At 35.1% G+C, this 115,036-nt stretch overlaps 8 protein-coding genes across 12 annotated transcripts in view; 2 read left to right on the top strand and 6 right to left on the bottom strand.

The window, feature by feature from the left end:
• The window catches only part of LOC126716112 (protein STICHEL), an 18,870-nt gene extending 9,613 nt beyond the window's left edge, over positions 1-9,257 (bottom strand). Inside the window, exons 1-6 of one of the 3 annotated variants that reach the window (XM_050417116.1) lie at positions 6,822-9,253; positions 6,373-6,592; positions 5,173-5,736; positions 3,323-4,052; positions 2,326-2,407; positions 1,913-2,229 (exon numbers count right to left, since the gene is read on the bottom strand). In XM_050417116.1, coding sequence (XP_050273073.1) covers positions 2,113-2,229; positions 2,326-2,407; positions 3,323-4,052; positions 5,173-5,736; positions 6,373-6,592; positions 6,822-8,912 — 3,804 coding nt within the window. In that variant the 5' untranslated portion in view covers positions 8,913-9,253 and the 3' untranslated portion in view covers positions 1,913-2,112. Of the gene's footprint in view, positions 1-1,912; positions 2,230-2,325; positions 2,408-3,322; positions 4,053-5,172; positions 5,737-6,372; positions 6,593-6,821 lie in introns of those variants that run through there. The other 2 variants (XM_050417117.1, XM_050417118.1) reach the window with 2 other exon arrangements.
• Positions 9,258-25,344: 16,087 nt separating this feature from the next.
• LOC126716115 (pentatricopeptide repeat-containing protein At1g14470) lies at positions 25,345-28,224 on the top strand. The gene has a single exon (XM_050417121.1). It carries the CDS (start codon positions 25,597-25,599, stop codon positions 27,877-27,879), a length of 2,283 nt encoding a protein of 760 aa, XP_050273078.1. The 5' UTR covers positions 25,345-25,596; the 3' UTR covers positions 27,880-28,224.
• A 2,053-nt stretch (positions 28,225-30,277) lies between these two features.
• On the bottom strand, positions 30,278-36,990 carry LOC126716116 (PHD finger protein ALFIN-LIKE 7). Its single transcript, XM_050417122.1, has 5 exons — positions 36,483-36,990; positions 36,341-36,373; positions 34,835-35,063; positions 30,901-31,027; positions 30,278-30,800 (listed from the first exon to the last, which is right to left on the bottom strand). Exons 1-5 carry the CDS (start codon positions 36,577-36,579, stop codon positions 30,528-30,530), a joined length of 759 nt encoding a protein of 252 aa, XP_050273079.1. The 5' UTR covers positions 36,580-36,990; the 3' UTR covers positions 30,278-30,527.
• Positions 36,991-39,131: 2,141 nt separating this feature from the next.
• Positions 39,132-43,828, bottom strand: LOC126706204 (uncharacterized). The gene is made up of 2 exons (XM_050405542.1): positions 39,763-43,828; positions 39,132-39,460 (listed from the first exon to the last, which is right to left on the bottom strand). Exons 1-2 carry the CDS (start codon positions 43,826-43,828, stop codon positions 39,132-39,134), a joined length of 4,395 nt encoding a protein of 1,464 aa, XP_050261499.1.
• A 7,261-nt stretch (positions 43,829-51,089) lies between these two features.
• Positions 51,090-58,892, top strand: LOC126716117 (uncharacterized). Of its 2 annotated transcripts, none has more exons than XM_050417125.1 (10): positions 51,090-51,371; positions 51,601-51,881; positions 51,973-52,321; positions 52,466-52,690; positions 53,049-53,308; positions 53,999-54,219; positions 54,784-54,909; positions 55,891-56,076; positions 57,991-58,128; positions 58,216-58,892. In XM_050417125.1, the coding sequence occupies exons 2-10, from the start codon at positions 51,701-51,703 to the stop codon at positions 58,513-58,515; spliced, it is 1,986 nt and encodes a 661-aa protein (XP_050273082.1). In that variant the 5' UTR covers positions 51,090-51,371; positions 51,601-51,700; the 3' UTR covers positions 58,516-58,892. The 2 variants fall into 2 exon arrangements, with proteins under 2 accessions (XP_050273082.1, XP_050273080.1); XM_050417123.1 differs by having other exon boundaries at positions 51,091-51,367.
• A 9,906-nt stretch (positions 58,893-68,798) lies between these two features.
• LOC126716118 (NAC domain-containing protein 35) lies at positions 68,799-71,320 on the bottom strand. The gene is made up of 3 exons (XM_050417126.1): positions 70,916-71,320; positions 70,427-70,695; positions 68,799-69,693 (listed from the first exon to the last, which is right to left on the bottom strand). Exons 1-3 carry the CDS (start codon positions 71,157-71,159, stop codon positions 68,998-69,000), a joined length of 1,209 nt encoding a protein of 402 aa, XP_050273083.1. The 5' UTR covers positions 71,160-71,320; the 3' UTR covers positions 68,799-68,997.
• An 18,610-nt stretch (positions 71,321-89,930) lies between these two features.
• On the bottom strand, positions 89,931-101,499 carry LOC126716119 (uncharacterized). Of its 2 annotated transcripts, XM_050417127.1 has the most exons (11): positions 101,099-101,496; positions 99,968-100,039; positions 99,767-99,891; positions 99,504-99,664; positions 97,290-97,359; positions 96,408-96,462; positions 95,362-95,445; positions 93,314-93,352; positions 92,044-92,090; positions 90,472-90,593; positions 89,931-90,288 (listed from the first exon to the last, which is right to left on the bottom strand). In XM_050417127.1, the coding sequence occupies exons 1-11, from the start codon at positions 101,213-101,215 to the stop codon at positions 90,281-90,283; spliced, it is 900 nt and encodes a 299-aa protein (XP_050273084.1). In that variant the 5' UTR covers positions 101,216-101,496; the 3' UTR covers positions 89,931-90,280. The 2 variants fall into 2 exon arrangements, 1 of the variants encoding a protein (XP_050273084.1); XR_007652009.1 differs by lacking the exon at positions 92,044-92,090 and having other exon boundaries at positions 101,099-101,499.
• A 1,847-nt stretch (positions 101,500-103,346) lies between these two features.
• Positions 103,347-105,053, bottom strand: LOC126716120 (sm-like protein LSM8). Its single transcript, XM_050417128.1, has 5 exons — positions 104,893-105,053; positions 104,271-104,311; positions 104,112-104,186; positions 103,797-103,849; positions 103,347-103,654 (listed from the first exon to the last, which is right to left on the bottom strand). Exons 1-5 carry the CDS (start codon positions 104,933-104,935, stop codon positions 103,564-103,566), a joined length of 303 nt encoding a protein of 100 aa, XP_050273085.1. The 5' UTR covers positions 104,936-105,053; the 3' UTR covers positions 103,347-103,563.
• Positions 105,054-115,036: the final 9,983 nt, after the last annotated feature.

Genomic DNA, 115,036 nt, shown 5'->3' on the forward strand with positions numbered 1-115,036 from the left:
AATGTCATTCGAAAAATTTGCACAATACCCATAAACCAGAACGAAAAATACTTAAGTAGTCACAGAGCATAGTGAAATGATATTCCCTCATCTCACATTCATAATGAACTTCACTATGAATTTAGTGAGTGGACTCTACCGTGATTGTAAGAGGAAAGATTACCATTCACCATGTTTCAGGTGTACCTAAGAATTACTCAACCGAAACATATATAAAATCTGGAATTAAAAAACCCAAGCAGAGAAAGGGTATAGTTGTAAGTTCGATGCCAACTCTCAAGTCTCAAAGCACCAATGATCTATATCATATTAAGTAGAATTAGCAGATGTAGATGACTCCAATAGTAGTAGAACAGTAAAAAACAACAAAAAAAAAACTTTTTTCTTCTCTCTCTCTCTAACTCGCATGCTCTGCTCTCTCTTTCTCTCTCTATAACTTTCCCAGGAAAGTAAATTCCAAAAGGAAAATTAATTTCTGTGGGGTCAGAGAACTTGTGGCCCTAGCCCACTTTGCTTTAGGGCCCAAGGCCCGAACCGAGGAGGGATATTGCCGAGGACATATAGTGAAAGTCCAAATGGCCTAGAGATATAGCCGAGGATGATTCTGTCCTCGGCATCCCAACGCGTTCCTGAAAGAAAGGGCAAGTACGGTATAGGAACAGTTTAAGGAAAAGCTGAACACCTCCACATTGATGGAGAAAGGACCCCTGGACAATATAGCGACAAAGGACAAAGAAAATGCTGCCATTACTGCAATAAAATACTCTGTGCCAGACAAAGCAATGCTTTTCAGCTTTTACAACCACCCCCAACCACTTTGGGTATGGATTGATGGGACAAGTATCAACCCTGGAAAGCTGAACCTACGCGTGGACGTTGGAGGAAGGGTAAAGGCTAATATAAAAGGAGAAGTAAGCAATCCAAAAAAGAGGCTGGGAAAAAAAGGCCAAGAACCAGAGCCTCCCAGGCCATGCCGAGGAGAAAGACTTTTTGAGCAAACCTGGTTCACCTCTGTATGAGTACCATGATCAACCACTGTCCGGTGATCTAGGCCTAGCCTTTCAGCCCACGCTCTACAAATTTTATTGTTTGGGCCTTAAACGTGCGAACCCAATACCAGTTTGGGGTCGTTACAAATTGAGTTCTTACAATTTCGATTTAGGGTATTTTTATTTTTTATTTGGTGTGAATAATGTCTCAGACAAGGAAATTGATGCCAAATTTGGATCAACAAAGCACAAAAATGCTAGGTTGAAACTCTCAAAAAAAAAAAAAAAACATAATTGTTAATAAAACAACTCCTCTTTTTACATAAATCTCTCATCTCAAAGCATCACCAAAGTGGATCGAATGGACATGGTCTGAAGTGAACCAAAAGGGACCCATATGCTACGCTGATGTGGCTCAATATAAGTGTTACAACAATAAATATTATGCTTCGGTTTTTAGAAAATAAGACAAAAGCAAAACCCTTTGCTAAGTGAACTGTTAAAGACAAAGATGAGTGGATCAAAAACAGCTTTCAGATTACCACCTGCAACAACAACCACAACCGTGGCACATTTCCGTTCACTAGTAAAATAGAAATAGTTAACTTGCATGTGTACTAATTATAGTACATGAATGCATGTTACGATTCTCCCTAGGCTATGTCCAAAAATATTAATTATAGACCAAAATCCTCTTATTCAACAAGAGGTCAATTACTATTGGATTCAAAGTGATACTCCCAACTTTAAATGACGTCCACCATTCTTACCATCAGAATTTGAGATTAGGGGAGCAGTATACATCCTTTTGTATCCCCCTAGTACTGTTTGATCAAAACTAGGAATAAAGGAAGAATAGAAAAAGAATCAACCGTATCTTAACCATCTGCAACTGGAACGACTGAAAAGCAAAACAAGAGAGATAATTTAAGCATCCACTGTCCGCCTTTATTAATTGCATACAATCTGGATGGAGCTGAAAAATGCAGAAGCCAACCACAAAACCTTTACATCGCATGTTTCCTTCTCACTCACACCCTTGAAGAATGGCTCTCAAGTGTAAAAATAAATACAAAAAAAAAAAAAATGTAATGAAAATAAATATTGGATCTGAAACTCCAAACTACAAAATTCTCCCATTTATCGTTCTAGATCTGCTCTCTGTTTTCTTTGGCCTCCTGCAATTTCCAAACAATGAAAATCGTCCACCTTTGTGTGGTCGAACAAGGTTCCCTTTAACCTGTTTACAAAGTGACAAAAGGTTTCTTCAAGGTTAAACAAGTTTCCCTACATAAAAATATAAAAACAAATGGGGGAAGATAAAGAAACAGCCTACCATTCCCCTATTGTGAGGTTTGGTCTCATTCCAACAGAAAAATCCACTACAACCTCTAGGTCCTGATGCTGATTCATATCCCCTGAAAAAACAGCAGGAATGAGCATGGGTGTTAATAGGACAGATACAAGACCAGTGGGACAGAAGATCCTGCAGAATGTTACATGGACAGCAGTGAACTTTGCTTCGTGAGGAGTTACCTAGGGGGCTGAGTTAAACATCAAACTAAGATATACTACTTAACAAGATGACCTTGTTCAGAGAATTAGGGCTTGTCAGTTTAAACACTATCATTCAAAACATTTTTTTCCCTGGAAAACTAATCATTTTTATTGAAGAAAAGGAACCATCTCATCTACACTTGGTGAAAACATGAAATAGCCCTAAAGAAATACAAATGAGAGTGTCAACTAAATCAGTATTAGATTGAAACTCTCTGACCCAAGACTTGAGGCCATTCAAACAGTGATCTCATTAGGAAAAGTGAACAAGAAGTACAATTATATATTGACTAATAAGTTCAATTCATTCAGAAATAACATCAAGAAGCAGAGAAGCTTGACCTGTAATTCCTTTTAAAAGATCAATACTTTGTATGAAACCTTTGAGTGATTTCATGCAGAAAATCAAAGCCTTAGACAATTTTTCAAAATAGAATTGATATGGAGTTTTATAAAGTTGTTTGGCACAGTAATGGAATTATATTTGTATCAGCATCCAAATAATATCTTTTGCAAGCATTTTCATCTCATTATTGTTGATCAAAAGGAACCCAAAATTTGTCAATGATGAGAAATTCTTGAATCTCCTCTCCAAAGTTTGACAGGTTATGCGAATTCTGGATTGTGATTTTAAATTTCAAAATGCATCTTATAAGGTCACAAACTAGTGTTGCAATATAATCTGCAATTTTATGTTTTCAATCAAGTGAAATGCAAAGAAAGTTATGAAGAAAAAAAATTTATATATATCAAGAGAGAGAGAGAGAGAGACTCACAGGTTATCTCTACTGGAATTGCTTGCTAAGCTGTTATTATGCAATAAACTTGGGGACATGGGAAAATGATCAATCCTTCTACCATTTTCTTTCTTCTGGAGGACCATTTCATTGTTAATATTCAAAACTTTGAGTTCACGATTTAATTCATCTTCATCTTCCCGGTGCTGAGAGGAGAACACAGTTGAATTAATGTCCATTTGATCTTGAGAATATATGCCATCTTCTTGAGGCAGAACCTGATTCTTCTCAGGTTTCAAACGATTCAATGCTCCCGGTGTGCCTTTCTCTGCAGCCTGTAACCAGGCAGTCTCTAGCCTTTGCTCACGAATAATGGATTCTATTCTCTGCATTGGAATCTCCTGTTTCCTCTCTCTCACACCACTGGTTTGACTGTTGCCATTAGCCAGTAACTCTGATGAACCAGAGGTGGATTGATTGGTTCCATCCAGCAATGGAGAATGATTAGAAAAACCATTCATTGCATTTGTGTGAACTACCTTCCTTTCCCAGTCAATTGCTAGAGCCGTTTCTGCCTTCTTCAGACCTTCTGGTAACTCAAGCAGCTTTACACCATTTATGGAAGCCTCATTATCTGGCAAAAGGATAATTCTAACTTCAACATTGCATTTCAGAACCATTTCCATCGCATTTGTGATACTGCTCAAAAACCTTTCTGCTCTAGATTTAATATCTCCATCTCTAAATGCGATATAAGCAACGAGAACACCTGCATGCAGAACCATATAAGAATAAAGAACAAAAGGGGGAGAGTGAGAGAGCACTAGCGTGGTCTCCCATCATAAAGGGCATCTATGAGATCAACTTTTAAAACAAATTGATCCAATTAAACTCTTGTACTTGTTGAAAAACTAAGCCAATCAGCAATTGGTTCAAGAAAACTAGTCCAATGTTATGCTTAGAAGAAACATTATTTTCTTAAAGCTCTACCACCCCAAGCACAGCCTGATATTACTGAGAAAAAAGCGGGGGGATGTGGGGGGGTTGGGGTTGGGGGGGGGGGGGGGGGGCGGGGGATGTTGGGTTTTGGATCCGAAAGTACATATGAATGATTGATCTGTATAGCATCATAAATTAAAATAGTAGAATATAGAATTTTATCGTAAGAGTTAAAGAAATCTGGATCAATAAATCAGATATGAGACCTCTTTCTAATCAGTTTGAAAATTTTCATTAGAAATTTAAACAACTGTCTCATAAGATGATGTCGATTAATTTGCATCACATCATCATTGTTGGATGCTCCACAATTTCAAACCATGTAATGCAATATATGAAGGTCAAAAGTTTGTTTCTGTTTCCAATACAATGAATGATATAATATTCTTTTCTTTTGGTAAGTGATATAATATAATTCGGACTCTCAACACAACTATGGCTTAAGTAACATCAGTGTCCATATCAGCTAACAATCACACTTAACAGCAACTACAAGAATTCATGTTTTTTCATATCAGACTTTCAGAACACAAATCATTCAGTAGTTACATGCAACTTTCTCTAGCAAGTAGGAAAAGAGTAACACCATACACAGCTAATTTAGTGTGCGAATCCATCACTACATCAGCTGGAATCGAAATAAACATCAGTGTAATCTATCACTACACCAGCTGGAATTAAAATAAACATCAGTTTAAATAATTAGTTATTGGACTAATACATTGATGCCATAGCTGACTTTTACTATTATTTGATTCCCAGCCCCAATCCTCACCAGGATCAGCAGCAAGCAACTTGAACCTAATAATAAGTTGAGCAGATTTTTAAGCACTTATATAGAATTTTACAGTTAGAAAGATAAAACGAGAGAGTAAAATTTATGAGTTTACCCTCAACTTCAGATATAGATACAAGCCTTCCATGAGCATCAAGCAGCTGCCTCAGTGTCTTTGAGTGGCACCTCTCAATACAACGTGCCCAGACATCATCCAACTTTTCTGAGTCAATGCATCTAAAGATTATATTTCCAACCATAACATCATCACATGAGGAAGCTGAGGCTCCAGCATCAACGGACTGGCTTTGTGATGGCTTGGAATTGGAACTGAAAACATCAATCCGTGATAATAGTTCGGCCAAATGGTTGGGACTGCCACTTACTGCTTTGTGCAAGGATGCAGGAGAAGCTGGTTTTCGTGGCATATATTGAGCACCTAACTTCTGCTTGGATGCAGTAACTTCTCTTGAAGCACTAGATCGGTCATCCTCAGTTGTCTTACAGCTCTGCCTCCGGCTGCTACCTGAGTGAGCAAAGTCTGGAGAAGGCAGTGAACCAAGCTGTAATAGAGTTGCTGTGAACCATGTTGAGCGTTCACTTGAAACCCTTAGCTGTTTCTCGGCCTCTGAAAGAAGCTTCAAAGCATGCTTTAATCTCTCCAACTCTGGTTCAGTCACTGAAGCATAAAATGCAACCATCAATTGCAATGATTATCAAAAGATAAAATCATGAGATTTTCAATTGCTTAAAAAGTTTATTTAAAATGACAGTCAGCCAGTCACAAGAGGCAGCAACATATTTTTGTTTTTTTTTTTTTTTTTTTTGGTGGTGGGGGGGGTGGTGGGGGGGGATGGGGGCGCAATGGATATCACTTAAACGTTATCTAAGGAGAAAAAAAAAAGTGGTGTACACCAGTGAATTTTAAAAAGTGAATCCCAAGCCACCAAGTCAATTACGTAAGATCCCAGTAAATGTTGGGTTCAATTGCAGAATGCTATTTGAGCCAAAGCTCATTGGCGAAATCTACCAACAATATTAGATCTGTCAAATATTTATTCGTGCTTTTTAAGAAAACAAAAAACAAAGGATTATTATCAAATATAGATTATTTTTTCCATTGTGCTTTACAGTACACCATATAAGTTTATACTTGTTCTCCAAACATTTGCTTAAATCAAGGGTATTTCCAATCAATACCATAAATTTGATGTTATCCTGTTGTTTATGACATTGTCTCCTATTAACTCTACCAAAACTTGTGATGAAGAATGAAGGGCACTACAGGCACCAGAGTGAAGGGAATGATACTCACAGCTTCGTGTACCAAGGATTGAATCACTACATGTAGTATCAACAGCACTGTAAGTTCCAGCAATGATATCCATAATGAGACTGGCCAGTTGAGACATCAAAACCATTGGATCAACCCCAGAGTCCATCAACTCTCTGGCTCTTTTCACTGTTTCTGCAGTGTCTGATGACATAGCTAACTCCAAAAGTTCCAGTAATTTTTCATCTGAAACAACTCCCACCTGTGGAAGATTGTACACGCTAAATTATAGGTCTGAACCATTCGATTACACAATTAAAGAATAATATAAAACAAAAGCATTCGCCCAACTAAATTTTCTAACATATACAATTTGATCTTCCAGTCATAAAATTGAAATAAATGTTTTTTTTTTTTAGTTAAAAAAAAAAAAAAAAAAAAAAAAAAGACTTCAAGGCCATGTCAAGGAAGCATTGGCAAAGCAAACTCACAAGTTCATTAACGAGAGACGTAGTAATTCTTTTCCCCAGCAAACTCAACTGTTCTAACATAGTTTCTGCATCTCGAAGTGAACCATCTGCATTCAAAGCAATCAAATCCAAAGCATCTGATTCAACATCCAGGTTCTCATTGGTAGAAATGTTTTGCAACCTGGCTACAATATCACCGTCTTTAAATTTGTTAAAAAGGTACTTCTGACACCGCGATTGTACAGTACGGGGTACATTGTCAAGATCAGTTGTTATTAGTATGAACACAACTCGCTGTGGTGGGTCCTCAAGAAATTTGAGAAATGCCAGCCATGTCTTAGAGGATAACAGGTGACACTCATCAATAACAAATACCTTGTATCCTGAGAAGTTTAAGGGGGGCCTCACCAATAGTTTCTTCAATAGGTACCTAACTCTATCAATCCCTTTCTTATTGGTTCCATCAACTTCCAATAGATCCCTACTCTTGCCAGAGATGAAATCGGTGCATTGACTACAGTAGCCGCATGGTTTAGTTTCATCAGGAGCCAGACAATTCAAGGCAGAAGCAAAAATCCTGGCTGTTGATGTTTTTCCAGTCCCACGGGGACCTTGAAAAAGATAAACAGGGGCAATCCGACCCCTCGTAATTGCATTTATAAGTGACTTAACCACAATATTCTGCCCTATCAATTCATCAAAGAACCTGGGTTTGTACTTCTGACTAAAACTCTTTATATTTTCTGGTGTGCCTTCCTCTTCCCCTTCCTCATTAAGAGGCACAATCTCTAATCCTTCTTGACTCCTACAGCTGGACGACCACCTCCTTCCATCCAATCTACTCAAAGCCTCCAAATCAAGCTCCCCAAAGTTAGTAGAGAGTTCATCATCACTCCTCCCAGTTCCTATAGATGAGCCTCCTCTGCCATTACCACTATCGGAAAGCAATGGGAGAACACCCCGGGCACTTTTCACAGCAATACTCCGCTTGTTGGAACGTGATGATGATCGACGTCGACTATGATACATTGCTTGACTGCCACACAAGATACTACTTCCTTTCCTCCTTATAGTATCAGAAAGAGAAGGAGAGTAACAACTACCACAATCACCACCACGATGTCTCGGTGTTCTCTTTGACCAATAACAAGGAATCCCACACCCCTGGCGACCTGGCAAATCCAAATGATCATCCACCTCGTCATCCCCATCATTCATTGATGTTGTGGTGCCATCCCAAGACCCAACAGTACTCGGGTTTCGATTACGATACCTATTAAAAGAACTAGTCGACAATGCAGGTGTACTATACGAATATGAAGAGTTATCCTCTCTTAAACTACTTCTCAAGAACTTAGCCGAGGAGTGAGGCCAATTCCTACTCTTAAGCTTCAAAAGCAAAGGGGAAGCCCCGGAAATCGGCCTCAAATCTTCTGAATTACTGTATTCAGTATCATCAGATTGCTCAACTGAGTCATCTTGGCTTAATGCCATAGAAGGATGACCCTTTATCGAATTTTTTGAATTTCTACCAAAGTTAACATCTTTAAGTTGATATCTAGCTAAAACATCGAGATGGGTATTAGTTTTCTTACTTTTCCTCTTAATGGCGGTGAGCCTTTTGGCTGAAGTTGAAACCAGATTTGCATCTCTGCGTCTGAATATGGAAGAGCGGGTATCGCTCTTTGAGTCCCCACCATTCCTGGCATCGCTTAAGCTATCATCAACACTCCACTGAAAGGAAGAAGACCCATCATTCTCTTCATCCCCATCTTCATCTTCATCATCAACATCATTCTTAGCCGATGATTTGTTGGACTTCCAGTTGTAGAGAAAGACCTTCTTGTCCTTGTCCTTGTCCTTGCCATTGGTATTGTGGTTTAGTGAATACTGGAAGTGATCAGAGTGTAACAAGTTCAAAGGAGAAGTAGAAACAGCATTTGGTGGTCGTGGTAATGACAATGGTACAGATCTTGAGGAATTGAGAGGGGATTTTTTCCAAGAAGAAGTAGTGTCTGGATCGCGTAAAACACGAGCTGCTTTTCGGATTTGAGTTAGCTCCTTCTTCTTCAAGTGGAGCTTGCTTGGATCACCGACTCTCATTTCTGACATTTTTTTTTTTTCTAACAAGAAATTAACTTTCAGAAGTAAAAACCCATAAATCACAAAACCCAGAAACAATTTCTGAAATGGCAGTGTTTTACTTTGACAAAAACACACACACACACTCTCTCTCTGTGTCTGTCTTTTTTGTGTGTGTCTTTGTGTTTGTGAGTGTGAATGTGTGTGTGTTAGGGTTTGTTTTGTTTTTTTGTGTGGGTTTTAATTGGCGCCTCTTCTTGAATAAATGACTGTTTGTGTTTTGTGTGTTGTGTGTGAGACTGTCTTTGAGAGTGTATGAAATGAATATGGGATTTTGTTTTGTTTTGTTTTTGTGTTTTTGTTAATTAATATTTAAATAAAAAAAATTAGAAGGAGGATGATGATGACGATCATGAAAAGATGAAAAATGGAAACACGGCTTCCAGACCCGGTGTCTCCGGGATTACGCCTTCAATCATGTCCTTTTTATTTTCATTTACACTCTTTCCTTTTCAACCCACAAAAAAAAACTCTCTTTCCTTCTTCTTCTTCTTTTATTTATTTTGTTTCTATACTCAAGAGAATAAGCTTTTTTTTTTTAGTGGATTACAGCGTTAACTTAATTATTAATATTTAATAAGACTTACTATTATGCAGCGTATAATAATTGAAAAATGTTTTGTTGATAATATTTTCATAAAAAATCATAGGAAGTAAATTGTTATTTGCTGTTATGAGTGAGCAAAAAAATAATTTAAGTTGTGAATTCAAATTAAAACCAATAGCAACTTACCATCTATAATTTGTTGTGAAAATATTTGGAACGTAACATCTCTCATAATAATTAGATCAAATTTTTCTCAAAGTTTTGAAGTAATTTCTTGGTAAATAATTATAACCTTCCTAATTTAGTCATTTAAATAAATATCACAATATTATTAATCAATGTTTATTTATTTATTTTTAGAAAAAAAAATGTTTATTCAATTGCTAATAATGAATAATTAAAAATTTTAAGATTTTTTTTTGAAACAAAAATTTAAGAACTTTTCACCGTATTAGTTTTAAAATTTAAGAACTTTTCGCTATAGATTAAAACTCTCTAAAAAAAAAGCTTTAAAACATTGAGAGATGCTACAACTATTACAAGTTTTACTATATATGTTACAAATCAATAGGTCAACTTCCAAAAAATAAAATGAAAAAGTAAGTAAGCAAATGCATTTACTATGTAGTTGATGCAATATTAATCATGCATCGATTTGTAAAAGAAAAATGTTATGTCCACAATATTTTCACAATAAATTTTACGTCAAAGGTTGTTAATAGTTGTTAATTATAGGTAAAAAAATGTAATTTTAGTAGTGGGTTCAAATTAAAAGCAATAATAACTACTAATGTAGCAATTCTCTTTTTAAAATGAACATAACTTAGTTACCATTTATTTATTAAATTCAAATACATTGTTGCATTGACCGATGAGTTGCATACATTGTTATCTTTTTCAAAATATTCCTTTATTATATGAGAATTATAATAAGTATTAATTATTTAAAAAACTTTATATAATGTTGGTGTTTAACAATTTTTTTTTTAAAATTCAATAGTTATAAGTTACAACGGTAAGGGAGATTAAATTCAATTCTTTTTCTCAAAAAATGAAGAAGGTGAATTTAAATTTTGGTTCTCTTAATAAAAAAGAGGAGACTATGCCACTTAACTACAAGATGTAAAATTTTCTCAAAAAAAAAAAAAAAAAAACTACAAGATGTAAAATAATTTGAGTTTAGTTAAACGGTAGGGACTGAAATTGTATTGATCCCAAAACCGGATTGGACTCAAACTCTAACGGCCCAAACAATAAATTTATAGAGCGTGAATAGAAGAATTAGATTTATCCCAGAAGAAAGATGATCAGACTTAATGATTCAAGATGGTTTGATACGAATATGATTATTAAATTTATCCTCGGAACAAACTAAGCTCCTTGTTTTATATGATTTTCTTCAAGACCTTAATTGTATAGAAGAACCACCCTGCCTCTCAGTGCGTTCTTTCGAGTTATATATTGCAACCTTCGTGTCATCCTTACCACACACGTGTAGGTTAGATTTAGGGGACTCCTTCCTGTCCCATCCAACATCTCCTAGAACCATTAACCAGTGGCTGTAAGGCTGCTTAATCATTGTTCAGGCATCATTTCCTCATTAATGCGGCCAGAGAGTTGGTTGAAAGGCATTTCATGTGGAGGTAGCAGCTTTTGAAGATATTTGTCTACCTTTCTTTTCTTATCTCTGGTCCAATGCCTAACCCTTAGTTATGGTATAACTCTGAAGTAAGTTTGTGACAGTATGACACTCAGATTTACCTCGGACACACGTTGCTGAGGAGATTTTTGTCCTCAGACGCTCATTGGACCCATCTCACATTACCTTTATTCCTTTCTTAACTTTATCCCCCTTATAGCCTTATTTGGGCGTCCTCGGATGATCTAACGTCCTCGGACAGGGTCAGGGGCCCAGTTAATACTGTTTTTAATAATACTTCCTAATGAATTGGCCCCCCCACATAAACCATTTCAATTTTTTTTTTCCCACTGTATTTTACTATTTATAGAGAATTTAGTTATTAGTTTCAAATTACCTTTTGAGCCACACCACATTTTCAACTACCTTATAAACTATGGGAAGAAAATTTATAACAAATAATTAACTACTATTTTCGGAACATTACTTTTTTTTGACATTTCATATCAATTTTAAAATGTTTCTTTTTAAGATAGCAATAATGTAATGTCGGCAGGAGTGAGGAATTAAATTGGATCTTGTTCTAATTCTTTATATTTTGATGAAATGTTCTAATTCAACTCAATTTTAAACCTTTTGTGAAATTTTAGATAAAGGTTTTAATTTTAATTTTAATTTTTTTTTGAGAGAAAGGTTTTAAAATAAATTGAGTGTTACTTGGATAATTGGATTGTATAACAAAATGGTTCAATATTGAGTTCAGCAGCCATGAACAGTTTAGTTCAACTAGTATCTCTTTGTATTTCTAACAAAAACATTCAAAGTTCAAATTTCTTTTTCTTTATTATAACTGTGGGGCCCGACAACAGATGGGCCAGATCCACCTATTCACAGGGATACTTAAGGCCCAGGCCGAGGAGGATAGTAGTCCCAGCCCAATAAACACAAAGCACTAATGGGCCATAGAAGCCGCCGAGGAAGGTACAGCCCTCGGTTAGCCCAGAGCTACACTAAGGAAAGGGGTAAAAGCGGCAAAGGGATAATCTTGTAAGAAATATAAAATATCTAGGACAGGCTGCCCAAACTACCTGCCCTAGACGGAGCTTTGCCTCTCACAGAGTCGTGTCTCTTTAGCCTACTCAACCACTCCCAACAGCTCAGGTCTTAAACTGATGGGACAAGTGTCAGGCTAGGAAAGTTCAACCCTACACGTGGACGAAGGAAATTGAATGCATGCTAATATAAAAGGAAAATTTGCAACCTAAAGGAAGGGGGATTCTTCCGGAAAGAATAAGACCTAAAGGGGCGAACACCTCTAGATCATGCAGGAACAACCCAACAAAACCACGGCTGAGTAAACATGGCTTAGCCTCTCGACCCCACTCTCTACAAATGATATTGTATGGGTCCATTTACGTGTGAACCCAACCCTGCTGTGGTCCAACGCGTATCGTGTCCCTACAATTGGCGCCCACCGTGGGGAGGCTTGCATGTTAGCTCGAGCGATGGTGAAGTTGAGCTTCTGTCGAACAAGGGGCTATGAAGGTGCCTATATCACCGGCGACATATTGCTGATGTTCCAACATAAGCTCTTACTAGGGGCTACGTTCCACGTTGTTGACGACATAGACAAGCCTAGGGGCTTCAAACACCAGGCCAGCTCCCCCCACCTTGTTCGAGGAGCCAAGCCTTCAGAAAACAAGCAAATAAAAGGAATCACACAAGTTTTGGACAGAACCAAGGCCTTGCATGGTCCTCGGACCCAAGCCTCTGGGGAAACCAAAGACAAGTTTTGGACAGAACCAAGGCCTTGCATGGTCCTCGGACCCAAGCCTCTGGGGAAACCAACTACTTAAAAAGCATCACACAAGTTTTGGACAGAACCAAGGCCTTGCATGGTCCTCGGACCCAAGCCTCTGGGGAAACCAAAGACAAGTTTTGGACAGAACCAAGGCCTTGCATGGTCCTCGGACCCAAGCCTCTGGGGAAACCAAAGACAAGTTTTGGACAGAACCAAGGCCTTGCATGGTCCTCGGACCCAAGCCTCTGGGGAAACCAAAGATAAGTTTTGGACAGAACCAAGGCCTTGCATGGTCCTCGGACCCAAGCCTTTGGGGAAACCAACTACTTAAAAAGCATCACACAAGTTTTGGACAGAACCAAGGCCTTGCATGGTCCTCGGACCCAAGCCTCTGGGGAAACCAAAGACAAGTTTTGGACAGAACCAAGGCCTTGCATGGTCCTCGGACCCAAGCCTCTGGGGAAACCAAAGACAAGTTTTGGACAGAACCAAGGCCTTGCATGGTCCTCGGACCCAAGCCTCTGGGGAAACCAAAGACAAGTTTTGGACAGAACCAAGGCCTTGCATGGTCCTCGGACCCAAGCCTCTGGGGAAACCAACTACTTAAAAAGCATCACACAAGTTTTGGACAGAACCAAGGCCTTGCATGGTCCTCGGACCCAAGCCTCTGGGGAAACCAAAGACAAGTTTTGGACAGCACCAAGGCCTTGCATGGTCCTCGGACCCAAGCCTCTGGGGAAACCAAAGACAAGTTTTGGACAGAACCAAGGCCTTGCATGGTCCTCGGACCCAAGCCTCTGGGGAAACCAAAGACAAGTTTTGGACAGAACCAAGGCCTTGCATGGTCCGAGGACCCAAGCCTCTGGGGAAACCAAAGACAAGTTTTGGACAGAACCAAGGCCTTGCATGGTCCTCGGACCCAAGCCTCTGGGGAAACCAACTACTTAAATGGAAAAGCTGTGTTACATGGACTCTCTAGTCTGCTTTTGAACCCTTAACACTAAAGGGACCAGTATGGAATGGATTAACGAGTTTTCAAAAGCACCACCAAAGTCACGCAACGCTTGGTCGTGCCCTCGGATGAATTATTCAAAGTTCGTCACCCTCAGACGATATTCCCACGCTTATTACAGAGCGTTCAATCGACATCTCGGTTAGTTTCCTAAGTTTAACTTACTACGAGTTATTATCATGTCTGTTAGTGTCCATAGATTAGAATTAGTTGAATCGGGTTTCAAGAGTCCTTGCTCTGAATACTGCCAAGGAGAAACACACACATGGAGTACACCAACTCACAAAGTAGTTTTATCAAAGGAACAACATTCAGAATAAATAAAGAAATCGTCATTTCTTACTAAAGCAAAAAGACAGTACAATGTACAATGAAAAGCTAGAACCGGTCTGTGCCAAAGTTCACTACATGACCAAAAGAAAGGAAGATACAAGAGAATAAGTAAAAGCCGAGGAAGTAGGTCAGAGGAGAAGTTGGCTACAGCTCCAAGACCTTGCTCTTCTTCAAAGCTCTCACTTGCCCACAACTCAAACAGCGAAAGAGATCCAACTTGAACCTGACACCATTGAAGAAAAGGTGTAGGGAGTTGAAGGTGATGGGGCTTTCTCTAAATATACGCCTACCGCAAAGCGGAGGCGCTGATGGAGGAAAACCCTTCTTCTGCCGTACCAAAACTCTGGCATGAACAGAACCTGCTTCGGATTTTGACTAAAAGAGGGGAAGATTCCTTTCCCTCTCGGCGGAGAGGGAGTACTCTCCTGAATTTGTGCTTCCTGTGCCCATGCCTTATTGTTATAAGCCTCATGAAGACACGGCGCTTCTGCGGCGGAGGAAGTTCTTTATTCCCAACCTTCGTTTTCAACATGTTATGCCAAGAAAGGAGAGCTCCGGATGTGGGAAGCGTGATGTGAGAGAAAACTGAAAGAAGGGGTGTTATATATAAAGCAACCATCTCTCCCTCCTATTTATTTGAAAAGACAAGATGATGGTAGTCAACTCATGCAGCGTCCCAAGGAGCACTACAGACAAAGTGGTCTTGGCTCAACTTCCAACATCAACTGCAACCACAAGATTAAAGAGCCTCGTAAAGGCGCACTTCGGTCATCGTGACATCAGAGAGTACCACGTGGCCAGAAGTTGCAGAAATATCTCTTAATTCATAGGCTAGGTGGATTCGTGGACCCGAGGCCGCTTGGTGTAAGGGCCCAGGTACCTTGGCCGACGCTGAGCAGCGGCCATGGCCGAGGACAGTCACTTTTGGGCACCTCGGGAAATGCTCAAAGATAGGGGAAACCAAGTACTGATGCAGACATTGGTCTTGGACAGAACCTAAGGCTTGCATGGTCCTCGGACTCAAGCTAAAAGGGAAACCAAGTACTAGTGCAGACATTGGTCTCGGACAGAACCTAAGGCTCGCATGGTCCTCGGACCCATGCTAAAAGGTAAAACCCAATACCGACAAAACCCAAGTCTCGGACTCAAGCCTTCGGGGAAAAATCAAGTGCATAAGATAAAACGTATAAGTCCTGAACAAAGCCCAGGTTTTGCAAAGTCCTCGGACTCAAGCTTCTTTGGAAGTCAGCTGCCCTAATGAAGGGATTTTTTTCGACTTAAATAATGGAAAAGGTTAATGCTCACGCCTCGTGGAGATGGCAGGGCAACCTAATGATCGTCAACCTAAGGAGGCCATTCATCCGAGGGGTAACATGTCCTCGGATAAATACTTCTCACACCTAATCGGACATTTGACACCCATCACTGCTAATTTTAAGATAAGTCTCATTCCTTACTGGTCGGACTGTTATATTGAATAATAATTTTGTTAAAATTATCGTGGCATCTTTTTATCAACGATTACTTCGTTCTTAGTTATTATTGATTCAAATGCTATACTATTATGCCGAGCAGCGCTTTCGCATTTGCTAGAATATATAAATAAGACATACGAAATAGAGTAACAGTAACTTTTATTGATATGAAAAATTATTATTACAACGTACAAGGAAGGGCTTACACAAGCCTATACAAAAAATGAACTGCTAAAACAGTAACAACATTCGTAATACAAATAGATAAACCATTAGGTGTCTTCTGAACTCGCCTTCAAAGTCTCTCTGAAATCTATGCCTCAGTGCTGTTCATGTCAGGAGAAGATCCTTATACAAAAATAATGAAGGAGAAGGAAGAAGAATTAGAAGACATGGAAGCACTTCAACAAGCTCTTGTTGCTGAAGAAAGCAAGGGAAAAAGAAGATGGAGGACATGAGCGGGAAGGAGGAGAAGAAGAGAGAAGCAATGAAAAGAAAATAAAAGGAGCAAAAGAGGGAGAAGGGGAGCCTTATTAGGTATGCTCATGAGAGAGCAGATGGAGATGACAAGGGAGGTTTTTGACTCAGTCACACCGGAAATAGGATGTGACGAGCCCCTGCTTCGGATTTTGGCTAAAAGAATGGGGAGACAAACCTTGAGTCTCCACCACCCTTGCCCCGACCGAGCCATCTCAAGTTTCATTAAGGTAGGGTATTTCTGGGAAAGGAAAGATTCATTCATGGTTGATCACTATGGGGGACGTGTTGTCAAATGAGGAATAACCAGAGGGAAGAGGCGGATTCTGAGAAAAGTCTAAGGGATTCGCATATGAGAGAATCACCTTCTTATCTTCTCTCTTTATATAGGGGAAAAAGACGAGGGTACGTGACACGTTCCGATCCTCTAAGAAATCTGCTAGTAAATGCAAAACCGTTTCGTTTCTCCAAGCTATCCTTAACCGATAGAGTTAAGAGGCCTCGTAAAAAGAAGACATTAAAAGCGCCCTACGGCTAACCAAACGGAATAAACGCCTCACGCGTAAGTCAAGGGAATTATCACGTAGACCGGCACATTACTTGGGGAGGTGAAAAGTCGCTGACGTTGATCAAGGGCCGAACTTAATGAGCCGCAATAAAGTCTCGGTATTATCAAAACCCACCTTTCCAACCGAGGAGTTGGATAGCAGGGTTTTGAGGGGCTATTGTGGGGCCCGACAACAGATGGGCCAGATCCACCTATTCACAGGGATACTTAAGGCCCAGGCCGAGGAGGATAGTAGTCCCAGCCCAATAAACACAAAGCACTAATGGGCCATAGAAGCCGCCGAGGAAGGTACAGCCCTCGGTTAGCCCAGAGCTACACTAAGGAAAGGGGTAAAAGCGGCAAAGGGATAATCTTGTAAGAAATATAAAATATCTAGGACAGGCTGCCCAAACTACCTGCCCTAGACGGAGCTTTGCCTCTCACAGAGTCGTGTCTCTTTAGCCTACTCAACCACTCCCAACAGCTCAGGTCTTAAACTGATGGGACAAGTGTCAGGCTAGGAAAGTTCAACCCTACACGTGGACGAAGGAAATTGAATGCATGCTAATATAAAAGGAAAATTTGCAACCTAAAGGAAGGGGGATTCTTCCGGAAAGAATAAGACCTAAAGGGGCGAACACCTCTAGATCATGCAGGAACAACCCAACAAAACCACGGCTGAGTAAACATGGCTTAGCCTCTCGACCCCACTCTCTACAAATGATATTGTATGGGTCCATTTACGTGTGAACCCAACCCTGCTGTGGTCCAACGCGTATCGTGTCCCTACAATAACTATTGATTTTTTTTTTATTAAAAAAAAACCCTTTTATAAGAAGGCCAACTAATATTTCTTTTTAAAATATCAACCTCACTCAGTTCATGACGAGTCTACTTTGATTTTGTTTGTTTTGTTACTTTATATTATTCTCATTACGTGAATTCCAGTTAGCTCAATTAGTAAAATCTCTAATGATTGTATAAGAGATCTGGAGTTCAATCTCCGCTTACACCAAAAACTAATGGCGTAAATGCACTTTTAGTCCCTACATTTTGACATTTTTCCATTTTAGTCCCTACATTTTATTTTTTCCACTTTTAGTCTCTAAAACCAATTAACGCGTTCTATTTTCGTCCTTTCCGTCAGTCAACCAACGGAAATAGCTGAGGTGGCAGCCGGAACAATTAAAATATTATAAAAAATGCCACATCACCCTGACAAATCAGCATATAAATTTTAAAAATTAATTTATTAATTTTAATTAAATAAAAAAATTAAAAACATAATTAAAAACAATAAAATCAAACCCAAACCCAGAAAATCAAATCCAAGAGCAGCAACCCACAGCCACCAAATCCTAAGAACCATAACCTATTCAGACCCACAACCCATTCAAACCCAAGCCTCAAAATCGATTCAACCCACGGCGGCAAACCCACAACAAGTGAATCCCAGTGAGCAAAAGCCACAACCGACAACAACAAACCCAGGCGAGTAAAAGGTCGTCTTCAAACTCTGTCATCGCCGTCATTGCCTTCAAGATCTACCATCGCCACCGTCGAATTCAAGCACTGCCATCGCCTTCAAGCTCTGCCATTATCGCTGTCATCTTCAAGCTCTGCCGTTGCCTTCAAGCTTCGCCATCGAGTGAGATAGCTCAACTCTCATCCTTAGAGACCGTGCTCCGAACCCACCAAAACGAAGAAGAATCTGACACCGGCAATTTTCAAGCACAGTCGAAAGAAACGCTGGAAGTGCTGGCTAGATCCGAAGCCGAGTATAAGAAACCCAAAACGAATACCCAAACCCAGAAAATTAAACCCGAAAATCAAATACCCAAACCCAAAAAATGAAACCAGAAAAAAAATAAAAAATAAAAAATAAAAAATAAAAAATATCAATGAGCCGAGTTTGATTCAATGAGCTGAGTTTGGTTGGGTTTTTCTAGGTTTGTGTGTTTGTTTGATTCAATGAGCCGAGTTGGCCTTGTTGTTTGATTTTGTTGTTGATTGTTTGAAATAAATTGGGTTTTGTTTGAGTTTTTGGGTTTTTGAGTGTTTGAGATTTTTGGGTTTTCTTTGATTTTATGATTTTGGCTATGAATCTTTAGGGAAGAACGAGAAAAACTGATGGATTTTTCAGCATGGGTCTTTCAGCATTGGTCTTTGTTCTCTTCTCAAATTTTATTGCATTATTGATTTGATTTTAAGTGGGAAAGAAAGTTGATTCAATGGGTTTAATTTTGAATTCTTGTTCTTGGTTTGATTTTCTGGATTTGTGTTCTTGTGTTCATAGGCATTTGATTTCATTGTTTTTAATTCTGAATTCGTGTTCTTGGATTTGATTTTCTGGGTTTAGGTTTGATTTTATTATTTTTAATTATGTTTTTAATTTTTTTATTTAATTAAAATTAATAAATTAATTTTTAAAATTTATATGCTGATTTGTCAGGGTGATGTGGCATTTTTTATAATATTTTAATTGTTCCGGCTGCCACCTCAGCTATTTCCGTTGGTTGACTGACGGAAAGGACGAAAATAGAACGCGTTAATTGGTTTTAGGGACTAAAAGTGGAAAAAATAAAATGTAGGGACTAAAATAGAAAAATGTCAAAATGTAGGGACTAAAAGTGCATTTACGCCTTCTAATTGGTGTCTTGATCTGATGATAAAGAGCTATCATCAGGAATGGACGTCATAGGTTGAAATTCTCAAAAAAAAAAAAAAAATTCTCATTATGTAAAATTGATCTTTTTTTAGTCAAATATTAATTAGAATGAGATGTTGCCGAGAGAAACTTGTGACTCTTTCTATAAGATCTTATCAAATGTTCATTAATCAATTTCACTTGTACAAATTGTGCATCAGGTGAGTTAAAACTTAAACATCCCACTATTTGGTTTACTTATTCAAGTTAAAAACTCAGATGTGTGTTAAGTATATTTGGGCTTTACAAATTATTAGGAAAAGTTCCAATTGTGATTAATTATTAGTTTTTTTTAGTATAACAAAGATGTTAAAATATATTAGCAACACGATGTGTATACCATGTTGTATATGCTATAGTAAATGAGGAAGGAGGTGACATAGAATAGGAACACTGAAAACACAAGGGTTACGTGGTTCAGCTTTTTCAACTTACCAAACTAGTGGTACTCTTTCTCATTGGCTCATCCCTTATACGGTAAAAAGGGGAAGGTCATCTTTCCAATGTGGGACAAGCAAAAATTGTCCATATAAAACATGAGTTTCCTTGAAACAAAAAATGCTCCCACAAGTATATATAGGCGATTAAACCCTAGACTACTAGTACAAGTAGGAGTGGACAAATATGTCTAGGATATGAATAATGTGTTTTCAGATCATTTAAAATAAATAATAATAATAACGCAATTTTTTATTTAAAAAAAAAATACGAAATCATGTGCTTTCAAAACAATTGTTTTATTGTAAATCTGATTTTCTATTTGTTTAATTAATATATATAATAGGCAGAAAAGTGTTGGTCACAATAAGCACAGTTTGGTAGAACAATGTTGGAGAGCAGTCTCTTTCTTGTTGTCCCTTTACATGTATTGAATCTATTGATTATGCATGTGATAAGAGAGTCCACAAGACCAGCTCCTCCTCAAGTCTCTTTCAATTATTCAACATTTTATATTTATTTTCCAAATGAAGTTTCCAAACATATATAAAGGAAATTAAATAATGAAAGTATTCCATCTCTCTCACTCAGGATAGAATCCAAACATGTGATTATTAGTCAAAGATGAGTATTCTATAATAAGAATTGAAACAACATGGCAATATGGCATATATTAGAATGCGATGGGACTTTCTAAATTCTACTAATTCATCGGATGTGCACTCTACAAACAAAAACAAATGCCAGATGACATGTGATCCTTTGGATAATTTAATTGAGAGACTATAACTTTATAGGCCCCTATTCATTGATAGAAGGGATTAAATGCAAAAGACGAGTAACCAAAACACTTTAATTTGTTCCAATAGAAAAGATTTTACACAAGATTGTCTATTTGAAATACAACAAGCAACCACATGTCATGTCCATGCCCCATGGCAATATTTGCTACAAAAATGTAAAACCAATCACCATAATGTAAAATTGCCTTGTATGCAAAGATGCCAAATATCGTCACAGTGATGTCAAGAAATGTCATTTTAGCAAATATATATAATTATATATAAAAAGAAATGTTAGATAGATGTGAAAACATATAAACATGTAGGGTAGGAAGTTTCTATAGTAGCTATTGGAATAAACAGAGTTCACATTTACCTATTCATTAAATATACGTGTGGGGCCCAATAGTTTGTGGGTTCGGCCCGCTCACTTATGGGGAGTCCACAGACCCCAAACTGAAGGAGGTCAGGGCCCAAGCCCAAAAATATTAAGCCCAAAGGGGCCCGAAGATATGGCCGAGGACAGCTTAGTCCTCGGCAGACCCTAAGTCTCATTGATGAAAGTGGCATACAAGCAAACTTAAAAGATCAGAAAATATCTCGGGGAAATGTCCTTAATACCCCTCATTGATATGACATTGCACCTAACAAATCCGGATTCTTAGGCTTTATTAACCATGCCCAACAATGCTGGGATGGGATTGACGGGACAAATATCAGTCTTGGAAAAACTGACCCTACACGTGGACGGGGGACAACAAACGTAGGCTAGTATAAAAGGAAAGGTAAACTAATTAGGAAGAGATCCCCCATCTGACTTCCTGGGGAAAAACTCCAGGAAGGAGAATGCCCGGATAATATATGCGTTCTACCATGAAAAACCTACTGCCGGGTAACCGGAGAGAAACACCAGTGCTCCTCGGACATGATCCGAGGAGTCCAACCCCTCAATTTATAAAGTTATTGGGCTTGGATACCCGGACTAAAGCCTTCTCTGGTCTAGGTTTATCTAAGGTCCGGCCTAGATCAACGCCCCGTGACCAAACGCTGGCCTTTCAAGCCCACTCTCTACAAATTTTATTGTGTGGGATCCATCACGCGCGAGCCCAACCTCATCGTTGGGTCGTTTGAGGATCGTGTCCCTACAATACGTATATAAAATATCTTTCTATTATGAAAATTGTATTAGTGATAGATCATGTAAAAGAAAATTGTGTTAGTGATAGATCATGTTGATGATGCCAAAATCGTCAGTCCTTGTGAGTGCGTCTAGATGGAGTTGTGTCCTCGTCTGTCTTTGCAAAATATGGACACCGGTGTGGTGCCTGCCACGGCGTCTCCGATGCCAAAGTCAGTACAAAGAAACCTTTGGAAAATAACATAGAAAATTAGAGAACCTATGAGTGTTTTTTGGTGTGTCTATGTACCTGGTTTGTAGCTGTTTGAAGTGTATATATACAACTTTGTAGTTCTTAGCCATTGGGGGCCTTAATTGTGGCTTTAGTGCCTTTTTTATAACGCCTCAGGGCTTATGAATATGGGTTTTGATGAGGTTTCAACGGTTTGCCAACTGTTTGGTAACTGCTCAAGGCATTGAATGTTCTTATTAATGATTTCTCTGTGTTCGTCCGTGTCGCACCAAGGTGGACGAGTATGTTTGATGAGATCATTCAGAGAAATTGAGTTCATCTATCCCATCACATTAAATGTAATATTACTCCAATTACAAGTTACTATAACAATGTATTACTATTAACCATTTGGTTTAGGTAGGAGAAGATGAGCAACTCTATAAATGACAAGAATTTTTTAGTTGAACCACAAGTTAGTAGGCTGACACAAGCCCATAGCATTGTCATTATCATATAAATCACCATTTTTTCTCAAAAACTTAATGTCTAACATGTAGGACAATCATGATAAAATGTGTGTGATACTAGCATTTTTTTTCTTTAAGGGGAGATACTAGCATTATTGGTTGTTGGGCAATTCTACACGTTCCTCTCTTTGTAGGAGTTGTCCAAAGCCACTATTACTAGGACATTCTTGGTTCGTCCACTTCCGTTTGTTAGCCATGAATTATGAACATTGTTTTGTTCGTTTGTAAAAGCAGAGAGAGCTATCAATTTGACAGAAAGCTGTCTTAAGAATTTAAAACATTTAATTAAAGAGTAGGTCCATGTAGCATAGGTAGTTGTCCCAACATCACCATAGGATTTAATGGATGATATTGACTTTACTTGTAGATGAACAGAAATCTTTTATTTTTGGTACTTCGTATTGAATGTAGTCTATCAATCTATTACAAAACAAGAGGGTATCTTATCACTTTGGGGTGCAAGAGAATATGGGAAAGGCAGGTTTAGTGAGAAATAGCAAGGTTCATGGATCAGAGGACTTTTCAAAAGCATTGGGCTCATAAATTTTGTAGAGGGCTGAATTGGGGCCCTCAAAAATGATCTCAACTTAACTATTGGCTTGAGTATTCAAAATATTCACCGTACAACTTGATACCGGATTCGTAAAAGGCAACTGAAACTTAACCTATATAATAAATAGAAATAGGTTGGATGAATATATTTTATATTTTTTGGTTTTATGAGATAAAAAATAACACTATATAATTTAAAGGATAGAGAAGCTTACTATTTAAGTAAACTCAAAGGGATACAGATAACACCGCTCAAAAGAATTTAGCTAAGAATACGGAACTATTTTGACTCACTACTCTATAAGATACAGATTAATCTCACCTAAGAGATACAAAAATCGAGACTTGCCACCCAAAGGAATCCACCCAAGGGATGAGAGTTGATTTAGAAGAAATCAATTTTTTGAAAAAAACAAGGTTTTTAATTATGCAAATACACTCTGATTTTTATTAGATTCAGCCAAATGCTTAAATAGAGCTTGGAACAACCCTAAGCGTAGGAAAATGAAAATAATAATAAATACATTTACTTAATTTGATAAATCAGATATGACTCTTAGGAACTGAGAAATACAATAAATTACTTGTGTAGGAGAAATAAAATATGAAGTCTGATTCATCCTAGGAGACACTAAATAAAGACATTTTGACTTAGTCAATAATATAAAAAAAAAAAGTTTTAAAATAATGGGCTGTTATTTTAGTCTTCAAAGAAAACTTTTGGGCTGGACTAACATCAAGTTGAGCTTGCTGGATCTTAGGACACTCCAGTGTCACAACTAGATGTCAGATGACTCCAATTAGTTGTGGACACTCATTCCTCACTTCATATGCCAAGGGTGAGTTTGGTTGTCTTGTTTATTTTGGACTTTTTGAAAAAGTAGTGATTTGCGATTGCTGTTAATGCAACGTGAAAACACACTTTTCATGTTTATAAGATTGAAAAGCACGAATTCAAATGACTACCAAACACCTAAAAGTGGTGATTTGAAACTGTTAATGTGATTTTGACCCCGAAAACTCTAAATCAAACAGGCTCGATTTATATGTCTCACTTTCCTAGTGCTTTAATCTTTGATTACTGATAATTTCTCCAGTATTTTGAGGCTAGGTAGTACAAACTTCAACATACACATCAAGTAGGAAATCACTGTGCTAACTTTGTTGGTGAAGATAGGAGTAGCTGTAAAGAATCTTTTATGTTGTATTTGAACCCTTCAACAATTAAAAATTTCCAACCAAACACAATTAGGATTTATCTCTGGTTTTAGTACTGTAATCTACATTGCCTAATTCCTTCATACTAGCTAAATCAGCATTGCCAAAAGCGTGCTTGCGCTGATCCATCTCTGTTCGATTCCAAAAATTACTTCACAGTGTTGTTTAAGAAATTAATTCACCTTTGGTAAGGTATATTGGTGTGTGCTGCTAAATGCAAACCAGTTTTTCTCATTGTTTCAGCATGCTAAATGCTAATCAAATTTGGTATTTTCTAGGGAGGGAAATGCTTATCTTTTTTAACAAGATTATAGTATAAAAAATCTTATCAATTGAGTTAACTGGACCTTTATTCATTGAGTTAATTAGACTTATTGTTATGTCCAAGCTCTTTTGGGTCAATACGCACTTTAATCCTAATTCAGACCAAGTTTATTTATAGGTGGTTTTTGTACATCTACTGACATGTAAAAATATTCAATTATTTTCCTTTTTCAGTTTTCTAATAACTATTATCCATCCTTTTTCTTTCAAACTTTCCCTGATCACAATGATTAATGTTATAAAAAAATGTCTTCAGTCAGTACTCACTGTTCTTGGAGCCACGTTAATGGATTGTGTTAACCCATAATTTGATTGAGTCATACCAAAAGTTGTACTTTGACTCAGTGATGTCCAGTTCCTGGATTGTCTCATGCATCTCTACCGAAACCAGTACGCATACACTCATTTTCATTTGGATAAAAATAGGAAATTAATTTTAAAAATTTTTTTAAAGGCAAAACTTGTTGCTGACACGGTAATACACACATCGTTACACACATGAAAAAAAAGCAATTGAAATTGTGACGATTTCCAAGTTTAATGCGCGTGTAATAAATACTTTTCTAAAAAATTGTTACGAGATATGTTATGATTGAAATTAATATCATTTTACGTCACCTAGATCACTTTTAACTGTATTCTAAAAAAAAAAAAGAAAAAAAAAAGTCTCTTTTAACCGTACCAATCAAAACATGAACTTTTATGCAAGTTTTGGATAGACAGACGGTACAGTGATGACACTGAAAGTGGGGTTCTTCCTTCCTCATGATGTGTATCAATAGGAGTCCTCTGTTAAATCTTTTACTGTTTAACAAATTATTATTACACAGTTTGAACTGAAGTGAACAAGCTTCTAATTTGGCCTTTTGTTTTGTTTTGGGGCATACTCATTTATTTGGGAGCCAAAGCATGTCAACTCTATAATGTCACATTTGGGCTCCATAGCATGCAAAGTAACCAACCTAAAACATCTATCACAGCTTCATGCAAACCTCATTCAAAACTCCCTCCACCACCATAACTACTGGGTGGCATTACTCCTTACTCACTGTACACGCCTCCAAGCACCATTGGCCTATACCCATCTCATTTTTAACTCTCTGCCTTGCCCTGATGCCCATGTCTTCACTTCCATGCTTAGGTATTACTCCCAATTGGGTGCTCATAGTGAAGTGGTTTCTCTGTTTAAACATATGCAATATTGTGGTATAAGGCCTGCTGGTACATTTGTGTACCCAGTATTGATTAAATTGGCTGGGGAGGCCTGCATTGTGTTTCATGCCCAAGTAGTGAAATTGGGTCATTTTCAGGATCGTTATGTTCGCAATGTGATCATGGATATGTACGCAAAATATGGCCCGGTTAAGTTTGCTAGAAAACTGTTTGATGAAATGCCTGAAAGGACTCTTGCGGATTGGAATTCAATGATTTCTGGCTACTGGAAGTGGGGGGATGAAGTTGAAGCAAGTAGACTCTTTAATGTGATGCCTGATTGGAATGTTGTTACTTGGACCAGCATGGTTACTGGTTATGCTAAGAAGGGGGATTTGGAGAGTGCAAGAAGGTATTTTGATGAGATGCCCGAGAGAAGTGTGGTCTCATGGAATGCAATGCTATCAGGTTATGCTAAGAATGGGTTTGCAGAGAAGGCTTTAAGATTGTTTGATGACATGATTAATGCCGGGGTTCAACCAAATGAAACGACCTGGGTTACTGTTATTTCATCATTATCGTTGCATGGTGATCCTTGCCTAGCGGACTTACTTGTTAGAACGCTTGACCAGAAGAAGATCCATTTGAATTGTTTTGTCAAGACTGCGCTGCTTGATATGTATGCAAAGTGTGGAAACCTTGAGACTGCTCAAAGAATTTTTGATGAACTGGGCGTGTATAGGAACTCTATTACATGGAATGCCATGATTTCGGCATACACAAGGGTTGGGGATTTGACTTCAGCTAGAGAGCTCTTCAATAAGATGCCAGAAAAGAATGTTGTTTCATGGAACTCATTGATTGCTGGTTATGCTCAAAATGGGCAGTCAGCCATGGCAATTGAGCTCTTTAAAGATATGACTGCTACTAAAGACTTGAAACCAGATGAGGTGACGATGGTGAGTGTTTTCTCAGCATGTGGACATCTTGGAGCATTGAAATTGGGAAATTGGGTTGTGAACATCCTTAATGAAAACCATATCAAACTCAGCATCTCAGGATACAACTCTTTGATTTTCATGTACTCAAGATGTGGGAGTGTGGAAGATGCCAATAGAGTTTTCCAAGAAATGGAAACAAGAGATGTTGTTTCCTACAACACATTGATAGCAGGGTTTGCAACTCATGGACATGGAATGGAAGCCATTGAACTAATGTCAAAAATGAAAGGAGAAGGTATTGAACCAGACCGCGTGACATTTATTGGTGTCCTGACAGCATGCAGCCATGCTGGATTACTGGAAGAAGGTTGGAAGGTCTTCAAATCAATCCAAGCTCCTGCTGTAGATCATTATGCATGCATGATTGATTTGCTAGGTCGAGTAGGTGAACTGGATGAAGCTAGAAAGTTGATTGAAAGCATGCCAATAAAACCACACGCTGGAGTTTATGGATCTCTTTTAAATGCTAGCCGGATTCACAAAAGAGTTGAACTTGGGGAGCTGGCTGCAAGCAAGCTCTTTGAGCTTGAACCATATAATTCTGGAAATTATATTTTGCTTTCCAACATATATGCTTCAGCAGGGAGGTGGGAAGATGTTGAGAGGGTCAGGGGAACAATGAGAAAAGTGGGAGTGAAAAAGACAACTGGATGGAGTTGGGTAGAATATAAGGGTGAAATACACAAGTTTATCGTAGGAGACAGGATGCATGAACGATCAGATGACATCTATGGGCTATTGTCAGAACTGGGAAGGAAGATGAGGAGGAACGGGTATATTGCTGACAAAAGCTGCGTGCTGAGAGATGTTGAAGAAGAAGAGAAAGAAGAGATGGTGGGAACTCATAGTGAGAAATTGGCTATTTGTTTTGCTCTTCTGGTTGGTGAAGCAGGGGCAGTGATTAGGGTGGTGAAGAATTTAAGGGTATGTTGGGACTGCCATACAGCTATTAAGATTATCTCCAAGTTAGAGGGAAGGGAGATAATTGTGAGGGACAATAATAGGTTTCACCATTTCAGTAATGGGCTATGTTCTTGCAAGGATTACTGGTAATGGGAGACAATACATCTGGTAACATCAAAGGGGAGTGGAGACTCCTCACTCCTCTGCTTTGCGTTATATTCAATTCAAATATTGCAACTTGAGTATTGGCAATTTTTTTTTTTTTTGGCCATACAATATGAATAAAGAGTAATGATACAATCATAAACTATTTTACAACATTTTTACAAAATGTTGATGTGGCCAAAATCTTATGGGTTTTTATCTAGATTTACCATTAATATCACTTTTTCATTTACCAATAATTACTCACCACATTAGCAATTTGTATAAATTTTTATAAAATAGTTTGTATCTTTTGCATTATTCATGAATAAATACCATCTGTAGACCAAATAAGTTTGATGTGTCATGATTGGGGAAAGATTATGGGTACTGACCGGTGAATGGTCATAAACCATTCCACTTCCAAAGATATCAACTAATAGTGAGATGGAATCGCTTGGTTTTAACTTTTAAAACCTTTCTAAATTCGCCTAGTTTTTGTAATTGTATTATAATTTGACTTTTTTATATGGAATTTTGTTTTGGATCTAAGTGAACATATGGCTTAGGTGCATTATTCTTGGACTCTTTAAGTTTGTAATTATTGTTAATGAATTTTGAAAGTATCTTTTTGAGAATTATTTTTCTTTGTGCATTTTCTTTTTGGATGGTCTTGAAGATGTTATTTATAAAAACAGACTTGTAGGAATATTGGGCTTAGGAGCTCACCATCTATGTATACGTTGGGTCTGGGGCCCAATTCGAGGACGTAAAGCTATCCAAGGAGGAGTAAACGTGGTTAGGGGAGTCTGTGTTAGTAATTTGAGAAGTTAGTTTTGGTCATAGGGGCCTAGGAGGGTGGGCCGAGGATGAATACCTCCTCAGCTAATCAAAGCTGAAGTCAGAAGAGTTGGTTTGCCATCCAAGGGAGCACTCCAAGAAAGTTCTATTGATACGGATAAGCATTACAGGAACATAAGACAGGAAGGAATCCTAAAATATCTAAGAAGAAAGTTGCTACCACTGCATTGAATGCTCTGTAGCTAACTTTCTGGCTACATTAATGTGGAGAAGACCCTTGAATAGTGCTGCTTTGACTACCCCAACGTACAGAGGGCCTGAGAGGGTGTCCGATGGGACAAGCACTCAAGTAGTGGCTTAAATGGTCAACAAGTGGGGAGCCAAGATCGTTTAAAGGAAACTATATAATGGAAGAGACCCTTTTATGAAGAGGGGATTGAGAAATCAAGAGAAAAACACTGTAGCCATCAAGAACTGACTTTGTAATCACACTTGAAAGAAATATATATAAGAATTGATATCCTCAGACTGTGCCGAGGACGATTTTCTTTAGATTAAATCAGTTTATCTTTATTTTTCTATCTCATGAATCCATTATACTTGTTGTCCAACTCGTTAAAGCCCAGTTTTCCAACCCACTCTCAACAAATTCATTGTTTTGGACTTTTTGGACATGAGTCCATCCATCTTTTGGCTTAAGGTACCCAAAACGGGTCCTTACAAGACTTAAATATGTTTGGTTGTGCCTAATATTAATATCCTTATTGTTATTGTAATTTTTCAAGCATCTTTTATTGAATTGTAAGTGTTGATATTTGCAATTTTGTTACTATTAAGTATTGTTTCTGTACTACCTTTGAGCTTAATCAATAGCTAGATGTTCAGCGTTGATGTGAAGGATAAGATCTACTCTACTATGTTTATTAAACATAATTTCAAATAACTCATTAACTTTTTAAAGGGCAAAATATATAATATACTATTTCAATTATACTCCGTTGGAACATTACTATATCCAATTTTTCCGCACCCCATGTTTACAAATAGAAACGAACAGGGTGGTAGACTTTTTAAATTTGCTGATTTTATTGCTTGATGAAATTCTTCTTCTTCTTCAGGACAGGTTTGGATTATAGAAAGAGAGAACAGTACATTTTTTTAATGATTATTTACCCTCTCCACCAATTCTTCCCCTCTTTTAGTAAATAGAAACGTTTGCACTTCAATTGAACACCAAAGGAGAAGAACTTGATTTTAAATTGCTCAAGAGAACTTTGCACTTGGAAGTTTTCTTCCATGTTTTCCCTGAATTTGAACCTGTTTCTTTCCCAACTTTGGTTGCCACTTTATTAAAATCAAATCATCCCTGAAACAAGAAATTCATAAATCTAGCCACAAATTGCACCCTCAAAAACGAGAACTCCAACCTGCAGTAGGTTTGACTTAACATCTTATACTTATGATCATACATGAGGCTGCTTAGATAGAGACATCTCCAATCAAGAAGATTCAAGTATAATGATGTTCAAAGCAATTCATTGGTTGCCAATTGCCAAACTAAGGTAGTAATCTGTAGAAACAAAAGATAATAAGCACCAAGATCAAACCAGAAAATTGCTTGGACATAATATTTCTAGTTGCCATTCACTATTTTAAAACACAATTCCCCATAGAATTAGACAGAACAATTACCAAACGTAGCAAAACTAAAAATCCGAAATTCATCAGCAGTCATTCAAATTCATCAACTAAAATAAGACAGACTCTGTTTTACTTTCAAATTGTAACTAAAAAGGTATAAACCTTTTCAGCTTTTTTAGATTGGTATTCGTCTCCAAATTCAGAACCTAGATTTAAACTCTAGACCTCTTGTTACTGCAACTTGGGCACTTATACTGCTTGATATGTTCAGCCTTTGCAGGTGTAATCTTTACACATTTGCCATGGAACCATCTCTCGCAAATGTCACAGCAAATCCAGAACTCATCAGTACCATAATTATCCCCACAGGCTCCGCAAGTTGCACCCTGTTCATCATCTTCTTCTTCTTCTTCCCCACTCTCATCATCTTCTTTCGGTGGTGGAGACATCTTCACTCCCTTGGTCTGGGGCTCAGATTGCCGGGACTGTTTATAGGCAACATAAAAGCAGTGAAAACATTACACAAAGGAGCCATACAAAGGGGATAAAGCAAATAAGAACTTCTGTGAAACTGTGCCTTCTTACCGTCTTTCCACTTGATTTGCTTTTGCTACTGTTTTGAGTAGCAGATTGGTCCTTTGGTTGCTTGACATTGCCTGTCACAACTTCAAATATGGTTGGCAAATCATTTATCATCTGAAAAAGCCTCTTCCTGTAAATCCAATTCCAAACAATATTAGAACCACCTCCTTGATTTGATCTTATACGCTACAGTTATAGATAAAATGTAGCCACTAATTCTTGGCTTTTATAGCTTCCTGCAAAAATGATGATATGAATCTTGGCTTTATAGAAAGGGGCCGCGGACAACATTTCCTGTATTATGAATCTAGGCTTTATAGAAGACTTCTAACGTTGTACATGACCAGAACAATAGTAATACCTATTTTCTTAGTAAACAATAGTAGTACCTTTTTCTTAGTAAACAAATGTAATTTTTTATCAGACCAAGCATTCACTTTCTTTTACATATTAAATAGTTCACTGTCAAGGGTACATCCAGAAGGCATTAAACAGAAAACTAAGATAATCTAACAATGGTGACTTTTTTTACCTAAAGAAATTCCGTAATACAAAATAGAATAAGAAATTACAACCAAAAAAAAAACAGAAAAATCTAACATTTTTTTTAAGGGAAAAAATCCAGGAAAATTTTACATTTATTTCTAAAGTAAAATAGTCATAGATAAATGCACATGTAACTAAACATGTATGATAAATTTCCCCATGCATCTCTATCCCTAGCAATCATGAAAAGCTCAGGATACCTTTCCTTAAAGAAAGAATTCCCATTCCAGCAATCATGCTAGAAACGAATCCTGGTACCATTCCCTGCCTCAAGCCTCACACATAACTAATAAAGTTTTCCCAACCACCTCTAATGTGCTTCCATAAACATACTCCATAAGGACCCCCTCACTACATACACACACCAACCACCCCACAAAATGCCATATTTTATATCTATTACCTTGCTCCATAATGCATCCCTCTCCTTGACATACCTCCACAACCATTTGCCAAGTAGAGCTTGGTTAAAAAACAAAAGTTTTTTAATCTAATCCTCCAGCTTGAACAAGAACACAAACAGTTTGCCAATTTACCAGATGAAATTTATTGTCATCCAGCATACAACCCTAAAGAAGGTGACATAACAAATTAGGGAGTTTGACTATGCAAGCTTATGGTAGGTTAATGTTTAGGGGGACTTGTGGATCTAAAGATTAGAACATTTTAAAAGTAAGGTTTTGTAGGGAAGAGAAAATATTTTATTTAGGGTTGAAAAGGGGTAAGAATAAACAGAAATTGAATTTCTCCACAATCTGTGAACTGAGAGCCTGAACAACATTAGAGAGAGGGAAGAAGAACAAGGCCAACATACCTCAATACTCAAAACATTCAATAAAACCCCTCTTTGTTTGATCCTACATCTTAACTTTTCCTAATAGAAGAAGGACTTCTAGGTTAATTAGTAAACTAAATCCTAATTGAATTGAATCAAACGCCACACATAATGACCCATAAACTAAATAAAACCCAAGGCCCACTCCTAACAACTACATAATTACTAAAATACCACTAACTCTAGAAAAACCAAGTAAAACATAAATAAAATACTCCTAACATATTTATTTACCATGGGCACTTATTCTTGGACTTTTCCTTAATCTTAAGCTTCCAAAGAGGACTTTTTTTTTTTTTTTTTTTTCAAACCATACCATGGTTGTGCTATCAGGAGTCCCTCCACAAAGCCCTCCATTTTAAGCCACATATTCTCAAATTTAAACGATGCCTTTTATCCCATTAAAGTCGAGAAAAATTCGGGAAGTGATCTGACAGTTATATTGCAGAAATATTTCTTCCCAGTTCAATATTATAAGAAACTGTCTAGTTTGGACATAGATGGGGGCTCATAATTGCTAGATTAGGTAAATGCACCTCCTTCCAACTTCCAAGGGTAAATCCATCAGCCCAAGATCTGAAATGAAAACATAAATTTCACATATGGCTATGTAGACCCTTTCTACATCCACTCATTCACTAGGGAAATTACTAATGAGTGAAGTTTTGATATCCACTCCATGCAACAAGGAACTCCTGCCAACTCCTTCCACAATTGTCTTCTTTCCATATCTGCATTGGGGCCATATACACCAGAGAAATCTCAATCACAGCCATCAGCAACATTCCTCAATTTTTTTCATGATACTGAGTAATTTCCCACTGCCTCTGCCAGTTTTTCTAGCACTCTTTTGTCAAAGAACATCAGAATACCATTTGACGCACCCACAGAGTTCAAATAGACAAGTTACTAAGCTCATGTTGCAAAATTTAACTAATTGAAGCACTCTGAATTATGAACTTGAAACACAACCCTTTCCTTGTATACTAAGGTTTTTTTAACAATTTGATTTTTATCCTTAACAATTTCATCCTAGCATCCTGGATTCAAAGAAAAAGGAAAGATGATCAACCTTTAATCCAGATCATATAACTGATCCAAAGAAAAAAAAAAAAAATTGTCTCTAGTTATTTACTCATCAACTCAAAGAAATTTGGAAGAACTGATTAAAGCTAAAAAAACAAGAGCCCATTGCTGATTGCGGTTCAAAATTAGCTCAAAGAATAAGCGACATAGTTTTGCATTCAAATAGGTAATGATGAACAGTCAAACAGCTTTATTGCTTGTCTCTAGTAAGAGTACAACCAACATAAACTCCTCTATCTTTATGCATTCTCTCTCTTACTTGTCCTTCTCCTTAGACCTCTTTAGCTTCTTCTGTACTGCAACTGAAATAGGACTTTGGGTCTTATTTCCCATTCTTTCCCCAGTACAGAACAACACATGCTGACAAGTCTATCAACATTTCCTGCTATTGAAGGGCCATTTTCAACAAATCACTAAGCAACATAATTAACTCGCAAAACAAGAGAACAGAACAATGGGAAACCTCGTTCTTCTTCTATGGAGTGGCCAAAAAGAAAACCATCTAAAGTACATTTTATCATAAACTAAGCCATTGCCATAAGAGCTAATCACAAAATATGGAAAATGAAGTTAACATAACTCATGTTAATCGCTGTGGGAACATTTGCTAAAATTGCTAGTATCAGCCAATGCGTCAAAATAATTAATTAATCTGGAATAATAAAAGGCTCCGTTTGTTTTAAAGTAAAACACTTTCTTGGCGGAAATGTTTTTAGTGAAATATTCAGGGAAAACGACTTTTTTTTGTTTGGTTTAAACCCTTTTAAATAATTTTCTAGTGTTTGGTTGCACTAAAAATTTCTATGCTTAAAATAAATAAATAACTCATAAAAAGTCATAAAGCATTGGCGGTGGTGGGAGGGGTTGAGGGGAGAAGAGGGAAGGGGAGGGAGGGACATGGTGGTGGAGGCAGCGTGGGTGAGTGGATTTTTTCTTTTTCTTTTTTTTGGGGGGGGGGGGGGGGGGGGAATAAAGTACCGATGAAAATATATCACTTCATTCTTTTCTCATTAGCACTTATAAAATATCTTTGCACCATTACAGAATGATACCAAAAATTATATAAATAAATTAACACGAGCTTATGGAACCCACAATCTTATTATTTGCTTGAATTAGATATAGAATAATTGATTACTACTTCTCCAGATATTTGACATATTAATCATGTAAAAATAAAATGCAGCTGATGCGGACATATCCAAAAAAATGTTAAATTCAAATGCAAAGACAGTTTTGAGCTCAGACAAAACATAATTATTCAATGAGTGTTGCCTGAGACAACCTCTCTTTCTTTCTTATAATTGTCTAGGAGACAGAATAACATGAAAGGAAAACAAATGAGAGAATCTATAATAAGAATTGGCAACCAGTAAATCTTGAGTCGATATTATAGAAAGCCAGAGTAATCACAGCCACTGCAACTATCAGTGATAACAATTTCAAAAAGTGGAGAAAACAATTACATACCTTTCGTTCTTACCAAACCCGAAGCGTGCACCGAAATAGAAAGCAACAGCAAGCAACCACGAGTCACTGTGAACTGCAACCAGTGATAACCAGTCCTTTTCTTGCATCCCATCCCTAGCAAAGTTGATACCCAATGCTGGCTCAGGGAGCTCAGGAGGCACTTCCTCAACGGGCAGATTAACCTCCCAGGTCTCATTTGGAAGTCCATACAGACACAAGTTCTCCTTCTCTAAAACCAAAACATTAATACCTTAAGAAAAATGACACAACTCTCCGCAACTACCAATGTAATCAAAATCACATCCATGCCACCACACCGGGGTTTTTTATATGGCAACAAAACAAATATTTAGAATTTATAAGGACAGTGTAAATAAATGACAGATATTTCAAACCAATAGTGATGCTTCTAGGTCCATTTGGATGTATGTTCAATGACAAAATGGCAGAAGCAAAAGAATGATATCTTACATACACTTATTAAAAAAATATTACTGCAAGTGATCAAACTTAATACATATGGTATTAATTGCTATGAATCTCTTTACAGCTGAAATGATCAAAGACGCAAGAGTAAAAAATAACTTAAGATTACATTTGGTTTTCTCAAAGAGCTCTTATGTAACAATTACAGGAGAAAAAAATATATTGAAAGATTACAACTAGAATGAGATTGTACCCCTCAAAAACCTAGTCCATCTATAAGTAGGAAAAGCTGCCTCCAATTGTATGTATTGAGAGTGAGCTCACCTTAAATTAGCAGCTTCAGCTGTAAAAATTACTTCCAATAACCATTATAAAATACTACCATCTACAGTAGAACAACCCAAATATTTTAGATTTATGAAGTACAAAATTGGGACCTCCAAAATATAAACAAGTAAGCCATCTATGCTACAAATGAAGATATGCATATATTGAAAAGCACTGTTAGGTCTTCTTTATCTCCACACTAGAGACAACAAGAATGTACTGATAATCCTTGATATCCCTTAGTAGACTCAAAGTGTTTCACAATTATTCATCAAGCCAAAGCTGTTGACAGGAAACCGTGATATCCAATGTACCATAGGCCAAACAGAGTAAATTTATTAAGGCACGTCGGCCCTTGAAATCCTGAATTTAGATTGACCTTTCCCTAAATAACAAGTTGTGACTTCTTGTCACTAAAGCAAACATAAGTAGAAAGTAATACAAAACCAAAACAACAGTAAAGAGGACATGTATACGGTATCAACTGTTGAAAACTAGAACAACATGCAGCAAAGGTTAGAACCTTCTTAAAAAATAAAGAATTTTTGACAAACTCTCAAAAATTACAAATACAGATAACAACCCACAAGTTGTACAATCAAAATGTACAGTCAACACCAAGTATGTCGTCAATTGCAGACTCACAATAAAATTCACCACAAACCCATGTCACATAATATTAAAAAACTTTTTTTTTTTTTTGGTTTTTTGTTTAGAAAAACAAAAATACAGAAAGAAAAAAAAAAAACACACCGGGATCGCACTGCTGGTAAAACTTGTCAACGTCTGCAACATTGAAACCCAGAAAAAAAAATTCAAAAATTCAAAATTAGCAACGTAGAATTTCACAAACAAAACAGAAATTAGAGAAAAACCCACGAAGAATAGAGTGTACCAAGAGTGAGGGCTTTGATCAAACCAGCTCGACGGCCCTTGAAATCTTGAAAAACCTCTTCCACTGTTCTGGGTATTGGATGTGGTATTGCTTCCATTTTTTTTTCCAAGCTCTCAACTTTGCTCTCTCTCACTATCTCAATTTTCAATTCCCACCCCTATTTAAATAAAAAAAATGCAGCTCTCTGTAAAAATATGAAGAAATTAATTCCCAATTTGAGAATTAGGGTTTCAATGACCTTATTAGGGTTTTTTTTTTCTTTTCTTTTTTTCTTTTTTTCTCTTTTTGGATTTGGGTTTTGTATTTGTTGTTGTTTATATTCCAATTTCGGAAAAAGCGCTTTTGTGAAGAGAGAGAGAGAGAGAGAGAGAGGGAAGGAGGGAGTGTTTGTGGAATTTAATTTTAGTCCAAAGTCCAAACAAAGTAGAGAGTATAAGAAGAGGGAGAAGAAGAAGAAGAAAAAAGAGGAAAGGAAAAATAAATAGGGGTTTTTGTGTAATAGGATATGAGAAAGACAAAATGACAATATTTTAGAGAAAAGGGCTTAAAATAAAGATGAGGGGTTGAGAGACTTTGAGAGAGAGACCAACAACAACCAAGAAAAAAAAAAAAGGGTTTTAGACTGCTCCTCCTAGGTCTAGTGTAGTCCCACCCTATTATTTATTCAATTAATTTGTGTCTTCTCCTCTCTCTTATTGGTTGTCTTTTGAGAGTTTGAGGTCATCCTCAAGCTTTTTTTTTTTTTTTGCTCTTTTCCAAGTATTGTTTATTATATACTATTTTCAATATGGAGGGATATAAAGTGGGTTTTACACTTTTACTTCAATTTTTCACTAATGGGTTTTGCTTACTTAGGCTTTTTGTGAATAATTGGGTTTTCAAATCTGATCTGAAATATATGTGCGTTACTTTTTCTCTAAATATTTTACAGATGCCTTTGGTTTCTTATTCTACCTTTTCTTCTCTATATTTTAGTCTCTCTTTATTTTTCCCTCACAACATGAACAAAATTGCGTACAAATGCTTGGATTTGGTTTTAATAATACTTTAGATGTTTAATTTTAGATTAACGTGTTAGAATTTGATTTGTTTAAAACCACCCATAATAAGATAAATGAACATATCTGATTTTTTTTCAATTTTAAATGCAATATATTTAAGGTATAAAATGTTTAATATATATGAATTTTGGGTTCAAGTGATAATTAAAGGTCAGTTTGGATTTTCTCAAAAAAAAAAAAAAAAAAAAAAAAAAAAGGTCAATTTGTGTTTGGGGCTTTTTTTTTTAACCAACGTGTTATGCACTGTTCATTGGCCATGAACAGTGAATTTAGGCCAATTAATAATGCCAAACAGTAATAAACAGTAAAAAAATTATTTTTTATTGTTTTCAGTTTTCATTTTTAATTTTCAACAAAATAAGTTGTATCCAAACGCACACTAAGTGGTAATGACTGATGACATTTTCATAATGCTTAATATCTATGGTTTGAATCTCATTTCACTCTCCTCCACTATCTATCCAACATGTTGTCGATCCTCACTTTCAATACACAATTCTCAATGATGGATATAAATGGTCACATAGTATGCATGAAATTGACATCAAGGGTCTGTTTGGATACAGCTTATTTTTGCTGAAAATTGAAAACAATAAAAAAATAATAATAAAGTTACTGTTCATGCGTTTGGCATTGTTCATAAGCCTAAAATCACTGTTCATGGACAATAAACAGTGCCAGACGCGTGTTCAAGAAAAAAAACGCAGAAAACATAACGCGTAAAACGCAAAATCCAAACACATACTAAGAGGCTATTTTGGATAATTCTTAAAACATAGAGGTTAATAAATAAAAATTGATAACACAATGGGTCTATATTTGCATCTGATTCTGACTCAAATTGCAAGGGCTCTCTTTGCATTTTTCTGTTTATTTTATTTGAATTTGTCTTTTTGATCATATACCAAATTTTTTTTTTTAAGAAAACGTAGTTTGTGTTTTTGAGAAAACCATTTTAAACTAAAATAATAGAGATAGTTCTGAAAATAGTAAAAAAACAAACACTTTTTTTCCTTAGTCAACGATAAAAGGAGAGGTGCAAAGCTTCCCACATCACTTCTCTTAGTACTGATGGAGTTTTATTGTTGTTGATGTTCTCCATAGATGAGGTTACAATTGCTTTTTTCTTTTTCTTGTTGTTTTTTCTTTTTTTGTTATATTGCAAATCTAATGCCAGTTATGTTGTTAGCTATTGGTGTGTAGACTTCTTTTTTAAACATTCTTTTGAAAGAATTTATTTATTTATTTAAACATATTTGTTGCAATTTATTTGAGCATTTATCAAATATATAAGTTATATATACACACACAAGTACAAAGGGAGAGATTTGTGGTCAACTAAACATTACTAAACTGGTTCACATTCTAATATTTACAAGATATGTTTTTAAATGAAAAAAAAAAAATTTCTTATCACACAAATTAATAGAGGATAACATAAAATAACAACAAATTTTTTTTGTATAACTAGCCATTATCAGCCAAAAGAACATCATGAAGGTGGGAATGAACATTTTCCATCCGCATCGATAAACCTCTAGCATATCTTGCATACTTAACCAATTTTTGAGTTATAGAATTGCCGAGTCTATGGGTATGAGAGAGAAATACTACTAAAGGCATCTATAATGGGTTTCATTGATTTCAGAAGGTGACCAAAGGAAGCAAAAGATTCATCCTCGCTCCTCAAAGTCTTGATAACAATCTTTGAATCTCCCTTAATGATAAGAGAAGAGACGCCGAGTTCTTGTGCAAAAAGAAGTGCCCGAACTGCTGCCAAAGCTTCAACATCGTTTGAAGAGGGAGGGAGAGAGACTTTCTCAGAATGAGAAGCAAGAACAATTTCTCTACTATCCCAAATCACAGCAACAAGACCTGCTTCATTAGAATCCCCAAAAACCGCCCCATCAAAATTGACTTTAAAAAAAGAAGTTAGAGGAAGTTGAGGAAAAAAGACCATGCGAAGTATGGGCCAATAATTATTATATATAAAAGCAAAAATTCCATGTGAAAAAAGTATGAGATTCTACTATGTAACACATTCTTTGAGATCCTTTTTGTCTAGATTTTATCATAAGCAAAGTTTGCATTTATATCAAAATATTAGTTCATTGAGTTTTTTTTTTTTTTTTTTTTTTTTTTTTTTGAGAAACCAGCTGGTGCTTTATATTAGATGGACAGAAAACTTCTGTCAATTATTACAAGATTTTTTGCATTACAATGGATGTCTTCAATCCAAATCTGAGGATCATAAGAGAACTTAGCTAAATGGGCAAGCTTGTCAGCTACAGCATTACCATTGCGTTTTATATGGGAAAAGGAGGCAGCTCGCATCTGCGAAGCTAGAGCTCGAACCTCATCGGTAATGTGACCAAAGGAGGCCCAGCTTGAGTCGGCAGTAGTAAGGTGCTTGAACACCACCTCGCAATCACCCTCAAACACCACATCTTGCATTCCAAGCTTGCCAGCCAAAGTGACTGCTCTTCTCCACGCCATTGCTTCCACATCCTCCACTGAAGGAGGCAGAGGGACCTGTTTAGTAAGAGCCGCCATCACCATGCCTTCATGGTTTCGAATAACCACTCCTAGTCCAGCACGGTTGATGTCTTGAAACAGAGCGCCATCACAGTTTGCTTTGAACTGCTGAGGCAGCGGTGGAAGCCAATGAGCCGGGTTCGCTTCGGTCGGAATGTGCAGAGGATGATCGGTGGCTGCCTGGAATTCTTGTAGTCGCTCCAAAGCATCCCGATGAATTTGATTTGTTGGCAACGTTGGGCTGCCCACTCTCGAGGCATTGCGGTTAAACCAAATGCTCCACGCAATGAAAGCCACTGATTCAGCAAGGTTGTGACTGTTTCGCAACATTACTCCCTCAAATAGGTCCCTGAAATTGACAAAGCTTTCGGACAAGAAACTTCTACATGGCTCCACTTCCCACCATAATTCCTTTAGCATTTGGCATCCCCATAGTGCATGCACTGTATCCTCAATCTCACTGCCACACCTCTCACAAATTGCATTTGGAATTGGGATTCGCCTGCTTAAATTCAGCTTTGTCGGCAGGGAATTGTTGCAAGCCCTCCAAATGAAGTGCTGAATCTTGCTCGGAACCTTCAATGACCATACCTTCTGCCAGAAATTTTTGTGAGCATTCCTATTTGAAGGACCCGTTGCAGCTGACTGCACCGTGTCATTAAGAAGCTGATAAGCAGATTTTGTTGAGTAGATGCCATTTTTTGTGGCAGCCCAAATCAGTTTATCTTCAACACCAAAGTGGCTTAGAGGCAGACTGAGGATGGTGTTTGCTTCATGAGGGAGGAACTCATCTCTAACCCGATCTTCCAGCCAACATAAGTTGTTTTCATCAATGAGAGCACAAACCCGAGTGTTATTTGGGAAGTTTTTTTGTGGAGATATGATGCAGCTTGAATGTTGGTTTGGGAGCCATTTATCCTTCTGAATGATAACCTGTCTTCCATTGCCAATTCTCCAACGAGCCCTCAAACTCACAACCCGCCTAGCCTTCATGATACTTTGCCAGGCATAGGACCCATTTAGCTTCACATCCTCATCCATAATTGAACAATTAGGGAAGAATCTAGGTTTAAACACTTTGTAAAAGAGTGAATCAGTGTTGTGAAGGAGCCTCCATACTTGTTTTCCCAACAATGCTAGATTAAAATTCTCCACGTCCTTGAATCCCAATCCTCCTTGACATTTTGGAAGGCAAAGTTTGTCCCATCCAATCCAATGAATTTTCCTTGTTTCCCCCTTGTACCCCCACCAAAATTTGCGGATTAGAGACTCTATATCCTTACACAAAGACTTGGGCAGCAAAAAACAACCCATGGTGTAGGATGGCATGGCTTGGAGGACCGCCTTTATCAAAACTTCCCGACCCCCTTGTGACAACAATTTTTCCTTCCATCCTTGAATCTTATGCCAAATCCGTTCTCGTATGTAGCTGAAGCTTTTCTTTTTTCCTCTTCCAACAAAAGTTGGTAAGCCAAGGTATGACTCAATATGATGGGTGGCCGATACTCCTATCTTGGATTTGATGTGCTCTTGCATGGCGTGATCTGTATTGGGGCTAAAAAACAGTTGGGTTTTTTCTCTATTTATTTGTTGGCCCGATGCTTTCTCATATTGCTGTAGTATCTCCAGAATAGTGCTGCTATCTTTCTGATTAGCTCTACAAAATAGCAAGCTATCATCAGCAAAAAAGAGATGAGACACCTTTGGACCAGCCCTACAAAGAGACACACCCCGAAGTGAGCCGGAACATTCAGCTTGCTGGATAAGAGAATGTAAACCTTCTGCACATAAGAGAAACAAATAAGGGGAAAGGGGATCCCCTTGACGGAGTCCTCTATTAGGGGTAAAGTGACCATGGGGTTCACCATTAATCAATACCGAAAATGACACAGTACGCATACAAGAGCTTATAAGAGAAATCCACCTGCTACCAAAACCCAATTTCTCCATAAGTTTTTCTAAAAAGATCCATTCCACTCGGTCATATGCTTTGCTCATATCAAGCTTAAGAGCCATAAAACCCGATTTTCCTTTCCGCTTATTTTTAATGTGGTGGAGTGTTTCAAAGGCAACAAGGATATTGTCAGATATCAATCTATTGGACATGAAGGCACTTTGTGACTCAGAAACCAGTTTGGGTAGGAGTGTTTTTAGGCGGTTTGCTATGGTCTTGGAGATGATTTTGTATAGAACATTACAAAGGCTTATTGGTCTAAAATCTTTTGCTTGTTCTGGTGATTTGGTCTTTGGAATGAGGGCTATGTAGGTGTGGTTTAAGTTTTCTGGCATTGTACCCGAATTAAGAACAGAGAGGGCAGCAGCAATTACATCTTGGCTTATAAAATTCCAACAAGATTTGTAAAAAATAGGAGACATACCATCGGGTCCAGGTGCTGTCAGTGGTTTCATTTGTTTCAAGGCTTTCTCCACCTCTACAGCTGTGAAATCTCGGGTCAAGTCTGCATTCATACCAGGGGTTATCTTTGGCTCAATACCTTGGAGAATTGGCTCAAAATCAGATGGGGACGTTGAAGTGAAAATATTTCTGAAATAGTTCACCATTGCTTCTCCAATCATTTTTTCATCTTCAACAACTGAGTTATCCTCCAAGACCAGCTTTGAAATAAAATTTCTTTTATTTCGTTGAGTTGCTCTACTGTGAAAATAAGAGGTATTCATGTCTCCACTTTGCAACCACTCAACCCGTGCCCTTTGGTGCCACATGACATCTTCCTTCACCATGAGATCATATACTTCCCCTTTTAGAATCCGAACCTGTTCATGGCTGCCCCCTCTCATTGATAAAGCTTCTGCTTGAACCAGCTGCTTCTTCTTTTTTTCCAGCAATTGTCTTATATTGCCGAAGGACAATCTGCTCCAACACTGAAGGCTTGTACGGCATGCCTTAATTTTTTGTATTACCTTATCCATATGCTCTCCTGGACTTTGTTTCTGCCATGCCTGCTTGATTACCCCTTCACACCCCTCATCCTTCAACCATGCCGCTTCAAAACGAAATGGTCTATTCCGCTTGTAGAACCACTTGTTCTCATCATCTGAACTCAGCCATAATGGGCAATGATCTGATAAGGAACCAGCTATGTGATGTACTCGGACTGTTGGGAATAATTGGGACCACGAAGGTGTAGCCACCCCCCTATCTAACCGGATCCATGTCACCCCTTCATCAGGACGGTTATTGCACCAAGTGAACGGTGAACCCACAAAGCCCAAGTCACGAAAGCCACAAAAATCCAACACTTCCCGGAATTCCCTCATTTGTCTTTCCCGCCTAAGGGCACCTCCCATTTTTTCTTCCGCTTTAACAATTTCGTTGAAATCTCCTATGCACATCCATGGTAGATCCATCTTGAGACATAGGTGTTTAAGTAGCGCCCAAGAGTGTTCCCGGTTGGCTGTTACCGGATTTCCATAGAAACCCGTGAACCGCCAGGCGTCATCCACTCCTGGGTTAACCACTGCGTCAATATAAGTTGGTGAGGAACTCATTACATTAAGATCAATGCTATTTTTCCAGTAGAGCGCCAAACCTCCTCCTGTGTTTGTTCGTGGAACAATAAAAACATTGTCTGTCTGTAATTTCGAAACTAGTTTTTTTAAGAAGCCTTCCTTTGATCTGGTTTCCATGAGAAAAATGATGGCCGGAGAGTACTTTTTGACCATCTCCGTGAGTTCCAGAACTGCACGTGGCTGGCCCAATCCACGGCAGTTCCAACTGAGGCAGTTCATCGTGGTTGGCGGGGCTGGCTGCCAGCCTCCACCACTTCGAATAGTTCCTCTGTTTCATCCTGATAGTACTGTTGACGCTTGCTAACTGGTTCATCCTCTCTGTATGATGGTGTTGCTTCTCTTTTGCTGCCTGAGATGGGATTGGAATTTTGGCCGTGGCTTGAAGAACCTGGACGAGTTCTACGGGTCCACGACGGAAGTTTGCGATATTGAGTGTGAGATGCTTCAACCCTATCTGCCTCTTGTGTGTCACGTGGTTCACTAAACCTGATATTGTTTGAGATAAGTGAGTCACGTGGCATGCTAGGGTTCTTTCCCTGCTCAACCTTTTCGTTATCCCCTGTTGACGCCTCCACATCAAAATTATTAACGTCTGGCTCCAGGTCTTCATGGTGATTATCACAAACGGTTCCTGCATTTAAACCCTTATTATTAGCACCTGTAGAGTTTAATACCCAATTGACAGCACGTTTAAACCCTGGCGGCACTTCAGGTAACGTTTCACCGTGTTCATTAATTGTAGCTTTTTTTCCGTTGCAGTCCGTTACATGACTTCCCTGAGTTATTGGATCGTCCTTGCCTGAATCACTCCGTCCACCGTGAGGCATCTGATCGCTGCCGTGCTTGGCAGGGGAGGTTTTCACATTGTTTTGAGTGGTTGCTTCAGTCTTCTTCCGTGCTGTATAGAACCCTGGTACAGTCACACTAGTATTCCTTGACTGCACAAAAGCAGGGGCACGTAGAGTAGGGCCAAATTAACGTTCCTCAGGGCAGAGAGTACCCTCACTATTAATCCAATTCTCACAATCCTTGTCATCGTGTGTAAGACGCCCACACCAATAACACAAATTTGGGAGTCGTTCATACTTGAAGCTTACCCAAGTTTGTTTACCATTGTCCAACGAAATAAGGCGCCCTCGACACAATGGTAGAGTTAGGTCGATGGAGATCTTGAGGCGTAGAAATTTCCCCCCGTCTAATTCCTTTGGATCAATTGGTTGGGCCACTTCTCCAATGACGGAACTAATCTTCACTGCTGCTTCTGCTGTCATGTAGCGTAATGGAATACCATGCAATTGGACCCAAAAACTAGCTCGGTTAAAAGGAAGTTCTTCAAAGGATGTTTCATGCTCGTACCTTTGCATGACAACCAAGTGTTTGTCAAAACTCCATGGTTCACTTGCAAGGACCCGATCCACATCAGATTTGTTATCAAAAGTAAAGAGCATTATGTGATCACCAAGGTTCTGGATCTTAAAACCATTCCGAGATCTCCACAACGGATTGAAAGTTTTTGCAATGACATCAACATTCAAAGCTCGTTTGGTCAAAAACTTTGCTACTATAGAATAAGAACTGTAGCTGTCCTCATTTGTAAGATTGCACCCCGGCCCCTCTCTGTCTGATAGAGTAAGTACACTATACGTGTGTGTGCGTATATATATTTACAACAATGGATAACACATACTCCTCAATTACTACTGTTTTCTATCAACAAAAGATATATGTTTAAATATATATATATATATATATCATGCCATTTGGTTTTAGAAATGGAAATTTTCATTTGAAAAATCATGTGTATTGTTTGTAAATTATTAATGTAATTATGTCATTTATAACTTGTAAAAAGAGTTGCTCAATATATTTGTTGAGCGAAAATTGGATTTCGTTCAAGCCACCATTAATGTTAGAAAAAAAATTTGTTCTACTTTTTAAGTATGATTTACCCTAGCCTCCTGGTATATCCATATAAACCCTTTGAGAGCATCTCCAGCAGTGTATGTATCCGGGTATATTAGCTAAAATTTGGAGAATCTGTGCACTGTTCATGCTCCATTCATGCTCCAGCAAATTCGGTAAACCTGGATTTTTTTTGGCTCATGAACAGTAGCCCATCAGACCTGATGGGCTACTGTACATTAGCAATCGAATTTCTTGGATTAAAAAATTACACCAGCTATTATTATATCAATTCTTTCTCTCTCCCCCGGATTTTTTTTTTCTCTCATTCTCTCCATTTCTCACATAATCCAAACACAAAACACAAAACACAAAACAATTCTTAAAATAAAGTTGAATAAGAACAAGCAAATATGAAAAAAAAAAAAAAAAGAACAAGTCGATCTGACCCCGTTTCTCACATAATCCAAACATAGAACACAAAACAAATTCCAATTCTTATAAAATAAAGTTGAATTAGAACAAGCAAATATGAAAGAAAAAAAAAAGAACAAGTCAATCTGACCCAGCCCGGTGGTGGGGAGGAGGACGAGTGGCGGTGGGACAGCGGACGTGGTAGTGCATGGTGAACGCCGATCTCCGACGGCATGGTGAACCTCGATCTCCGACGGCATGGTGAACGCCGATCTCCCAATCTTTCTCCTCTCTGTCTCTGTCTCTATCTCTCTCTTTTCTCCAATGAGAAGAGCAAATTTTTTTTTTTTTTTTTTGAGGAACAGAGGAGCAAATGAGATGTTGCTGGAACTTTCACCAAAAATAGAGATGTTGCTGGAATGTTCTGGAGGAGAAAAAGAAATAAAAGAAGGGGGATAGAGGACACGTGTGTGGAGGAGAATGAAATGAAAGAATAAAAAATAATATAAAGAATAAAAAATCTTAATTGAGAAATTCTATCACAATATTTTCACAATAAATTTTAAATAACAAATTGTTATTAGTTAATATTGATGAGAAAAAAATAATTTAAGTGGTAAGTTCAAATTAGAACTATTAAAAACTTTTCACATAAATTTTGTTGTGAAAGTATTGCAAAAAATGTTGTAAGTATAACACTTTTCATTAAAAAATATAATTGTTGGGAATAAATATATGAAGAATAAATGATGATAAAGAATGAATGAAAAAATAATATTTAAATAAAATAGAGAATGTGATAGAAAATCTGTTAGAAGTGTATTTGAAAAAGTGGGTATGTAAAAACTAAATGTCACTGTTCATTCTCCAAACAGTACAAAAATTTGCTGAAACTGCTGGAGATGTTCATTCTCCAAACAGTACAAAAATTTGTTGAAATTGCTGGAGATGCTCTGAAACATGATTTTCTTTTTTGAACGAAAAACACGATTTTCAAAAAGAAGTCAGTTGCATAAAGCTAATCTAGAGAGCCTTTCTCCTTAAGTATAAATGAAACTAAAAGGTTTGTTCCTCAATCATGAGTTTGTTGTTATTGTTTTCTAGCGTTCCACCCGAAGTGATTTTTCATTTCAAGGGATTATTTATTGGTACTTTACTTTGTCACCAAAATTTGAGTGTTGTTTTCATTGTTGTTATTATTATGGATTATAGATTTGGTGAGTTATTTCTATAATTTAGATATCAATTTATGCTATCACTTTTCTCCAAAAAAAAAAAAAAAATTATGCTATCACTTTGGAATAATACATAACACGATCAATTTATCCGTTGATTAAGTACTTTGGGGTGTAAATCATATTTCTTCACTTGCTATGTTACCTATGTACATGTTTTAGAGCTTACTATATGCCAATAAAAGTTGCTTAAGGGGCAGCGTTTCATAATCATCCAGTCTTTTCATCCAAAAAAAAAATCATTTTACATGGAACTCTAGAATATGTTTGGATGATTTTTTTTATTGGCTTATTCAGTTTTTTAAAGAAGTTATGTAAAGATACATCTGAATTTAGAAAATTAAGGTTTAAAAAATTTGTATGGAAGGTGGAATTGGAAGTAAGTTGACATTTAAACAAACATAGGAGGCATTATGAATATGATAACAAAGCTTACAAACTTACATTACAATTCATTACGGAGCAAAAAACAAAGGTTAAAATACTATCATAACTATAAATAAAAAAAATTACATAGAAACTTGTAGTTGCACGATTTTCCTGGCCCAAACCCTATTGAGCAGGCCCTGGCCCAAGGCGCAACACACAATGAATACTTGTAGAGGATGGGTCAAAGAACTTAGCCTCAGTGAGCTTAGTCGGCCTGAGGTATGGAAAATGTTGTTGCAGGAATAAAAACACCAGAATGGATACTCCACAGAAGATTCTATTTCTTGAGTTCTAAATACATTTTTTCCGTCCCCTTCTTTGAGGGGCTCCATTACATTATATAGCTCTCTCATTCTTATCTGAACCTTACACTTGTTGATCATCTAAGCCCCCACTTGAGCACCTGTCCTATCAGACACCTTTATCACTCCCTTGTGAGTTGCAGTGGCCAAGGTAGTACTGTTCAGGGGTCTTTTCCTCATTAATGCGGCCAAGAAGGTGGTTGTGACACATTTAATGTGGTGGTAGCAGCTTTCCATGAGATATTTTGGGTTTTATTCTTTTTTATATGCTTGGAGGATGAGCTGCAGTGGTTGGGGCGAGCTTTTTGGTCTGGACTTTGTGGTGTCCGAGGAGGTGTTACTCCTCGAACAGGTTTCTTTTACCGCAGTTGGGCTGGAATAATGTTTTGGCTATGACTTCTCCTTGGACACGATGCTTCTCGGACGGGCCTGTATTTAACTAGCCCATTATTTTGGGCCGGGCCCCACAAAACTTATGTAAATATGTTATGTCAACAATATAATAAATAAATTGTGGTCTCCATAAAAAATAAATAAATTGTGGTCAATTTCTTAATTTAATTTAACTTTTATTTAATATTTATTTTATACATAACATAATTTTAAAAAATTACTAAACACAATAATTTTCAATATAATATATATAAAAATAGAGTATATTTCTTAGCTTTGATTTTTTTTTTTTGGTCAATGTTTCAATCAATTATTTCACCTATATAACGTCAACGGTGGTGGGTGCTTTTGTGGACAGTATTGTGTCAGTTTTACAAAAGCACTATTCATTGACAAACTAACACATCACTGTTCACAAAAGCACTAATAAGTCTCTATTCAATTTATTTTTGCTATTATTTATGGGCCTCATTACACTTTTAGCACTATTTATGAGTCTCACTGTACTATTTTAACTAACTTTTACCTTTATCTATAATACTTTCAGCAATAATTTTTTATTTTAAACAAAATAAGCGGTATCCAAACACACCCTTAGCATGAGTTTGGATACCAGCTGTAGAAGGCAAAATTTTAAGCCAATTATAAAATGCCACATCAAAATTTAATGGCAAATTCTGAATTAATGTCATTAAATTAATTAAATCAAATGATGGCATGTGTTATCCAAATTGGCATCACATTGGCATATCAAAATTTGCCATGTGTCATTTGGCCCACAAGATAAAAATAAATTTCCTATTCAACATTTATGGGTAATTATCTTTATTAAAATAAGTAAATAAATAAAATAAAGATAAATTTTCTATTCAAAATTGGTAGATAATTATCTTTATTAAAATAAATTAAATAGAGATAATTATTTATCTTTATTGATTATTATCTTTATCAAAATATGATATTTGTCAAAATATATAAATAGAGATAATTATCTCTAAGAAGAATTCGGACCAATCAAAAGTCTGCTACATATTTTCAAGCATATCAATTCGTAGTGGAGCTTATCCTCTGAAATCACTATAAATAGAGGACATCCCCTCTCATTTTGAAGACGAAGTTTTCAAGACGTCAAAGCTCTGGAGAAATTCTGTCTCAAGAACACACGAAAAACATTCAAATAAGTTCTTTGAAGTTCTATTGGAATTAAGCTGAAAAAGCCTCCATAAACTTCAACAAACCTCAAATCCTTGAAACTCAACGGATCAAACCTCTAAAGCCCCAAAGAACTTCAACCTATAAGCCTTCATATTCAAAGACTTGAAGAATAATAAATCTCTAATAAGCTTGAAGCTAGAGATTTGTTGTGGAGACCGTTCAATCTATCTTTCAACTAAAGTCAAGAAAATTCCTTGTTCGAGTCAAGTTCAATGAAGATAGAATCAAAGGGTATTCTTTTGTAAAAGAATTGAAATAGAGATTGTATTTGTTATTCATCAATACAAATTAAAAATTTGTAAACACAAATTTTTTCCAATTGAAAAGAAATATGGTTTGCAAATAATAATTTGTATTGATGAATAACAAGTACAATCTCTATTTCAATTCTTTTACAAAAGAATACCCTCTGATTCTATCTTCATTGAACTTGACTCGAACAAGGAATCTTCTTGACTTTAGTTGAAAGATAGATTGAACGGTCTCCACAACAAATCTCTAGCTTCAAGCTTATTAGAGATTTATTGTTCTTCAAGTCTTTGAATATGAAGGCTTTTAGGTTGAAGTTCTTTGGGGCTTTAGAGGCTTGATCCGTTGAGTTTCAAGGATTTGAGGTTTGTTGAAGTTTATGGAGGCTTTTTCAGCTTAATTCCAATAGAACTTCAAAGAACTTATTTGAATGTTCTTCGTGTGTTCTTGAGATAGAATTTCTCCAGAGTTTTGACGTCTTGAAAACTTCGTCTTCAAAATGAGAGGGGATGTCCTCTATTTATAGTGATTTCAGAGGATAAGCTCCACTACGAATTGATATGCTTGAAAATATGTAGCAGACTTTTGATTGGTCCGAATTCTTCTTAGAGATAATTATCTCTATTTATATATTTTGACAAATATCATATTTTGATAAAGATAATAATCAATAAAGATAAATAATTATCTCTATTTAATTTATTTTAATAAAGATAATTATCTACCAATTTTGAATAGAAAATTTATCTTTATTTTATTTATTTACTTATTTTAATAAAGATAATTACCCATAAATGTTGAATAGGAAATTTATTTTTATCTTGTGGGCCAAATGACACATGGCAAATTTTGATATGCCAATGTGATGCCAATTTGGTAACACATGCCATCATTTGATTTAATTAATTTAATGACATTAATTCAGAATTTGCCATTAAATTTTGATGTGGCATTTTATAATTGGCTTAAAATTTTGCCTCCTACACCAGCATTTTTAGTGTTTTCAACATTAGCATTTTTGGCTGAGTCGTTGGGTCCCATGGCACTGTTCACGACCCAACCAAAAACACAAAAATGCGCATACCAATGCATTTTTGGGTCTCATGGTACTATTTACACAATTAAAAATTATTTTGCTACAGTGTTCTCCGTAATAAGTTTTTAATTTTTAGCAAATAAGCGGTATCTAAATACATCTTTAGTATAAAATTTTGTGATTATTCATCAAATGATGCTACCCTTGTCCATTGCAAATGGTAATGGACACCAAAATTTTATGTTGTGTTGCTGCTTGCTTCTGCTTCCTATTTCCCTTATTCTTTTCCTCTATACCACTCTTTTGAGGAAAGAGGGTTACTTTAATTTTGGTTAATATATGTTGCTCTCTTTATACTAATAACAAAATAAACTACATGTCGTCTGGTCCCTCGCTCATTCCCTTTCAAAAAGGTGCGACAAGGTTTGTGTTGTGGCGCTGCTGAATTTGATGGTTGCATGAACTTGGCTGCAAAAGCTCTGGCCTTTGATTTTCTTTTCGTATTTTCATAGTTGAAAACCCAGAAAAGAAATCGTTTTTTGTGTCATTGTCTGCTTCTTCTCCTTATTCTTCTCCAACCCAGGTAGGTACTGAAAACTTTTCCAAGTTGCAACGTTGTTTCATTTTTCCAGGGACGCGTACCCTCTGTTTGATATAAAGCTTCAAAAAAGTGATTTTCTTTACGGGAAAAGTTTAGAATTTTGTTTCATTATATTGGATTTTTAGAAGTTGGGATTTTTTGGTTTAGTCTTAAACATTGCTGTGCCCGTGCCTTTTATGCTATACCCGTATTGATATTCATTTTGTACATTGTAGTTGGAGTATTTGGTGGCTTTGGTAGCAAGGAGTGGGAACTGTATATGTGTGTGTTTCTATGAAAAGTGGGTGTCTATTAGAATAACCAAAACATTTGGGTATGTCTCATTCATGGGTTCGAGCCCTTTCAGTCCGGAAGAGGCAATATGGTCTTGTTGGTTTACTTCATAGAAGCACTTCTCTACACAACTGTGTGACTGACCCAATCCCATATTTCTACGAAGAAAGACACCACCTTCATTCTATAGCACATTCTGATCATGTTATCAAGATCATATCCGGTAAAAGCTCTAATCTTGTTTCATTTGTCTGACCTTAACTATGACAAATGTTGCCAACTCTATGGTTGGTCATGATTTTGTTGATTTCCAGGATCACTATCTAGTGCGGCCATTGTCAACGGTAATCGAAGGAAATCTTCAGTTTGGAATTGCTGCAGGTCAATCTTGAGCCTGCATCTGCCTAGTGCAGTTCAGGCTACCGGGGGACTTTGCACTCTGGCTGAAAGTGAACTGTTGGATACTGAGTTGCGCAATGATGCAAGTGGTCATTTGGAAGAGCCATATGCTGATTTTGAATCTGATAGTGGTGATGTTATTAAAAAGAAAGTTAAAGGTGTGTATGAGAAACCAGTGGACTTCACTAAAGTTGACATTAATTTGCTTCCAACCGTAATAATTATTGGGCGGCCAAATGTGGGCAAATCGGCATTGTTTAACCGGTCAGTTTCAACTTTACATGCTTAAATCTATATTAACTGTTGTACAAATGTAAATTTAGTATTCTTCAGTGGATTTTGATGTGTATGTTATTTTCTATTTCTTGTTGATTATTATTATTAATTGTTTATGTGGGTAAATTTTAGTTTAATTCGAAGGAGGGAGGCTCTTGTGTATAATACACCAGATGATCATGTTACTCGGGATATACGAGAAGGTGTTGCCAAACTGGGTGATTTGCGATTTAGAGTATTGGATTCTGCTGGACTAGAAACAGAAGCATCTTCAGGGTCTATTCTCGGCAGAACTTCAAAAATGACTGCAAATGTGCTAGCAAGGTCCAATTTTGCAATGTTCCTGATAGATGTGAGGTTAGTTTCAGGGATGACTTTCTGCATCTTTCATGTACTACACTCATTTAGATATGAAAATATGGTCTACAAGTTGGGAGAATTCAAGGATAAATATGAGAAGAAAATAAAAAATTCAAAGAGTCTTATGTTAAAGAAAGAACTATTTACAGTTGTCCAGGTTACAATTGGTCATTCTGCAGTATCCATATAACCTGGGGTTGTTTGTTGGATGTGAGATTGGTGTACATGAATAATGAATATACATTTATAGTCACCCTACCTGGAATGCTTGGGTGCATACTTTTGTTCTCTTTTCATTCCTTTTGTTTGAAAATTTCAATTTTTTTTTTTTTTTTGGATTTCGTTTTGTGACTAGAGCTGGACTTCACCCCCTTGATTTGGAGGTTGGAAAGTGGTTCCGCAGAAATGCTCCTGGGATCAAACCTATAGTAGCAATGAATAAATCTGAATCACTTTTTGATGGTAGTAACTCTCTTAAGGCTGCTGCTGATGAAGTCTATAGGTTAGGATTTGGGGATCCTATTGCAATATCTGCCGAGACTGGACTGGGTATGACAGAACTTCATGAAGCTCTTAAGCCTATGCTTGAGGATTATATGCTTCAGGTCTTAAATGGTAAGCAAACCTCATTTCCAAAAAGGATTTGTCATCCCACATTGAAAACTTGGCTCTTTTTTAAATTGAGGATCTCCCTCAATATTTATAAATTATAAAATTGTGCTTAATTTCCATGAAGGTACTTTGAACATCTACATGATTTTAGCCTTTTAGGGCTTGTATGTTGTATGACATAGAGTTGATTTTAGAGGCAATTGAAAAAAAAAGAACTGTGGCTATTGAAAGATAAATGCAGTGCTTTTCAAGGTTTTTTTTTTTGGCATTTGGATGATACAATTATGGACCATTTTCTTTAAAATAATCTTTCAACCTAAGTTTCATGTGGGATGACTGCTATTTTCCGTAAGTGATACATTTCTATAATTCTATTAAGGTTTTCATTATTCCAATATCTTTAGACTTTGGATCTAGTATAAAGTCATGAAACGGAAATCTTGCATATATTTCTCTAATTGTGTTGTCAAAAAAAGAAAAAAAGAGAGAATTGCTGTTATCTTCTTCTATTGCTTTTAACTCCAAGTGGTAGTGACTTGGGGATCACACCCCATAAGTGGAGGTCATTAGTTAAAATCTCCTCTTGGGTTCAAAACTTAATTTTTTTTTTTCAATTATATTTTGATAAAAAGAGCAAACTATGTCATCATCCTATTACTTTCTAACCCTGCTTTCCACTTTTCCTAATCCTAGATGAAGATAATCAGAGCAATAGCGAGGACAGTAGCTGTAGTGAGGATGAGCAAAGCAAGCTGCCATTACAGTTAGCAATTGTAGGACGGCCTAATGTTGGAAAGTCTACCTTGCTGAACACATTGTTACAAGAAGATCGTGTTTTAGTGGGCCCAGAAGCTGGTTTGACTAGAGATTCAATTAGAGCTGATTTTGAATTTCAAGGGAGAAAAATATATCTGGTAATATATGCTTCCTCTATGTTCTCTTTTTAATTGTATGCTTTGTTGCTGCATTGTTTTTATCTAATCTTGGTTTTCTTGTTCTATTTGTTTGTTTGCCCTTAATGTTTGATAACAAGTTCAATGGATGGATTTCTCTTCATGCATGATCATTTTTATTGTCCTCTTTGCAAGCTTTTTTTAAACTTGACAATCTACAAATTCTCACATAGCATTACTTCATTTTTCTACCCCAACTTTGACAGCATTCTTAAAGAGTCCATTGACTGTCATGGCAGCCATTGATTATCTCAATCTTAAGTTCCCTTACTTGTTTAGTAATTTTTCTTTACTTTTATTTTGTATTTATGATATTTTCATTGTTAAACGTAAGAAATTAAGTACCTGGATTTGGATTTCTGGGTCCCAACGTACTCGACCACAATGTGCTCTATAGAGCCTGGTGGCTATAATGTATTTCAGTTATGCTTTCTAAATTGAAAAGTTAATTTTTATAGGATGCTATTGGAGATTTTTATGTTTGATTCTCAAGTATGTTGTATGATGTTGTCTCTTATTTTGCAGGTTGATACTGCAGGTTGGTTGCAGAGGACAAAACAGGAGAAAGGACCATCATCTTTGAGCATTGTGCAGTCAAGAAAGAATCTAATGAGGGCCCATGTAGTTGGTTTGGTCCTTGATGCAGAAGAGGTTTGTCAATACATTTTGTTTTTCTTTCTGCATTTTCTGTGATGGTATGATGAACCTATGACTGTCCTTTAATATAATAGATTACTGTTAAGATGCCAAATTGCAGTTCCGCCAGAAAATTTTTCAGCTGTCATGTAGTTCTGGAATGGACATAACAAAATGTGGTACATTTGTTTTATTTTTTTGTTACCAGAAGAAAGAAAGTTGTAGAATTGATTGAGAACCTTAATTAAGCAATACTATCTTTCTTTTTCTTTTTATTTTCATAGAAGGTCAAACATGAAACCTAAAAGCAGAACTCCAGTAAATATAATGAGAATTCTTTTTAATTTGAAAAGAATGAAAGAAAGGGCTATCGCAGATCATCCATGAAATATATATTTAGTTATGGTTAGTTCTATACTTTTTTCCTTAGGTAATTAGGCTGTTTGTGCATTTTAAAGATAGTTAATTATCATGTACGGCTTGCAACAACTATTCCTAGGAAGTGGATAATTATGATTCTACTAAGTTATTTTTGTTAACACTTCTCCCATTGTACAACACTTTGGAGTATGGCTGTAATATAGTTGCTGATTTCTGAACCAGAATGATACAGATTTCAGAAAACAGAATGATAGAGTTCATGCTATTTTTTCTTTGCTATGGTTATTGCACTCAGTGTGATGAAAGTTAATAGTAAATTACTATTCATAAGCCCAGTGTTGGTTTTCCATTATAAAGGATGATAATTCAAATGTGTGAATGACATGAATATAGCGGAGACTGTTTCTAGCCTTGTCTCAGGTTTTCTACATGAGATATCTAACAAATAGCTGAAACTGAAGATGGTAGTTAAAGTAACTGAATGATGAAGATAGCAGTTTTACATGATCCATTCCCTATGTTAATTTGTGTGGATTACACATATCAATGCTGTGACCTGGAGCATCTATAGATCACTACATTTTTTGTTATAACTTTCATACATCTGATGATCAGATTGCAAATGCTAGACGAAGCATGACACATGATGAAGTAGTTATAGCAAGACGAACAGTGGAAGAAGGGCGTGGTTTGGTTGTGATAGTGAACAAGATGGATCTTCTTAGAGGGAAACACAATTCTACTCTAGCTGAGAAGGTCATGGAAGCTGTTCCTCTAGAAATTCAGACAGTTATACCACAGGTGTGCCACTTTATGATATAGTTGCATAATTGTATTGCTCAAGGTGTCTGTTATTATCTTCCACACATGCGAAATTCATTTTTTGATTTTGTTTTCTAGTGAGACTGGGTACATGCATTATCATTTTGTTCCTTTCTGGGAAGTGAAGGAAAGTTTCTGGATTGGAGAAGGTCCTTTATGGACTGAAACAGTCCCTGTAGCTTAATTTAAAATTTTATTGGAGTTCTAATTAGAATCACACCATTCCAGGCTTCCACCTCAGCCTATTGGTGGCCCTTCATGTTGGCATTCAGATCAATTCTCACCCCATGACCCTGAGAGGTGGACACCATTGCCTTGCATGGGCTTTGGGAACCCCATTAAAGTAGAATTCCATTCCATGCCATATTGTTTGTAATATGTGTGAGTCATAGCCTGAGGGAAGGGGAAGGCTAAATAGAGGAGAATTTGTTTGATGCTTCACAAGATTCAAAGAAAAATTGAAGAAAATAAATAGAACAGAAAAGGAAGGATGGACCTAGGAATCACCACCTAAGGTTGCTTGGAATCACTATCAAACTATAGAGAGAAATTTTAATTCCATATTATTCATCGAATTCAACATGACCATAACCTTTCCTCAAGGGTCAATAAAGAGGGTCCCAAATTACTTTAAATAAGGAAGAAATGTCAAATCCTTTTAACCCCACAAATTAAAATGAAATTCAAATCCCATAAATTTGAATTAATTCATATCTCATAATCTAGTTCAATGGAATCAATCAACATTATTTGGTGTCCGCAACACTGTTCACTCAATATATTTCCCTGGATGGTAAAATACAACCTGTTCAATCTATGTTAAAACAAATATTTGAAATAGAACAGTGGCCTGAACTCTGTCATTGTTGGGAAATTTGAGATATAAAAATTTGGTCAACCAAAGTCACTTTTGGCACAAAAGTAGCATGGTTATATGGGGGAATTTCTATTTTTGGTTAAGTACTTGATTTTCTGAAAGATATTGTTTGATTTGAATGTGGTTTGTTGTTGATTCAATCATGAGATGGTTGATGAATAAGATGTAGTTTCTTCTAGTAGAAGTAGACATTGAGGCTGCATGAAGACCTTTCCTTAACATACCTGATATAGCTTATGTTATTAATCTTGTGAGCCAATATTCATACGTTACTTAACTGCTTAAAGAAAGAGACTCAACCACACATTGCTATGTGCTCCTGATAGTTCAATCATCAATGATGGTTCTGGTTCAACCCCTGACCTCTATCCTTAATACCCTCATTTAGATAATTTGATTTCCTGATAATGCTGTATGTGCTGTACAAATCAGATATTAAAATTGATGATAAAGTTTTATCATTTAAGCTTTTGGAAGGTGTGAACCAACAGGAATATGTGAATAGTTCAAGTGGAGGATATTGTAAGATAGTGTGTGTAGATTGGGTTTAAAAAGGAGTGGATTTTCACAAGCTCATAGTACACATGTATGCACATACACCTTACTGCTGGTTTCACTTTTTCAGCAGAATTGTTTTTTTTTTTTTTGATAAGTAAAAGGAATTTATATTCTGTTGCCGGGACTTGAACCTGGGTATTTTGGGTGGCTTTTTTCCAGCATAATTGTTTAATAGCTCAAATCAGGAATCAAAGTGAGAATAGGAAGTTAGAAAAGATGCAAATATTAAGTGGTTAATCGGGACACATATTAAGTGCTAGATATTGTTGAAGGAAGTTCTGGTATAGTCATATTGTTCTATTGTTTTTGTTTTTCAAATTTCTATGAAGCAATACTTAAAAAAAAAAAAAAAAAAAAAAAAAAAAAAAAAAAAAAAAAAAAAAAAAAAAAATCTATGAAACAATGTCCTTCAAATGGTGATAAATTAAGTATTAGCATTGACATGACTTTGTTAGCAGGTAACTGGAATTCCAGTTGTATTTATTTCGGCATTGGAGGGAAGGGGCCGGATTGCAGTCATACGTCAGGTTATTGATACATATGAAAAATGGTGTGTAAGATTGTCCACAGCTCGTCTCAATCGTTGGTTGCGTAAGGTGAGTAGCCAAGGCCTTTTATTTCCTCTCTGAACCCTGCAAACAGTTAAATTGGTAGTAGTAAAAGTTTCTTTTCTGTTTGGTCAGGTTATGGGCAGGCATTCTTGGAAAGATCAGGCTTCACAACCCAAGATCAAGTACTTCACCCAGGTGAAGGCCCGGCCACCCACTTTTGTTGCCTTCGTGAGTGGAAAGGCACAGCTCTCGGATACAGACCTTAGGTTCCTATCCAAGTCTTTGAAGGACGACTTTGATTTGGGTGGAATTCCCATTCGGATCATGCAGCGGTCTGTTCCAAGAAAAGGTATGGATAGCACTAGTAAGAGCAGCCGATCTTCTGGCAAGGGTAAAAAGATATCGACTGACAAGAGAACTGTCTCTGCTTAAGTGCATTTTTGATTTGACTAGAGGAGGTAATTTTGGTCCCCCACTGTTCTAGCTGCCTGAATTGGAACTGCAGTGATCTTGAATAGGGATCCTACAGTAATGGATAGAATCTCCATAAAAATACCATTTGTCACCAGTGATTTTGTATCAAATCAAAATCTTGGCTAATTGATCTTAAGTGGGTAGCTCCTGGTTAGATGCTAAAATTAAGTAATTATCTTTATGGTCAAAATTATGATCTTTGGCTCTTCAGTACTGGATACTGTTTTGTCCTGTTTGGTTGTTTTTAAGCAATTTAAAGGAACTTGTGTAATTAGTATATGTAAATTATTAGTAATCGCGAAATGGTAATCCTGCATTTTTGTTGCTTTCTTCAATTTGATGTATTGTATATCAATGTGTTTCAGTGGGAATTGCCATCAAATGTCCCAATGAACATTGCCATGGTTAATTGAAATGTCTGCACACAAATTTGGCTTGTACAGTGTCACATATTGCAACCTGATTTGTCCAACTGGCAGGTTAGCTAAAGTTTATGCAAGGATAATTGACCTTCCTCCTTAAAATTTAATATGATGGAAGAATTCTAATAGAAATACTACCTGGGCCAATCATGGATCACAGTCAACTGAGCAGACCTTCAAATCTCTTTGGCCCACTAAGCATCTTTTTAGTCAAGCTTGAAGCTTCCCTTCCACAAAGAAAGAGAGAGTAAGACAGCCTTCCATGATAGCTGCTCATAAAAAGAAGGGGGGGGGGGGAGGGGTGGCGGTGCTGTTGCCAGGTGCTGAAGCACGGGTGCTTTGTATTCATTTCCCAAAGCCGGGTCGTAATTGTATATAGCGGTATTTCAAAACATTTTTTGGAGATGCCTCAAAGTGAAAAAATTATGAAGGTTGTAGAAGGTGATGCAAGCATATACAGTTGAGGTCTACAGGTGCGATTTGATCCCAAATTCCTGTGCAATGACGATATCTTTTTTTCCTCATAGCGACAAGAGGTTTTATTATTATTTTTGAGAATCCATGTCAGAAGATTTTTATTCAACTAAGGCTATGAAAATCAGCCTGAAATACATCTGCAATCTCTGGTGGTACATCTTCCATCCAAACTTGTAATGACGAAAAAGAAAGTGCCCGCCTCGCAATCGAGTGAGCTACAGTATTACAATGCCTCCTTACATGAGAAAAAGAAATAATGGAGAACTTAGAGGCTAAGTACTGTATATCCTTGATAATATGACCGAACTGAGCAAGGCTATGAGAGTTTGACTTCAGAGCGTTCATGAGGATCTGTGAATCACCTTCTGGCACCCCCTTATTGAGACCAGTTTCCAATGCCAACTCCATTGCCCGCTTGGTTGCTAAGGCCTCAACTTTAATAGCTGTACTAGGCAGTGGAAGTCGCTGTGCCAAGGAGACCATCACCTCCCCCTTGCTGTCCCTAATCACCACCCCTATTCCGGCCTGGTTTTCATCCTTGAAAAGTGCCCCATCAAAATTAATCTTGTACTGTTGGTGCACTGGTGGTTGCCACTACATTGGGGGTCTGTCCGTAGTTGCTATTGCTGCATAATTATGCAGCAAAAAATCCTGTAACCTGTTTCGAGCTAATTGCACTAGGTTTGGTAGAGTTTCACCTCTTTTCCCTACCCTCATATCGTTCCGTCTCTTCCATACAGCCCATACAACCATAGCAAACAGGTCCGGATCCCTGTTCTCCGCCAAAATGCATCCCATAAGATCAACAAAGCTCTTTATTTGCCTTAGACTGCATGGTTCCAAGCTTGTACCGAGAGCCAAATTTCCTCCAACTTCGGACAGAGGTATAGAGCATGGAGTGTGTCTTCTTGCTGCATCTTACAGTGATCATAGCGGTCATCATTTAACACCTTTTTTTTTAACTAAATTCTGCTTCGTGGGGAGTGAGTTTTTCACAACTCGCCAAACTAGATTTTTGACTTTGCTTGGCACGTTGAGACCCCATATCCCCTTCCACAGTGGCTTGAGCATCAAAGGATCGAATTGACTCGGTTGTTGATTCTGAAAGTGAAAAAAAAAAAAGAGGATAAAAATATATAAGATATAGCAAAAAATAGCCTCTAAATTTGATAAATATATATTTTATAGCTTTCTTTTTTGCTGGCCTAGTTTTATGGAACATCAATTTACGTGATTTAAGGAGATTATTATGATAACCAAAACTTATATCATATAATTACAATTGATATTGCTTAAATAATTGATAGTACTCTCAACCCAAACTTGTATTTTCCCATTTTGGTATGCTGAATTAGACCGAATAGACCTAAGTGGACCGGTTGGACCAAATTGGCCCGAATAGACTGAAATGGACTGAATGGACCGAATTGGATGGAATGGACCAAAATGGACCTAATTAGATGAAATGGACCAAAGTAGACTGAAAAGGACTGAATTGACTGAGGTAGACTGAATGGACTAAAATTCACCGAATAGACAGAATTGGACAAAAGTAGACCGAAGTGGATTGAATAGGACTGAATAAGAACAAATGGACAGATTAGGACCAAAGTGGGCGTAATGGACCCAATATGAACAAATAGGACCGAATAGGACCGAAGTGGATAAAATAGGACCAACGTCAGCTAAATAGAACCAAAGTGGACAGAATGTACGGAATAAGATCAATATGGACCGAATAGAATCAAAGTGAATAGAATGAACCGAAAAGGACCAGTGTTGACCGAATGGCTCTAATAGAACTAAAGTAGACGAAAGTGGACAGAATGGACCGAATAGGACCAATTTAGACCGAATAGAATTGAAGTGTATAGAGTAGAACCAATGTGGACTGAATGAGACTAAAGTGGACCGAATAAAACCAAAGTGGACTGAAGAGAACATAATGGACCGAATAAGACCAAAGTGGACCGAATAGAACTTTTGAATATTTATCATTTTTATTGCATTTTTAGGGCTCATATTTCAAATTTTTATTTCTATTTTGTTTGTTTTTTTAAACTCAAAATTAAATATTTTAGCCCAAATATAATAAAATTTCATACTTTTCAACCCAAAAATTAAGATAAAAAATGAAATTTTGAGCTAAACTTGAAAAGATAACCTACAAAAAGAATCAATTTAAGACCCAATTAGTCCAAAATGGACTGAAGTGTACTGAAATTGACTGAGTGGACCGAATGAGACCGAAGTGAAACGAAGTAGACCTAATTGGATTGAATGGAAATTATTTAATTTTTAGGAAGAACAAATTGTTTTCAAAAAATTTTAGAGAAAAAATTATACATTATATTACAATTACAAAATAATTATTTATTCCCACGCATCGTATGAGTCTGCGACTAGTAATTATAAAGAATAATGAACGGAGTTGAAAAAAATGCGAGCACTTGTAAAATTATAGAAGCTTACGTAATATAACTCTCTAACATAATGCCCAATCACTATTGTAAGGGGTAAAATTTAAGGGAATAACGAAACTGCAACAAAGGCTTTGATTGGGACTGAACATTAGTGGAGTCATTGCAACTGGATAGTTATGCTGTTAAGAAAGAAAAACCTCAAATTGTCCCAGACATGGGATACATTGAGGGTTAGTTAGAGAGGCTCCGATGGTTAACTTAGTAAACCAGTGGTAAAACTAAAAATGGCAGTCTCAATATATGAGATTGTGCATCTTATATCCAACAAAATTAAGAGGTATTGATTGGTGTGTAAGGGGCCGGTTTTGGCGGGAAAGTCATTCTCCCAAGACTCAAGGCATTTGGTCGTACTCTCAATTTGATCGAGGGTACGTGCGTCATGAAAATAATTTCTAGTTAGTAGGCGGATGAGAACTTGCTCAATTACGTTAAATGTAATGGTCTGTTGTGGGCACAATAAATGCTAATGTGAAGTAAGCAAGTAGGCGTTGCTTTTGAGTGTTAGAATTATGTTTAAATGATTAAATTTATTATTTTCTAACATCTTAAACTTTTGAGACAATCAATAATTTAATATAGTATCAGAATATAAGATCTTGAGTTTGATCTATGTCTCTACTTTACATTTCATTTAAAATGTTAAAAATTCCACGTATTGGATCTCTTTTGTCAAGGAACACTTTAAGTCCACACGTGAGAGGTAGTATATTAGAATTATGGTTTAATAATTACATTCATTACTTTCTAGAGATTCACAGGTTGGTAACTAGGTCAACCAAGATGATTGGATAGCTTGGTCTTCGTTCTGAGACCTGATTGTTTCTTGAGCAACCCCCACAATAATCTCACAAGTTTCCTAACACACTTTTGGACTCGGACAAAACAATCTCTCATTTTCACTTTGCTATATATAGTGTGCTCATGTCACACTTGTCCGAAGTTGATTGTGTTAGCTGACTTGAGACTTGAGAGCTTCATGCTTCTTCTAGGTGATGTCCTTATGCTGGCAATGATTCATGCAAATAAACATGTGATGCAAGCTTCTTCACTCGACTTCATAGTTCAAACAGTACTAAATTATTAAGTCATCACGTTTTTTTTTTCTTAATATATATATATATATATATATATATTTATATTTATAGTTGATGACATATACTATTGTGATAGGAGAAATATCACCTTCATTTGGTACATTATTGATATTACTTTTATTATGCACTAATTATAACAAGCCATGTCAGTTGTTGTGAAAAATGGTACTGACTTCATGATGCCTAGTTGAAACTTTTGGAGATGTGGTACTGATTTGATCAACAGCCTCAAATCTTTAATAACCATGGCTAGTGAAATCACCTTATACACTGACTGTCGCTGTTACATTAAGTTGTTGGCAATAGGGTTTGCAGGAGCAAAAGTCCTTATACTTTCTGCTAATGCTAATGCTGTTTTTCGGATTGTGCAGGGACAGTGCAGCGCGCAGTAGTGGTGAGTACTGGACTTAAAACTTATTAAGAGTCACAACAGATTGCAATGGCATCAATTTTGAAGCTGTTAAGATTGGCAAGCTATTCTGTTTGTGGAAGGAAATACAAGAAAAAGAGGAGCATGAAAGGTGCTGCTTTTAAATGCAAACACAGGACTGGTACAAATTAGTGTCATCACGTGTACAAAGGCCTGAGGTGTTCATGATAACCTAAAGATACCGACAATGTTGTCTTCAAAATGTAGTAGTTAAAACAGGAAGAAGAGAAGAAACTGATGGAATATTTCAACTAGAAGTAGTGAATCAAGTGCAATGTGCTACGGGCCTTTTGACATTATAGGGTTAGCGCTTTATATATATAGCAACCTGATGATCACATTCACAGGCACAGCCTGTTGATTGCTCGATTTCAAACCTTAATAATCTCAGCCCATTTTGCAGCGTTACAAAAGGACAAGGAACTCACACTCTAGACTTTGCTTAGTTGAAGTCACTTAAAGGAGTTAACAAATGGTCAATACAAGTAGGATTTCAAAGAAGCAGTAGTAAACATTAAACATATATTTACATCAAATTAATTAAATATATTGGTTGTGTCATTTGGTCTTCTTCTCTATTGGACATATGAGTATCATGTGATTGTGTACAAAATCGGTGTCATCACGTGTTAATGGCACCTTATACTTCTTTGGTAAGATAGGCTCGATCAGCATCATCGTAGCTTTTATAATGTTGTTGAATCGGTTCATGTCATGACTTCTTCTTCATGTCTCAATTGCAATTCCTCAAAACCTTTTACGTTGAAATATGCTTTGCCAAGAAAAGAAGTAACTAACTGTTCTGCTTAGAATCAATTATTATTATAGAAGAAAATAAATTTCACCTCCCCACCACACTTTCATGGAAGAAAAATTAAACCTATTTCAAATATGCTCTCATTAATTTTACATTCATTACACATCATCCGGCTCTTCAACTCAGTTTGGGACTGATGATCATGTGGTGCATAAATCATAATATCTACTTAATTATAAGAATTAATAATCGATTATGGATCATTTTTGTAATAAATTAGGGTTATTTTCAATCACGTAATATTCTCTAAAATTCTAGTACTCCTGGCTGTCTCTAGGTTTATACGCATTTATTTTAATTGTCTCTAGGAAATAAAAAGGAATAAACTAATTTATGAATTGATAAGGGTTTGAATCAGTTTTAATTAGACGCTCTTAATTTAAAAAGGCTGAAAGCTTCACATGGAGTTACATTACCTGCATTACACAGAATCATTGAAAAGCATCTCATGGAGTTTAGTAGTTTAACCAAATGCAAGTGAAAGGCATCTTAAAAATCAACAAGGAATTATGTACGAGTCAGAAGAGGTGTTCTAAAATTTGCAAGCATTTTATGAGATGTTAACGTTATTAAATGTGAACTACATATATCAGCAAATGCTGTTAGGAATAATCAGGGGCAGCTCCATGTTGAAGGACCACTCTGACTTAGAAAAAAAAAATTATATATAAATTTTAAAAATTTTATGATTTGTCTTCTCTTTTAAAAAAATTGTGACCATCATAAATTTTTAGGCTCAATAAAATTAAACTTTTGTCCCCTTAACAATATATATATTAGGTTCCTTAAAAAAAAAAAAACCAAGAAAATTTTTATTGAATTAAAATTTGAAAGAGATATTAACTTGCAGCACTGATAATGAGATTATTATGCAACGATTTCAAAATATAAAAATGATAAAACTTTATATATTTGTGTGTGTTTTTATTATTTTATTTTTGTTAATATATGAAGTTATCTTTCTATTAAATTTCATATCATTCAAATTTCTTAATAACTACCTTGAAAGAATTTCTTGGAGCCACCATTGAGGATAATGCCATTTGGAACTAACAATTTTAACTAACATCAAGTAGCCGAGAAATATATATTTTGACTTGATCAGATTTTTTTTAGTGTTCATAAAAAAAGTTTATTCCTTATCATAGAAATAATGTTATATTTTTGTTCACCATGGCATAAGAGTAAGGCCATTTACTTGAAGTTAACAAAACCAAGCCTTAGTCTTAAAATATTGTGATCCGCCATACATTTTTAACAAACTAGTCATGATTAGTAACATGTATTTTTTTTAATGCCATTCTAATATTCTATTATATTTGAAGTTATATTCTTTTTGTTACTTTCTTAATTGACGTACATAATTGAAATATATAATATTTTTAGTCTTTCTCTACACTTTTTTTTTCTTATCTCAACTTGAATCAACTCAGTTTTCTCATTGGTGCATTAATTACTCTCCTCTAAGCATGACCAAATCATCTTAAATGACTTTTCCTCTTATTTTCATTAATAGAGGTTACCCTTATCTTTAAGCAAGTTTTCTCATTTAAAATCCTATCTTTTTGTGTATTTTCAATTATAAATATGTTACTTCATAGCAACCAAACATTCAGTACCATAGAGCGTAACTGGTTCTATACAGCAGTTGAAATTTTCCATTTAACGTAATAGGTTTTACGACAATATATACAATACTCTTTATGCACTTCTCTACTTCATTCATCACGTTTCTATCCTATGATTCACAACCCCTCCATCCCATATGTAGGAAAAATACTTTGATTCACAACCCCTCCATCCCATATGTAGGAAAAATACTTTTAGAAGAACACGAGTAAAGTTTTTTTTTTTTTAACATTTAAAGTGATTTAGTAATTCTTTTTAAGGTTGAAAGATACCTGTGTAAGTTGATAGTTTGACTAATGGTTATGAGGGGTTAGGCTTGTGAGAGTAAAGTGTTTGTTTTGGACGTGATGGAATTTGCACTTGTGAGGGTTTTAGAGTGTGTTTATGTTTTTGGACATTTGTGAGTGTTGTTTGTAAGAGCTTATGAGTTTTATCTGTGAGGTTTGGCTGAGTGTGATTATAATCTAGATTATTGATAGTCGATTTTGGTTGATGTTTCTGTGGATGCATAGGCACATATATGATGAACTATTTTTTTTTTTTTTTTTTTTTTTTTTTGTGTATGGTGTAGATAATTTTATTTCTTTATTTGTGTAAATTTACTTCTACTTATGCCAAATCACAACATATTGATATCAAAGTTTCTGTTGTCACAACAATATCAGATGCATTATGTGTAAACAATCTTTTAATAATTAAATTGCTAGGGAAATTTTAACATAATAGCAATTTAAAATGGAAATTTGACATATATTAGGAACATTAGATAAACAATAATTATATTTCTAGGAATACAAAAATATTCACAATTTTTTTTTTCACAATTGTTGATGTAACTTATTGTGATTGATACTTGTTAAAAATGGTGTCAAAAGTGGACTGATGTAAAAGTGATATTCAAATCATTAATTGTTAATTTAACAAGTTGTAAAAAAGGTTGTGAAAAAAGTGTCTTCAACATTACTCTTCTAGATAAAAGAAAAAAAAAAAAAAAAAAAACAAAATAACAAAAAGTAAAAAACAAAATAACAAAAATATTTGGACTAAAAGGAGTTTGCTCATATATGAATTCTCTTACTTTAGATACTAGGGATTCGAGATGGTCCTTACATGTTAATCATGATTTATTGTTCATAAGCAATGATCATGTTACTTTTGGAAATATAATCTTACCCTAGCACATCGGTTTTGGTTTCTCCCTCAACACCCCATTAAAAATCCCCTCATTTGAAGTTAAACTTCATAATTTATCATTTTTCTATGAAAAGTAAAGTGATTGTTAGGGTATGCTAAAATATAATTGTTGATGATAGGGGCACAATGCTTTGTGTTATTGCTTGTTAAAGTCTAAATTCCAAGAAAATTTATAGGGATCTAGCTCATTATAACCTTTTGGAATGTTAATGTCTTAAATCCGCAGACGAATAACAAACATGTGGACAATAAGTATTTTAGGCCATAAAAGCATAGTGTATAGTGCACACACAAGCGTTACAATACATGGACCTCTCTAGCAAACCCATAAAATGCCATACTCAATGTGATGCACACATGCACGCCCACAAAGTGTGCACATGCGGGGTTTTGTTGACTTTGCAGTAATAATTATGGCATACTACCACTAAATACTATTTCACAGCTATATATGTCTTAGACTACAGTTGCTATTTCTAGACCAGATCCCTATGAGAATTATGTTTTATATTCAATGGCAACAAAATGTTGTTTCTAAATTTATCGATGACAGTACTGCAAAATATTTTTGTTAATTATTAACATAATTAATAATAAATGTATAATAAAATTTGGGATAAATTACAAATTACATCCCTAAAGTTTGGGGATATTTGAATTTTATACCTTAAAATTTTAGAATTTAAAATTTACCCTCTAAAATTTGTGGTGTTTGAATTTTACATCCTGATATTTCAGAATTGAATTTTACCTTGTAAAATTTAGGAGTATATGGATTTTATATCCCAAAATTTTGAAACTTTAGAATCTAAAATCCAAACGCTCCAAAAATTTAGGGGGTATAATCCAAATTCTGAAACATTAGGGTATAAAGTTTAAACACTTGTAAATTTTAGGGAGTAAAATCTAAATTCTGAAATTTCAGGGTGTAAAATCTAAATACCCTCAAACTTTAAAGGTATAATTTGCAATTTACCCTAAAATTTGTATAAGTAATAAATCTAAATGAAAATAATATTACTTCAATCACAATATGTCATATAAAATAATATCATATCTCTAATATTACTTTATACCCTTTTGCAGAGAGAATGGTACTGTATATATCTCCAATGATTAAAATCCAATTGATTATCCAAATTAAGGTTCATAAGTATAAGCAGTGAAATTGGAATTTAAGAATGAAGTATTGGGTCTAGAGATACTACCTCATAGGACTGAACCCTCAAAAGAAGTCTGATTTACATGCATTTCACCTTTATCTAGCTAAGAAACACGAAGAAGTAAGACAAATTTTCTTTTTGGGGGGTTAGTTAGTCCCCTCACCAACCAGAGAAGCAAAATGGGACAATCTTCCTGTCTCCATTTTTTTACGTTGGCTTGGGCTATATGGGTCCAACCCCACTTCTTTGCAATATTCGATCTCTATCCAGATACCTTTATCTACGCATACTAATTAATTAAAGCCCAAAACTTTTGAGGCCAGTAATGGATTTGAAGTCACCGAATGAACTAAACATGCATTTAGGAATTGATCTATTTTTCTGCAGTACTATATATTATTGTGAAAAGTTTTTTCAGAACCATTCAATTTGTATTAGCCCAGCACCAGCATGTACAGCTCTTCTAGTTAGAACAAAGTTGAAACACAACACAAGAGGCTATATAACAAGAACTTGAGATGCTAAAAACAAATTTAACTAGAAGGATCAAGTTGTATTCTCATTTAATCTGAAACCCTAGTAGAGCCACAAATCATATTGATCAATATAGGTCAAATATGAAAGCTAGCTAATTAGTTAAGAACATTAAGACTTAATTAGATATATATAAATCACTAGAATTAACATAGAGTATTTAATATATATCTATGTATAATGATCAGTTCATTTGATTACTTGAAGGGATTTGTGTACTCTCGGTTTGCCTCTGGAATTGGATTCCATTCCCACAGTCTGTCGGAGAAGGCGGTTGGAAGCATATTGGGTAGAGTATTGAGGGACAGAGGTTGTGAAGACTGTGGTAGCAAGCTAGGGAGTTGGTATGGATGGTGATGAACATTGTAGTAGTGCTGTTGTTGCTGACCGATCATACTTGAAGCTTGTTGGTAATGCACTAGTTTATGGAGATCATCCACCGCATTAATAGATGATGAGCCAGCTGTAGTGAAGAAGGTGGTGCAGGTGGGGACTAAAGAATTACAAGCTTGCTTTGAGTGATTCATGAGCATTCCTTCCTCTTCCATTGGAGCTGGTAGCCCCAGCTGGGTGGGGCTAATTGGAGCTGATCGGTATGCATTATTATTGTGCTTGGAAAGCCCAAGAGCTGTTGTGACATCATCTGAATTGTTAGTACTACTGCTTATTCCATCTGCTTCTTTCAACTTCTCCTCCTCAATTTGCTGTGACTGTAGTACTCCTCCTCCAAAAGCTTGGAAGTTGTCCAATATGGAACTCTGAACTAAGTCATGCTGCTTTCTACTTGACTGAGCCACTCTAGATGAGGATGCCCTCGATGGAAGAGAGCGAGGGAGAGACGGGTGGTCTTCCACTCCTGCTCTCTTGTACACACGGCACAATGATATTTCTGCCTGAAAAGAAAGTGGAAGGAAGGAAGGAACGAAGGAGGAGTTGGTGATGAATCATGCAATTTCAGTAAAAATAAGTGACTACTTGATTCTGTTGTATTCAATTCATGATATGTTCCCTAATTATGAGTCACTGAATTTAGAGTTCATGCATGCTTCTATTAATTTCAATGATGAAAGATTAAACAAACCCAATTAAATGATAAAAGATTTGAATACTCAGATTGTTAGTAGCTTTCCTGGAAATTTTCTTATCTTTATCCTTTTTATTTTCTTACACACACACACCTTGCAGTTTTAATATTGGTAGTATTATATTGCGTGTTGTATAAGATCCATGTCTTGGAAGCGAACCTTTGAACATCTCAAACTTTGCAAGAAATTTCTGTGAAAAGAAGAGATTGTGTTCTAAATCATGATCTATTAATTAAAGATCTATGAATAAGGGTTAGTGAAAATAAAATAGTTATAAGATTGGACTTTTAGGCTCTATAACTCTGTTCTGATTATAAGGGTTTATGATATTGGTGCAGAAAAATCAAAATAGTAGCGAATAATATTGAGAGAGAGAGAGAGAGAGAGAGAGTACGATGATTGTCCTTCATCAACAACTGAGAGTCTCGTGCTTATTATCGCTTACTAGTTTCCCTAGAGTTTTTCTTTGAAGATTGATGATGCATAGTAATTAGATTCATATATATATATATATATATATATAGATTCATATATAACATACCTTTTGGTATCGTTCAGTTTCATGTTGAGGCAAGCGATACTCGTTCATGATCCAACTGGTTCGGATGCCCTTAGGAGCTTTCCCAGAATAGAAAACTAGGGTTTTCTTCAACCCAATTGACCTGAAGTTCTCACTTCGAATCATTCGGTCAGCTCCAGTTGCCTTCCAATACCCAGAAGTTGTAACACGATTAGGCCTATCCCCGTTTCGATACTTGCGGTCTCTAGGCACATAGAAGTACCATTCCTTCTCTCCAATGGCCGCCAAGGCTAACCGACACAAACATATATATATACACACAATAAGTATATGTATGTATATATATATATATATAGCTATCTAGATAACATATATACGAACATACATATCTATATATAAACAGAAAAAGTGAGATAATAGATATATAAAAAAAAAAAAAATTGCACATGCTAATAATATATATACATAGGATGCCTGAAAAGGGGGGCAAGAATATATATTGGTAATTACCAGGAAGCTCCCAGGGGTCATAGCGATAAAGATCCAGAAAAGTAATGAGTTCAACGTTAAAGCGCTTGCCCTCTACCTTACGGCGAAGGTAGAACTCAACAAGTTCTTCTTCAGTGGGGTGGAACCGAAATCCGGGCATAACCATATCATGCTCATGATCATCATCATCATCATCAGCGGCCTTGTTGTTGTTGATGTTGTTTTCGTCGTTGCTCATGTTTGAAGTTGTTGCAGCAATTGCCATAAACTAAAAGAAGTTAATAATGAAGCCCTTTTTGGGTTTTGGCTTTGGCAAGCAAGCTCTGTCTTCCCCACTTTTTATATATGCCCTGAGTAATCAGTAGTACGAATATTGACGGGAGCAAGTGGTAGGCAGGATAAGAGATGGTTAAAATGTCGTACCAAGAAATTAAAAAAAATAAATAAATAAATAAAAAAAAGAAGAAGAAAATTCTCTCTCTCTCACAAATTGCATAGTGAAGGAAGAAAGAAGAGAGAAGAAAATTGGTGATAGGGAGTTAATAGAAAGATCTACATAGCTTTCAGGCCCTACATGTGTTTTAAGATGAGAAAATGACATCTCAAAGTAGGACAGGGTGGCCACAGCCCCCTTAGCGGTGCCTTTGGACCTTTCTTCCATCATTACAATTCAAACTTTAAAAATTATAAATTCAATAACTCTACCAATTCATCATTTCTCTCTCTCTCTCTCTCTCTCTCTCTCTATTTTTTATTTTTAAATTGTTGTAGTATGTTGTGGTTACTACTAAAATGGTGTCAAGAGTGAACACATACGAAAATAATGTGATCACAACTTATTATATATTATAACTAAGTTAGAAAAAATGATTATGAAAATTGTTTTGTGCCAGCTTTATAAACTCTACCCCACTCACCAAATTATGACACATGAGTTGCTATTGGTCACCAAGCTAAATGACTATACATTACATTGATACTCTTTACGTATTCTTCAAGTGCAGCGTCATAAAGAGCCTGCAGATTTGCAATATTTTAAGTTAGTTTCTTTTATAATCCTCCCTGGATTGGTGAAAAACCCATACTTTAAACTTAAAAATATTTTTACCTGAAACTTGAAAAAAAAGTTTTCCAGAGTAATTAAAATTTTCTACAAGGAAATATTTTTCTTTTTCTAAAAAATTATTTTTTAATGTTCCATAATATTTTTGAAAATCATTCTAAAAACTTTTAATATTTTGATTATATAAATATATAAAATCATTAGTAATTCATGTAAATATGAACACAGTAATTGGTGAAGGCGGTGATGGCCATGACAATGTCAATAATTGGGGGTAATGATCTTAATTAAGGCAGTGGAGGTGAAGGTGATAGCGGGCAGCGACAATGACAATATTTGTCTATAAATGTTTTTCTATCTCTCAAAAGTAAAATTCAATTTCCATCGATTTTAAGTTATTTTTCATTGATCAAGATTTTTTATTATACAAAACATTGAAAGATACAGAAAAGTTTTAAAAAAAAGCTTTTTAATGAAACAAACAAATGTAATATGGCTTTATTTATTTATTTATCGAGGTAGACAAATGTATTATGACTTATGTATTGATTAAGGCAGTTTCTAACTTTAAACTGGTTTGGAGTTGTCTTATTCTAACCCACTATGTAAAGATTTAAGAGATCATACATGTGTAGTTTTAGTCACATAATTTTAATGAGTCATATGACTTGTTTAAATAATACTCATAAATAATCTTATAAAACACAATATAGTGGGTCGAATGAGATAGCTCCAAACTGGGTTGAAGATAAACTTAGTCCCTATCTATATAGTATATCACCTTTATAGAGGTTCTAAAAATCATACTTGAATTTTTATGTAAGTATCAATATATTTTTACTCTTTTTTTTTTTTTTTTTAGAAGGATGTAAGTTTGAATTTGATCTTTGGGTTGTCTATATAATGTATCGCCTTTAGTTTCATGAAAAAACCTTATTGTCATCCGAATGGACGGAAAATACCAACTTGACAAATGAAACTCATGAAATCAAGTCTATGGAGCTTATGATGTGTCATAAGCTTTATTTACCACATTGACATTTTTTATCCATCAAATTAATAACGACGAAAACATTTTTGAAACAGTTTTGAAAGTATATAGAGTAGGGTGAAATATTTTAAAGTATAAGGACGATGTTTAAAACATTTTTGTCTTACCTTGCTTGCTGTTATACAATAAAACATGGATTTCATCTCTATAGTCTATACCATCCAACCAGTGCATTCGCTATTGTGATAATAAAACAAAAAGTTTTTGATGCTTTGTGTTGACAATGTTGTGAGAATATTGACTTGGTAAGGATGGATTGTAGCGCTGTGCTAGTGGTGGGGAGATCAATGGACCGACTGTGAGGGCTAGAGGCTAGTGCCCGGTGCTACTATTGTGGTCACCATTTTACCAGCAAAAAAGAAGAAGAAGAGGAAGATCGCCGACTTCAATCTTATTTATGCAGCGTTTATGTAATACTACTACTACTACTATTATTATTATTATTTTATGGGGGCAGTGTTTTGAAAATTTTATAGTAATTGATCATCTTTTCCCGTTAATGCACGAGGAAGATGATCATTGTCTTCAATCGGATAAGTGATCCCTATAGATGAAAGTTACACTAGCTAGGGTAATATTCAAAAATAGAAAGTAAAAAAAATTAAAGGGGACGAAAACCATATATGTTCTTAGAAGTCCACTACAATTGTTATCTAAAGGAAAGATTTTCGTCTCAAATTAAGATCAATTTCTTGAGAGTCAAAAAAGTTTCTATAAGTCTAAATTGATAATGAAATTTCTTGAACTTTGCCTATTATATAGAATTTGAACAAAGTAGTATTTTAAACTCTTTTTTAATAATTTGTGTATATATAATAAAAAAAAAATGGCAAAAGCATGTCGTGCATGTAATACTTATGGTGCAAATATTGAGTGTAAGACCCAACTTTTATTCTTTCAATTAATAGTATTTTCATACGATGTAAAGATTAACTAAAATTCATATGTAATTAAGGTGAAGAAAAGACCTTTAGTTTATAATGTTCTATAATATTGTAATAATAAATAGTTTATTAACTTTTTTTTTTTGAGGAAAAGTTTATTAACTTAAATAACTGATGTAGACATAATATAAGAACGGCATCAATTTTTAGTAACCATTAACCAAACATTAAAAAAGTCAATTCTTCAATAATGTGAGTAGTAAAATTCTAGATGGGCCTACTTTTAAAGATAGATTAATGTACAATTTTGATCAAATTACCACTAATATACAATCAATATAAAAAGTTGCTCTCACATGGTCGTGGCGTCCATGCCTTTCTTGGCCCACCCCTAACTCTAGACCTCATTATGTCACATCCTTAATATCATATTTGACTAAAATCCATAATCGTTTATACTTGTATTAAAAACAAAGTTGCGATTATCCATATATTTTGCTTTTCCTTTTTTATTTTTTATTTTTTTTTTAATATAGAAAACTTTATGAATTAAGTTGCCATGGGTTCTTCCAAGTTCCAAATCAAAGGAGACCACGCTAGATTCTCAAAAACAGGAAGAAAAAAAGGAAGTGACCATGCTAGCCATATAGGCCTTCTTTTTTTGGTGAAATGAAAGGGCATATGTATGCCACGTAATGGAGTGAGAATTTCACTAAGAAACTTATTGACTTATGGCATGCAATAAGAGATGGAATCTCCCCAATTAAGTACCACGTTGATACTGGTGCACAATTTCCAGTCTCTAATCAACCTGTTATTATTAGCATGAAGTTAATATTAAATTGCACCAAATATTTTTATTTATTTATTTATTTTGTAAATATTTTTATTTATTTATTTATTTTGTACTCATTGCGTCATTAAGGAAGGATTAGGATTGTGTATAATTCTAAGCTAACTACATCATGTTTTTTTTTTTTTTTTTTTTTTTTTTTTTTTTTTTTTATAAATCATATTCATTTATTTTAAGATAAGTAGATTATATTTTACTACATCTTCAACATTTAAAATAAACGCTAACTACTTTCTCAAAATAAATAAATGTTAACTATTACTCTCTCTGTCCCAATTTGTTTGTCCTATTTAAAAAGTCAAAATTTTTAATAAAATATCATTTATTATCTTGTCTACTTTATAAAAATATATAAGTTTACAAAACTACCATTTAATAAATTTATTAGTTTTTTTTAAGAGTTATTCTTAATGAGGCAACTAAAAATGTGCCTCAATTAGAATGATTTTTTTAAATATTTGTTAGTTTTCTTTTCAAATAGTTTTGAAAATAAAGTAGGGGTATAATAGGAACATTAGTAAATTAATAACTTTTACTTTTAGAAACAGAATAATATTTTGGGATATCCCAAAATGGAATAAAGGACAAATAAATTGGGATAAAGGAAATATCATCTTAATATCTATTTAAATTATTGATGATGGAGCAAAATTTAATTTACTCATTTCAAGATGTTCACAGATAGATAACATTTTAGGAACTCTATGATGAAATAACCTTAAAAACTCTAAAAAAAATCTTAATCATGTGATTCAAATAATGTACACAGGACGCATAATACATAACATATAAATATTAGAAAGGAGAAAAAGCTTTTTTTTTTTTTTTTATTATCATTTTTTTTTCTAAACACACATAATCCTAACCTTTGTTTTTCACGACTTCCCTCTCCCCCCTTTATTTTTGACTTATAACCTTTCTATTTAGGGCTGTAAATGAGTTAAATTTTGTCAAGTAATGAATGTTCGAGTTCGGATCAACAACAAAAGTAAAATGTTCAAATTTGAACCAAGCTTAAAAACAATATTTGAATTCAAGCTCATGATAAAGTCCAAAAACTTGAGTTTAACTTGATTCATTAGTCAAGCTCACACTTAAGCTCAATATCAAGCTCTTGAACTTGAGATTCAACACAATTACATATCAAGCCCATATAAAATTTATTATCAAGCCCATTTTGTTCAAATGAGTGGTCCTAACTTCCTATTAATTAAAGACTAAGATATGAGTTTATTTGTCAAGCTTATTACCAAACACATAAGCAAGCCTAGGCTCAGCTTGTTTTTTTTATCGAATTCTATTGTTTACGAGTTTGTTCATAAACAATATTTTTTGCTTGGGCTCAACTCGTTTATTTAAAAATCCTAAAACTAAAAGCTCAAACTTTGCTTGTTTATAAACAAACAAACATGGACAAATTTTTTATCGAACCAAACTGAAACTATTTATGAACGACTTGGTTTATTTACGAACCCTACTCCTATTTAGCAAAAGGATAAGGGACGGTGGGGGTGGAAGAGGTCGGTAATTCTGTATCCAGTGCAGAAATTTTTTGAAAAAGATAGTTGGTAGACAATCTAACATACAATTCCTATTCAGCAAAAGAAAATTGAAAGAAAGTAATTAATAAAATAGCAGTGGTGCATCCAATTGTAAAAAAGTAATTGTTAGGGAGGTGATGGTGTGGGGGCTTGGAGGGAGCAAAATTCCTGGCAAGGCATGCATAGGTGGGGGATGGGTTGGATCTATAGCTGAATGTGCATATGTGAATATATATGTATGTGAGTCAAGAGAAACCCGTGACCGCTTTCCTAATCGTGACAACAACAAGGCCGTCTTCTCTTTGTTTTTATTTCCTTTCACGTCATATTCAGATTTCAACTTATAATTTTGTGATTTTTTTTTTGTTTTTAATTTTCCTTAGTGAATATATATTCTTGAGGGATCTTTGCATTTGTTGAAATTATCACTTGAATTAATGTACAGTTTCTTTCATCATCCAATCCTATCATCTCTCTCTCTCTCTCTCGCTCACACACACACACACAGATACAAACACACTCAAATTGATCATTAAATGGTTGTTTATCAAAGTTATGCGCTTTGTTATGTAAAAGCCAAACCGTGTCGCATTAGAGGACTAATAAATACATCATCATGGGTCCTTAGGAATCCAAGAAAAAGAAGGCTATATTTTCTCTCTCTCTCCATCAAATTGTTAACGTATGACAAGCTAAAGCCAGAAATATCCTTGTAGTATGTGGGTTATATCTCTATCTATGGAAATGGCTTGCTTATAAGTTTCGTTTTTTTCTTTATAAGTCTCCAAATGGGTAGAAAGAAAAAGGATGCCTTTTAGAAATATCACTTGACTCTTGCATCGTGGGAGGCTGCATATATGCATACGAGTTAGATGGAGTAGTACTGAGAGAATTTTCAATGATAGTGACACCCCTACTCTCATCAAAATTACCATTCTTTAAAAGAATTAAAAAAAAAAAAAAGTGCTGGAAAGCTTTGAGACCTTATTAAATTGTATAAAAAAGAAAAAAGAAAAAGAAGAAGAGAGTGCTGGAAAGTTTGAGACCTTATTAAAGTCAGTGAGTAATAATAGAGTCATATAAGCCCTGTCCTTACTAGAATATCTGTTGCTAATAAGGATTGGTTACCAATTTGGCGATATCATTGATTATCAAATTACAGTTAGGTGATGTACGTTAACAAGAATGATGAAAATGTGGCTTGTAATTTTCACCAACTTTCAATATGATAATCGTCATTAGGCCAATAGATATTGTTGACTTTATGTTTATATATATATATATATATATCTTCATAAAATGAAATAATCGTTTATATATTCTTATTATATAATCTTATTATTATTATTATATCTTCATGAGGTCAATGTTTATGCAAGAGAATTCAAAATAGGAAGGAAGGACTACTACAACCTTCCAGTAAAGACAACTTTTCTTACATGCATAGAAGAATGTAAGATTGATGTGAATCTGGGACGAAAAGGTCGGTCCACTTTGAAAATCTTTTTTTTTTTGGTTGTTGTTGAGAAAACTTAAAATTTAAAAAAAAAAAAAAAAAAAAAAAAAAAATTCAAAGTGGACCGACCTTTTCGTCCCAGATTCACATCAATCTTATATTCTTCTATGCATGTAAGAAAAATTGTCTTTACTGAAAGGTTTTAGTGGTCCTTTTCCTTCCCATTGTGAATTCTCTTGCATAAACATTGACCCCATATTATTGACGTTTCAAATATTATCTTGTGAAACTGAACTCAAATATCCCCAACAGTACTACTACTGAAGTCAGATTGACCCATAATGGACGGAAAGCACTTAGAAAGTTTATCCATGACAACTGGTATACTTTGGACTTGTGTGAGAAGTAAACGTTAATCAAGGAAATGAAGATCTCCCCAAGACTTAAATCATGAGATTGAGATCGCCAAATAGTCATTATGGGATTTATTAATTCCGTTCAACCAAACAAAATAACAGTTTATACTAATTTGTCAGCAACTGCGAGTTCATCAATTTTTTCATAAAGACGTATAGCATGCACAAACATCCTCAGAATGTATTTTTGTAAGTGATTTGGTCTCAACCATCGAGGCTAGGTTAGCCAATATAAATTTAGCAGAGAAAGATGAGGAAATTTTAACGAGTTAATGATGTAGATAGTAATGCCCTGAGCATTATTGGATCTAATGAAATCTACCATTCAAAAAGGGCTACCCTTGATGTAACTTCAATCCTCTATATATATATATATATAGCCTTTTCTTGAGTTATTCTTTAAAATTTCTCCCCAATCATGATTTACTTACTAGCTAAATTCAGTTTAATCGAGCCCTCTATTTGATTGCTTTATTATTGTGAGCTGGCAGCATTGACTAGAGAAATGACTTTTGAGGGACTAGGTTGATATTCATGTATGAGTGAAAATTTTATATAGAAGAAAAATAGAAAACTTGAAAAATTAATATAACATAATTGGTAAGTTTGAACTTTTGGGTTAAATGGTATTCCCATATGTAATATTAAGACCTCAATTTGTTTTCCTAAGTGATTTCTTTATATGTAATATTAATACCTCAATTGGAGTCTCCCTAAGATGTAACGATGGTGGAGTGTGGCAAGGTAGCAAGAATAAGGTACATACACTTAGAGCCTTCGCAGTTGGATTGGGGATGAGCAACGTGAATATTTTGGAGCTAGACAAGCATGCATCAAGGTGTGGCAAGGTCATCAAGGGGTCCCTTTTTTGAAATGAGGATTGGATGTTCAATGCATATCTTTGGAGGAAAGATGTGCGTGTACTCACAAGTTTTTTTTTTTTTAAAAAAGCCCAACAAAGTAGTATTGCTAATGGTACTAAATCTAAGAAGTTTAATGTAGCACGATGTATGGTGCAGCAAGGTACAAGGTCTTCAAGGGCAATATTTTTTTTGGGCGGGGGGGGGGGGGGGGGGGGGGGACGGGTGGGTGAGTTGAGGTGATGAAAGCCCACAAAATCCACACAAAAGATCTTGGGAAAAGAGCCAACAAAATAGTATAGGTAAATGGTGCTAGATAATAAACGAAAGACGCCTGCATTTTCCATAGATATGGATACATGGGGTTAATTTCCATGGATGAGTGTGAGGGGTTGACATGTGATTTCCATACATGAATGACATACTAGAGTTTATGAATGATACATGGTGAAATAAAAAGCCTAAAGGTGATCGATGGGGAACTAGTAGAACTTATTCATGGTCATGATTTTGAAGAAAGCTTTATGTAGACCGTTAAAATTCCTCTCTATTTTCTCATATGCTAAAACTCATATAATGAGATCTTTTTCTTTGTGTTATTGTTGAAAAGCACCATAGTGTTAAGAAATTTGTAGCAATACAAGAATTGTGCGTTCTTAATATTTTGGTACCTTCTAGAATTTATTCTAATTAAACAAGACTATTGTAAACCCATATTTTAATTCAGAAGTTTTTACCTAGATTAGTTTCTTGTGGGTTTCCCTCCTTTTTTTTTTTTTTTTTTTGGTTGTTGATAACCTGTGGTTTTCCCTTCTTATTAGAGGGTTATTCATGTACAAAATTTGGTGTCTTGTTGGGTGAGAGGTTGTGGAAATTTTCTTTTGTGTTGGTATTTGTGCTTGGCTATTAATTCCTTAAATCTCCAAAAATACGCTCAAAATCCTCCTAGTCTACCCACGGATGGCATTTTGTGAAGTAAAAACTAGTTAATAAAGGAAAAAGTTCAAAGGTAAGGAAAAGCTAGTTAAACGTTATTCGGTGCTCATAGAGAGTTCTCTCACACGGAAAAATAAATAGAGAACTTGGGAACTCCATATAATACTGGGCCCAATCACAGTCTTAAAAGCACCAATATAGGGTAAAAAACTGCCGCTAAAGGTTATATTATAAAAAGTGTTGGTATAGATTCAACTTGCTACAACGGTTTTTAATTTTTAAAAAGCGCTAGTATAGAGTTACAAAAACCGCCGGAACCTATATCAAGTGTAAGTCATCCAAGCCTATTGTCACATTTTCTGGGAAGTGCTAGGGAATAGCCCATTTGGGTTTACGCTGGCAGTTTTTAGGCCTATAATTGTGTTTTAAAAATGTGACTATAGCCCCAAATTTTTGTAGTGGTACTTCTAGAATATATAATAATTTTCCTTAAGCTATAGTCTTAAACTTTAGAATTAAATGATATTCCTATTAGAAACATGCATGCCCATATATGTGTTTAAGACATCAATTGAAGATTTGAAGCATTCTCAAAAAAATTTCTTCCAAACATGGCTAAACAGCTAATGATCATTAATATGTAGATGTTTCTCAATACGATTAGTAATGTTTTTGGGGTTACCGATAGTTGGTGTCAAAAGTGATCTCTAGTTGTTTTCGTGGGGATGGGACTGCATTTGCATGAGAGTTGTAGGAGAAAAACCTAGACAGCTGCTAAAAATATCTTTGAAAGAATTGGACAAATTAATAGAGTCCAATGGGAAGCATGTGGTATTATTAGGTAGGGGAGAATTAATGTAGAAGAAGAGGCGGTGGGGGTGGCCATATGTGGTGGCTCTCTTTCAAATCTATCTATCTACGCCCGCACTAGCTATATAGGGTATATGGGGTCCTAGTCCCTACCTAGCAAGAGAGTTATGGACCCACAAATGGGTTGGTTGAGGGTGAATTATTATAATATTATTGGTCCTCCATTACAACGCCCACAAGGATCCCGTGGCTTGGACCATTTTGGCGGTCGTCAACCCTACCTCTCTCTTGGCCTCTTATTGCATGTACACGTGATTTTCAGTGAGAGAGAGAGAGAGAGAGAGAGAGAGGGATTCTCTAACTTTCTTGAGAGTTACATCTTCAAACAAGTTGATATGATATGTTATGTATTACTATTACTATTACACACGATGGAAGTTCAGTACAGTAGTACTTCTTCTTCTTCTTCTTCTATAATATCATCATTAATAATTATATATAATATCAAATCCAAAAGAGATAGCAAGGCGTGAATGTTTGCATGGATATATGTGAACCAAGTTTGGCCAATCACCGACCATATTAGGGGAATGGGATTGTCTCATTCTCAGCTGTGGCATATAAAGCCTCAATTTTTCAACCGTCCAACCAATCTTCTTTATGTAAATGACACACACGATTTGTCATTGTTGTTTAGGTTCTACCACCCATTGATTTAATACACTCTATCGCTTGCACTTGCAGACAAACCCCACTTGTGCCCTTTTTCATCCTTGCCAATAAAAATACAAACCCTCTCTTTCTTGAGGGTTACATATTTATCATTACATAAGGGACTGTAATGAATCTACCCAAATATTATGTCAATTAGGGTCCAGGCTTAATTGGACCCATGTGCTTGTGACATAAAACACCTTTTTAAGATGACGTTGCTCGCATTTTGTCAGCATCGGGAACCATTATTTTTTATTTTAGCTCGCTTTAGGAGATATTTAGATATTATGGCATCAAGGGGTTGGAATGGATTTACATTAATTTATACATTAAATTGTTTGAATAAAGCTCTAACAACAAAGAAAGATTTCAAAAAGAACAGAGTTTTTACACCAAGGATTATAAGGCCTTAATTTCAAGCTTGATATTAAAATGAACACCTTTTGGGTTTTCATCTAATCTCATCCAAAAATTTATATTTCACTAACTAATATAGAAAAAAAAATGATACTTTTGGATACCTCACTTCAGCAATTTGAATTTAGATTCAGACCACCCCCCCCCCCCCCCCCCGCCCCCCCAAAAAAAAAAAAAACTTCTCACTTCTTATTTCAAATGAAACCCTAATGTGATAGTTGCAAATTGAGAGCTACATAGGTAGCAATAAAATTTGAGAAAACCAGTTATCTTCTGTGATAGTAAATGAATGACAATTGTATGACTAAAGCTTTAGAAAAACTTTGAATCCACGGGAAAAACTTTAAAATCCATTAAAAATATTGAAGCTTCAAAAGAAATTTTTATTGAAATTGACTTTTGGTTTTATGTTATAGTAGGGCTAGCTTATAGGCTTCATAATACTTGATCACCAAGCAAAAATATTACTAAAAGCAAATCCTAATTAATAGTACTGGGTCTTTTATGGTATTTTTCAATGTAACATGAGTTACTAGAGAATGTGACAAAATTACTGTCATGTATGACCCTATTACTACTTGTCTAAGAAAAAAAAAAAACAAATTATCATGTGAGCTGGAGCTTACAATCAAATTTGATCTAGATACTATTTTATTTGATCTTTTAGTGACCTCTAACATGAAGAATATAATAAAATACATGAAAATTGTGAAGTTTGTCAATTTAATCTGATTTATTAATGAATGCGACAAAATTACTATCACATATACAATAATGGCCCTAGAAATTTTTTCCAGGATAGTCCTTAAGAAATTTAAATTATATAAAATTTAATAAAAAAAGAATTTGATTATATTGTCATCATAAAAAAAAAATGCTAATATATGGAGTTTTATAGTTTCTTTCTACTAACATAATGAAAAAGCAAAAATAAACTGATGAAAAATAAAGTGATAACTAAAAATGCTGATATGAGGGTAATAAAGAGAGTTTAAAATAATGAGAGAGAGAGAGAGAGAGAGAGAGAGAGAGAGAGAGAGAGAGAGAGAGAGAGAGAGAGAGAGAGAGAGAGAGAGAGAGATGATACTTGTTGTGACTGTAGCCAAGTAGCTAAGAAGAGCAAAACTATTGTGACTGCAAAGACAAGGAGAGCATAGCTATCAGAACCATCTAGGAGAACTCACGGTCACAGTATTTCTCATGGTTTCATTTTTTATAGATTATTTTTATGAAATGGGTTGAACAAACCTAAATGATTAGGGGTTTTTATTTTTTGTTTTTGAATGCTTTTTTTTGTTGAATATTTTGTAATTTGTTATTTTTGAGCTTAATCTTGCCGTGTTTGGGCTATTTTTTCAGTTATTTAGGCTAATTTTGATTTTTGTTATTTAGGGTTTTATTTTTTAAAAATTAAGGATTATGTTTAGGGGCAAAAAATTATTTTTGTAAGAAATGTTACGTCCACAATATTTTCATAATAAATCATAGGAGAAAAATTATTATTAATGGATAAAAAGTAATGTCAATGGTGGGCTTAGTTTAAAATCAGTAACGACTTGCCACTTAAAATTTGTTATGAAATTATTGTAAGAATATTGTAGAAGTAGCATAACTCTATTTTTGTTGAATCAAAATTCTTAATATCCTCAAGTGTTCAATAAATTTTGTAGGGTAGACAAAACTAATTTTATATATTTACACACACACACACACACACTAAAGTATGAAAACAATCTTTGGGGCATGTTTGGTAGACTGTAATAGGCGCTTTAATGTAATAGTTATTCCTATAGTTTAATTATTCTTTAGTTTGGTTATGTTTTTATTATAAGGAATAATCATTCCTTATGAATAGCTATTCTTCAAAATGAGGAATAATTATTCCTCTTTAAAATGTTGTATTACCTATTCCTTAGTAAGTGCAATAATTTCAAAACTTAATATATTTCCAAGTAAACAAAATTTCCATATACATCTAATAATTATAAAAATAAAAAATCATAAAAAATAACATATATCTCTCTTAAAATTAAAAATAACAATTTTTAAGGAAATATAATTGTATGAGTAAGAAATTTCCTAAAATAAATGTTAAGTTTCATTCTAATGTTATAACTTACAACCAAACTAATGAATATGTTTAGTTATTACATTACAACACATTTTATTCCTAGTAATAAAGATTAAGATTCTTGTCGTAATCCCCATTCAATGTACCAAACGTACCCTTGGTAAGTTAGGGTGACCACCTTGACTTATATGTGGCTCCGTCGTTGCATGTGTAATTAATCCATATTACTAATATAGGTATCATGACCACACCCAAAAAAAAAAAAAACAAAAAAAAACAAAAAAGAGTAGGTATTGCAGAATTTCTTATAAATACATTATGATAAAAGGACTGTAATTTAATTACGAAAATTCACAAGTACTTAAAATAAAGGAAACAGTAGATAAATATTATATCTAGTATATATTTCAATCCCGGACCTTTTGTCTTCTTTCCTTACACAAAATATACCTATTGAACTAACCAAATAACTTGTCTTTTTCTTTACTTTTCACACATTTGACAAGTTTCACCAGATAAGAATTTGAATCCCAATCAAATCTTTCGACCATAACCAAAATCGATAGACTTTGACATATTTCATTCAAATAAAACAATGGGATCTTTGGACCTATATATAAGTTATGGATTTACCATTGAATTTGATATCATTGTGATATTTGAAGGCTTTCTCAACAATCGTAGCTTATGACCTTTTCTACTTTAAAATCTTCATGAATCACCTCAACAACCTCCATCTTTTCTTCGTTGTATTATTATAATAGTCAACCTCTTTGTGATACAACTTGATTTTCTTCCACCACTTCAATATTTCCTTTGAATTTTGACATTATATTGTCAAACCCCAATTTGTTTTTTTCCTTGGTACTTGAGCTTTGAAATGATTCGAATAATATTTCAAGAAATAATCTTAATTTGGTGATTGGCTTGATGAAAATTTCAATATTATCGCATTCACATATCTATAAACATCAATTGTATAACACAATATATCATAGTAATCATGGGGGAAAAAAAAAAAAACAGATTGTAGAGAAGGTGAAAACAAAATGGATGCAATTTCAAAACCCTGATTGAAAATATTGGGAAGTGTACATTAGAACAACAAGGTTGTTATTTGTTTAAAGAGAATCAGTTCACAATCTTTTTCCTATATCTTTTATATCATATTGAAATTGAGTGAAAATTATTTCATTAAAAAATAGACATATGAGGCTTCAAAATGGATGCAAATTTGCCAAAAATTGGATATAAAATAAGTGAAATATGGTCATTTAAAGTTGACACAATGATACTATCTTTTGAAAGGTGGCTCAACCTTGCTCGAGCGAATTGTGACAATTTTTCATTATTTATTTTTATACCGAGCCCAGACCTTAACCTACTTATAAAATACCCCCATTCTGCATGATTTTCATAGGGAGAGGCAATTGTTTCATTAACATTGAGAGAGCTTTAATTCTTTGAGTCAAAACTATCATAAAACATCTTCCTAGGTGTTTATCTTTGATTTTCTCTTCATGAGCTTATTCTTGAGTTTCTTGTGAGTTTTTACACCTTGAATTCTTTGAAAACACATAGATTATTAGTGAATTCATTGGTAGAATCTTCCAGAGATTTATTTTGGGGTACCTGATCTGCAGGTTGATGCGGACGCGTTTGTTCGTGGAGAAAATTTTGTAGAAGCTGTATTGGGACGCAAACAAGTCGTTTGTTGCGGTTACAAGTCAAGTCAGTGTTGATTGGTGGCTTGAATTGCCACGTTATGGTACTGTACATGTACATGTAGTTTGGTATATTGGTTTGTGTGTGGTATTGTAGTTTGGTATTTTGTGTGACTTAATTTGTTTTGTTAGGTTTGATTTAGAGAGAAATCTATTTGAGGGTTCTCATTGTATTTAGGTGCAACCTTTAATTTTTTATGTAGTGAGATCTATTTGGGGGCATTGGGGTTTTAGGTTATATGAGAATGTCTTTGCACCATCTTTGTATTCTACAAATTTATTATTGCATCATCATTACCTATGAATGTAAGCTATTGTTGAACCATGTAAATCTGCTGTGTTTTATTTTGTGTGTGGTTGTCTATTTTTCTTTAGGTTTTCTTTGTTTCTATTATTATTTTTGGAGATCTTTTTGAATCCCATAATATTAATTTTCACAATAAATATTAATATTTGTGCTTTTGTTTTTACAACAGCCTAATCTATGAAGGTTTTGTAAGTATTAGTCGGTTGTAACTGTTTCTTTTATATATATAGTGGAATATTTATAATTATGTGGGATAGCTAGGTAACACTTGAAGTGGTTTTTCTTTTGAAGAATTCTTCAAAATATTTCCACTTCATCACCAAAATCATTTTGTTCTTTTTATTGTAAGCATACCATCATGAGAGAATGATTTTTTTTTTTCATGCCATGAGAAAGGGATCACTTATGGATTTAACATACAACAAATTAAGAAAATCTAAAAATGAAAATATCAGTTAATTTTCAAAGAATTTTCATTTTGAAATAGAGTAGACAGTGGAAATGAAAGTTGTAAAGTTAAAAGGAAAATTAGTAATGAATCAGGCTTTGACTAAACTATAATTAATTAAGACAACCCTACATGAACATGACATTTTATCTTCAACCTGATTGCACCTCAGCATACAGAAAATTTGAAAAGCAGCAGACGTTTTGATAGCAAGATAAATACATTCTCAAGTTTGGTTTGTGTACATGTGGTATGTTAAACTTGTACGCAAATGGTTTAGAAACTCAGAATAGTCTTCCTTCTGATTTAATTTTTTTGGATAAAGTCTTTACTGCTGATTTGGACATAGACAATTGGTATTTATAAAAGGAAACTATCTTTCTTAACGACTTTGATGCATGCATATAATGCTTACTCTTTTTTCCACTACATATATTATGTTATGGGTTTGGTTAATGTATGCCTTTATGTTAGGACACACATTAACCATTCATTTTTCATTTTTCCTAAAATGGTTTGTTGATGTATGCTCTAAGGGCACACGTTAGTAAATTCCTTGTGTTATTAATTATTAGTAAACCATAATCCTCTTTAGCACGACAACAAAGATAGGGCCTAGAATTTAGAATTGTTATATGGATTTTGCTAATGTGTGCTCTAAGGACACACAATAATTTTCACTTTTTGAAAAAAAATTTTCGAAATTGAAAAAGTATTGACAATTTTTTCAATTTTCAAGAAAATATTTTCAAAAATAGATAACTTAAGAACACATATTAACAGAACTCTTGTCATATTAATTGTATAAGCAAAATATATATATAGGAGGTGGCCGAATAGATAACCCTAGAGCGTATCAAAAAAGTAGTAGAAGAAGAAAGGATAGCCCTAGCTACCTAGCTAGAAAAGTCTCAAAGTCCAAGAAAATACATATGATATATCAAAGCTGAGAACGGTGAAGTTGGTAATGCCATAAATATGTGAAAAAATGATAGCCCTTCACAAGTTTCGTCCCATGGAGATGGAGTTTGAGGCATCGCAATCGCAATTGTACCACATTATGCCGACCCGGCCCCCACGAAGACTGGACCCATGCATGGTCAGAGACTGACTGACTACCTTTATTATATAATAATAATAGATGGGGTTCAAAGTTCAAACGCAAGGCAATATATATATGTTGTATGATTGACTTGTCAGTAATATAAAATTCAGTACTGGTACACTACTACTAGTTGTAATTTTGTGATATGAATAGGCAGAAAAAGCTAATAAGTTGGGCATATTCATGTTGTAGTTAGTTGAAGTTATAGGTTTATAATTAATCTACATGCATGCCGACTCTTAATTGCAAAAAATATCATATCTTTTCTGAATGAATAGAGGCATTGTAAAGTAATTGTGACACCGCAGCGCATAAGGACAAGATCGATGGAAGACAAAGGAAGCAGAAGGCGACCTGACCTGACAGGAGCAATCACAATTCACAAATAGGACAACAAACAATGGTGAAAAGGGTCCACCACCCACCGTTGGATTTCATTTCTATCCATTTATTATTGGGGTTGATCAAAATGATTTAAAGCGGGTCAAATATATTGACCATCTGACTCCCTGACCATCCATTGACTCTCTGACTTCCCATTTATTGTTCTTCCAGTTATAGGACTTGGAACTAACCTCTTGTTGGCTCTGTGTCTCAGCCTCTCTCAACTCCTTCCAGTATTGTCTCTCTCTCTCCCTCTTTGGTTTTGCACCTTTTTCTCTCTATCTCCTAGCAATAGCTACTTTTACTGAACAGCCAAGTATCTCGTGATCCTTTTTGACAACCAGTACTGCAAGAAGTTGACACTCCTAAATGCACTGCTCCCTCCAATATTTTGCTCCTCTGGCCCTTTTCTCATTTATTCTACTACTACAATACAATTTGGTCGGTAAATGCCATATAATATCTAGAGCTCACTAACTTTTTTTGGCTTCATTTAACTCTTACTTTGTGATTCCTCATGTGAGTTATAGGTTGAATAAGTGTGCATCACTGTATTTTGTTGATATATGCTTAAGTCCAACATCAAGCGTTTACGAAGTCGTTGAACTAGGTTATGTATATATATAAATAATTACAAAAAATCTCAATTATAATTTAATTAATTAATCTTTTTTGGAGTATTGTACAATTGTCATCAATATTAATTTTTCTCGAGTTACTGTTAGTGAGGAATGATACTTTTAAGAAGGTTATCAGAATGCCAACTTAGGACAAAAACAGAAAATTTGCGAAAATACAAAATATACTTAAGAAGACCGAGTTTGAAGCTAATCCGTCACACACTAACCTTTCTACATGGCCCTCAATCGATCTCCAAGTAAGGAATAAAGATAGGTCTGATTGAAATTGAGAAAACAATGACATTTGTAGTTATTACAACACACTAACTTGTATATATGTTCAAGACTGACAAAAGAAGAAGATGTAACTAGTAATTATCTGGTTTCCTAATTAATGCATGCTTCATAAACTATGAAGAGAAGATCTCTCATACAATTTGTTAATCGTGCATGGTAATGTGCGAGGTAAGGTAATTACTTGTCCAAAAAAAAGTGGTATGACAATATATATTAATATTATTAATTTCTTATCTCGGTCCATTGGTGCCAGTCGTCTGATTATATACTAGTCCGAGTCTGTGTCTGACAGGACAGCAAGACGACCCACATGCAAGCATTTTTGATACTCTTGAATCAGCGGTGGCATTTATTCAATATTTAATGAGTGTACTAAGATATTGGATATGAGACTCTCTTATATTACATTCATTCATAGAGATTCAACGAAACTGGCAAAGCTCTTTCTCACTCTCTTTAAATATCATGTACATGTGCTCCATGTCTCTGCCTACGTGGCTACGGTAAATTAATATATAAAAACCAAAATATATAGTTTTGCTTCTGATTTTTAGTTTAGCAAATCTGAACCACGTGAACTGGAAGCCCAGCCAGATCGAAGTAATTCTGGACTTGGACTAAGTTGAGAGGCCCAGCTAGAATAGCTGTATGTTTTTTCCAGGCCATATTCTATTCTTTCCATTATCCTAGTAGGTTTATGATGCCTACAAACATAACAGGATTAGATGAAGTTGTCTTCTAGGCTAGACTTCCAAATAGTTTTTGAAGTAGGTGTTGCAAGGCATATAATACTACAGCTTTTTAGAAAATCATTCCAGCTCGATCGGTAATGTAGGCATTCAAACAATAAGTCTAGGGACAACCTTTTTCATAACAACTGATATGATCTGTTGTGATTGGTGTATATTAAAAATAGTCATGTTAAAATGATATTGCTCAAATCATAAAATACCAATTAACAATTGAGAAAAAATGTTGTATCTCATGCACGGTTCGTGCTCAAAATTTTTTTCTAGGATTACAAAAGTTCACACATTAACAGGTAAAGGCTAACATAGAAGATTCGAAGAATCACAAACTTATAAGAATTTAATTTCTATAATTATTTCATTAAATTTTAGGAAAAAGAAAGGAACAATATTGTATGATAAACACCAGTTCAAATAAGCATTTTATTACATATAGTGTACACATTTACAGCCCTTCATTGGCAACTCCCAATAAAATTGGCAGTGCTTTCTTTAGGTCATAGGTTTATCTGCAACCAATATCTTGGTTGACACAGCCAATGAGATTTCCTATACTACTTCATTGAAGTCAGTTGTCATGGCACACAGCTCTTAAACCATAATTAGACCTGAGCTCAATTAGAAAAGTACTTCCTTCTTCCACGCCAAACACGCTCCTAATCTACTAGTAGCATGATCTCTCATCTACCTGCAAAGAAAAAGGTGCATAGCCTTATTATTAAGATGTAGAATAAGCATGGTGCAATATAAAGGATTCAATTTTATTTATTTATTTTTTTTTTTTTAAATCTTCCATAAATATAACTGCCTCATGAAGGCTGTACTTGTTAAAGTAAAGGGGTTAAAAGTAAAAGAGAAATATAAATTCAACCTGATCGGCTACTTTGAGTCTTTGACTCATTTTCGGATAGCTTCCTCCTCAAATCTTTAAGAGCATCTACAACTTCTGAATCAAGATTGTGCTTTAACAATTTACCTTGAAAAGAAGTAGATCTGAAAAGATGAAGATACTGGTGAACCACATTTGGCATCGCTATTCATTATAATCTTATCATAAATATATATTTTTTAGAAGTTCCTCCACACCACCCCCCGGGCACCATGTAGCCAGTGGATTCAATCCCCCTTCCAATCTATTCTTATGAGGAAAGCAAGTATGTCTTGAGCCAGAGCTCATTGGCCCCACGGGAAGGGGGTGGGGAGGCGAGCATAAGAAACCAGGAAAAACTCTGACATAAAACCATGACAAACATTTTATTGTGTCTATTTCGACTCTCAACTTTCAAATCAAAGTCACTTTCTAAGAATAAAATTAACTTGATTTAAAAAATGGAAGAACAAAATTGACACAATTTATAATTGAGTGACCTTGATTTTCAAAGTTGAAGAACAAATTTGATAAAATTTAAAGTAAAAAGGCAGAATTGAAACTGTGACAAATATACAAGGACCAAAATAGTTTGTTGGCCAATTATTAATTAAGGTACAAAACTACAATTAGGATCAGGCTTTTTAACTATGAATCCATGTAAAAGATGTACAGTATATAAAAAGGTTTACATGTATATAAACCTATGATAGTAAAAAATTAAAATACCATGAAAGGACTTGAACCTCTTTATTTTTCTTATTCATTTACTTACAAAGTTAAGCTTCAAACCGATTTGGAGGAATGTCTTTTAATCCACTACATGCTGATTTATAAAACTATCTATGTGTATTATTTAAACAAGTCAACTGACTTGTTAAGAAAGTCTTGTGACCAAGACTACACATGGATGCTCTTTTCAATCACCATACAGAAGGTTGAGGAAGATAGCTCCAAACTGGTTTGGAGTTGAACTTTTTCCTTCATTTATAGTGGTCAACTTGCATTAGTTTAATTCTTACTAGGCCTGGCATGAAGACTCCCTCTGAAGCCAAAACCATCACCACATCACTACAGTTCCAATTCTTTGAACTTCAACAGCACACAACTCCTCCAATCACATATATGATCCACTAGAGTAAAAAATGATAGCCTAATAAAGTAGAACTTTTTAAACTTCACTGTGCTATCACCTTATTCAAGAGGCTGTCCTACACTACAGCTTTCAGTCCTTGGTGCCGAGTAGAAAAGTCATGATACTTCATCAAACAACTCCTATTGAGTAATCTGCTCTAAAATATGTGCCCTCATCACGGTATTAATAATATGCATCAGAGAAAGAAGTCACTGCATTTTATTCAAACAACGCATAATAACTTCAGATCTCCTCCAACAATCTATGAGGACAGATCTTTATGGAGACTTGAGTTAAATGTCAGCCATGTGGTCCACGTTTTTCAGTTAGTTGGGAGTATAAAAAATCAAAATGTGAAGACAAAAATGGCATACATTTAATTCCTAATTTTTTAATGCACAGCAGATATGTTTGTAAACATTCATCATAAACAGACACACCTTTGTTCTTGAAGCATCATCTCAACCTCCCTCTGTGATGCTTTAATCTATACCCAAACCACATAAACAGAATTAAAATACATGACAAACATACCTATCAAAACAAAATATACATGACATACATGAAGTACACTGTCCCGGTAAATCCTCATCATCAAAGAACAAGTCAGAAGCTTACTAGTGGGGTTGAATTCTGATGTAGTTTGATACATCTCTTTTATAATGTGTAATAATACAATATGAAGTTGAACAATAGGTCAATCACCAACATGCAAGACCATAGGAACAATATAAGCAGTGTATTTTAGTAGGAATTCTATGCGGTAGTCTATAAGAATGCTAAAATAAAAAACTTTGTTGTGCCTTGTTTAATCATCCATAAGTAAAAGACTTAAAAGACACTATTGAGTTTAAATGAATTAAATGTATGAATAAAAGGGAAGTGACTGAGAGTATAACCCTAGATAGGATAGAATATAGAATAAGATCCATGTAACCGACCCCAATTAGTTAAAAAATGATTCATGGAGCAAATCTCGATTTTGTTGGGATTAATGCTTAATTGAGTATAGTTGAGTAACATGAAACATAAAGTTGGGACAGCCATGTAGATGTTAATCAGCAGGGAAAACAGAACATGATTATGGCTCCAGGTTATATGAAGAAGTTAAATTTTATTGTATCAATGTTGCTTATTTATATTTGTGTCTTCACATTGCAATTAATATTCTGTCATTTTAACAAACGAAAAGGTTAAAAATAATAATTAAAAATAAAAAATTCTCTCTCTAGATATCAAAGATTTGCTTTTGTTGAAAATGGGATGAACCTCTAATCTATGTAGAACATCATCATTGTGATATAAAGCAATTATAATTAAATGGTAGCCATCACCAGAAAGACAGGTTTTGATGTCCATACACAATGGGGCCTCATTTGTCAACCTGACCCCATGTTGCACAATGGTTTTGTTAAATCAAACTCTATACAGAGAATTTGAGTCATTCCAGGTGCACCTACATGATTGTAACTACATAATTCATTGGGCCTCATTTGTCAACCTGACCCCATCTTGCACAATGGTTTTGTAAAATCAAATTCTATACATAGAATTTTTTTTTAATAAGAGATTCAATTTTATTACGTGCACCTACATGATTGTAACTACATAATTCATTGGTGAGAAGGGCAGGAATATGGACAATAACAATGATAATAAAATAATAGACAGCATTACCAAACTTCCTCATGTCAGAAATTAATGCCTCACCTCAGAAACCAATGCCTTGCAACTCCAAACAAAGGCACCCTGGAAAATGTTATAACATTATATGTCCAGTGGCCATTAATAAAAAGCATGATGCAACCATCATTGAAGTCCATTACTAGCATAAATTATTTGTACAAGATAACTACCACTTGTTTTCCAAACATTCAAGGCAAAAGAGGGAGTACTGACACTATATGAAATGACACGCTGGACCATCCCACAATACAGCATGGAAGCTTAAGGTAAAAGGAACATAATATAGAAAATGTAAACTGGCCAGATTTAGAACTAAATGCAACATTACAGCAGCATTTTAAATATCAAACTAGGAGCAGAAACTCTAATATAGTAAAAGCACCAAAAACTGATTACAAGAGAAATCTTATTGCAAATAAGACAAAAGTTATGAGTGATACTGATACCCCAAAGATTTGATTGGATTGTTTGAGTATGTGTTCTGTGGGTGTGTGCTGAGTCCCATATTGGATGTTTACTAGGTGGATCTTGGGTTTATAGTGATTACGAGGAGCCCCAAATGTAACTTGACTAGCAATTTTGGAGTGAAAGTGCAGATTTGGCTAGCACTTTCCTCGGTAGTTACATTATGACTTTATTTTGAAAGAATTTTCCCGAGATAGACCAAGAATAAAATGTAGCCCGAAAGTATGCAACAATTAAAAGCTTAAAAGATGGGATGGAGGAAGCTGGAATACGTTTTAAAAAAATAGCTACTAAAAAAGCCACTGGAAAAATATAAATAAGTGGATAAACAAATTGGAGAAAACATTCTATTTAAATTTGTAGTCTTGGTAAACTTTAAGCTGAAGAGAATCAGATAATTGATAAAACAGGAAAACAAGGTTTTGTGATACAAAGGGGCAATTCAGCAATCCAAAATGACTTATCAAAATTGTGGCACTAACTGGAATTCAAATGGGATAACTTTTTTGATAAGTAATTCAAATGGGTTAACTAGCCGGCAAAGACTGAAACGGGGGCTTTCTTTTTTCACTAGATAAAAAGGGACTTGAAGAAAGAGAATTGACAGATGACACGGGGCTTTGGGGTTGGGGCATCAGGGATGATTAAAAGGAGAGAATGTGTTTCATTTGTGGTTCTGCTGGAAAAAATAAAATCTAAAACAAGCAAAAAGAAGAGGGAGCAGAATAAATTATAAATTAAAAATTGGTAATAGCATATCTTAATCCAACAATAAAATTTTATTAGTTACTCATGCACCTAATGAGTTTTGAACCCACACAACAAACTCTCATTTTAGGCATGCAAAGACCACACTTAATACCAGAAACTACGTATCCAAAAGATTGAAGGAATCAATAACTTATTGGGCTTAGGACTAGAGATCATACAATATGACCAGCGATGCCACACTAAAATTGAAAATTTTCTTAATTGCTGCAGCAGTTGGCTAGACGGAAGATATTCAATACATTTTAAAATGGTTGTAAATAATTTTCTCAGAAGATGGTGCAGGCACCAAAAACACCCTATTAATGAGGATTGATTTTGTTGAACCTAATTGATTGCGATTGATGCTGATAGATGCTATTAGAGCAATTAGATTACTATTTGAATTTTAATTTCATATATGATGTAATCCCATTATGAGTTTGTTTACTTTCCATGTTTGATGTTATTTGGGGACACTATTTAAAGGGGCTCAACATCAGTCTTCTGGATAGTTGACGATGGATTTATAAAATTTTGGTTGGAAGTTTTCTTCTACTGCTTGGTGTTAATTCAAAGCAAACCCGTGTGCGATTCCTGGGTTCCTATCCCATGCTTGGTGCTGATCCATCCAAGCCTAGGTTCTAATTCCTACTTTCTATTTTTCTGTTCTTATCGCTTGATGTTGATTCCAAGCAAACTCGATGTGCTGATTCCTAAGTCCTATCACTTAGTTTTATTATTCTTTTGTAACTCAAACACAAATTAGAGTAATTAGAGTTTATTGTCCTGCATCACAAGATTAACAAAGAACTATCCTATTTTGACAAAAAAAAAATCTCTATGGAAAGAATGCATACTGCTCCATGTGCTGCATGCTGCTGTTTATTATCAGAAGTGACAACCCAAACTTTGGGGCATCCATCCTCCTTCAAAGCTGCAACCTGTAACAATATTGGCCAAAAAAAAAAAAAAAGAGAGAACAAAATTACACATGAAACTGGGAAATAAATACAAACACAAAATCCATAAGGATAACTTTTTATATATATTATTGGTAAGTTATATGCACCTAGTGAGTCTTGAACCCATGATCTTACCCTTCACCTTGCTCTTACAATGTTGGAGGAATCATTTGAGCTAAAGCTCATTGGCCCATCAGAGAACAAATTTTCACAACAGACTCACATAGAAAATGTTTGAACGAGGGTAACCGTGTCAGGTGTAAAAATGAAGTCATGTATTACAACTGAGATTCTAATTTTCTTTATAAGTATTAAAAGAATAGATAAACAACATGATTATGCAATATTCTCTCAAGAATTACAAGGGAAAACTCAGGAGAAAAATGAAATCTAAAAAGAAATCACAATGTATACTGCCCAAAATGCACAGATTACAACTGCAATTCCTGATAATAAAAATTTCTCTTTTTTTTACCTACTGTATTGCATGCATGATTTAGTTCCATGAAATGTGACTCCTAGGTATAGAAGAGAGGTGAGGCCCCTATTGACAGAACCTCCATTGTTCTCAAATTTTCACTTTTTAGGGCCTGCTCAGCCAGCAGGTTACAGCAATACAGATCCACACACTAAGATTTTTCAAAGCCAGCTAAGGAAATTGTAGCCCCATATAAGTGGGGAAGATTTTCTTCACGTTACAGTGACTTTAAATTATTATAGGTTGGTTATGATTTGAGAAGTGGACAAAAATTTAGTCAAAGTAAAGCAGGACTACAATAGTAGCATAACTTATATTCATAACATGGACGAATGGAAGAGACAACCAACTAACAAAAAATAATTCAACATGGCAGTCAATCCACATGTAAAACAATAATTTCTATCTTTAGACAAACCAGAGCGCAGATCTGGAATTCTACCAGCTCAAAATTATCCCTTACCTCTTTTTCAATCCATGCATCAGCACATGATTCACCAGAGTATACTATATCGACACTGCCACATTATGAATTTTCAAAATTAAATGAATCTTATCAACAATATGGAAATATCATGCCCCAGATAAAATAGAGGATTAAGATTCAAAAAATCCTGACTTTTAATATAACCTTTATGATGACAAAGTCATAACCACGCCCAAAAAAGGGGAAAAAAAAAAAAAAGCAGTGTCATAGCATCTAGAGGACAGATAACCGTTCAATATAAAGTTGATTTGCAGGTCCTTTGCTTATTTGTCATATCAAAGGAAGCTACTTGCACAGATACTGGGCATATACAAAGCAAGAATAATTAAGCCAGTACATCTTGCCAGACCAGTAAACAGAAACAATTCAAAGTCAAGATGGGACTAACATGTGATCTATTTGTAATACAGGTATATCATATATTAATACAATAACCTCTGGACATAAGTGAAAAAAAATCCATGGACACAAATTCAATTAGTTTTACTGGAACAATATGAAAGTCATATAGATGCACAAAATTAGGACACACTTTGCATAGACATGTTTGTTCATTTTTTCATATATTATTACATAAATATCAAAATGTGATTACTTAAGTAAAGCTATTACCAATCAAAATGTCTTTATTCTATAAATAAGCTTGTTCATGAAGACTAGGAATCATCTTACATAGGAATACAAAAAATGTAAGAAGGGACATGGATTAATATATGTACTATATAGACACACATATAACCATAACCAAACAGATTTTCTTTTTACTTTAATTCCAACAAACAAACAAACTTAAGATTGTATGGGAATATCATGCAATTTAAGAAGTTCATAACTGTAGCCAAGGGTTATAAATAGTACCCAACAAAATTTTCCTTGTGTGTAGGGAGTCCCGACATCATGGCATCAAATACAACTACCACTTTCACCTCTGCAAATGTTTCAAACAACATAGTGAGGTAGAAGTTGCAAATACAAACAGAAAATTATAAATAAATAATAAAAAAAGGTCGTACCCACTACCCAGTGCACAAAACTCTCACTTTTGTAGGCCTAGGAGATGTCATGTTAGGCAGCCTTATACGCAATTTTTAATTTATTAGTTGTCAGTGTAGTTTACACAGTACGTATGAAATTTTAGGTAAACATTATGCCATTCATTAGGTAACTATTAGATTATGTGACTCACTGAACATTTACATTGTTTATTAAAAAAAGAAAAAAAAATTTGTTAAAGTTACACATGCACCCAGTGGGTCTTGAACTCATGACCTCACCCTTCTCCTTACTTTTACAAGGAGAGGAGGTGTCATTTGAGCAAGAACTCATTTACATAGCTTTGCTCTCATTAAGTATAACTCAACAGTAAACCTTGTACCAAGCCCCATATATCAGCATTCCTTTTTTCAAGAGACTATTTAGAGATAGTCTGATTCAACCATATACAGCTCCCCTTCCCCACCAGGGTTTACGAAGAAAATTTCAAGAACTACTGTAAGAACTAGATAAAATGACATAGTCTATCAAATAGTAAATTATATATCCAGCTAATTAATTCAACTAAGCTTCAATTCCAACTGATTAGGGAGCCTTTTAGTATCCTAACCAGCAACATGTCCAATCCAAATCTGCCATGATTCTGGAATTAAATTCAAATTTTCAACTCCAGTTATAACTGAGGTTTATGAGGCATATTTCCAGGAATCCCAGGAACAAGACAACTTGAGCAGAGTTTTGGTACATCTTGGAGCAGAAATCTCTTGGGTTAATGGAACTTATAATTAACAGAAAAGGAAAAGGGAGGGAAAAAAAAAAGAAGCACAAATATCTTAAGCTTATAGAGGCCAGCACAAATGAATAACAGCAGGAGAGTGACAGTGATACCAAACCAATCATTTTCTGTAATCTTTTTTCAGTATTGTAAAATTAAATTTCTACATTCAGCTTCATACTCAAACCTTATCTCCATTATGTAGGTCATTTACACAAAATCTACTCCAAAGTTACAAGTGCAGAGTGTGTTTTGAACTTAATACTCGAACCTTATCTCAACCATTATTTGGGTCATTTACACAAAATCTTCTACATTAAGAGGCTTTGACACACAGAGTATGGTCTTCTACAATTGATTCTCATTCCTTCAAGTGCCTTTGACACATGCAGAAAAACCTAATGGGGTTATTTGTGAATTGTGATTATGATGCAGGGAAATATGATGAGCTGTGATATGATTTAGAACTAGCTGGAAAGTGAGTTTCTTAGAACAATTGATAGGTGGTTAAGCACCTCTGCAAAGAGGACACAGTTCTCAAGAAAAGCTCTCAAGGCTTATTTTCAATCATATATCAAAACTAAAACAAGCCTATGCTGTGGCAGCAGCTCAGTAGTAAATAGCCTTGTGAAGAATTAAATGACAAGTATTTGGAAATTTTAAGGATGTCTTGTAGTTAGTTACAGCTGTAACAGTTTATATGTTGTTACAAATAGTTAGGCAGTTGCAACTTGTAACAGAATCAAATAGGAGTTTGTTAGACTTATGCCACATGGCAGCATACAAATTTAGTTAGTTAACGCTTAGGGCAGTTAGTACTTGAGTCCCTAGCTATAAATAGCCCATTGATATACTTGCAACTCAGTTTTAGATGAGAATACAGATTTTAGCCTAAGTGCTAGTTTCAAGAGGGAGCTTTTGAAGAGTTGATTTCCCATTCTTGTGCTTCTAAGCAACTTAGCCCTTAGTTTCATTTCAATTTCCGCTTGATTTAGATTTGTTTGCATCAAATTTTCAAATGCTATCTAATTATCTTCATCGGTTCATCTTCCAGATGCTTATTTGCATTAAGAAGCTTACACCATCCATCTTAGAAAAAAAAAACTATCCAAAAAAGTAAATATTTCTTTTCTTTTCTTTTTTTTGGGGGGTGGGGGGGGGGGGGGGGGGGGGGGGAAGGTTCAATAGTATATGAAATGTTCCTCTTTTGCTGGATGTAACATGCATAAGAGTTCAAAAAAGATCGTAGTATACTTTATAAGGAAGTCTCCTCATAAAACTAATAGAAGAACCGGGGTACAAACCTCTTAGCATACTGTATGTTATAAGTTCATCCACTAGCTTTTGTCGAGCAATATCAAGTCTCCCATTCATAAAGTGTTTCTTCAACTTCATCCAGTAGCCACATACATTATAACCATCAACAAGCAACACAGGGACTGCGGTCTCTATCCCCTGGTTTGTACTGCAAAATAAATTTAGGTTAAAAGGAAAATACTTCTCCATGAAGTTTAAAATGGTTAAAACAACAAATCAAAATAGGAAAGAAACCTGGAGAGATTATTACTAGTAAAGGGTCATGGTAGGATCACGATAGAGTTCTGTATCTTCTGGAAGGTCCTCCCTTTGCACCTTCTTTTTGCGGTAACTGGTAGCAGGCTTCGGTGTGCTTGACTTTCTCTTTTGGAATTCCTACATGAACTTTACCAGGTGAGATAGAAGATACATATATGAATACCGGATTTAAAGATCTCAGTAGGTAACCTACCTTCCATAACTTTAAAAACTGCAGATTCTGCTTGACATTTGATGTAATTCTCAGAGGAGTTGGCTCTGAACCCTGACAGCATAAAGCCTCTTATATGCTGCCTAATGTGGAGAAAAAAACATTTACCAAAGAAAGATGGAATGCTCCCTGATTTTCATACAAAATTGGATTAACCCTCTTAGATCAAAATTGGGCATTGCGTTTTGACCAACATCTTCCAAACTGTTCTCAAGGTCCTTAGAGAGGTTGAAACAATATGTGGATTATTTAGCTTTCTCAAGATTCCTTTAAAAAAGTTTATGAACATATAAAACAGTTAATCTTTCTCTTCATTCCTTAACAACAATTTGATTTTTTTTTCTATTAGTATTCCTTGGGATATGTGTGCCTGTAATGCATCTTTTTGGCTCCGGAAGCGTAACTCTTTTCTTAAAGTATGAACACTGAATGAAGCATACAGATAGTAATGAATATGATTGCAGTAGGATTGATAACGCTCACTTTAAAACACAAAATGACTCCTTAAAAAGTGTCAATCAATTACGATAGTCACACATAAGTTGTGAATTTTCATTACGGATGAATTGATGCAAAATCATCACTGACATTATTTGTTTTTTTTTTTCAAAAGGTAAAGGCATCACTTTACATATATAGTTTGAAAGCATTAAGCAAGCCCTGTATAAACTATAAACTAAAAGGGGGCAATGAACAAAACAAAAACATACAAGACAAGCCTCTATATTTCTATATCTTGACGAGTCTTGGGGTCTGGTAGATTGATTACATTGTTCCTCCTGCCTAAGAACATTCTAATAAGGTAAAGAATCGGTTTTGGAAAACAATTAATATGTCAAGTTGGGCATATAATGAAAACAGAAGTTATTCAAGGCACAATGAAATTGAGTAACTTCATCAAATTTACAAAAGAAAAGGGCATTTCATCCAAGTGCATTCGTTTGAAATGACAAAACCCACTTCATATTTTTCTTTAATCTGCTGAAAGAATTGAAAAGGAAACAGTCTTTCATTAATTCAAAGAGTAACGACAGGAAGTGAAAGATTAAGATAATGGGTGTGAGAGTAAATGGGAAAAAACATGATCTAAAATGAATAAAAGTGAAACCTTACCTTAGGCTGTTGCTGCTTCTTGCTGCAGGCCATTTGAATAACCTTGTAAGAAGAAGCCTTGGTAAAGCAGGAAAGACCATCCCCACTATAGGATGATGGAAATGATACTGGTTTCATAGGATGAGCCCACCAACTGTTCTTGCTTCTTTGTTGATTGCTTGCTTCTAATTCTATAATTGTTCACTTCTTCTACTTAAAAGTTCAATTTTGCACCCATGTTAGTATAACAGGATGTTCCATCTTTTTTCTTTTCTGGTTTTTGCTCCAACAGCTACTGTACTTGATCTTCCTCAACCTCGTTCGTAGTAGTACTCGAGTAGGTGCGTGCAAGTTAACAATGCGCGCTTTGTGGACAGTAAAGAGAGATGACACGTATGGACAGCAGCCTCAGCCTCAAGTCTCAAACCTTTTTTTTTTTTTTTTTTTTGGGTTGTGGACCATTATACCATATACTGACCCTTGTCATCATTTTTACATTGTTATTTATTTCTGATTTAAAAAAAGAAAATTCATTTCTTAGTCATGTCTAATTAATTGTTGATCCCATTATTTAAATACCGTCTCTCTTCATTTTTCATCTATTATCTTTTTCTTCTTTTCTTCCTTTTTTTTTTTTGTTTTTTTTTGTTTTTTTGGTTTCAAATCCTAGCTTTATAATTGATTATTATTTTTAATTATTCTTAAAATCCTTTTTAAAAATTAATTGAACTTGCAACCAAAATTATGTCGTCGATCAATCACTTACACGTACACAATGGTCGTATGGCTTGGCCGACCATAAAAATTGGTGATTTTACGATATTCCTCTTGGATTTTCCTGTGTGTTAAACTAGTTTTTTTAAAAAAAAAAAAAAAAAAAAAAATTTAAATAACTAATCCTTGGAAATTATATTTGTGTATCAACACAATCCTTGTATCTTACCATATAAGCACTGTTTTGTAATTTACCGCATCATTAATTCGGGAGCTCTAGATTGTCCATGTAAATAGCACAGAAAACTTTTGTAAAGGCTGTAATGCCTGCTGTTATTTCATACGAAGCACTAGTGCCAACAAATATGCAAAGGAACCCATGGTGATGTGTTTTCATTCTTCCTTTAATTACAAAGTGCTTTCTTTTTCTTGCTCCTTTATCTGCATTATATGGTTCACTTGTGAGGAGGATATCCACTTCACCAACTAGTGAACATTGGACATTTGGAAAAAGTGATATATGAAAAACTAATAGCCTGGAACCATCATCTTATAAACATGATGGGGACGAAGGGTTATGTGTTAAATAAATGTTGCTTTAGTCAATGGTAATTGATGCACTGGCATTTCATGATAAATTTTCCTCTCCCTCATCTATAATCCAAATGAGCCTAGGAGAATCACTGAATCAGTCCTCATCCATTTGAGGAAGTTTATTCGATCTAGTTTGATGAAGGGTGGTGAAAAAGGAAATTTTCTCTGTACAATGAGTTCTGATTTTACAAGTTGCAATACAAGCCACCAAACACCACGATTCCTTTGCCGAAGAGTGACGGATCATTTGCAAACAAGAGAGAGACAGTTTATTTACAGAATACTGAAGTGATTCTACTACAGTTGCGAAAGAAACCACCTAAAAAGATATCCCTGTTATTTTTGCTCGTGTTCACGTGCAATTACAAACATCTCCTGCTATTATCCACAGACAACCTAAATAATATAAACACATCCAAAAGCTAAGATGAATGAAACATGGAATATTGTATGCTCCAAACAATAACGAGCATTTAAAGCTCAGGAGGAAAGCCCTAAGACTTGATGACTTTATGTCATGACCCGAGAAATGTTAATTTTCTGTAACATGTGATTTCATGCACACACAACTAAACTTAAAGAATGCCTGCTTGCCAACATCACAAAAGCAGATGCACATCATATATCATAAAGGGGGTTTTCGCCGTCATAACAATTATAACCAGTATGGTAAATGGTAAGAAGTCCTTACTCCCACCTGCTGTATAAATGAAACTAAGCAGAACTCAGGCAACTCTGAGACATGGAATTTCTTCTTTAAGCATTGCTATGTAACGAAAGTTGCATCTATTCACTTATCCTGTAAAACTTTTAATCACAACAACAATAATATTGATAAATTACTTTAAAAGTATAGCTGTTGGGCATAGTCTTGGGTTCAAAATCAGGGGTTTCATACCAATAAATCTATACTAAGGCATCCATAACATGTGCTTATCATTGGATCATGGTAGACAACTGATTCATGCTTGGATAATAATTCATTTTGATTAGGAGAAATTGATGGAAAGATCTTTAATCAGTTTTACAAATATGTGCAGACAGAATATGTAGCACTTTCAAAATCTAATCTGCATAATATATATAGCACATCGGAATTTTCATCATATACCTAAATGTCCTGACATTTCTTTGTAGGTGATAATCGCTCACATAGTGTTTGCACCTTTCCTAATCAGTTAATGGATAACAGGCTTGAGAGGCTGAGCCCTAAGTTTTGACATATCAAGATGAGAATCAAGCTCTTCATCCAATTCCCCAACTATGCTTCTGCAAGAATCAAGGAATATAGATTATATTATACCATGTGGTGGGAAAACATGTCAAATGCCAAAAAACATTTCTCACTTCCTCCTACCAGAGAGGGAAAAAAAAAAAAAAAAACGATACAAACAAAGTTAAAAGGTATTACATGTTGTCACCCCTGATTATGTACAGACCCAACACAAGTTGTTGAACACCTTCCTGCAGATTAGAAGAGGTGAGAAATGAAGTTATTTTAAGTTGGGGTGAAAGGCCAGTATTTGTTTGTTAAGTTCAACTCAGTGCAGTATCACTTGCAAAAAGAATGTCTCAAGGAAAGAATAAGATGCTGAAATCTGTCTGAGGAAGTTAATTGGTTGGCCAAATGTTGAAAAGGCTTTTGATTATGAATTCAACTTCTCCAATTATTCATGCACCAAAAGAGTAAAAGAAAAGAAACTGCCACTGAAGGCCTTTTTTCAACCTTTGTGGAGTAGACACGCTCGTGAGATTCATCAAGGATAATATTTGTAGCCTGGTCAAAACCTTTTAGGACTCCCTAAAATGGAAAACCAAAATAATAAATACAAGTAAGATGTAGCCATTGCATGCATTTGAGGAGTAATATTATCAGGTAACATACCACTATATTCCGTCCATCATTTGTGATAACTGATATTGTTTCTGCACACATATGAAGGAGTAATTTAAGAATACAGAAAATATAAGCCCAAACCAACTGATCCAAAAGAGCATGAACAGAGAGAGAAGTACCTCAAGTTAAGATCACTTTATTTCTCTATCTTGCAGGCAACGCATACAAAAAGAGTTCACATAAATAAAACCAGTTTGGAAAAGTTTTTCTTTTTTGCCAAGTAAAGATTGTGGTTGTGGGGGGGAGGTAAGCTTAGAAATTGAAGAAAGAGTCTGATTAGGCATACCTACATTTGTGTGTAGCAAATGGGCCTTGACTCTAATCTCCAAATTGATTTGGCAATCGTTTTTGGTTTTCAATACAAAAAAAATATCTACTATGACAACAAAATGTTTAAACAGACTTACAGTGTTCAATGTATCTAGACTCTATAGTGTAGCGTCAAATTTTAGTTTTTGATTGGGGAAAAAAAGAAGAGAAGAACAAATATAGTCAAAGGTTTTGCACTAAAATTTGTAAAAACACCCTAATTCTAATTAAGGTTGTTAATAAGACATGAAAGGAAACGCGGACAGAAACAATTAAAGAGAGGAAGAAAGAAAAAGCTTACGATCAACAAGAGATTCAAGTCCAGTGCCTGTGCCATTTGACATTTTCTTTTCAAAAACTGCTCCCTTCCTCCCTCCCTCCCTTCGCCTTCAGACTCTCAGACTGACTGACGCAGCTAAATATTTCAGAGAGAACCTCAAAACGGCGTCATTCCCAGCTAAAAAGGAATTTCCCCTTCTTTTTGTTTTCCTCCTCTTTTTTTTAAAGAACTAAGTTAGCAGAGCCCAATAAATTTATTGGGTTGTCTTTGACATTAGTTTAAAAAACTAGTTTTTTTTTTTTTTTTTAACAGTTACCTTATTTTTGTTTGCTACTATTTATAGTTTTTTTTTTTTTTTTTTTGAGAAACAAACACACGTATACAAGAGAGAGAAAATGATTCTAACACAAAGAGCAAACCACAGCTCCATTGCACTATTAATAATATCTGTACTATTCATAGTTTTCATTGTACTTTTTGGTACTATTTATGGATCTCGCTATACTATTTCAGTTATTTATTAACTTTATATACAGTACTTTCAGTAAAAAGTTTTAGTTTCATTTTAAAATGTTGTACCCAAAACGGACTCTAGATATAAATTTTTGGCATTTTGGTTCATTTAGCATATTTTATATAATACATTTACAAGAATAGCCTAACAAAAATTACTACTTGACCCCTCAATTTTTTATTTTTAATGTTTAAACTTTAGGCTGTGTTTATTTAGGCTGAAATGGAAATTAGGAAAATATTTTACATCATTGTGTGTGTTTAGGTGCATATGAAAATACAGTCAAATTGAAAATCCATTTCAGTTGACCATAAATTAAACCCTTTAGACCCAAAAATTGGTTTACATAGTGATTTTACCTTAAATCAATTTCCACTTTCCTCATTGACACACACCAAGCTGAAGGAGAGAGAGAGAGAAAGACCTAGCTCGTGCCATCGCCGATCCACCTTCGTTGCTGCCTCCTCCACTCGTTGACCCGCCTCTGCCTCCACTCACCAATTTGCCACTTCCTCCACTCTTCTCTCTTCCTCTTTTCATCCTCCCTCTTTCTCTCTCGTCCTCTCTTTCTCTTGCCAATCTGCTGCTTCCTCCGCTATATATATATACACACACATAAATAAGAAATGCTTTTTTTTTTTTGGTGTGTATAAAATGTAAGAAATATCTTTCCAACTATGATTTTTTTTTTCTTAATTTAGTTTTCAATTATTTTGATCATTTGAGAAAAAATTTTAATTGATTTACTCACAGTCTAGGTGCAACGTAAGGTAAGAAAATTATTTAAAAAAAAATGATCATGAGATCTGAGAATATATATATATATATATATATAAAATATTCTTTTCATGTAAAAAAATTATAATAAATACATAAAATGTAAAAGAAGTCCTCAAATTATTTATATGATAGTATTAATTTTTTTAAGCTTGTAGTTATGCCCCTTATAGAGTCAGAGTAATTACATACAAATTATAATTGACAAACACATCTATAAGTAGAGAGAAAAATAATATTTAATTAAAATAATGATAAAGTTTTGAGGTTGATGCAGAATGTTTTAGATCAATTTTTTTATTTTTAAGAAACTATTTTATATCAAATCTGATTAAAAAGGCATGGAGAAGTAATATATAGAAACATACTTATAATACATTACATAACCAGAGTACCACTACAAAAGGATTTGTAGTAGTAGCTTGGAGTTATAAGGGCTGAAACTCTAATACGCACAACCGATGTGAGATAATATCCCTATACACAAGAGCTATTTTTCTTGTTGTTGACCATGGACTATGAAATAATAGGTAATAATTGAGGTGAAATAAGCACTAATCCATTTATTTATATTTTGATAAGATAATACGATTTTATGCCGCTGGAGAAACAAACACACAAGAGAGACAATGGAGAGGGAAATGGGTTGTTCAACAAATCAACACCTAGGGGTGTCAATTCGGGTTAGCGTGTTGTGTCGAGGTAGGGGTATTCGATTAAATGGCTCAACCCTAACCCAACCCATTTCATAATCGTGTCATGATCCTTCAACCCTAATCCGACCTGTTAATAAGGTGGGTTGACCTAACCCAACTCATTTGATCGCTTAATAAACGAGTTGTGTTGGGTTGACACGAATGTAACACAATCCATTTCAACCTACATAATATTAAATATAATATTCATCTAGAAATTTTTTTTTTACATCCCAAAAGCAATGCATACATTTTAAGTCTTCAACTTGCATTCAAAATAATATAGTTCAACAAAAATATAGCATTCATCTAGAAATAAGTTCTTTACACTCCAAAAGAAGCGCATACACTTCAACCTAAATTCAAAATAACATAGTTTAACAAAAATAAAATAACATAGTTCAACAAAAATATAATATCCTTGAAACTCACCAAATGCTAAGTGTCAATATTGAAAGAATTGGAGCAAAAAGTAGACTAAAGTTTATAGAACAAAAACATTATGTAGAAAAAATTATTGTAGAATTTTGAAACACCAAGAAAACGGTTTTCTTTAATTCTAAAACTCACTAAACACATGAGAGAGAGAGAGAGAGAGAGAGAGAGAGAGAGAGAGAGAGAGAGAGAGAGAGAGAGAGAGAGAGAGAGAGAGAGCGCAATAACCACTTTGAGAATTTGAGTTTGAGAATTGGGCATGAGACTATAAGATAGTAGAGTGAGTATTACGGCTGAAATTAAAAAAAAAAAAAGAAAAAAAAAGAAAAAGATATTTATAAGATGGTTTAGAGATTTAGGGTTTGAAAGGCTTAGAGATCTAGGATTTGTAAAGTTTCAATTTCCAATTATATCCTTTGTAAGTTTTTATAATTACTCACTTTTCTTTTAAATTTAAAATATATGTTGGATATAAAAGGTATTTGACAAATCTAAAATAAAATGAATATTTATTTGTTATACGAGTTAAACGGGTTGTGTTAAGTGGGTCATTTCGGGTTGATACAAATAAATTGGTGTGTCAAATATGTTTATTGCGGATTACGCGAGTTGATCCGTCTATGACACGTTTCTTATCGTGTCACTTTCAGGTCGACCCGTTTATGATCCAAACTCATTAAGGCCCAACCCTAACTCGCAAAAACCCATGTCGGGTTCGTGTCATGTTCGCGAGTTGGGTCGAAGGGTTATATAGCATGAAAACTGGATATGAATAAAGCATATGACTGGGTGGAGCGATATTATTAGGGGGATAATCAGAAAAATGGGTTTTAGGGAGAGGTGGATAAATCTTGTGATGGGTTGTGTGAAAACAGTTTCATATTCTGTTTTGGTGAATGGAGAACCATGTGGGATGATTTTTTCTACAAGAGGGATTAGGCAAGGAGACCCACTTTCCCCTTTCCTATTTCTTCTTTGTACGGAAGGGCTGAATAGTTTGATTAAAAAGGTTGAATTACAAGGTGATATCCATGGCTACTCCCTCTACAGGAGAGGCCTGAAATTAACGCATCTGCTCTTTGCAAATGATAGTCTTATTTTTTGTAGGGCTACAATGGAGGAGTGTGACAAGGTGATGGACATACTAAACAAGTATGAGGAAGCCTCAGGTCAAAAAGTAAACAGAAGTAAAACCTCTTTGTTCTTAAGTAAATCTGTTCTGGAAGAAGTCAAGCATGGAATAAAGTTGACATTGGGAGTTCCAGAAATCATGCAATATGAGAAGTACCATAGGCTGCCCTCTTTAGTTGGTAAAGGAAAAAAAGAGAGTTTTAATTACATTAAGTAGAAGGTATGGAGAAAACTTCAAGGGTGGGAAGCAAAATTACTCTCCCAAGCCGGAAGGGAAGTGCTCTTAAAGGCGGTTATTCAAGTCATCCCTACTTACATTGTAGGATTCTTTAAATTGCTGGTAAGTTTGTGCAATGAGATTGAGTCCCTTATAAAGAAGTTTTGGTGGGGACAAAGAGGTGACCGTAGAAAAATACATTGGGTTAAATGGGAAGACATGACAAAATCTAAAACCATTGGTGGTATGGGCTTTCGAGATCTTGTCATGTTCAATGACTCTCTTTTAGCAAAGCAAGCATGGTGGCTCTTGCATAATAAGACCTCGCTCTTCTATAAGGTTTTTAAAGCTTGTTTCTTCCCAAAATTTTCACTTATGGATGCTACAGATTCAAGGCTGGGATCTTATGCTTGGAAAAGTATCCTTAGAGGGAGAGGCATCATTCAAAGGGGGGCAATATGGAGGGTTGGAAGTGGGGAAAAAAATTAATATATGGTAGCAACATTGGCTGCCAAGGAAACACCCACCACGGCAGCCAACTTGTCCAATAGAGAGCTTTGAAAATCATACAGTGGATTCGCTTATTGATCCAATCACAAGAACTTGTCCAATAGAGAACTTTCTGATAATACACACCCACAAGATTGAAAGCCCAAAATACCCACACACCCAAAAAAAAAAAAATTACTTAGTGTGAGAGTGCTTTTTTCTTTAGCACACAGGCCCAAGGATCCTGGGCCAAAATAGTTGTGTTTTGGTAGACTGGGCTTGGTTCACCGCAGCTAAATGGGGGCTGATTACGAACCAAGTTGTGCGCAAGTCACATAAATCTCCTCAAGGCAAAAATGCGATTCCTCCCCGGGCGTACTGTCGTGGGATCCCGGGACGTACTGTCATGGGATCCCGGGGCGTATTAGGCCTGTGAGAACCCAGAATCTCTGGTTCTCTGCACTATACAATCTTTCTCCATGCTTGTTATGCAATGGAGTTTTGTCCTTTCCTTTTACCTCTATAGGTCCTACACAAGAACAACTATACAATGCACATATCTTCAAATAATTGTTAGTTTCTTAGATTAGGATATATATATATTAATACGTATACATATATGTAAATGAATTTCATAAGGATGATTCAGCCACGAGGATCCTGGCCCCAATTCTCACAGACTTATGCTTTTGCACAAGACTTGTGGGATTTGGAACTCAAGTCTGAGTGGCTTTGCTTGGGCAGGGACTCAGCTTTACAAGCAAGAATATATATATTCAGCAGCAAGAAGCAGTAAAGGAAGATAATATAATAAATAAATATGCAAAGTAATTGTTAGAAATTCTCAAATCAATATGAGATATTTCATTATTTTTCTTGATTGTGGATTACAAATGTGCTCACTAAGACGTGATACAAGGTTCAAATAAGCTCAAAAATTACAGACTTTGATGGCTATTCAAGCCTCTAAGACTTGCAAAGTTTGAATCCTTTTGAATCCAAGCATGTGCTATAGTGGCTGTTTCTGGGATACCGGGAGACATTCCTCTGTTTTTCTTAAATTTTACAGAGTTTTAATGACTCTGTTTTGATATTCTTCCTACTGAAAATCCTCCCCCTTCAACATGGGTTTTCTCTTCCTTTTATAGCGTGTTTTCTAGGGTTCTGAGGTACTAGTGATTTCTCTTTTTTGCCCCTCAGAACTCGTGCTGTGACATTTTCTTAGGGGCTCGTCTCTTCCTTTTTTTTCTCATGGTTTTCATCTTTTAATACTGTTTCTCTAAAAGTCACTTGCTGACTTTCCATTCCGGGGCGTCCTTGGAGAGCTAACTTTCACCCTTTCTTCTTTCAAGGCTTTTTACCTTTTAGACTAAGCTTTTTGGCTGTCCTTCTTGCTGTCATTTTTCCCAAGTGAGCAGAATCCATTTCTGCTGGGTTGAAAGTTTTTCCAACCACTTCCCTTTATAGTTCTTCATTTTGGGTTTCTCGATGTACCAGCTTTTTATTCATGAATTGTCACTCTCCAAGTTTCTGGTTCTTTGCTGTACCACTGGGTGCTTGAGAAGGACATATCTGTTCTTCATTTATTGTATTTCGTGGTAACCCTTTTGAGCTGTCTCAATCCCACGTTAGCTGTGCTGCACGTCCCGAGGATCCCGAGCCTTTGGCAGCCTCTGGGTATCCCGGCCTAGTTCTTTCACTGAATTTTGCTGGACTTTTTAATGACCTTTTTGCTGGAAATCTGAACATAAATAGGGCCTTAATGTTGATTCTTCTTGCTGCTTGAATTGGGCCTTCTTTACTTTTCATGGAATGTGAAATTTTAGCCTTCAACACTTAGTATGTGTGAAAAAATGATTTCTAGAAGACTTTTTTCTAAACAAAGATGCAAGGCTAATCTAGATTAGTAGTGATACACAAAACAAGAGAACAAGTAATTCTCCACAAACAAACAAAATGACTTAATTTTCTAAAAAATCATTTCAAGAAAATAAGTAATTCTCCACAAATTAAAATAATTGGTAATGCGAGATCATCCATTTCCCACAAAACAAATGCATCACAAAACAGTAATGGTACAGAAGAGCAACGTACCTGTAATCAACGGCGGCAGTGAGGGTTCAACGGAAGCAACGACGACTAATTGAAGAGGGTGAGGGAGACTGGATAGGGAGAGTGAGACTGATGGAGAGTAGGGGAGAGTGAGGAATATTGATCGCAGAGAGCGAGGGAGAGTGTAGAGGGAGAGTGATGGCAGAGAGTGACAGAGAGTGTATAGGGAGAGAGTGAATAGGTTGTGAGACGTTAGGGATTCAAATTGTTAAGGCAAACTCGATTTTCAAGTTATCAAGTTATGGATGTATGCACGAGCATTTTTTAATTGGAAAAAGCCACGCTACTTTGCCAGCATGGCACAAACCTTATACTAACTCGACTATACGAGCATCGAGTTCTTCAATGAATCTCGACCCTTATATTATTGAGTTTCAAAACAGGGGCATTTCCCTATATAGTTTGAGAAAGAGGGCAAAATGCTGGAAAGTTTTTTTGAAAGGGTTAAAACCCCATTTTGGCCCTCAAATATATATATATATATATATATATATATATATAGGAAAGAGGTAATTATTCCACATTGCTTAAGAGAATATGTTTTGTATAATAAAACTTGCATGTGTGAAACCCAATTGAAGTAAAAGTCTAAGTATGAGTCTTTAAGGCTTAAAACATAATTTTATTTTATTAGTTATGGGAAATTATACATTCAAATAATATGTATTTTAAATTTTATATAATTTAAGAAGGTGAATATTCCTTACTTGAAGGATGATATTTATGTAATAAGGACTGACAAATTAATAATTATGGGGCACTTATTTTAAATTAGAAAAACCTAAAACTTGCTAAAACTATCATATCCACTACCTGTACTTTTGAATGTGTACTTGTTACAATTCGTGCAGCCAAACCCAATACAAACAGATTATTCATTTGAGGCTAAAAGGAGCTTGCACTCCAAAGAATGACAATGCATGTTATACCTGCATAATTTTAATTGTATGAGTAAAAAATTAAAATTTTCCAACCACATTCTCATATATATGCAAAGTTCCCTTGTCTTCTATATAATACCTTTTCACTTTCACTTGATTATTTTTCATTTTGGTTGTCTCACTTCCTAATATCACAAAGGGTTGTTTTTCAGACAATATAAGAGAGCTGAGAGCCCCTTAGAGCATTCACATCTTGTATCTAAAAAATATCTCATTTTACAATCTTAAAAGTTATTTTATCAATTATACCATACTATTTTACAACATACCCAACATTCCAACTTTTATTTTCTTATACAATATATTAAAATAATATATCTACATAATCAAATATATTTCATTCTCTCACTAATTTTTGTCTCCCTTCCTCTCTCTCTCAACCACTCATCACCTCCATCACCAATTCACCACAGAGAAAACCCAATACCCTCAGCACAGAAAAGTCATCCCAAACCCCAAACAACACATCCACCTCCCAAACCCAAATCAACCTAACCATCAACAACACAACCACCCACCGATCCACCCAAAACTTTCCAATCACCAAAAATTGGTTTACATAGTGATTTTACCTTAAATCAATTTCCACTCTCCTCACTAACACACACCAAGCTGAAGGAAGGAGAGAGAGACCTAGCTCGTGCCATCGCCGATCCACCTCCGCCGCTGCCTCCACTCGCCAATCTGCCGTTTCCTCCGCTCTTCTCTCTTCCTCTTCTCATCCTCTCTCTTTCTCTCTTGTCCTCTCTTTCTCTCACCAATCTACCGCTTCCTCTGCTATATATATATATACAAACTTAAATAAGTAATGCTTTTTTTTTGGTGGGTATAAAATGTAAAAAATATCTCTCCAACTATGATTTTTTTTTCTTAATTTAGTTTTCAATTATTTTGATCATGTGAGAAAAAATTTTAATTGATTTACTCACAGTCTAGGTGCAATGTAAGGTAAGAAAATTGTTAAAAAAAAAAACATGATCATGAGATCTGAGAATATATATATACATATATATATATATGTATATATATATATATAAATATAATATTCTTTTCATGTAAAAAAATGATAATAAATACATAAAATGTAAAAGAAGTCCTCAAATTATTTATATGATAGTGTTAATTTTTTTAAGCTTGTATTTATGCTCCTTGTAGAGTCAAGAGAAATTACATACAATTTATAATTGACAAACACATCTATAAGTAGAGAGAAAAATATTATTTAATTAAAATAATGATAAAGTTTTGAGGTTGATGTAGAGTATTTTAGATCAATTTTTTTTTTTTGAGAAACTATTTTATATCAAATCTGATTAAAAAGGCATGGAGAAGTAATATATAAAAACAGACTTATAATACATTACATAATCAGAATACCACTACAAAATGGTTTGTAGTGGTAGGTTGAAGTTATAAGGGCTGAAATTTTAACAATCACAACTAATGTGGGATAATATCCCCATACACAAGAGCTATTTTTCTTGTAGTTGACTATGGACTATGAAATAATAGGTAATAATTGAGGTGAAATAATCACTAATTCATTTATTTATATTCTGATAAGATAATAAGGTCTTACACCGCATTATCTGTATATATTAAGAGGATTCAGAAAGTTAGTTATTACTTTTTTTCCTGTAAAAAATACTCATAAATTAATTAACTAACAACTTAAAAATGGGGTTAAAATAGTAAATTGATAAAAGAAAGTTAGTTATTACTTTTTTTACTGTCAAAAATACCCCTCCTAAAATTTAAAAATGGGGTTATAATAGTAAATTGACAAAAATAATAAATTCCTACTTCTACGTTAAAATGCATTCCTACTTCTAATAAACTCCTACTTTTATGTTAATTTAAATTCCTACTTCTACTCTATAACTCTCTACAAAATAGGATCACTCTTTTACTAGTTTTAAAACTCCTCCAATCTACAAAACTCACTTCACTTATTCTTTTTTTTTTTTTTTTTTTTTTTTTTGTGATTAGAAAAATTAGAAATATCAAATTATAATAAATGTAAATTATTAATCTTTACCCAAAAAATAGAAGAACCTCTGAGCACGCGCTTACTATTATTATTTTATTTTTGGAGAAATAAACACACAAGAGAGACAACGGAGAGAGAAATGGGTCGTTCAACGAATCAACACCCACACGTTCAAGGAACACCCTTTCCAAATAACAATAAATATAAAAAAATTTAGTTAGTTGTCACGTTTCAAAACAATGCTGAAAACTAGCATCTCGAGTGTCTAAAACTCAAGTTCAAAGATAAAACTCAAGTTTTTAAGTCTCGATTTGTAAGCGGATGGGTCTGATGTGGAAAAAAATCTACGTGGAAATCGAGTTTTAAAGACTCGATTTCTATAAATTGCAGAAAAACGCTGCTATAGGGTTTTAAAACGTCACTATAGGGCTCCTAGAACCTGGTATGAGATATCACACTTATAATTTTTTTTTTTTTTTTTTTTTTGCAGGAAAATGCTGCTATAGGGTATTAAAACGTTACTATAGGACTTAAAAACGCCACTATAGGGGAAATTGTTTTTGCATGGAACTTGAGTCTTAAAGACTCGAGATCTATGTGGCATTTTCAGTCCAAATCATCCAGCCAAACACTCGCAAAGCGAGTCTTTGGGACTCAGGTTTTAATATGGATCTCAAGTTTCTAAAACTTGAGGTGCTATTTTCCTTAAAATTTTGAAACGTTGCCTAACTTACTACATACTTGCCTCACATTGCTACTCTGCCCATTCCCTCCACGTTCAAGTAAGCTCATTGGTTCTGGAATTATATAATAATTTGTCTTATGAATACAATTACTCAGGCAAAATTTGCTATTTAGACTGAA

The sequence above is a fragment of the Quercus robur genome, chromosome 2, assembly GCF_932294415.1.
Source record: "Quercus robur chromosome 2, dhQueRobu3.1, whole genome shotgun sequence".
NCBI classification, from domain to species: Eukaryota; Viridiplantae; Streptophyta; class Magnoliopsida; order Fagales; family Fagaceae; genus Quercus; species Quercus robur.

Bases quoted from the DNA above. Each gene is read 5' to 3' on its own strand.
- LOC126716120 (XM_050417128.1), bottom strand. From the start codon at position 104,935: ATGTCAAATGGCACAGGCACTGGACTTGAATCTCTTGTTGATC. The intron at 104,187-104,270 runs GTATGTTACCTG...TTTCCATTTTAG, and splicing joins ATGATGGACGGAATATAGTG to GGAGTCCTAAAAGGTTTTGA. The intron at 103,850-104,111 runs GTTGAAAAAAGG...TCTAATCTGCAG, and splicing joins AGCGTGTCTACTCCACAAAG to GAAGGTGTTCAACAACTTGT.
- LOC126716115 (XM_050417121.1), top strand. From the start codon at position 25,597: ATGTCACATTTGGGCTCCATAGCATGCAAAGTAACCAACCTAAAACAT.
- LOC126716119 (XM_050417127.1), bottom strand. From the start codon at position 101,215: ATGAAACCAGTATCATTTCCATCATCCTATAGTGGGGATGGTCTTTCC. The intron at 100,040-101,098 runs GTAAGGTTTCAC...TTATGCTGTCAG, and splicing joins AGAAGCAGCAACAGCCTAAG to GGTTCAGAGCCAACTCCTCT. The intron at 90,594-92,043 runs GTGTGTCTGTTT...TCATCTTTTCAG, and splicing joins ATGATGCTTCAAGAACAAAG to ATCTACTTCTTTTCAAGGTA.
- LOC126716116 (XM_050417122.1), bottom strand. From the start codon at position 36,579: ATGGAAGCAATACCACATCCAATACCCAGAACAGTGGAAGAGGTTTTT. The intron at 36,374-36,482 runs GTACACTCTATT...TCAATGTTGCAG, and splicing joins GATCAAAGCCCTCACTCTTG to ACGTTGACAAGTTTTACCAG. The intron at 31,028-34,834 runs GTATGTAATTGT...TTGGATTTACAG, and splicing joins GGGTTTGGTAAGAACGAAAG to GAAGAGGCTTTTTCAGATGA.
- LOC126706204 (XM_050405542.1), bottom strand. From the start codon at position 43,828: ATGAACTGCCTCAGTTGGAACTGCCGTGGATTGGGCCAGCCACGTGCA. The intron at 39,461-39,762 runs GTAATGCAAAAA...CTTTTTTTAAAG, and splicing joins TTGGATTGAAGACATCCATT to TCAATTTTGATGGGGCGGTT.
- LOC126716118 (XM_050417126.1), bottom strand. From the start codon at position 71,159: ATGGCAATTGCTGCAACAACTTCAAACATGAGCAACGACGAAAACAAC. The intron at 70,696-70,915 runs GTAATTACCAAT...TGTGTCGGTTAG, and splicing joins TGACCCCTGGGAGCTTCCTG to CCTTGGCGGCCATTGGAGAG. The intron at 69,694-70,426 runs GTATGTTATATA...CTTTCTTTTCAG, and splicing joins AAACTGAACGATACCAAAAG to GCAGAAATATCATTGTGCCG.
- LOC126716117 (XM_050417125.1), top strand. From the start codon at position 51,701: ATGTCTCATTCATGGGTTCGAGCCCTTTCAGTCCGGAAGAGGCAATAT. The intron at 53,309-53,998 runs GTAAGCAAACCT...TCCTAATCCTAG, and splicing joins TATGCTTCAGGTCTTAAATG to ATGAAGATAATCAGAGCAAT. The intron at 58,129-58,215 runs GTGAGTAGCCAA...CTGTTTGGTCAG, and splicing joins TCAATCGTTGGTTGCGTAAG to GTTATGGGCAGGCATTCTTG.